The 123,763-nt window shown below is 41.0% G+C and overlaps 3 protein-coding genes across 10 annotated transcripts; 2 read left to right on the top strand and 1 right to left on the bottom strand.

Moving 5' to 3' along the window:
- Positions 1-21,886: 21,886 nt before the first annotated feature.
- On the top strand, positions 21,887-22,948 carry LOC144686095 (trace amine-associated receptor 1-like). The gene has a single exon (XM_078551247.1). It carries the CDS (start codon positions 21,887-21,889, stop codon positions 22,946-22,948), a length of 1,062 nt encoding a protein of 353 aa, XP_078407373.1.
- Positions 22,949-39,229: 16,281 nt separating this feature from the next.
- ttc1 (tetratricopeptide repeat domain 1) lies at positions 39,230-102,744 on the top strand. Of its 4 annotated transcripts, none has more exons than XM_078550610.1 (8): positions 39,230-39,339; positions 41,763-42,156; positions 54,572-54,632; positions 56,396-56,508; positions 58,629-58,665; positions 58,857-59,005; positions 91,326-91,380; positions 102,069-102,744. In XM_078550610.1, the coding sequence occupies exons 2-8, from the start codon at positions 41,776-41,778 to the stop codon at positions 102,203-102,205; spliced, it is 933 nt and encodes a 310-aa protein (XP_078406736.1). In that variant the 5' UTR covers positions 39,230-39,339; positions 41,763-41,775; the 3' UTR covers positions 102,206-102,744. The 4 variants fall into 4 exon arrangements, with proteins under 4 accessions (XP_078406736.1, XP_078406737.1, XP_078406735.1 ...); XM_078550611.1 differs by having other exon boundaries at positions 39,333-39,485; XM_078550609.1 differs by lacking the exon at positions 39,230-39,339 and adding an exon at positions 39,340-39,476.
- Positions 102,745-109,473: 6,729 nt separating this feature from the next.
- On the bottom strand, positions 109,474-122,627 carry pwwp2a (PWWP domain containing 2A). Of its 5 annotated transcripts, XR_013577777.1 has the most exons (4): positions 122,348-122,627; positions 116,213-117,892; positions 112,797-112,859; positions 109,474-110,232 (listed from the first exon to the last, which is right to left on the bottom strand). XR_013577777.1 is itself a non-coding variant. In XM_078550605.1 (3 exons), exons 1-2 carry the CDS (start codon positions 122,500-122,502, stop codon positions 116,227-116,229), a joined length of 1,821 nt encoding a protein of 606 aa, XP_078406731.1. In that variant the 5' UTR covers positions 122,503-122,627; the 3' UTR covers positions 109,474-110,232; positions 116,213-116,226. The 5 variants fall into 5 exon arrangements, 4 of the variants coding, with proteins under 4 accessions (XP_078406731.1, XP_078406732.1, XP_078406734.1 ...); XM_078550605.1 differs by lacking the exon at positions 112,797-112,859; XM_078550606.1 differs by lacking the exons at positions 112,797-112,859; positions 122,348-122,627 and adding an exon at positions 121,297-121,405.
- Between the last annotated feature and the right edge of the window lie 1,136 nt (positions 122,628-123,763).

Here is a 123,763-nt window from a genome sequence, read left to right as displayed (position 1 = left end):
ACCAGACCATTAACTACAAAGTGCAAAACACAGTCAACAAGACCTTCCTTACATTATTATCAGTTCAATTAATCCCTTTATTTATATCAAAATATTGGGTAGATTATTATTTATTTATGGCCCTTCCCCACTGCTATTAAAATGGACCAGCGAAGAGAATGCATATGGGGCCACTTCCAATACCGACCCCCCGCATTTTACTGCACCTCTGTCTCCTATCCTACCATCCGGGTGTTGTCAAAATCCTGGCTATAGTCTTACTTAAACAGCTATCTACATCTATGTTATAAATAGTTTTCAGAATTTTAAAGGCCTGGATATCTGTTCACAATTTTCTTCTTCCATTGACAGCAAGTAAAATGTGCAAGTAACTTGAGCCCTGGGATCCCTCATACAGTTATTCTCTGAATAGAATTGCATGAAACAAATTGCATTCAAATAGCACTTTTAAGGTGGGAGGAGAGGCAAATAGCAAGGCAAAGGATTTATGGAGAAAATTGTAGGGGCCAAAATAATTGAGAGCTGTGCCACAGGTAGTTGGGGATGTGTGATGGACAGGAGCAAAAATGCTAAAAAGGCCGGAATCAAAGGAGCAGAATGCATGCAAGATTGCAAAGATTGGGCAGGTAACATTTTAGAGGGATTTGTAAAGGAGGATAAATATTTTGAATGAATTGTGTTGGGGACAGAGAGCTAATAGAGGTCGGCATGGGCCGAAATGGAACTAATGTAGTACAGAATGCAGGCAGCAGAGTTTTGGGTGAATTATAGTTTATTTAGGTGAAACTTGGGCCAGTGTAGGTCCCCCGAAGGTACGTGTGGGGGTGACAAAGATTTCTATGAAGGTTACAGTGGCTGTGCCATAAGAATGAAGGCAGGCAATGCTGTGGAGGTGTAAATAGGGTGATGGATAAGTTAGAGGATTTGAATCGCAGCTCAAGTCAAACAACATGCCGCCACATTCAGTTTCAGTGAATAGCTGGGAATGGAAATGATAATAACGGCTTTTTGATGAGCAAAATAAGCTGATTTCAATGTGTCAATGTCCTTGTGAAGATAAGGAACCCAAAGCTTTACATATACCTTGACTGATAAATTACAGGACATTACTGGAACTGGTTTTGGGTTGTACTCAAGTACTTTTGAGTTGCATTGGAGTACTAGATTAATCTCGTGTGGAAAAAATTCACATGGCTGAATACTTTTACACTGACTTTAGCTACAACAGTTATGTGCTGGATAATTAATAAAAATAACCCAGTGCGTTAAGGGATATAAGAAGCCATTAGCTATATATAGGCTATGAGCTGCAAGCCAGCAATCAATAGAGTCATTAAGAAATATGCATGAATGCATAGCATCAAATCTGATTTTTTTTTGTGGTTAGAAAACCTGGTTACAGTAGCAGGTCAGGAAAAACAAATTTAAAATCAAGATGATATTGGTAACTTTTATTGAAAGAAGAATCCTTTACAACCAATTTGAATTAACTGGAACATTTTTTCCATTTACGTGATGCAACTGAAGATATTTAGAATCAGAACAAAAGGCACAATACAAAAGCCTGTGGAGCCTTGCTATGTGGAAATTGGCTGCTATGTTTCCAACATTGCAACAATGACTACACTTCCGATGTATTTAATTGACTATAAAGCAACTCGAAACTGGGAAAGGTGCAATATAAAAGCAAGCATTTTCTTTCCATTGTGAAAATAAACTTGATGATTACAGCAAATAATATGATTAAAGTTCAAAGTATATTAATAGTGTTAGTATGTTAACACCAGTTCCACAAATTCATAACCATTTCATCAATGGCCTCTTTGTACTGCGGATAATAAAGAAGTTTTACACTTATTAAAATGTATTGCTGATGAAAAGTTAGAAAAATCACAAAAATGAAAGAAGTTCAGCAATTCAATTTTTCATATTCTGAACTGGTATAAAAAGCACTCCTTACTGATGCTGAAAATACAACTGGTAAAAAATAAACTAAGGGATGCTGCAGCAGTTTTGATTCTGCACCCCTAAATGCCCTGAGCACATTGAGGCTCTGATAACCATGAGGAGACATGTTCAGAGTGAGGAGGTGGACATCTGGATGGTGAACCCAGAAGTAGTTATTAACTGCAGGTTACCTTTTATTTTATTTTTTTGCAGGTTTCCCCCAAACAGCTAGCCTGATTAACAGGGGTGGGATTGGGGAAGATTTTGTGTTTGCAGCATCAGAGATTGCAGCAGGGAGGAGACAGGATAGAGTGGGGACAGAAATTGATAGGAGGGAGAAATTACGAGGTTGTGGGACATCAGGAGGAGTCAGATGGAAACACTTCTTCTCCTCCTGACCTACAAGCAGTGATGTAAATCCCCTTATTTGATGGATCTGGGCCATCTTGCCTCCTTTAATCTGTCAGATTTCCAAAGGCTTGAGAAACCAGGATGCAATGTGGGTTACAAATAAAAAAAGTCTGCAAAAGAGAAAGCACACAGCTACCTTAAAAGCTGTTACTAACTGACCCATCTCCTGAATGTGATTGGTCATGGAATTCCCCCATCTCCCTTCCGTCTCCATTAAAACCAGAAGTGGGCATGTTAGCGGTGGGTTGGGGGTCAGGTCTGATACTTTTTTTTAAAAAGTCACTTCTTCCCTGACCCAAATCCGCCTGCTCTTGGGCTTCAAATTACTTCTGTGTCAACCATGCAGTATGGAACTGGATTCACTGTAATGCAGCCTTAGAATTTACTGGCTTTCCTCCATGAAGTACATCAGTGAACCAATTGAGCTTTTACAGCAGTCCAGCAGTGTTCATTTTCTATTGCTAGCTCAGAAATTACCAGGACAGGGAATTTGAATTCAATTTCAGGCTTGCTTGGCCAGTAACATAGCCACTCAGACATCATATCCATCAGGACAGCCACAAGAACACACATGATGGTTCATACTTTTAATAGATTGTATGGGTTTCAGAAAAAACATTTAAATGCTGCTGCTGAAATTTTTAAATGGTGAAGGCAGTTGGGGAAAGGTGCAGGGGTGGGGGCTTGCTGGTGGTTCAGCTCAACAGATCTACTGTTGAAATTCAGTGAGATATTGATCGAGGGATGGTCTCAGATGTCATGAATGCTAGCAGCTCCTAATCATCTCAAAAATCCAACCATGCAACAGACGTAAATCTGGAAAGCAAGGTGTGTGCTATGTATTGCGCATTTCCACCTTATTATTTGTCCATTTGAGGCAGGCATCTTATGTGTGGAAAAGCAGAAAAACCTTGTTAAAGCCGGATTGCACAACAAAATCTAGCACCAACCCACAGCCCTGCTGGCAGTCCATTGCAACACCAAAACAAAAACAGAATTACCTGGAAAAACTCAGCAGGTCTGGCAGCATCGGCGGAGAAGAAATCAGTTAACGTTTCGAGCCTTCATGGCCCTCCCTTCGGCAGAACTGAAGCATAGTTAGAAGAAGGGAGATATATAAACTGGTTTAAGGTGGGTGGGGGGGGGGGGGGGGGGGCGGAGAGAGAGAGAGACATTGAGGGTGTGGTGATTGTGGAGATGAGCAGATAATCAAAAGATGTCACAGACAAAAGGGTCAAAGAGGTGTTGAAGTTGGTGATATTTGTCTAAGAAAAGTGCTAATTAAGAATGGAAGACAGGATATTCAAAGTACAGCTCTAGTGGGGGTGGGGTGGAAAGACTAACGAGGTTTTAGTTTTAGATTTAAAAATAATGGAAATAGGTGGGGAAAGAAGAATCTATATAAATTATTGAAAAAAAGAAAAAAAAAGGCGGGTGGGTGGTGGGGAGAAACGGAATGGGGATGGGGGAAGGGAGTTTAAGATCTAAAGTTGTTGAATTCAATATTCAGCCCGGAAGGCTGTAAAGTGCCTAGTCGGAAGATGAGGTGCTGTTCCTCCAGTTTGCGTTGAGCTTCACTGGAACAATGCAGCAAGCCAAGGACAGACATGTGGGCAAGAGAACAGGGTGGAGTGTTAAAATGGCAAGCGACAGTGAGGTTTGGGTCTTTCTTGCGGACAGACCGCAGGTGTTCCGCAAAACGGTCGCCCAGTTTGCGTTTGGTCTCTCCAATGTAGAGGAGACCGCATTGGGAGCAACGAATGCAGTAGACTAAGTTAGGGGAAATGCAAGTGAAATGCTGCTTCACTTGAAAGGAGTGTTTGGGCCCTTGGACGGTGAGGAGAGAGGAAGTGAAGGGGCAGGTGTTGCATCTTCTGCGTGGGCATGGGGAGGTGCCATAAGTGGGGGTTGAGGAGTAGGGGGTGATGGAGGAGTGGACCAGGGTGTCCCGGAGGGAACGATCCCTACGGAATGCCGTCAGAGGGGGTGAAGGGAAGATGTGTTTGGTGGTGGCATCATGCTGGTGTTGGCGGAAATGGCGGAGGATGATCCTTTGAATGCGGAGGCTGGTGGGGTGATAAGTGAGGACAAGGGGGATCCTATCATGTTTCTGGGAAGGAGGAGAAGGCGTGAGGGAGGATGCGCGGGATATGGGCCGGACACGGTTGAGGGCCCTGTCAACGACCGTGGATGGAAAACCTCGGTTAAGGAAGAAGGAGGACATGTCAGAGGAGTTGTTTTTGAAGGTAGCGTCATCAGAACAGATGCGACGGAGGTGAAGGAACTGAGAGAATGGGATGGAGTCTTTACAAGAAGCGGGGTGTGAGGAGCTGTAGTCGAGGTAGCTGTGGGAGTCGGTAGGCTTGTAATGGATATTGGTGGACAGTCTATCATCAGAAATTGAGACAGAGAGGTCAAGGAAGAGAAGAGAAGTGTCAGAGATGGACCATGTGAAGATGATGGAGGGGTGGAGATTGGAAGCAAAATTAATAAATTTTTCCAGGTCCCGACGAGAGCATGAAGCAGCACCGAAGTAATCATCGATGTACCGGAGAAAGAGTTGTGGGAGGGGGCCGGAGTAGGACTGGAACAAGGAATGTTCCACATACCCCATAAAGAGACAGGCATAGCTGGGGCCCATGCGGGTGCCCATAGCCACACCTCTTATTTGGAGGAAGTGAGAGGAGTTAAAGGAGAAATTGTTCAGTGTGAGAACAAGTTCAGCCAGACGGAGGAGAGTAGTGGTGGATGGGGATTGTTGGGGCCTCTGTTCAAGGAAGAAGCTAAGGGCCCTCAGACCATCCTGGTGGGGGATGGAGGTGTAGAGGGATTGGACATCCATGGTGAAGAGGAAGTGGTTGGGGCCAGGGAACTGGAAATTGTTGATGTGACGTAAGGTGTCAGAGGAATCACGGATGTAGGTGGGAAGGGACTGGACAAGGGGAGAGAGAAGGGAGTCAAGATAAGGAGAAATGAGTTCCGTGGGGCAGGAACAGGCTGACACGATCGGTCTGCCAGGACAGTTCTGTTTGTGGATTTTGGGTAGGAGGTAGAAGCGGGCCGTCCGAGGTTGGGCGACTATCAAGTTGGAAGCTGTGGGAGGAAGATCTCCAGAGGAGATGAGGTCAGTGACAGTCCTGGAAACAATGGCTTGATGTTCTGTGGTGGGGTCATGGTCCAGGGAGAGGTAGGAGGAAACGTCTGCGAGTTGACGCTCAGCCTCCGCGAGGTAGAGGTCAATGCGCCAGGCAACAACAGTACCACCCTTGTCAGCGGGTTTGATGACAATGTTGGGGTTGGACCTGAGAGAACGGAGTGCAGTGAGTTCAGAGAGAGACAGATTAGAATGGGTGAGAGGAGCAGAGAAATTGAGACGGCTAATGTCACGCCGACAGTTCTCAATGAAAAGATCAAGAGAAGGTAAGAATCCAGAGGGAGGGGTCCAAGTGGAGGGAGAATATTGGAGGTGGGTAAAAGGATCCGTTGAACGGGGAGAGGACTCCTGCCCAAAGAAGTGAGCACGGAGACGAAGACGGCAGAAGAAGAGTTCAGCATCATGCCGAGCCCGAAATTCATTGAGATGAGGGCGTAAGGGTATGAAACTAAGTCCCTTGCTGAGCACTGAACGTTCAGCATCGGAGAGGGGAAGGTCAGGGGGTATAGTGAATACGCGGCTGGGGCTGGGATTGGAAGATGGGGTGAGGACGGAGGGACAAGCAGGGGTGGAGGGTCCCAGATGGGTGTTGGAGTCGATGAGTTGTTGGAGCTTGCGTTCCTTAGCACTTGAGAGAAAGAGAAAAAGTTTCTTGTTGAGGCGACGGATGAGGCGAAGAATAAAATGAAACTGGGGGCACGCACAGCTTTGAAAAAGGGTGCGGCGGTGCTGCTGGAGGGAGAGGTCGAGTGTGTTCATATGGCGGCGCATGGCACTGAGTGTGGATCTCAGAATGCGACGGGAACAGCAGTCCGAGAAACGTTTTATGTCCCGGAGATACCTGTAGTCCTGGGTGGGTTCGAAACAAGAGGGATGGAATTTCAGTTGAAATCCACGTGGGGTGAGTCGGAGACGGAGACAGTCACTGAGAAAGGAGATATGGCTGTGAAAGCGGGTTTTGGTAAACACCTTGTCAAACACCAGGAGAGAAATGGAAAGCAATGAAGGTGAGCAGGGCAGAAGAGACAGTCGGAAATCCTGTCGGAGGACAGAACCGTACTTCTTCAAAGAGGGCATTTCTTGAAGAGAGGTGGCAGTCAATTAAACACAAAGATAAAAACAAAAAGCTAAAAGCTACTGCGGATGCTGGAAATCCAAAACAAAAACAGAATTACCTGGAAAAACTCAGCAGGTCTGGCAGCATCCACCCTGTTTAGTCACAAGAATTTCAGGACCATGGTCTACACAACTTCTAAGAAGGAATATCCTAATTATGGTCCTCAGTAATCATGCTCACCCCAGAGCATGTAACACCATCAGTCTTACTTCTATGTTTCAATGTATTTCACCGAACATCAAGTGTTGAAACTATGCATGTCCTACAGAGTAATAATCTTAGCCAATGTGAAGTACTGTGTTCTCAATCAGCATGAACAGTGCAAGTGCACGGCAAACTTTGAACCGTTCTTGATTCCAAAATCCAACTGTGTGCTGGAAACAATTGGATACAAACCAAAGCAGACATTTTAAAAATCAGACAACTTCTCAATTTGAGACCATAAGCTGGACCTACACCATGCTAAATGTAATCTCAACGACATGAGTGGTTTAAACAAATCCAATTCTATATCAAATTTACCATGGCAAGCTCAATCAATCTCATTTTGTACACTAGGAATCATAGGTTGTTGACAGACCTCGTATTATATCACTAAATGACAAGTGGCTTAATTTGCTTCTCTAACTGGGATGAAATCTCTGCCATGAGATATAAAAACTTACATCACAAAATAAGCAAGAGACTTCAAAGGCACCAAATCAAGGCTGTTTCTCATTTAACAGCAGTTTAGTGAACAATACAAACCTGACAGGGGATATAGCTTGAGGGGTGCCATTCCACATCAAGCATGGCCAACCAGGAGTCTCTCTCTCGCTCTTACCAACTGCCATAGGTGTATTGGAGGGAGTTGCAGGTTGACAATCAACCTGCTTGGCCACATTATGAACGCATCTTCTGTGACCATCAAGTCCTGGAGTGGGACTCGAACCTGAGCTTCTGGCTTAGAGATAGGGTGGCTTAGAGATAGGGACACTACCCACTGCACCACAAGACTTCACTGCGCCCTGGCCTACCACACCACTCCCCGCTCCCAACCAGGGAAAACAGCAAAAAAAATCCAGAGTTCCTGTTCCTGATTGATGTTCAGTGACTGCTGCTGGAAAAGTGCACACTTCTGGGCATCATGTGAGGGCAGGATCTGACTCAGCTGAGGTGCACTATGCAGTTTAATAGCTTGCTGGAACTCATTATCAAAGTTTACAAATAAAGAATTCTGACTTAGGTGAGATACTGCTGGACCACTACAGCCTAAGGAGAGGAATTATGATATCATAATGTTGTGAGGCCACCAAAATAGATTTTCTTAGAATATGATTATAATATTCCTTACTACTAGCTGATATCTCTTGTTATTGTTCATACCTACTCAGGGTCTGGAACATGTATGTGTTACACAGCTGCTAAAATGGAGCTATGCTTTAACCTCATCTCTCCCTTTAAAGCTGAGCTGCTCCAATGTGGGGGGAATGTTCCAATTAGGCATGTCCTGGGATCAGTTATACAGTTATGGTACCAGTACAACTGCTACTCCATTCTGATCCATCAACTCAGCAATGACAATGGAACCAATTAAATTTGCTCCAGTGTTAATGGCTCTGAATTAGCTGAACTGCTTCAGTCCCTTGTATCCTTTTCTGGCCAACTGTTGCCATTATTTATCCAGTATTTCCTTGGTCTCCCTCAGCTTCTTTTTCCATGTACCTCCATATCCAAGACCATGAGAGGTATTCTAGCTGTTTCCATTCTTAAAATGTACCCAATCCATTGTAGTTATCTTTCTTGGATCTTTTGTGTAAATGTTATTTCTTATCCAAGCCATTTTATCTTCTTCTATCAGTCTGTCACGGAAAAACAGAGTGAACACTCAGAACTGGAGGTTTGTCTAGGAAGTCTTTATTAAAGTCGTGATATCACGGAGAGCCTAGTCGCATACAACGGAGCGAACCAGTCTCTGCCTACCACCTCTTTACACACATAGATATAGCAAAAGGTTCGTGACAGAAACTTGGGCAATTGCAATAGTTTCAAATGGTTTCAAAAGATAGCGATCAGTGTTAATGGTTTAACGATTAGACAGGACAATGTCAATGGTTTAGCAATTAGACAGTACAATGTCAATGGTTTAGCAAATAGACAGTGCTAATTGGTTACATATCCTGGGCAATGCACACACACAATAGTTTTTTTCTTAGATTTTGCCACCGTATCTGACATCCGGAGCCCCTTAGTCTGGGAACGTAGCACTGGCCTTTGATTTGCTAATTTATGTGCTGGCTGCGTGACTGGGGACAGTCTACAGTAAATTATATTACACATGTATTTTAAGTTTATTTCTCTCACAAATATAGGTGTATTTTATTTATTTCACAATTGTACGTGTATTTTATTTCATTCACAATTATACGTGTATTTTATTTAATTCCCAATTACGCATGTATTTTATTCCTCCACACAGTCTTTGTTCTTTGCACCCTGGATATACCCAATATTTCTCTCAACCAACTCATCTTTTGTTATTAGTATATTTTGTTTGTCCTCTAAGAAATCTAGCATCAAATTCCCTGCATTTGTACAGAGCATTTTCTCCAAAATTGATTCAGCACCATACTCCTTATATTGTTAGTATCCTCTTTCCACATTTGCTTCTTGTCTATTCATTCTCAATTATCTGACCATTCACTTTAGGCTGTTTATACTTGTAAGATTCATTTAGTGCTCTTCTCTTCCAATACAATCCCTTTGTTTTGTTTATTTTGGTGTAATATTCTATTTTTTTGCTTTGGTTGTTTATCCAGTTGTTCTAATATCTCTTGGATTTTAGTTTCACTTCTGTGATTAACCTTGGCTATTAGTCCTCATTTTATCAAATAGGCTGGGTCTCTTGTCAGGCATTGCAATCTTTACTTCAATAGAATGTCATAACAGAGCAGCTTTACAATGGTATTATAAATATTTAAAGATATATTTTTAAAGACTACAGGTGGAATTTTCCCACCAGAATCACATTGCCCCTCCCAATTATGTGCCATGCCAGAGGGAAATTAGACCAGTCTGAATCACGACCACATATAAGTCGCGTACAATTGTCCACCCTCACTTCACTCGTGACTTTGAGGTGAGTGCAACGTTCAAAGCCTACCTGCAACTGCGCTGCTCTGGGTCATCAGCGATGCCAAAGCTGCAGTGTTAGGCCAGACTGGTGGGGCGTCTGGTTGGGCCCCTCCTGATGGGTGCCCAGGGTGCGCAGTAGCGCTGTTCATGGTGATTGTTGCGCCTCTCCTGGAGGAAGCACACTCATGGCGTGCGTCGGGTCTCAGGCAGGATCACACAATGTCGCTATGTGAAATGACAGAGACATTAGGGTGAAGCATGCAGGGGAGGATGGTCTTGGTTGGGTGGGGGGTGGGGCTGTTGAGCAACGATGGTAGGCAGAGGAAACATTGGGGGATGGGAAAGCTGGAGTCCAACATGGAAGACTGGAACGCAGACACAGAAGTGCTGGTTGGTCGGATTCGATTGGCAGGAATGGGTGGGGATGAACACGGACTCTAGAGTAAGAAAGAGGGAAGTTAGTGTTGCACAAGAGGGAAGGGTTGCACAAAGGCTTATGACGGGGGTGGGGATGGCAAGGCTTGCACATGAGGGACCGGTTGCACAGAGACTCATGATGTTGGGGAGGGAGATGGTGCTATGATCTGTCCTGAAGGAGCCGTGGAGCTGAGTGACACACAGTTATAGTCCAGGGACTGAGGCCAAAAGGTTGGGGTGAGAGATTAAAGCAGTCCTGGGGCTCTATGGACCACATAATCAGGGTGAGAGATTAAAGGCAGTTCTGGGGCTTCGCGGGCCATGCTACAAGGTTATACATGGCACGCAGGTTATAGTTCCGGTCCAGGGAGGGGCAAGGCCTGTGCGCTCAATGGGGATCAGGCACAGCTTGGTTTGTAGGGCGTGATCATTGTCTCAGACTCAGCCATGATGGGGGTGTCTGGCTCGGTACTGGGCTGCAGATGGGATGGTCATGGTCAAGGGAGGCATCTGCAGCCTGTAAATGGAGAAAACGTAATAAAAGGGGGGTACTCAAAGCTCTCTTGGGTGGGTCACCTCTGTATGTGACCATGCACACTGCCTCAAGATGGGAAGAGGTGAGATCCACATGGGGCATGGGGACATCAACAGTGATGGGTTCAGGGGGGGAGGCTGGAATGTCCACAATATTAACTATGGGATCCAGGGTTACTGGTGGAGGCTAGAGAATAACTGGAGGGTGTTCTACCTGCCCACCGTAGGGATCCAGGATGATTCGGGGGACGTGAATGGTAACAGGAGAGGGTCGAAGCTGGTCTCAAAGTATAAATGCAGCACCACCATCTTGAGACCCCGAAGTAATGATGCAGTTTAAAATCGAAACAGGAAGATAATTCTCCATGGTAGGAGCCTGAGGCAGTGTGGGTTGGATGCAGGGGCCCTTGCAGGGGGCACCCTCATACTTTTTAGATTCCCAACTTGGAGGTGAAGTCTCACCTGATAGAACTCATGAACACTTTATTGAGAATGTAGATTTGGGACAAGTGACATATGGTGCACTTTCACACGAGACTGCGAGAATCATTGGGGTCACATTTAAGGTGATCAATGTGAGCGTTTTAAGGAGTGGAATGTGAGAAAGGAAAATGCAGCCAGCCATTAATAGCACACAGCTGCTGGATAGCTGCAAGATAATCACTGAAACCCTGTAAAGTCCATTGTCCAATTGGCATGTTTCATAGGTCAAATGGCATCTACTCATTCAAAAAGTGTAAGTTTGGCATCATCAGTATATCACATTAGGCATTGTGTGAGTGCCCTCAGTGAGGATGAACATAGCATGGCTGTGCTCGAGCCTTTCCAAACTCAGTGGGATTGAGATGTGCAGTTGTTGGGATGGCTTCTTAGGCACCTAGATCTGAGGTAGCGCCTCAGCTATAAGGCTGGAACAGGGAAAGGGGAGTATCACAGATGCATCACTAGGGCATGACAGTGGCTTTCTGCATGAATGTGGGAGATCTACTATAGTTGGGCATTCTCATTAATCAGTTGGATCACTCTATACACAGGAAGAAGGAGGATTGCAGAATGGAGGCTGTACTCATTGCTACATTCTTGACGGCAGTTCTCTGATTGAGGAGGAGAAGGGCCCAGCACTGCCTGGCTCAGCCTCGAGAAGAGGCCCAGCGTCAGGCTTCCCTAGAGTGCAGGGTGCAATTGATTGCACACATCACTTTAAGAGCTCCCTGGCAGCAGCTCCTGATCTTCATTAACAGAAAAGTGTTTCACTCCCTCAACATTCAGCTGGTGTCTGATCATCAGAGGCACATCATGCATATTTGTGGCAGGTACCCTGGGAGTTCCCATGACTCCTACATTCAGAGTCACTCCCTGGTGCCACAGATATTCAAGGGGCTGCAGAGCTTACAGGATTGGCTGCTGGGTGATAAGGGGTAGCCGCAGAAAAGATGACAGCCATGTCTCATCCTCAAAGTGCCTCAGAGGAGAGATACTGTGCAGTGCACTGTGCACAAAATCCATTATAGAGCAGACCATTGGCATCCTGAAGATGCGCTTCTGATGTTTGGGCCACTTGGATGGGGCTCTGCAGTACTCTCCACAGAGGGTGTCCCAAATCATCATGGTGTGTTGTACCCTGCACACCCCGGCGCTTCAAAGGGGTGATCACTTGCCAGAGGGAGACATGGAGGAGGTGGAGAACTCCTCGAACAATTGTAAGGGCAGGAACCTGAAGAGGCCAATGAGAGTCACCTTCCACATGATGGTGCCCTCAAAGCAGCATGACGTGGAAGGCGTGCCCGTGACACACTGATAGCCACAAGGTTCCAGCAGGAGTAAGGTTCAGGCAATGGGAACCAAACGCATACCTCCTGTCCTTTAGTGCCATACCAGTACTCGGAAAGGCCTTTACAAACAGTGACATCAATAGTAAGGCCTGCATATGGCCTTGGACCTGCAACCCTTGTGTATCACCAGGCCTTACTCTTTGGAAAGGTCAGCAGCCAAAGCTTCATGTAGCCACTCTGGGAAGTGGAAGGCAGCTCTCCAGCGCAAACCCTGCCTCCACTGAACTTGATGCAGCCATGGCCATCTAAATTAAGACACTTCTTGCAGTAAAAGAGGTGAGCACATGGTTGGAGATACCATCATGGCTGCAGGTCTCATGCTTTGGCACAAACAAATATGACAGCTCCATTGTCGATGAGACACCATTATTGGGAACCCTCCAAGGCACATGAGTACACATAACTCCATGGTGTCCTGTGAGGAATGAAAGTTCCACACTCAAAGTGCAGACACTTTCAGGAAAGAGCTGGACACATCTCCCTGACATTATAAAAAGGACAGGTTACTAACATAAGCCTGCTAAACATCATATGAATCTGAGGCAGACAAAGGCAGTCATTCATGGAGTAGGAGCTTGGGTCACTCTCACAATAAGAGGCATATGAATGATGCATTCAAATGATGAGACCATTGTCATGAGCAGCTAATATATTTACAAAGATTCATTATATATACAGCGAGTGAACACTTGTGCCCTTATAGTGAGACCAACATTTCTTAATTTTTCTAACCTTACTGTAAAGAACGTATCTTTTTATTTCGGTTGTCTGCGGACTAAAATTACAATGGCAGCAGTTTGAAAGACATGTCTACTGGAACTTTGTGAGGGATATATACAATGGGGAGAATTTTTAGCTCATTGGGTGGGCGTGTGCCAGACCTGACCGAATGTAAAATGACGCAGGATGACGCCAGGCAAGCATCCCGACATCATCGCGTACTCATGTAATATTTCGGTCGGCAGGCACGCGCTGGAGTCGTAAGCGCGCCTGCTGACAATTAAAAGATCAAAAGGTCTATTAAAGCCATTAAAAAGGTAATTGAAAGAGATTTTTCGCTGCCCGTCCAACCTTATAGTTGCCGGGCAGGCGAAAAGGCCAAAAGGCCTTTGCATATTTTAGGAAACCTCATCCATGGGTGGGATGAGGTTTGCAACAGCAAATAAAAATAAAATCAGATTTTTAAAATTTCATTTATAACATGTCCCTGCTCATGTGACAGAGTCCACCTATGTGGGTGGGGGGAGGAGGGCGAGTGCAAACTTCACACATGCGCGCAGGTGCGCACTGGAAAAGCTCCCTGAGGCAGCTCTGTGTTCATCTGTGATGAACATTTTTCAAAATAAAAAAAGATTTTTGTATAACATTTCAGATAACATCCCTCCTCCAGTCTGGAATTTTTCCCTTTTCTTGTGGGAAAGCTTGGTCTGCATGAAGACAAAGGGATGGATTGTGATGAGAAGAGATGGAGGAGAAGTTGGGAAGCATGCATGCCTGTTGTGTGTGCTGACCCCTCCCCAGTAAAGGCTGAAGATGCTGTTTGTGCAGTGTGATAAATGAGATGCTGGTGAATACACTTTCAATGCTGATATCGTCCCACCAATATTGTGTGAGATCCCTGAGCTTTGTGATGTTTTGCGTGCATAATGCCATGATGAGAGTGTGAGTTTGGAGTGAGCTGAAGGTTGGTTTACCCTGGTGGTGGGGATAAGATCATTCATCGTCTTCTTGCACTGGATGGCATTTCTCTGGCGGTTGCCTGCGGAGCTGACCTCCTGCACCACCACCTCCCAGGCCAGCAAGGTAAAGTTGGTGGAACACCTGGATCCATCCCTTGGAAAAAGAACCCCCCTCCCCCTCTCCGGTACTGGTGGACACCTCTGATTAAAGCCTACAGGGAGTCAGGGCTAAACCTTGGCGCGTTCTTTTTGTTCCAATGGGCCATCTCCAGAACTTCCGACCACACAGCTGGGTTGGAGAGAGTAATGTGTGTGTTTGGGTGGCATCTAAGTATGGCGCCAGGAGCTTCGACCCCATGACATAACAGCGGTTGGACGAATTAGTGCCCGTCCTGCCAAGTGATTCAGCCAGCAGCTCGCCCATGCATAATTAATGAGGTTTCAAGTGAAAGATCGGGTGTGAGGACACGAACTGCCGATCAGCAGGAAATTCACCATAATCCCACCCGCCACTGCACTTAGTATCCAGAGCGGAAAATTCCGCCCTATGTTTTAAAATAAATAAAACTGGAACTTAAGATGGCTCCTCAGAGCTACCAGACAATTTTTGTGGATTAAACCATTTTACCTCTCATGAGGACAAAGAGGGCAAAGATATTGACTCACTGTGGTTTTGGCCAGGAAATAAGCAAAACTCCATCAGCGCCTTCATTGTAAAAATGCAAATTTGCCTTGTCAAACCTAAAGGCTTTGGCCACCGAAAGAAAACCACATGTAGAAAAATACTTCAGACTGTTAACTAAATTACCACAATCCCTTAATTAGGACCATGGCTTGACACTGATGTGAGGCCATATGATACAACACCCATCTTGGCTCCCTGCTAAAGATATAGTAGAAAATTCAAACCGCTTTTTAGAGACATCTTCAGAGATGGAGGCAAATTGCATCAGAGTGAGAGAGAGAGAGAGACAGAGAGACAGAGAGGGTCCAGTGGCAAAACCAGCAACAGCTGCAGTCAGTTAAGCAGCAAAGCAGCTACCTACAATATCCTGAAAGAGAAACTAAGCCTCTTTCTCTCTTCTAACCTGTTCCATCTTCAAGCCGGCCTGTGAAAATGACCTCCAAGCAGACCAACTCTAGGAATCAGCAAAACTACTGAGAAATCTCTGTATTTTCAAAACCTTCACTTCAGCTAAAGTAACAACTTGACTACAAAATATCAGAGATAAAAACAAAAACTGCGGATGCTGGAAATCCAAAACAAAAACAGAAATACCTGGAAAAACTCAGCAGGTCTGGCAGCGTCGGCAGAGAAGAGCAAAGTTGACGTTTCGAGTCCTCATGACCCTTCAACAGAATTAAGTAGAAATAGGAAAGGGGTGAAATAAGGGGTAAATAAATATTTCACCCCTTTCCTATTTCTACTTAGTTCTGTTGAAGGGTCATGAGGACTCGAAACGTCAACTTTGCTCTTCTCCGCCGATGCTGCCAGACCTGCTGAGTTTTTCCAGGTATTTCTGTTTTTGTACAAAATATCAGGTCTGCACCAAAATGGACACGAGTTAAATTCCACTTTTATAATTACTATTTTACTTTCAACTCCATCTAGTTTTTGTGTGTAATAGTGTAGATGAGTTGTGCGAGTGAGATGTCACATTTTCATTAACTTCCAGTGCAAGTGTGTAAGAAATGAACGAACATTGTTAATTTTTTAAAATACAAAAGCTTGCTGCTGAGTTATTTAAATTGACTCAATCGCTCCAAGGATAATAAAATACACACATCCACATACAAATCTATGATCATGACAAGAAATATATGAAGCTGCTACATTCACCAGGTACCCCACTCTGTCTCCCACAGTAACAGACTTTTTATGATTTGTCTTTGGGTTCTGCCTTGAGCAAACAGAATGATTGCACCTTGAAAGAATCTAATCCCCCTTCACTATACAAATACTGAAGTAGAATGAATTTCTTTTGACACGTGCCCTTTTTTTATTATTCTTTCATGAGATATGGGTGTCAATGGCAAGGCCAGCATTTGTTGCCCATTGCTAATTGCCCTTGAGAAGGTGGTGGTAACCCACCTTCATGAACTGCTGCAATCTGCGTGGTATAGGTACACTCACAGTGCTGTTAGGAAGGAAGTTTCAGAATTTTGATCCAGCGACAGTAAAGAAATAGTGATATAGTTCCAAGTCAGTTTGGTGTGTGGCTTGGAGGGGAACTTGCAGATGGTGCTGTTCCATGCATCTGCTGCCCTTGTACTTCTAGCTGGTAGAGGTCACAGGTTTGGAAGGTGCTGTTGAAGGAGCCTTGCTGAGTTCCTGCAATGCACCTTGTATATGTTACATTCTGCTGCCACTGTACATTGGTGGTGGAGGGAGTGAATGTTTATGCTGGTGGATGGGGTACCCATCAAGCAGGCTACTTTGTCCAGGAATGTGTCAAGCCTCTTGAGTGTTGGTGGAGCTGCTCATCCAGGCAAGTGGAGAGCATTCCATCACCCTGTTGACTTGTGCCTTGTAGATAGCAGACAGACTTTGGAGAATCAGGAAATAAGTCACCTGCCCCAGAATTCCTAGCCTCTGACCTACCCTTGTAGACACAGTATTTATTTGGCAAGTCCAGTTCAGTTTCTGGTCAATGGTAACCCCCAGGATGTTGATAGTGGGGGATTGCTACTGAATGTTAAAGGGAGATGGTTAGATTTTCTCTTGTTAGAGATGGTCATTGCCTTACACTTGTGTGGCACATGCCACAGATTTACAAGTTTACAAAGGCAGACAACTTTTGATTATCTATTACAATAATGAATTCTGAATTGAAGCCTACAGAATCTTTACCTTGCCTCTCTAGTCAGGTTGTTGTATTTTTGTAGCACTAGCTGTCTATTTAATGCTTTAGCCTCCTCCGTCAATGCCATCAGACTCAGCTTGGTAGGGAATCCCTCCCCTTTGCAGTGCCCAGCAGCCAGTATCACTAGCACTCCACCTCTCCAAGGGGGCACATAGGCAATTTCTGAGATCTTTTCTTAAGTTCTTCTTGCAACACCTTAGTGTAAAAGGGGATGTGCAGACACCAGAGATTTCTTCCAGCACGTTTTATGAAGTTTTTTATTTATTTATCTGTCCATGAGATGCGGGCTTTGCTGGCTGGGGCAGCATTTATTGCCCATCCTTAATTGACCTTGTTCAGAAGGCAGTTAAAAATCAACCACATTTCTGTACATCTGGAGTCACATGTAGGCCAGACCAGGTAAGGACTGCAGATTTCCTTCCCTAAAGACATTAATGAACCAGATGGGTTTTTACAACAATCGACAATGGTTTCATGGTCATCATCAGACTTTTAATTCCGGATTTTTATTGAATTCAGATTTCACCATTTGCCACGGTGGGATTCGAACCCTGGTCCCCAGAGCATTACCCTGGGTCTCTGAAATACCAGTCAAGTTCTTTAACTGAAATTAACTTTTTGAAGTTATTTCAGTCAATTTCATAAGTTGTGGCTCATTTACAGCCCTGTGTAATGCTTCTCTCTGAATTATGACATCTGTTGTCAATTTGTGTGCCCTGTGGTTAGCCTTCAGTGGAAACTATTGGCAACACGCTGAACAATGACCCTGCTACATGACTGATCCTACTATCATATAGTCAAAGCCAGTAAATGATGTTGTGAGTATGGCAAGAGATAAATGAAGAGCATAAATATCAAACTAATGGGCCACACTGTCAATCACGCTATTCCAATATCTTACCTGTAAAATTTCCATGCCTTTGCTCATTATATAACAGGAAGATACACTGCCAAGTAACATTATACCCTGTAACACAAATTGTGTTATAATAGAAGCTCCCTCATGGAGAGGTTATATTGAAGAAGAGACCAGAACAACAGTTGGCCAGGCAGCAGCAGTCTGGAATTGTTGGAGAGGGGCTACAATGAGGCAGACTTGAGCCCAAGTGGGATGAAGATTGTGGGCAGGTTTAAAGAAATAAACAGCTAAGGAGCAGTGAAAGATCCAGGTTGAGTCTATAACAATGGATCAAAGACACAGACAGCTCATAGCCACAATGAGATAAGGCTTCAATGGGACTGGGGTGGGAACCAGGGTAGAAACCAGGGTAGACCTAGCTGAGAGGATGGATGCAATAGAACCAGGCTTAAGAAATAGGGGCAGTAAAGCCAACAGGCAATAGCAGACCAGTGACCAGGATGACAGCAGAAAGGAGACTGGGATTCGTTCTAAACAAATGGCTGCAAAGATTGGGAGAGGTGCTGGGCAAAACCATTACACAAGAGCTGAAAACCACAAGTGGATGGGGAAGAAAGGAATAGAGTGAGATGAAAGTTCAACTATGTCTTTTGGATAGGTCAAGCTGCTCTTACAGAGTAAGGCCATGAGCTGAGGGGCTAGGAAACAGGAGTCCACATGTGCTCGAAATGTATGGAGCCTTCAGGCAAAATATCTAAGCAAAGGAACAGGGCAGCAAAACATGGACCAGGGAGCATGGTGGCTGAAGCAGGTCTGCCAAAATCAGGGGGCTGGAAGAGCCAAATGGAGCAGGAGGGAGATGTAGAACACCTCTTGAGCATCTATTCCATGTTACTGAAGTGGAGCAATTCTAAAAGGCCCACAGATATTGGTCCAGGTCTTGCTTGACCAGGGCATCTCGCGGCTTGCTGCTAGTTAGACTTGTTCACGCATGCTTTGGTTTTTAAAAAATGTGCCCACAAAGTTGCCTAAGTGGAAGCTGATTACAGTGTTGCAAAGGCAAGAGAGCATCAGGGACCTGGGTGAACAACGGGAAAAACAATGTTTCTTCTAACTAATAGGATTAAAGAATTGAGAAATAAACAGAGGAAAGACTGAAAAGGAGGGTGAATTAAATATCAAATCAGGTATAGAAAGAAAAGTAAAGAGGGGGAAGAAATTGAAGAATTAAGAAGGGATTTTGGGTACACAACTGGCCCTTTGCCAGGAGTTCCAATAGGTTATGCAAGTATATGCAGCCATCACCTTTGAAATGCAGCAAACCTCAGATGCCCTGTGCCTATTTCATAGAGGCACTTACCTGGCATTCTTGAACTAAATCTTTGAGTGAGATCCAGATCCAGCTGCAGATTAGAGCCACATATTTGTTTTTGGGAAGCTCAGCTAAGAAGGTGTAGATATTATGGATCTAGCTTTGTGAAACAGAAATGTGCATTTGGGTGTTACATCTAGGGTGTATTTAATATGATACGAATATGATCCTGTGGTGCTCCTCATGATGAGTTGGAGGATACTCTCTCTCTCTCACTTGACTGGTATTTTCACATCACAGAGATTGGAGAGCATTCATGAGGGTGATCCTTTCTTATTGAATTTTTTTTCTTGCAAATGTAGGTTAGGGGAAGGATCCAATCAGGTTCCCAGGTCAATTTTGATGGATTGCCTGCCTGCAGAGGGACGAGGCCAGGGAATTAGATTAGTGCAAAACCAATAAAATGAAAATTAGGCAGATTCCGCAATGGCTGAGTAAGATTACCAGCCAGGCAATAACGGTGACAAGTAACCATGAGTTCTGAATTTTTGTAGCTAGTCTTTTATGTGGTACTTTATCAAACACATTGAAGTAAATTTGCATTTGTAACCTCCACCGCATTTCCTTTATCTACACATTCAGTGATTTCCTCATGAAATGCACATAAATTAATAGAATCTGGCTCTTCTTTAGAATGGCCATGACTAGTCAACATTCACCTAGGTTTTTCTATGTGTTCATTAATCTTACCCACAGCAGAGGTAAGACTATATGGCTCAGAATTTTCTTTGCAGTTCCTCGATCAAGCATGGATCATTTGCCATTCTTCAGCTCTATAATTCCCCTTTTCAAAAATTTTTGGGTTAATTTCCCATTATTTCCTCTCCAACATCTTTTTATATTTTGGGATGCTAGTCAGTTTGTCCTGACTTATTTTAGAATCCATTAACACCTTAATAGTTTCTCTGTTTTTATCTTCTTCAGACACTCATCCAGTATCACTTTGACCTTCCTTTATAAAATAAGGTACAAAACTTATTAAATATCTCCAGCATTACCTCATTCTCAACATGCCCCCCCCCCCCCCCCCCATTAATTATCCTGTTGCTCTTCACATACTTAAGAAAGAAACTGTAATTTCCATGTATGTTCATTTCCAAACCTCAAATTGTAGTCTTTCTGAAATTATTTTTGTTTCTACACATTTGATACTCTCCTTCTGTATTATTCAAACTACATTTAGGCCAGATAATCTAACTTCCATCTGACCTCTCTGTTTATTCATGGAATCCAAACATTTGCAATACCCCTTCGATACAACTTAGAATGTAACTGTATCTTACTTAACTCCTAATTAAACAGCTTCTATTGCTGGTGCACTATTTGATCTGCAATGTTGTCCAGCATCCTGGAGTTCTGAAATGCAAGGAGGCAGGAAAGTAAGACCGTTGAAAAGGAACGTATGAGCAAAGGATGTATGCAGACCAGGAACTAGCAAAAGACACCCAAAATGAGGTGCCATATACACTACAAAAACAGAATTACCTGGAAAAACTCAGCAGGTCTGGCAGCATCGGTGGAGAAGAAATCAGTTAACGTTTCGGGTCTTCACGACCCTTCGGCAGAACTGAAGCATAGTTAGGAGAAAGGTGAAATATAAGCTGGTTTAAGGTGGGGGGGCGGGGGGAGAGAGAAGTTGAGGGTGTGGTGATTGTGGAGATAAGCAAGCAGTGATAGGAGCAGATAATCAAGAGATATCACAGACAAAAGGATCAAAGAGGTGTTGAAGGTGGTGATATACACTGCCCCTTTAAAAGCAGAGCACTTCTCTTTGTCTCTTAGTTGATGACACTGGGACTATCGTTTTTTCTATTGGTTACTTTAGAAAAGTCATAAACTCTGGCTGCCAATCCCCGACATCGGCTCTTAAGTGGTTGAAAAGCGTTTCCCTTTTAAATCTTATTAAATTCACTGCACTGTGGATGATTTTCAATTTATGCATACCCATTAGTACGCATCTGAATAAATGTCACCGAGTTTACAACTTTCTAAATATTAACTTTGGCTTCCCTACTGATTGCAACCGACTGTTTTTCAAACCCCCCCCCCCCACCCCCCCCCAAGTGTTCTCGCAAGTTAATTGATTTGCATTCTGTTCGAGTACGAATTGTGCAGGTGACTTGTATGACTGGTACTGATTAGTTGGCTGGTGGTCACTGCTAACTCTAGATGTTCCATTTATATAGCAAGGATAACGTCGACAGTCCTTTATTATCTCCAACACCAGTCGTAAACGCTGCAGACTGTCAGAGATAACTAATTGCCACGTAGGTTAATGATGTACAACACAGCTTCAGCTAGCGGTATGCTAAACAGGCGGCGAGAGAAGAGACGCAAATACATCAGCAGTCCTTGGTAAAAGTGTGCTTTGGGTAAGGCTGACTATTCAATAACTAGTTTGCTGGATTGGTATTTCCTGGATCCCATGTTGAGTGGATATAAGAAGAGCTCAAAAACAAACACGAAGAAGAATTAATCACTAAAACTATTTCAAATAACAGCGGAGATGGGAAAGGGGCGGTGAAATGTGTGGAATAAATCATCATTGCAATATTAGTTTATCCTGTTAGCATATCGTCACAGGAGATGAACAGTGCATATCTTTATAACTGTACCACACATGCTAACACTTCAGGAAAAACACCTCATGCAACATGGCAAACCATAGAAAACGTTGCCACCTTCAGTATTCTCACCATAATCGTAGTCGGGACCATTTTTGGCAACCTCTTGATAATTATTTCAATCGCTTACTTCACCAAACTGCAGACTTCAACTAATGCCTTTATACTGTCACTGGCTGTTGCAGATTTCCTGGTTGGCATCATTGTGTTGCCCATTAGCATGACCAAGGTGGTGTTTGGATGGCACTTTGGGAAGACTTTTTGTAAACTCCACACAATCATGGATGTGATGCTCTGCACATCATCCATCATGAACCTCAGCTGCATTGCCTTCGATCGATTCTATGCCGTGTGCTACCCTTTGAAGTATCGATTCAGGATGTCTCAGAAGAGAGTGACAGTCCTCCTTCTGATCTGCTGGATTCTGCCTGCTTTGGTGTCATTTGTGCCCTTGTTGCTGGATGTCCATTTGAAGGGATTGGAAGCCATTCTTTCACAGCTTGATCCACATGGGTGTGTGTTTATTGTCAATATTCCTTATGCTGTCTCTGCCTCCCTAGTCTCCTTCTACCTTCCCATGCTAATGATGCTAGTGGCATATGGAAAAGTTTTCCAAGTAGCCAGGGTCCAAACCAAGCAGATATATAGCATTGAGCATGGTTTCCAGGGCAGAAGCACAGTGAGGACACATCAAAGTTCTTCTATGAAGAAAGAAAGGAAAGCAGCTAAAACTCTTGGCATCATCATTGGGTGTTTCCTTCTCTGTTGGTTGCCATTCTTCATTACCAATATAACTAACCCTTTGCTTGGATACCCAATGCACCATATTATTCTTGAAGTTTTTTTGTGGCTGGGTTATGTTAATTCAGCTCTTAATCCTATTTTATATGCTTCCTTCAATAAATCTTTCCGGCGAGCTTTCTGTATGATAATTGGCTGTAAGATATTGAGGAGTAATTGCCAAAATAACAATTTGTCAGGCACCACCAGGCGGAATACACAACTTGTTATACTTACACATTAAATCGCATGGACTTTCCATTAACCAAATGAGCAGGAAGTGATATCGAGTGTTGCATATAGCTGTTTAATATGTTTTGACTGCAAGAAAGAGCTCTTTAACTTATTGAATAATTTGTTCTAAAATGTAAACATGGGGAATTGGCCTTTGTCTTGTTGGGGAAGAGTTGTATAACGTTATGGGAAATTATTCATGGTCTTATCAGTGTTGTGGTATGTGATTTTAAAGAGATCAAAGCAGCCAAAAATACATGCTACAAAATGTTTGATTTATTCTATAAATCTAGGTCAGTTGGAGGTAAAGTAATTGTAACTCTGAATTCCTTGTTGCTGTTTTGTTATATAACTTGGATCTGTTTGTGAAATGGCTTTGATAAATGTTTTGATCTCATTTTTCCATGTCTTCTTAAAGCTTTCCATGTCTTCTTAAAGCTTTACTTCTACTCAGAATAACTGTTCTTTGTCTCTCTTGGCTGAATTTTTTTTAAATGTACCATGTATGTCTTTTAAAGTGCAGTTACCTACCTCACCATAGAAATGACAGCATCACAATGGAGACTGCTCTTAATCTGACTCCAGAATGTAGCGATGGGAAAATCCTTAAAGAATATAACCTACTGTTTGGCTTTGAAATTATATAGAATACACATTCATTCTGGTGTCAAGATGGTCTTGTATTTAAGGAAAATGCTTAGCCCATCTACTTAAATCCTATCACTTTGAGTGTTGATGTCTCCATTAGCTTGGTGTCAATTTTTGTCTAATTATGCTCCTGTGAAGCACTTTAAGATGTTTTGCTAATTAAAAGCACTTCATAAATACAACTCGTTGGCTGCTGATCCCATTATAAATTTACCTTAGAGTCTTATTTTCAATGTTTGAAGAAACTAATCACTCCAATCTATGCTATGAGCCACCAATATTTGCAACACAGGAGAAGACCATTTGGCCTAAATCGTCAGTGCTAACTCTTTGCTGAAGAGTCCAAAGCCAAATTAATCTCTTTCCAGAGCCTTGTATCCTCCTCTGCTTCAAACAATTTTCAAACTGTCTCTAATTAAATATTTCCCATAACAAGCTTTCTCAAGGCTTTCCATGAAAACTTTTCTACTAATTTGTTCTTTTTGTGACGGTCCTAAATTGATCACCTGTTCTCACAGACAACTGGAGGAATTATTCTTTATCTGCTCACTCCTCTATCAAAAGACATCATTTTAACTACCTCTTAGTTAATCCCCCCTCTCTTGGTGTGATCTGTTCCAATAGAAATATTTACAATGTTGAAACTCATTATGTGCAACTATGGTTTCACATCTCTGTCTTCATTCTGGTGAATCTGCACTTTAGGCCCTTTCTACAATGGTTGTTCAAAATTTCACACAGTACTCTAACTGTGACCTAACCTATGTTTTGTACAATTTGCTTGGTTGCTTATTTTACTCCTATACGCTGTATTCTGACTTAAAATGCTCAAATTGTTTGGGATTTTTTTCCCTGGAGTTTTCTAGTTGCACTGAGAATTTCATAGAATAATGTATTTGAGCCTTTAAATTTATTCATTTGCCCATGTCCTTTTCCATTGGCTGTATATTCCCATTTCTCATGATTCTTTCCAAAATGCATTAACTCACACTTATCCACATTAAATTACATCTTTTATCTATTTACCCATTCTGCTAATATGAAATATTTCAAGTTCTCTCTGCTGTTTGCCAAATCCTTTTGGAGTGTCAAAAAATGTTGAGATTGTACTTTTTATGTCCAAATTATTTAATGTAAAATAAGAATAAAAGTAGATCCAGCATATTGACCTCGGCTGTACATCACTTCCAATACTTCTTTAATGTAAGCACTGCCCGCTTGTCCTAGTTATTTGGTTCCGACCCATCAACCAATTTTTTAGTGCTGTTACATTTCCTCTAATACTATTTTTCTCTAACCAGCTTCTTTTGAGACACCTCCTGAAAATCCTATGTACAACATCTATTGCAATCCTTTTATCTATCCAGAGATACCTCTTCAAAAAAAACTCTAATGAATTTGACAAATCTGACTTGCCTTTAACAAATGAGCTGACTGCCCTTCGTTTAACCTTTTACATGAATGAATATTCATTAATTTTATCTAAAATTTGCTGTCTGCAAGCAGATCCCTATATCTGAGAGCATATGTTTGCAAAGATATCTACCCTGGTTGGCTGAATTAAATTTGAAACCATTGACTATACGAATAGTGCAGCCATGAACAATATAATCATCAGAGAGCTATATGGCTCCCACATGTATGTGCCTTTTTAACTTTTCATTAAACTCCTTATTGTCCAGGTATTGGAGCTGTGTTCTTTCCACAGGTTTACAAATGGAGTAAATAACTTGCTTTGAAGATCAAATGGTGAGAAAAAATTGCCTCATCGTACTTCGGCTTGCTGTTAAACGTCACTCGGGCAGTCAGGCATCTGCAACTCGGCCCAGGTGCTTTGGTAGAGAGGGCTATGAGAATGGGATTGATGGTGATGTTGGTAAATTGGTTTTATAGTAGGTTTCTAACTTAATGTTCAAGTATCACAGAAGCAAGAGAAATAATGCAATAACTCTCCAACTTGCAGCATAAGGACAGCTATCTCATGATTTTAGGAACCAATGTCAGAACCTGTTTGGAAGGCATGCAGTGCCGATGCTTCTTTTATTTGCTCTTTGCTTTTTCTGTTTACTTGTGGCCTGATAATTATAATCAACTGAACTGTTCAAACTACCATTAGGCCTGGCTTGGGAGAAATGTTTTGTAGAATGATTATATGTCGATTAATTGTGGTCTGATGCAGGTGGAGTGGTGGCACAACACAATAACTGTTATCAGCCTGTTAACCTCAACTAAAGCATAGGATTGGGGAAGACTAAGAAGGGAAAGAATCGGGGTGACCAATGGACAATGCAAATGCTAATTGCCTAGTTGGCCACCAAAACAAGATCCTAATTTAATTTTACATTCTGCATTTCCCTCCTGGTGTTTGACAAGGTGTTTACCAAAACTCACCTTTTGTTCATGACATCTTTGTCAATCTCTCCCTTGCCCCCACCTATCGCTGGCCTTCTACCCAGCTTCACCTGCTCCACCCCCGTTAAACAGTATAAATTTCATCACATTTCTACTTCACTTTAGCTCTGAAGAAGGGTTATATGGACTTGAAATGTTAACTCTGTTTCTCTCTCCACAGATGCTGCCAGACCTGCTGAGTTTTTTTTTCAGCATTTTCTGTTTTTGTTTCATGATTTCCAGCATCTGCAATATTTTGCTTTTATCTTAGTTTGATTGGACTTTGAATAAGATTGTTTCATTAATTATGACCTCTCCAGAGACTTTGAGAGAGCAGTTATGGTATTGATTTCTTTCTGGTGACAGGGGACCTGGGAGAAAGGTGGAAGGTGTAAGGACAGGTGGAAGGATGATCTTAGAAGGAAATATCACAAGCTAGGAAGAATCATTTCAAGATACAGAAGCCCAGGGAATTATCAAACCAATTATTAATCCATTGTCAATAAGTCCTTGCTTCTCATGCTATGTGTAACATGGTAGGCATCCGTCCACCTTGGGAGACAATGGACTAGCGTTCGGTGTGTACACCACTCCAGGTTGAGTGTCATCTGTTGTGGCTGTAGAGGCCAACTCAAGAGTGGCAATCCCTCTCACAGCTGGGAATATTAATCTGTTGTTAATAAGTCCCTGTTTCTCAAGTGATTTGTAACATAAGTAATAAAAATTAATGCAATATGGCAAAGATAATAAAAGGACACCATAAATCCATAATACAGTGAGCATATTAAAATTTAATTATTAGGTGTATTTGCATTTAACAGTATTGATTTTTTTTCCCCCTGAAACTTGTGTTGACATGTTAGCATGTCAACAGAGACAGATGTGGCTGAGACTGTAAAATTAGTTTTTATCTATTCTCATTTAAGTTCCTGTTAACATTTATGAATTGTGCAACTTTGGAAATCCTAGCTGTTGGCTGTTAATTTTTATGCTGCATTGTTGTAAAGATTCTTTACAAAGATTTTATTTGGTGCATGAAGTGATATTCTGTTATTAATTACATTTTTATAGCGATGAATCACACATCAGAACTGTTCAAAAAGTGTCCATTTTTTAACTTTATTTCAGTACTACAAATAACTGTTAATGAGGCATTACATGAGAACATTTTTCTACTCTTTCTTCCTTCACTTCCTTTGCAACATGCAGGGTTTGATCCCTGGCAGAATTGAAATTGTACAAGCACTACTTGAGCTCTGTTACCTTTTCTAAACAGCTATTGGTTTATTTTGAGACAACAAGTGTTAGCCAGTTGTCTTGTTTGATTGAGGAAGGTAGCACATATAAGCCTGATCCTGTCCTTGTCCCATGCTTACACATGCACATTCCCAATGGGAATTGCTGGATAGCAATCTGAAGAGTGAATCCTGGAATTTTTCCCTCTTCAGTGCAGGAGCACTGAGGCCAATTAACTCAGTACCACATCCAACCTGATTGAGATCTGCTATCTCAGCACAGAGCATAGAATTACGAACTGGTCAGTATGGCTTGGCTATTCATTGTTAAATTTGTTGAACTGTTGTGGGAAGAGATTCATTTGATATGCTCCAGAATAGAGGTTAGCACTTATTTTTTTCAATCATTGTGATTTTTGCATTCCTTTGTATTAGAGATTGCTGGGCTGTGAATAGCAACACCTTTATTCATGGTGTCACTGCAGTAGATTTTCATTGTCATTGCGGAGAGCATTCTCTCATTCAAGGAAGACCTCTGCTTTCAGACTCTCACCAATAAATAGTTTTAAGACATCGAATCTGATGACAATGGGCAGCTGAGTGATGCTGGGAAATCCACAGCTGTCTGCCTTTTCATAATATTTATGATTATGGAGCCATTTGGTTGAATAGTTCCATGTTTCACACATGTGATGCTTTATGTCACAGCTAGATTTATAAGGCAATATTTATTTTGTGGGGACATAAGTTAATAAAAACCAAAACAGATCTTTGAACTCAAACAAGGAAACATTTTAAAATATATTAATCAAAATAGCAAACGTTTAATACTGGAATGAGTGATTAGTTTATTTAGTGGGTTTGAACCATTATCTGTTGAATGATTGACTATTCACATTGTCATTTACTTAAGAACAAGAATGGTACAGGAATCATTGATGTGCCAAGCGTCATTTTACAGACAGGTGTGATGTGGATGTGTATCCACTACTATACTCCCTACATGGGCTCCAAAATGAAATCTGTTTTCTTTTAAAAAGAGAGACTTGCATTTACATAGTGCCTTTTCATGACCACAGGACATTACGTTCACAGCCAGTGAAGTACTTTTTGAAGTGTAGTCACTGTTGCCATGTTGGAAACACGGCAACCCTAATTTGCACACAATATTGACCAGATAATTGTTTTTTCTGATGTTGATTAAGAGAGAAATATTGTGGATAGCTCCCATACTCTTCCTTGAAATAGTGCCATGGGATCTTTTACACCCATCTGAGAGGGCAAAAGTAACCTTGGTTTCATGTCTTATCCAAAAAAGAGCACCCCTGACAGTGCAACATTTCCTCAGTACTGCACTGATTGTGAGTAAAAAATTCAAGTCCAGGAGCATTACTTGAAACCATAACCTTCTGACACAGAAGTGTTGTCAACTGAGCCATAGCCGACACTCAACTGTTTGCAAGAGAAGTGATTTTTCCATGGGAAATTCCAGTGGACATTTGGTGTCGGGTTAGAAAAGTGTAGCTATGAGGAGAGATTGGATGGGTTGGGGTTATTTTCCTTAGAACAAAGAAGGCTGAGAGGTGACTTGATTGAGGTGTACAAAATTGAGGGGAAAAGATGAGTGGACAGAATAAAATTGTTTCCCTTGGTGGAGAATTCTAGAACCAGGGGACATAGATTCAAGATAAGTGGCAGAAAGTGTAGGGGGGACATGAGGAAGAACTTTTTTATGCAGCGGATAGTGGGTGTCTGGAATTCGCTGCCCAAGTTGGTGGTAGAGGCAGAAACTCTCAACTCTTTTAAAAGAAGTGCCTGGATCTGCACCTTAAGTGCTGTAAGATGCAGGGCTATGGGCCGGGTGCAGGAAGGTGGGATTAGAAAGGGCACCTGGGTGTCCTTGGGCTGACATGGATAAGATGGGCCGAATGGCCACCTTCTGTACTGTAACTTTTCTATGGTTTCTATGTCATCCTGAATGAGGTCATGTGTTGGTATACAGCATTAGCTGCAGGTCAGTGGCTGACTGGGGAATGGTGCACAATGAAGTCAAGAGGGAGTACATAAATTATACAAGATGGAGTAATAAATTTAGCTAATTAGTTTTTATTTTAAATGTTGAGATAAGATCTAGGTTCAAAATTGAGTGTGAACAATTTTTAACCAAGGGCAGGAGCAAATTCTTTTGGAGAACAACAAAATATTGTGGATACTGGAAAATTGAAATAAAAACAAAAAGTGCTGAAATTCTCAGCAAGTCAAGCAGCATCTGTGGAGAAAAACAAAGTTAATGTTTTAGGCTGAAATGTTAGCTCCGCTTTGTTCCACAGATGCTGTCTGACCTATGTATTTCCAGCATTTTTTGTTTTTAATTCTTTTGGAGAATTGTACTTCTGTGGAATAAACTTTGAGTGAATAGTTGAAGTTTTGAATAATTGAATTTTTGGAATTCTCTACTTCCAGGAGCTGTGGATGCTCAGTTGTTGAGTATGTTTAAGGCTGAGGTCAAGAGACTTTCAGACTCTAGGAGAATCGAGAGATATGGGGATCAGGCAGGAAAGTGTAGTTAAAGTCAAAGTTTAGCCATGATCTTATTACATGGCAGGGCAGAATGAAAGGGCCATGTGGCCTACTGTTTTTAAATATTCTTTCATATGAAGTGGAAACAGACAACATGCAAGATATGGGAACAGAGTTCACTGGCTACTGTCTCAGGCTGAGGCAGACAATTTGCAACCTTGACATCCTATTTTGGTCCTGAGAGGAGCTCCTGAGCCATATCCTTTTCATCACCAAGGTCTATGTTTCCTGAACCTTCCAGAATGATAGATTTTCCTGCAATCCTCACCCAAGCACTGCCTTCAGCAGCCCAGAAAAATTAGCATTTTTTTTTTGTTTGTTTCATCGCTGCAGTGTTACCAGCCCAGCTCAGTGATCTCACTGGCAGCTGTTGGAGAAGCCTCCACCTCGTTAATGTTGCTCTGAGCTATGCCTATGTGCAGTGTAGTCAGGAAAATTAGCTGGGGAGTCAGCAGTCAGGGGAGGGGGGATTATCCCCTCTTTCACTATTCACGGTTGGCCCTCCTTGTTGTTGTACGTGTTGAACAACAGTTGCTGGTGCAAAATCGTGAGCAAAGACACTCGAGAACAGGAAACCCAAACTTTTTGTAAGACAAGTCGCACAGTCAGAGTCACTGCTTCCTGTCCATCAACCAATCCTGTGTCCGTGCTAATGTATTACACTCAACTCCATGAGCCCTTCTTTTGCTCATAACCTTTCATGTGGCACCTTATCAAATGCCTTCAGGAAATCAAATTTACTACATCTACTGGCTCCCCTTTTATTTATCCTACTAGTTACAACGTCAAAAAACTCTATAATTTTGTCAAACACAATTTCCCTTTCATAAAACCATATTGACTCTGCCTGATCACACTATGATTTTCTAAGTGCATGGTTAAGATTTCCTTACCAATAGATTTCATTTTTCCCACGTCTCATGTTAGGTTAATTGGCCTGTAGTTCCCTATTTTCTCTCACCTTCCGTTCTTGAATAGCAATGTGACATTTGCTAGCTTCCAATTTGTCAGAACCTTTCTTGAATCTAGGGAAATTTGGAAAATCGTAACCAGTGCATCCACTATCTCTGCAGCCATCTCTTTTAGATCCGAAGGATGTAAGTCATCAGGACCTGGGTATTTGTCAGATTTTAGTCCCTTGAGTTTCTACAGTACTTTCTCTCTACTGGTGTTTATTATTTTAATTTCCTCACTCTATTTAGCACCTACGTTACCCTCTATTTCCTGGTATGAAATTTGTGTCTTCTACTGTGAAGACTGGCACAAAAGATTTGTTCAATATCTCTGCCATGTTGTCATTCCCTGTGATCATTTCTCCTATCTGTCTCTAAGGGACCAACATTTACTTCAGCTAGTGCCCTTTTAATATATTGTAAAAGCTCTTGTAATTTATTTATATTCCTGCCTATTTTACTTGCATTCTGTTTTCCCTTTTTTAAATTAACTTTTTCATCAATGTTTGCTGGTTTCTGAAAGTCTCCCAATCCTATTCTTCACAACATTATGAACCTCTTTTAATCAAATACTATCCTTAGTTTCTCCAAAAGCCATGGATGGATATTTCTTGCTGAGTTTATGTTATTCAATGGAATATATTTTTGTTGAGAATTTTGAATTATTTCTTTTTTTAAAGTTTCCCACTGTTTATTTACCACTGTACCTTTTTAGTCTATTGACCCAATCAACCTTGGCCAGCTCTCCACTCATACCTTTGTAATTGGCTTTTGTCATGAGGCTATGTCCCTTTACTTCTGAAAATAATTTTTCAACTTTCAACTGACTGGAAATTTTGCAATTTGAACTGAGACCGAGCAGATTGCTTAAAAATGCAAGGCCACATTTCAAGGTGAGAAACAAACAAATCACCCTCAGGGAAGTGGGAAGAGAGAGAGGCATTTCCTATAATCCAGACACCCATTAAAACTCGTAACTGTCTAAGGAAGAGACATTAAAAATGCAAAGTTATGTAGATTGAAACAATTGCAGCCACAGATAGGCACACCCAAATCCTTCCGGAAATACACAATGGGTGAAGTATTTCAAGGCAAGGCTGCCAGGCCACTGGAGAGAGATTGCAAGTGACACAAAGGCGATGTGAAGAAAGTCTTCAGCAAAGGAAACAGGCTGAAGGCTGCTCTCTCCCTCCTCTCTGTCTTTTGCAGAAGTCAACTCTACCAGAAACCTACCAGTGAACCAAGATTTTGTAATGGCTTGCAACATCTTCTACATCTGACTGTATCCAAGAAACCAGCTAACCCCCAAATTGTCTGCAGTGTTTGAAATCTACAGCTCAAGGATAATCAAAAGACACTTAACCATTTCTTTTACCTTTTTTATTTGGACTCCACTTATTTCTGATACCTGTATGTGTGGACCTGAATGATTGTGTATGAGGGCTGAATGTTTGATGTCGCATTTTTATTATTTTTCTTGGGTTTGGTGGATAATAAACTTGCTCTTTCTTTGACTCAAACAATCCTTCTTTGGCTCCTTATAGCTCAGAGCTTAAATAGTTAAATATATTCTGATTTGGAAAAGGCATATCCTTGTGAAAAAGAAACAAATCTTTATTGTGACCAACTGAGGTTGAATAGAGGGGAACCAGTTCATACCTTCTCATCTGATCGTAACACTTTATCTAAGATTGAGTGTGCTCCTCTCAAACTTAATATAGACTTCAAATGTATTATGATCATCTTTTCCCAGAGGATTTTTTATTGTAAGATTTACTAATTAAACATGCCGCATTTTACGACACGAGATCTAAAATAGCTTTGTCCCTAGTTGATTACATAATGTATTGCTCCAGGTAACTGTAGCAAAATCATTCTACAAAGTCATCTTTCAGCTAATGTTGCCAATTTGATTTGTCCAATCTATATGAAGGTTAAAGTCCATGCCGTTATTTACTTCGCTGTTTGTTTCAGGCTCCTGTTATTTCTTGCTTAATTTTCTGTCCAATGATATAACTACTGTCAGGTGGCCTATAAGCTACTCCTGTCAGCATTTTCTAAACATTTTCTATCTTCATTTCTAATCTCCACCCAGACTGATACTGCTTCCTGATCTTATAAGCCAAGATCCTTTCTCACTACTACCCGTCTGTCATCCTTTATTATCAGGGCTACTGCTGTTCCTTTTGCATTCTGTCTGTCTTTTAGAAATGTTGCGTACCCTGCAATATTTACTCCAAACTTGCTCACCATGTAATCTTGCATTGCTGATTTTATCTAAATCATTTATTTCTTTTTGTGTTGTTCGTTCATCTATCTTGTTATAAATGCTTTGTGCATTCAGATAAAGAGTTTTTAATTGATTTTACTACTATTCTTTGCACGGAACTTATTCACAGGTGCACTCTGCACTCCATTAAGCTCTCTGTCCTTTTCTGTCCCACTCTGCTTCTCTTTACCCAAATTGCTACTGCTCTATAGTATCGATCTTTCTTTCTCTTCAGGTTTCTAAATCTTCCTTCACCTGACCCCCATGCTCCTCCACCATTTATTTTGCTTTAAAGCCCTATCCAAACCCTACTTACATGATTTACCATGACATTGATCCCAGTCCATTCTAAATAGGGTCCATTCCAATGGAATAATTCCCTCTTTACCCAACACTGGTGCCAGTTTCCATGAATCAAAAGCCCTTCTACCCACACCATTCTTCAAGCATATGCTTAATTCTCTAATATGTTTGACCCTATACCAATTGGCACGTGACTCAGGTATGGTTGCCTGGGAGCACAATGCTCTCAAACATCCAACATGTTGCAGTTATAGCCTGTCCTCCCTGTCTGTCTAACATTATTTATTTATTTGGTTAGTTAACTAGTTATTAATTTAGTAAAGTAATAGCAAGTTATAGTCTTCCAGCTTGGAGTCAAAAGAAAAAACTCATGAGCTACTGGAGATGAAACAAAAAGAATAAAAAGCAGCACCTCCTTTCTAATCCACACTGATTCTCACTTGTAGCTAATTCACGACTTTAGCACTCGGTTTGTGAAGTACTCTGCTTCTTAAGCACTATGTACCGCTCTGTGTGGTAGCAAATACTGTTTATTTACATAGAGAATTTTTGACTCCTGCCCAAGTTACAACTGCTAAATCAGCTTCCTGCTGCAGTAAGTAACACTTATTCGGGCAAACGCTTTCAGTTGATTGACAATTAACAGCCACTGACAGGCAGTTTTATGTCTGTAAACTCAAGCTTATCCATTTGGGTCATGAGCTCTGGAATTCCCTGAAACTTTTGTCTAATTATGCTCCTGTGAAGCATCTGGGACGTTATGCTAAGTTAAAGGTACAATATAAATGCAAGTTGTTGTTTGTGAGGAAATATACTAGTTTGGCTCATTGGCCTTTTTCTGTGTTGTGATTTCTATATATAAAAGAGAATTTTCCTCCAATAACTAATGAGTGAAGAGGTTTCTGTGAGTATAACAGGTGAATCACACCAACACTTTCACTAATATTGGCAAATAGTGGGAGAATTTATCCCAAAGTCTCATTTTCCAAGAGCTTTCTTTAATCACAGAATCACAGAATCTCACAGTGCAGAAGAGGCCCTTCGAGTCTACACCAACACGTGAGAAACACCTGACCTACCTCCCTAATCCCATTTACCAGCACTTGGCCCATAGCCTTGAATGTTATGACTTGCCAAGTGCTCATCCAGGTACTTTTTAAAGGATGTGAGGCAACCCGTCTCCACCACCCTCCCAGGCAGTGCATTCCAGGCTGTCACCACCCTCTGGGTAAGAAAGTTTTTCCTCACATCCCCTGCTAAACTTCCTGCTCCTCACTGTGAACTTATGACCCCTTGTGACTGACCCTTCAACCAAGGGGAACAGCTGCTCCCTATCCACCCGGTCCACGCCCCTCATAATCTTGTACACCTTGATCAGGTCACCCCTCAGTCTTCTCTGCTCTAATGAAAACAACCCAAGTCTATCCAACCTCTTTTCATAATGTAAATGTTTCATCCCAGGCAACATCCTGGTGAATCTCCTCTGCACCCCTCCAGTACAATCACATCCTTCCTATAATGTGGCGACCAGAACTGCACACAGTACTCCAGCTGTGGCCTCACCAAGGTTTTATACAACTCCAACGTGACCTCCCTACTTTTGTAATCTATGCCTCGATTGATAAAGGCAAGTGTCACATATGCCTTTTTCACCACCCCGCCTAACATGTCCCTCCACCTTCAGAGATCTATGGACACACGCGCTAAGGTCCCTTTGTTCCTCAGAACTTCCTAGTGTCATGCCATTCATTGAATACTTCCTTGTCAAATTACTCCTTCCAAAGTGTATCGCCTCACACTTTTCAGGGTTAAATTCCATCTGCCACTTATCTGCCCATTTGACCATCCTGTCTATATCTTCCTGTAGCCCAAGACACTCAACCTCACTATTAACCACCCAGCCAATCTTTGTGTCATCCGCAAACTTACTAATCCTACCCCCCACATAGTCATCTATGTCATTTATATAAATGACAAATAATAGGGGATCGAGCACAGATCCTTGTGGTACGTCACTGGACAGTGGCTTCCAGTCACTAAAGCATCCTTATGTCATCACCCTCTGTCTCCTACAACTAAGCCAATTTTGAATCCACCTTATCAAATTACCCTGTATCCCATGTGCATTTGTCTTCATTGTAGGTTTCCCATATGGGACCTTGTCAAAGGCTTTGCTGAAATCCATATAAACTACATCAACTGCACTACCCTCATCTGCACACCTGGTCACCACCTCAAAAAATTCAATCAAATTTGTTAGGCATAACCTCCCTCTGACAAAGCCATGCTGACTATCCCTGATCAAACCTTGCCTCTCCAAGTGGAAATAGATTCTCTCCTTCAGAATTTTCTCCAATAGTTTCCCTACCACTGACATGAGACTGACTGGCCTGTAGTTCCCTGGCTTACCTCTACAACCTTTCTTAAATAGCGGAACCGCATTAGCTGTTCTCCAGTCCTCTGGCACCTCCCTCGTGGCCCGAGGGGAATTAAAAATTTGAGTCAGAGCCCCTACGATCTCCTCCCTTGCCTCCCTCAGCAGTCTGGGACACAAATCATCCGGACCTAGAGATTTGTCCTCTTTTAAGCCGGCCAACACCTCCGATACCTTGTCACTCCCTATATCAATTTGCTTAAGAACCTCGCAGTCTCCCATCTTTAATATAAAAAGAGTTGGCATATTGATTTCCACAAATTAATCTCCGGCGAGATAGTAGTTTTGAGTGCTGTTGTTTGCCTCATGTTGCTCATATCCAGTAGCCAATAAAGTAGAATGACAATGTAAATTTCCTGGTCTGACTTTTTTTAATTTAAGAATTAAGTCTGCATATATTCTCCTCATTTTAAACAACACTGTATTTTTTTTTTAAATGGATCACTAACATTCTGATAGGAACAATTCAGGGAGGCCACTAATGTGGCAGAGTACAGTGGAGCTTTCCCATACACTGTGACACTCCATTGATTGTGATAATAAATTTGTAATGATGGATGTGTTTTTTGAAACAGTTATATCTTGTATTGCTCCCTCTTTTGTATATTTTATTGTTCAGTTTATACAATGACTACAAGACTTCTATGCCAAACAGTTGATCTGGGGCTGTAAACAATTTAAAGCATTTCATCACGAATAAGAGACCTGAAGATATCAATCTGTTTTCCTTAAATCTTAATAAGCTATCAAAGGGCCTATCACAGTTTGCAAATTTTCTCCTATTTTATCAGCAAGTTGTTTTTATAGCATTGGCACAAGCCCCATTTTTCTTGGGCCAGTCAAAATCAATCCTACCATCACGAATGTTGTGCACATCTGAAAATCATAGGATGTGTAGTTACATTCTGTGCCCTGTGAGTGCCAGTTTCCATTGGGAGCATGGAATCTGCCCTATAATTTAAATTTAAACTCAACCTTCAAACTTCTAAGCAGCTGCCGTTTGCATGTTTGCAAAAATAATGGCACTTCAAGAAAACAGATGTTATTTAGCCCCAAGAACTGATTGTTACAAATGAAATATTCAGTCGAAAGCTGAAATTATAACAAAGAGCAGGTGGCCAAATGTCCAAACCATCCAAATGGAAACTGATGATTCTCATTTAACAGTGAGACCTGTAGGGTTTGCAACTGGTGAAGACTAGACAATCACATTGCAGAAAGGGGCAGTTATTGCTGCCCCTGCTGCCTTGCTATTTTGTTTTCAACAAAGAACAATTGGGGTACTGAAATGAAAATTAACCCCAAGCCAACTTAGATTGAAAATTATAAAGCATAGTTGCTGCCAGTATCAGTTAATATCAGCAGAGGAAGTGAGGAGTTTTTGAGATTTAAAAGTGTGGAGTTTTGTTCCAGATGATTGCAGCAGGGAATCTCCTTTTTCAGAAATGTTGTTTTGTAATTGTGCTAACAAAACTACTGAAGAACTTCCACGTCTTGTGCCTAGTTGGGACTTTACTAAGTTGCACCCCTTCAATAACATACTAATTTGTACAAGGATAAATCATAAAGTGATCCGAAAAAGGAGTCCTGTATGATTTTCTCCAGGCCAGAAGTGCAGAGGCCAATATTCCAAAGATCTCATAATTTAGGAACTGTTTCTTTAAATTGGAAAATTCTACACGTCATTCTACTATTTAAGAAAGGTGAAGGAGGGAAAAAAGGGAATTGTAGACCAGTTAACCTAGCTTTGGTTGTTGGGAAATTTCTATTGCCTATAATTAGGGATAAAGTGACAGAACACCTTGAAGATTTTCTGCTAACGAGAGAGTCAGTATAAATCTGCAAGGGGTAGGTCATGTCTGACAAATCTGATTAAATTTTTTAAAGAGCTGATTAAAATATTGGACAGAAGAATGTCTGTGGATGTAATTTACGTGGACTTCCATTAGGTATTTGGAATACGATCCTCATAAAGAGACTGGTAGCTAAAGTTGAAGCTTATGGACTTGAAGACAAATAATTGACCTAGTTAGGAAATTGGCTGAGTGGCAGGTGACAGTGGCTGGATTACCAGCTGAGCGCAAGCTCTCTGCACCCCATTGAAATGCCGGGCCTGAGCCCACCTCCGCTTAGCCAGCTCATCCCATTTAATTTTTCAGGTGATGACCCATTAATTAGTTGTGTCTTTTTTCAAGGTGAATTCTCGGCTTATAGAACCGTCAGCCAATCGGAGGCCAGCAGCTCTGCAGTGCCAGCAGTGCCACGGGAATCAGTGGCCACTTTCGGATTGGAGAAATCTCAGGGAGAAAAGCAACTGTGGATGACCTGGAACCTAGATAAGTTCTGGATCTTGCTGGGGCTGGATTGGCAGGCCCTAGTGAGGGTAGTGGGGTAACATGATGCATAGGGTGATGGTGGGTTGTGGGAGGCAAAACTGTGAGGACAGGCCTCCAATTGGCACAGGAGGCAACCCGCCTCTCACTGGCCAGCAGCCTGCAGGGTCAAACCTTGGGGGCTGCAAGTTGGGCGCAAGCTTCTCCTGCTGCAGGTTAAACCAGAATGGCAGGGGGATGAAGCCCTTAAGTGGGCATTAATTCTGTGATTCTGATTTGGGTGGGTCATGTAGGCCTGCCACTTGCTTACCAAAGCAGATCTTCTGTCGAGAGCTTGAGTTTGGTGTGCATTCCTATAACAGTCAAAGGAAGAGCTACGTGAACACTTTGAAAGCAAGTGCATGTCAGAGGTAGAGAGAAAACATAAGGAGAAGAAATCCAGGTAGTGAATCTTGTGGCGCGGATCAGCCTTACTACTCTCCTATGCACCCACTAGAACCCTAATGATCCCAGATGCTGAACATAGCCATCTTCACTTTGAAGGATGTACAGGAAGAAATGGAATTGGGGTGGGTTGCATACAGCATTAGCATTTGATTCATCAAAATCTGTACATGCACATCTTGTTAACAATATCAGTGCAAGTGCAAAAATATCAGTTGTGAACAAAAACAAAAATACCTGGAAAAACTCAGGTCTGACAGCATCTGCGGAGAGGGATACAGTTGACGTTTCGAGTCCGTATGACACTTCATTAGAACTAAGACATATAGAAATGAGCTGAATAATATCAGTTGTGTTAGTTTTTAGAAGCTGTTTGGTAACTTCTGTGTTTTGTAGTATGCCTGGTAAATCCCTTAAAACAAAACTATTAGTGCCCCAACATCATAAGATGCTGATGTAAATAAAAAAAAGTTAACCAGAAATCGATTCAGGTTTCTGAAGCTTCAATTAAGACCCAGGACAATCTGCAAAAAATAGTTGCCAAGAAAACTACGAGAGCTGAAACCAGAGCTCATCGACAGAGGGCGCTAAGAGGGTGAGTATCCGAAATGAACATGCGCGTTACTGCAAGGGCCGCTGGGATTTGTCGTTCAACATGAATCGTCAGTTCCCTCCACCCCTTAGACTACAATTCCCGGCATGCTTGCAGTTGGCACCTTCCCGCTTTGATTGGACAATGGGACCGGAAGTGGAGGAGCCAGCGCTTCCGCCCAGCTGGTTCATGCGCAGTTATTGGGAGGATTTGAAGCAGGTGAGTTTGGGGGGTCCGGGAGCGGCGGTTTTATTCCCCGGCCCCGGGGGGCTATGGGCCTCTGAAGCCGTTGTTCAGTGAACTCAAGTTTATGCATCACGGAAAGCTTGCCGCCTAACCTGGAGGGGAAAGTAAATGTGTCAGGGGTGGGTAATGTTTATCCCCTGGACGTTAAGTTTCGCTGCATTAACATATTTAGTTGCTTTTCCTTTCCAAAAACCGAGGTCACAGCTTTAAAATCCAAACCCCCGCCTCAGGAGGCCCTGGGACTCCGACTGTCGGCCCCATTCCTTCCGGAATCCTTAACCCCCAACCGGCCTCCCCAACCGGCCTCCCCAACAGCCGAGAGCAGCAGAAGCCCCGTTTGTTACTGGCAGAAAACAGAACATGTTGGAAAGGCTCAGCGGGCCCGGCAGCTTCTGTGGAGAGGGTGAACGGTTCGAGTCCAATGTTCTTCCTCTGAAAGGTGTTGAAGAATATTCGACTCGAAACGTTCACTCTGTTTCTCTCTCTCTCTCCACAGAAGCTGCCAGACCTGCTGCGTATTTCCAGCACTTTCTTTTTATTTCAGGTTTCCAGTATCCGTGGCATTTTGCCTTTATTCTTCGTGAGAGGTTTACCCAAAATCCAGAATAAAAGTAAAAGCGCACTCCTGATGTGGACCACGTCTGGAATCTTCCAGACTAGTTCCCAGACTGGGTAGTACATTATCATATACCAACTATATAAAGGCCGCCTGGCAAGTGTATGATCCATTTTTTTTTTTACGTATATGCAACTGTTGAAATGGTCTTTGGGCCTATTAGTTTCTGATGGCAGCTTTAGAATACTGCAAAATTCAGTAAGAAATAGATTAATCATAACTGTTATGACATTTTTAAATATATTTGTTAATGAACTTGACATTTAAATTCTAACAATTGTGCATTCCAATGCAGATGGAGGGTGTTAACTTGCTAGGAAAGGTGCATCAAACAAAAAGGGCAGATTGTGCACCTAGATCAAATTTTAAACATAAAATGGTACTAATGTAAAAATAAAAAAGATGGATTCATTTATTTCAGTGTTTTATATTGTGAGTAATCATTGATTTTGAAGTTTGGCTTTGTCCTGTAAAAATGAAACAGTTTAGCATTGATTAACATTTCAGTGCTGGTGCAAATTTGTTAATTTATATCCTGAAATGGAACCTAGCCCAACAAGAGAGCACTGGACTTGCATGTTGGACACCTGGTTTTGATTCCAGCTTCAGTTAACTCCTGGTAGATTTGCTCTGGTAGTGCTCAGCTAACTCAAAATGAGGAAGGGAATGTGAAAGCAGCTGCAAGTGAATCCATCAAGTATATGAATACAGCTTTTGTTGAGTAGTGTATATGGCAACAAAGAAGGCCATGCCCCAGTATGTTCTTGTCTCCTGGATGCAGATAGGCCAATATTTTCTTTAGCATATAGTAGATCATGCATTGACAATGTAGTAGATATCTTTGTGTTAAAACCTTAGCGCTGATCTTTGGATAAAGCCTAAGCAAGTTTGCTTTAAAGTAGTAATGGCTAAATTTTACGGTTGCAAAGGGCTATAACATTAAATCCTGTCTGTTTTAAATATTGCACTAAGGCTCCATCAGTTGTGTTCCTTATAAGGATTCTTGGATATCATGTCCCCTTGCAATTACTTCCGTTCGAAAAAGGAAAGTGAGGAGAAAACTGAATTTTGCCCAATTTTACTAAAAGTATGGATCTTGTATGTGAAAATGCTGAAGGAAAGAACTTCCATTGTATAGTACCTTTCACATCCTCGGGTTGTTGCAGTGTTCACAGCCAATGAAGTGCTTCAGAAGCGTTGCCACTGTTGTAATGTGTAAAAACATGAAAACCAATTTGTTTACATCAAGGTCGCACAAATAACAGAGATAAATGATCTGTTTTAGTAATGTTGGTGGAGTGATAAATGTTGGTCAAGATAGTGGGAAAGCTTCCCAACTCTTCAAATAGTGCCTTGTGACTTTTCACACTTGTCTAACAAACAGTCAGGATCTCTGTTTAATGTCTAATTTGAAAGTTGGCATCTTTGACAGGACTGAGCCATGGCTGACACCTATATGCACTTTTCTCAAACCAACTTGACTACTTTATAAAAAATTATTTCTGCATTTTTCTCCAATATTGGAGGGTGAGAACAGAGAGGAAAAAAATATTTTTCTGGTGTTCATAGTTTGAAAAATTAAAACTAATTATGTGTATAGTTATATTTTGAATTATTCGCTTCAAGATCAGAGCTCCTCTTCAAACAACAGAAATTTCTGATTACGCCCCATTAAAACACTCTTCATATTGTTATCCTTAGTCCTGTTTCTTCATATAGTTAAAAATATTAAATAATATTCTTGATTGTGGTAAGCTTCCTTTTTTCTTTGCTTCGATAGATCAGACCTGTAAATGGATCGAGAATCTGAAGACACAGAGCTTTCTGAAAAATTGGGGAATGTTCTAAATGTTTCAGAGAGAGAGAAACAGAAAGCACCGTCTGGACATTTAAATTGTGAGTCAAATTCAAGCAGGCTATCACCCGTGGAGGGTGATACTTCAGGAGCCAGTGGCAATGCTGAGAAGTCACAAATTGCTGAAGATGAAGAGACAACAGAAGAGCACTTCTTTGAATGTAACGAATCACTGGAGACTGGGTTTGTGGGCATGGAAGATGATGTGATGAATTTAGAGTTGGAGGATGATTCCGAAATAAAGGAAACCAAAAAGCTTGAGTTTGATGAGGAGTATTTACGAGAACTGGAAAAAGATCTGCCTGAAGAAGAGAAAAAGGTAATCCATGTGACTTCACGTCATCAGATGGGATTTGTTTTGAATTTGAACCTGGTCTTTAGATTGTTTTGTGGACTATAAGACAGATTATTTTGTTTAATTATTTAACTGACAATGCTGCTATTTGCCTGCTAGTGTTTCAAATTCTGAAATCTAAATATAAGCAAAGCTTTCAATCTTGGACCACAAGTATAAATGGCTTGATATCTATCTTGCTCACTAAAAAGCATGTGTACAGTTCCCATGTGCCCATAACTACAGCCATATACCTCAATATATCATGCTTCCTTCTGTGACAATCGCCTGGATTTTGGGGTCAGAGATGAACCAAAGGCGCTTGCTGCTGACCTTGAAAGCTGCACTGAAAGATCTAGTGTGGTGAGAACTTTACCTCCTGGGAAACTCGGCTAGAGGGTAGATCAATAGAGAAGCAATGGCAGACATATATAGGAATATTTCAGAGTACTCAGAATAAGTACATTCCTACTATAAAGAAAAATTCTAAGGGGAGGACCAACCATCCGTGGTTACCTAAAGAAGTTAAGGAAAGCATCAAACTTAAGGAAAAAGCATATAACTCCGCAAAGATGAGTGGCAGGACAGATGGTTGGACAGAATATAAAGAACGGCAAAGAATGGCTAAAAGGTTAATCAGGAGAAAAAAATTAGAGTATGAGAGGGAGCTAGCTAAAAATGTAAAAACAGACAGCAAGAGTTTCTGCAGGTACTTAAAAAGGAAAATAGTAAGTGAAGTGAGTGTTGGTGATAGTGGGGAGTTAATAGTAGATAATAAGGAAATGGAGGAAGAAATGAACAAATATTTTACTTCTGTGCTCACTAAATAGGATACAAGAAATATTCCAGTAATAGCTGCAAATCAGGAGATGAATGGGAGAAAGGAACTTGGTGAAATTGAAATCACTGGGGAAATGGCACTGAGCAAATTGATGGAGCTGCAGGCTGGAGCTCCGGGTCCCGATGGACTACATCCTAGGGTCTTAAAAGAAGTGGCTAATGAGGTAGTCGATGCGCTGGTGTTAATTTTCCAAAATTTGTTAGATTCTGGAAAGGTTCCATCAGAATGGAAAGTAGCAAATATAACCCCTCTATTCAAGAAGGGAGGGAGGCCAGTTAGTTTGATGTCCGTCATGGGGGAGTTATTAGAATTGATCATTAAGGTTATAGCTGGGCACTTTGATTAGCTCAAGGCAACCAGGAAGAGTCAGCATGGTTTTGTGAAAGGAAAATCGTGTTTAACCAATTTATTGGAGTTTTTTGAAGGCGTAACATGCACATTGGATAAAGGGGAGCCTGTAGACATACTGTACTTGGATTTCCAGGAGGCATTTGATAAAGTACCACATAGAGATTATTACGGAAAATAAAAGTGTATGGTGTAGAGGGTTCATATTAGCATGGATAGAAGATTGGCTGGCAAAAAGCAGAGTGTATGCTTAAATGAGTCTTTTTCTGATTGGCAGGATGTGACGAATGGAGTCCCACAGGGTCCTGTACTGGGACCTTTTTATGATTTAGATGAGGGGAGTGAAGACATGGTAGCTAAAGTTGCAGATGAGACAAAAATAGGGAGGAAAGTATGTTATGAATAGGACATGAGGTTACAAATGGATATAGATAGGTTGGATGAGGGGGCAAAGACCTGGCAAATGGAGTTTAATGTGGGAAAATGTGAATTTCACTTTGGCAGGAAGAACAAGAAAGAGTATTAGTTAAGTGGAGAGCGACTGCATAATTCTGAGGTGCAGAGGGATGTAGGTGCTCTAGTACGAGGCACAAAAAGTTAGCATGCAGGTACAGCAAGTAATGGTGCTATCCTTTATTAGGAGAGGGATTGAACATAAAAGTGAGGATGTTATGCTTCGGTTACACAGGGCATTGGTGAGACTGCACCTCTAATACTGTGTGCATTTTTGGTATCCTTATTTAAGGAAGGATGTAAATGCATTGGAGGCGGTTCAAAGAAGGTTTACTAGATTGATACTTGGAATGAGTTACGAGGAAAGGTTGGACAGACTGGGCTTGTTTCCACTGGAGTTTAGAAGAGTGAGGGGTGATTTGATTGAAGTATACAAGATCCTGAACGGTCTTTACAAGGTGGATGTCGAAAGGATGTTTCCTCTTGTGGGTGAGTCCAGAACTAGGGGGCACTGTTTTAAAATTAGAGATCGCCCTTTTAGGGCAGCGATGAGGAGCAATTTCTTTCTCTCTCAGGGTTGTGCGACTTTGGAACTCCCTGTCTCAGAAGGTGGTGGAGGCGGGGTCATTGAATATTTTTAAGGCAAAGGTAGATAGATTCTTGTTAGGCAAGGGAATCAAAGGTTATTGGGGTTAGATGGGAATGTGGGAATCGAAACACAAGGTCCATGATCTTATTGAATGGCGGAGCAGGCTCGAGGGACCTAATGGTTTATTTCTGTTCCTATTTCTTATGTTCTCCTCTCGTTGTGCAGTAGGTTGTAGCTTTCTTCAATAGGGTTCCCAGCCTGGAGCTGCATTGATATCATCAAGCTGCGAGTCACATTAAAGAATGCTCATAGGCAGCCAACCAGGAAGAGCATTCAATTCAAATCACTTTTTAAAAATTATTTGATTGAGAGCAGAATGAAGATTGGGGCATACATATGGGGAGATGGTGGAAGTAGAAACATGATGAAAAGTGTTTTAAAAATTTTTAAATTCCATTGAAATAATATAGTAACCATAATGGAAACATTTGACAACATGCCACAAATATGCAATTTTTTTCAGGACCAGATCTGTTGTACAGCAGCATTCATTACTCAATGCTGTTAAAAACATTAAAAACACCTGATTGAACAAGGTGTAGCTTTTCAATGGAGTGTCTTTCAGCAAAGTTAGAGCAGAAAAGATGTTTTTGCTGCATCAACTGATTTCACTGGATGCTGGCTTGGACAGTGGGATGGGGTGATGTCACGATGCAGCTTATGGCAGTTCATTGAGTGATGGACTGCAACTTCAGGTTCTCTTTGTTAATCTGCACTTGTGCTAAATTCTGAAGTTGCAGTCAGATTCAGAGGGGCAATGGTGGCGAGCACTGATAGACACTGTTAAAATCCCCTGCAAAACCTGGGCCAGTATATCTGCTTGTTAACTTGAAAGCGTGGCATTGGACTCATGTGACCTATTAAATCCACAAAATTCACGCTACCCAAATCCATAAAAAATTTCTTTCTGTCCACTTTCCAAAATTGTAGGCAATAAAACTCCACTATGCTGATCTAATGTTAAATTGTGTGTTACATGTCTGTGGAAAGGCTGATATTTCCATAGTGCCAGCATTTCAGGAAGCAACATGTTTCAATCTTCCATCCAGGTGTTAATTATGGGTCTTTTCCACATATCCCCAACTCTATGGAAGAGGAGAATAAAATGCCCATGCTATCAAGTTTTAATTGACTATTGTGAATTTTAGTTTGCATTCAGTACAAGTTAAACAATTTGTATAATCTGTGTATTTTTCAGCCATGATAATTTCTCTAAGAAATTTAGTTCTAAGTGTTCCTTCTTAGCTTAGAGCCCTAAATGCTGAAATCATCATCTTCACTGTTCCTTAAATTCATTCTAGTGCATATGTGCCCTTTCTGAAGGCTGTGTTCCCAAGATTGCCCACATGATTAGAAATGTGGACTGCCATTGATCTGGCTAACTTTAAAGTAACTTCTTTTTAGTTTGTATCTTATGGTCTGTTATTTATGGCTCATCCAACTGATATTGCCGCATTCACTTGACACTTTCAGTGCTCATCCTTTTTCACTATTACTAATGTTTGTTCCTTTATTCTACAAACATTGTGTTTCCCAATCCAGCACACATAAACCTACCCTAAAACTGATTTTCTTGAATGATCCAGTTTCTATGAATAGCTCTTTATTTTTCAGTTGTCTGCGTGCGTTGTGTCACTTTCTTGTAGATCAAGTTTTCCCCATGATTGTCATCTGTTTTGCACCTGGAATTACTTACTTTTTATCCGTACTCTTTTAGTTATTTGATTTCCTCTTCCTAATGAGCATACATCTGTGCATACTTGCCATTTCTCTTGCCATTAAAGCACATTATGTACATGTATTTCCAAAAATGGAAGGGGAGACTCATGGATTATGAAAGAAAACTTGAAAACACTAGAAACACAGTGGGTCACACTGGAAAGAGGGGAAAAAAATAATGTTTTAGATATTGTCCTTCACAACCAAAGACGAAGGGGGACAAATATTTTAATAGAATTAGAGGAATGGGGAAAAGAGAGGAAGGAGGCAACAAAAAATATACTGTAGTTACAAAATGAGGTGAGGTGGGGGGGGGGTGCAGTGTTGTGGTAGTTTAACAAAATCAGGAGTTTGTCAGATAAAATGAAATTGTCTCATATGCAAAATCAGTTACAATGACAAATATAATTTGCAATGATAGAAAGGGACATAACCTCAAAGTTGAATGGTGAACAATTCAGTGGGGGAAGAGAGAGGAAGGCTGCTATTGTAGGTGTGGAATTAAAATTCAAATGTTGAAAAATAGAGTATAAACAACAACTTGCACTTGTTGTACCTTTATCGTATCAAGGCATGTCATGGGCATTATATAACTGTTCAGATGCTAGCCCGGGCCCCAAGTTTTCATAAGATGAGGCTAGGGACAAATAATCTTTTGTTTAAAGTAGACAAAGTTTGAGTTTCAAGGCGCTTGCTAAGAGAGTAAAGCCACAAGATTCCACAGGTATCGAACAAACAAAAATTAACTTCACTATTCAAGGTCAGAAAGATTTTACAATATCTATCTTATTAACGCTGAATGTTAGAGCATATGAGATAACAGGCAAACATACTAGCATACGAAAGAGGAGCAGAAGTAGGCCATTCGGCCCCTCGAGCCTGCTCCACCATTCAATAAGATTATGGCTGATCTGTTTGTATTTGGAATTCCCCATTCCCATCTACCCCGATCACCTTTGATTCCCTTGCCTACCAAGAATCTATCTACCTCCGCCATAAAAATATTCAATGACCCTGCCTCCACCACCTTCGAAGGCAGAGTGTTCCAAAGTCGCACAACCCTCTGAGAGAGAAAAGTTCTCCTCATCTCTGCCCTAAAAGGGCGACACCTAATTTTAGAACTGTGCCCCCTAGGTCTGGACCCAACCAGCTGGGGAAGCATCTTTTCCACATCCCCCTTGTCAATACCATTCAAGAACTTGTATACTTCAATCACCCCTTCACTCTTCTAAACTCCAATGGAAACAAACCCAATCTGTTTAACCTTTTCTCATGAGGCAACCCACTCATTCAATCTAGTAAACCTCCTCTGAACCACCTCCAATGCATTTACACCATTACAGTTTTGAATACAAAACTCTATACAATAATTGAGACGTGGCCTCACCAATGCCTTGTAAAACTGAAGCATAATGTCTTTTTATGTTCAATTCCTCTCATAATAAAGAATGGCATTCCATTAGCCTTCTTAATTACTTGCTGTACCTGCATACTAATTTTCTGTGACTCATACGAGAACACCTAGATCCCTCTGCACCTCTGAATTCTGCAGTCGCTCTCTGTTTAATTAATACTCTGCTTTTTTATTCTTCCTGCCAAAGTGAACAACTTCACATTTTCCTACATTATACTCCATCAGCCATATTTTCGCCTACTCACTCAACCTAGTTATATCCATCTGCATCCCCTTGTCCTCTTCACAGCATACTTTCCTACCTATCTTTGTGTCATCTGCAAATTTAGCTACCGTGCCTGCATTCCCCTCATCTAAGTCATTGATATAGATTGTAAGAAGTTGAGGCCCTGTGGGACTCCGCTCAACACATCCTGCCAATCAGAAAAAGGCCCATTTATGCATACTGTTTTCTGCCAGCCAGCCAATCTTCTATCCATGCTGACATGTTACCCCTTACACCATGAGCTTTTATTTTCCGCAATAACCTTTATTGTGGCACCTTATCAAATGCCTTCCGAAATTCAAATATAGCACGTTTACAAGCTCCCCTTTATGCACAGTGCATGTTACTCCTTCAAAAAACTCCAATAAATTGGTTAAACATGATTTTCCTTTCACAAAACCATGCTGACTCTTCCCGGTTACCTTGTGTGTCTATAAGTGCCCAGCCATAACCTCCTTAATGATTGATTCTAACACCTTCCCCATGACAGACATCAAGCTAACTGGTCTTTAGTTTCCTGTTTTCTGCCTCCCTTCTTGAATAGAGGGCTTATATTTGCTACTTTCCAATCTGATGGAACCTTTCCAGGGTCTGGTGAATTTTGGAAAATTAACACAAACGCATCTACTGCTTCATTAGTCTTCTCTTTTAAGACCCTAGGATGAAGTCCATCAGGACCCGGAGGCATGTCGGCCCACAGCTCCATCAATTTGCTCAGTACTGCTTCCCTAATGATTGTAATTTCACCAAATTCCTCTTTTCCTTCCACCTCCTGATTTACAGCTGTTACTGGAATGTTTTTTGTATCCTCTATAATGAAGACAGAAGCAAAATATTTGTTCATTTCATCTGCCATTTCCTTATTAACTACTATTTACTCCTCAGTCTCACTCTCTAGAGGACCAGCACTCACTTTATCTATTCTTTTCCTTTTTAAATACCTGTAGAAACTCTTGCTATCCATTTTTACATTTCTAGCTAGCTTCCTTTCATATTCTAATTTCTTTCTCCTGAGTAACCTTTTAGTCATTTTCTGCCATTCTTTGGTCAGAATATAAAGAATGACTATAATTACCTGACCTGCTGCTCATCTTTGCACAGTTATATGCTTTTTCCTTAAGGTTGATGTTTTCCCTAACTACTTTAGTTAACCACGGATGCTGTGTCCTCCCCTTAGAATTTTTCTTTATAGTAGAAATGTACGGTGGTTGAACACGTCACATTGCACAATAAATGACACATGCAACCAAGACAGATCCATGGTTCTCAACAACCCACCTAGATGCCTGTAAATACTGAGTCAACTCCCCAGCCAATCCCATTGAAACCCTGTCTCTTTTATGGGGGATTCCAGTCTTCACGTTCAAAGACCTAACCTTGGAATTCTTTCTAAAAGTTGTTCCAACTCGGATGGCCTCAATGACGGCCTAACTCAGAGTTTCAATCTCGTCTCCCGAGACTCCGTTCCCTTAGATTCCTGAGCCTGCACTCAAACACTAACTCACGAGCACAACTTCAGGCCTTCGACCATGTCGAGCAGAACATTCCTGTTCCAAAGGGGTACCTAGGCTCCAATGGCCTGCAGCGCAGAGTCACCAAACTTCTGCTGCCTCCTATGACCTCCAGGACTTCTTCTGAGCCCTTGCCACTTGAAGCCTGCCAACCACAGCCATTTTACTGCTTGGAGCCCCTTTCTCTGTTCCTTCTTAACTGGAACCTCTGCATGTCCCCTGCTTAGGATTTTCCTCTGAATATGGTGCCCCACTCCCAGTCACATGACCAGGGTTTTTGTGCCATTTTCCTTTTATGCAGGTGCACAGGGCCCTTGTATTTGGCCCAAAGAATTTGAAATGCTGTTCTGCCTGTGCGTAGTCTGCTCCCAGTCTGCGCATGCACAGCAGCTTATGAGGACAGTCAGGACTTAGAGTTCCCAGCGCCCCCACCCTCTGACGAGGTAAAGTCTGGCTTTTGTAACAATAACAAAATATGATGATGTGCCACTTAAGGAGATATTGGGGCAGATGACCAAAAGCCTGATGAAAGGTGTAGGTTTTAAAAGGTGTCTTTAAGGAGGAAAGCAAGGTACCTATGAACATACAAATTAGGAGCAGGAGTAGGCCACTTGGCCCTCCAAGCCTTCTCTGCTATTCAATAAGATCATGGCTGATCTGATTTTAACCTCAACGCCACACTCCTGCCTGCCCCGACAACCTTTCACCCCCTTGCTTATCAAGAACCTATCTACCTCTGCCTTAAAAATATCCAAAGACTCTGCTTCCATTGCATTTTGAAGAGGGTTTAGAGACTCATGACCTTCAGAGAGAAAAACATTTCTTCTCATCTTTATCTTAAATGGGCCACCCCTTATTTTTTAAACAGTACCCCTAGTTCTATATTCTACCACAAGAGGAAACATTCTTTCCACATCCATCCTGTCAAGACCCCTCAGGATCTTGTATGCTTCAATCAAGTTACCTCTTACCCTTCTAAACTCCAGCGGACACAAGCTTTTCCTCATAAAACAACCCACCCATCCAGGTATTAGTCTAGTAAACCTTCTCTGAACTGCTTCTAACGTATTTAAATCCTTAACTGAGAGCAATACTGCGCACAGTACTCCAGATGTGGTCTCACCAGTGCCCTGTATAACTGAAGCGTAACCTCCCTACTGTTGCATTCAATTACCCTTACAATAAACGATAGCATTATATTTGCTTTCCTAATTACTTGCTGTACCTGCATACTAACCTTTTGTGATTCATGCAGTAGGTCACCCAGATCCCTCTATCTCAGAATTCTGAAATATCTCACCATTTAGATATAATGCTTCTTTTTTGTTCTTCCTGCGAAAATGGTTAATTTAACATTTCCTTACATTATACTCCATTTGCCAGATCTTTGCCCATGCACCTAACCTATCTATATCCTTTTGTATCCTCCTAATGTCCTCTTCGCTACTTACTTTCTACCTATCTCTGTGTCATCAGCAAATTTAGCAACCATACCTTATGGTCCCTTCATCCAAATTATTTATATAATTTGTAAAGAGTTGAGGCCTCAGCATTGATCCCTGTGCACTGTCATGAAGCTATTAATGTATATAATATTTTGAAAAATATTTTCCTTTTAAAGTAGAGGTTTAGTCTGCGGTTGTGTCTTAATTGGATTAAAGCCAGCTAGTCTGGGTGCTTTGATGGGTACTAGTTTTGATATGTGAGAGATAGCGTGCATTTGCATCTTTTGAATACAGCATTCAAGAAGTGGAGTGGAAACTGACGCCTTTCTAGCAGCTACCATTATTTTGTTTATATTGCTAATAAAATTGGTGCTATGAAAGGGGTTTCATCATTAGAGGCTTAGTTCAGAGATTGTTGATACAATGAGAATTAACATTCAGTGGGGCTGGTAGGTATAACTTCAATAGTTTTCGGGTGTGCAGAGCAGAGGCAGTGTAAGATTAAAAGGCAGCTGCAAGCCTCCAACTGGTTCTACAGCAATCAAAGTGAAAGAACCTCATTTTGAATAAGGTGAAAATGCTTTGCCTGGTGTTTGGTTAAGTCTATGGGTTACTGTTGCCTTAATAGAGTCATAGAGGTCTACAGCACAGGAAAAGGCCCTTCGGCCCATCGAGTCTGTGCCGGTCAAACAAGCACCTAACTATTCTAATAGGTGCAGTGTAGATTCACAGGAATGACACGAGCTAAAAGGGTTTAATTTAAGGGTTGCATAGACTTTGCTTGTATTCCCTTCCACATAGAAGATTAAGGGATGATCTAATTAAGGTGGTATAGACGATTGGAATTGATATGTACCTGTCGAGGCCAATATATCCTTCCTGAGTTGCCAAACTAAGCATCCTGGGTCGCAGCTTTTAATATCAAAGTTCCTACTCCTAATATCAAATAGTGTGAATAATTGTGTTTTAAAAAAAAATTCATAGAAATAGTTTCCTCTTCTACAGAGTTATTTCAGACACTGGGTGTACTTAGATGCGGCAGGTTTAGCAGGTATGTGCATCACAGTGATGGAAAAAAATCTTCACCCTCTCATTACGGAGATTAGTTAGGTAATTTGTTAAAAGTTATGATGGTAATTTGTAGCCATGTGCATATCTATTCCAACCTGTATAAATTAATAAAATGTTTCCTTTAGTTTAATGTAAAACCCGAAGAACTGGTGGCCTTATTCCTGAATTTAGAGTTGCATCTCAAACATAACAAAATTATAGGTTATGACAGTTGTTTAAAGTTTCCCCCTGGGACTTTTAAATAACTAAGCTGTACCAACTGCATCGATCATAACAGGCACACTGCTTGTTACGTCTTGTCAACCAAAAATTGACCCATTTGTGCCTGCTCTGTTTCCTGATAGCTAGTCAATCTTCTGTCCATGCCAATATGTTACCCCCTACACCGTGAGCTTTTATTTGCTGCAATAACCTTTGATGTGGACCCTTATCAAATACCTTTTGAAAATCTAAGTACAATACATCTACTGGTTCCCCTTTATCCACAGCACATGTTACTTCTTCACAGAACTCTAATTAATTGGTTAAACATGATTTCCCTTTCACAAAACCATGTTGACTCTGCCTGATTACCTTGAATTAATCTAAGGGCCCTGTTATAACATCTTTAATAGCTTCTGACATTTTCCCTGTGACAGATGTTAAACTAGCTGGCCTATAGTTTCTTGCTTTCTCCCTCCCTTTTTGAATAAAGGAGTTAGCTATTTTCCAATCTAATGGAACCTTCCCTGAATCTACTGAATTTTGGAAACAAAAACAATGCATCTCTATTTCAGTAGCCACTTTTAAGATCCTAGGATGAAATGCATCCAGACCTGGGGACTTGTCAATCCCCCTGTAGTTCCAACAATTTGCTAAGCACTACTTCTCTGCTGACTTTGATTTTCTTGAGTTCCTCCCTCCCTTCCAATTCCTGATTTACAGCTATTTCTGGGATGTTATTTGTATCCTTTATCGTGAAGACAGGCGCCAAATACTGGTTCAATTCCTCTTCCATCTCCTTATTTTCCATTATTAATTTCCCAGACTCGCTTTCTATCGGACCAACACTAACTTTGTTAACTCTTCTTGTAGAAACTTTTACTATCTGTCTTTATATTTCTAGCCAGCTTTCTTTTGTACCTTGTTCCCTTCTTATTAATCTTTTAGCCATTTTTTGCTGTTTTTTTAATATTCTATCCAATCTTCTGGCCTGCAACCTATCTTTGTGCAATTGTATTCTTTTTCATTAAGTTTGATACTATCTCTAACTTTTTTAGTTAACAACGGATGGTGGGTCCTCCCCTTGGAATTTTTTTCTCGTTGGAATGTATCTATTGTGTGTGTTCTGAAATATCCTCTTAAATGTCTGCCACTGCACTTCTATTGAACTATCCCTTAACCTAAATTACCAGTTCACTTTCACTAGCTCTGCTTTCATGCCTGCATAATTGCCCTTTATTTAAGTTTAAAATATTAGTCTTAGACCCACTCTTCTCTCCTTCATACATTCGCATGTAAATAGGGAGGGGTGAGACTAATGAGTGATTTGACAAAGTGTTTTAACATTGAGGTGTTGCCTAATTGGAAGCCATTGTAGATTAGCGAACACAGGTGGGGTAATGGGTAAACAAGATTTGGTGCAGGTCAGGATACAGGCAGTAGAATTTTGAATGACTTTGAATTTATGCAGGGGAGAATGTGGAAGTGCATTGGAATAGTTAAGTCTAGAGGCAACAATGGCATACATGAGAGCTTCAGCAACAGATTAGATGAGGCAGGGGCAGAGTGAGCAATGATATGAAGGTTGAAATAGGCAGTCATGGTGATGACGGGGAACAGTGGTTAGAAGCTCATCGCGGTCAAATATCACTAAAGTCAGTGGTTATGAAATTCAGTGTTAATACCAGAAGACTTCAGATCTTGCTACACCAAAACAGTCCCATGTTCTAAAATGGAGCACACTATAAGGAGAAATTATACCAAGACTTAAATTATCTTGTATGTGCTTTACAAAGAAAGATTAGTAAAACCTGTAAGAATTTGAATTTATTCGACAAATGAGAAAAAAGGAGCAAATATATTGTGGTATGCTAATTAAAACTTAGAAAATATTTGGTAAAGTAATTTTCTGTTTTTTTTTTGTCTCCTTGATACCTCATCCCCACTACTCAGAAGACAAACAGATGACCTGCTCCCAGGCTACTGTTATTGAGGCTAACACTAGGGTGTGCACAAGATTTGTCCTTTAGTCAGAGCCTTCTAAAAGTTTGCATATATGTTCTCTTGTATCTCATTACTGGGTTTGCAGGATAAAAGGAACCTGAAAAGTAGTCAACTTTATACACAAGACCTTTAAAGTTGTCAGTTTATGCACCTCAGCTCTCCAGTGGCTATAGAAGAATTTTGAACATCTCTTGCAGGGGAGTTCTGGGAAATGAAGCACAGTATTGGAGAACTGAAGTGTATTATCATAGTGTTTGAACAATAGCTACTACTGTAACAAAATATATGATGACACGAGAATTTAAAAACTTTCATTCCTTTAGAGATATTTGAAAAGGGTGGTGATTTAAGACTTGAAGGTGTATGTGGGTATGTGTATAATTGCATACACTTTTCACTGAAATGACGTTGTACTTGGGAATGCTGCACTTCATATTCTTGCACTGGGTTTTTAGACTGACAAACATTCTGTTTTACAGCGAAGGCAAGGTGAGAGTCTAACGTTGAAAGAAGTTGGGAATGGGCAATTTAAAAAAGGAGGTAGGTTTTTGTCCCATTATGTTTTAGTCCAAGTGTATTGAGGTTAGACAAATAGTCATTTAGCTAAACATGATCATGATTCAGAGTAGTTTGAAATAGTTTTGTCAATTAATTGTTTATCCATTTACTCATGTTGCCAGTTAGTGTTAATGTTGAGACTAAAAGTGTTAATACTGAGAATAAAACGCTCTATGTTTTGTCATTCCCTGATTTCCTCGATTGTAGCTCAGATAGGATGCCATGTTTCTTGCCATTTATCAGCCTAAAGCTGAATGTTGCCCAGGTCTTGCGACATTGGACACAGACTGTTTCAGTATCTGAGGAGTTACGAATGGTGCTGAACATTGTGGGACCATCGGCGAACATCCTCACTTCTGATCTTACAATGGAGTGAAGTCATTGATGAAGTGGCAAGTAACAAGGCATTTATGTTATGGCAAGTAACATTGCCTGTTATGACCATCTCCAATAAGAAAGAAACAAACCATTTCCCCTTGAGAATCAACATTACCATCATTGAAATCCCACCATCAACATCTTGGAGGTCACCATTGACCAGAAATTTAACTGGACCAGCTATGTAAATACTGTGGCTACAAGAACAAGAGGTTAGGAATTCTATGGTAAGTATCTCGCCTCCTGACTCCCGAACAGCACGTTCCAAACCAGTCTATCACCTAGAAGAGCAAGGACAGCAGATGCATGGCACCACCACTGCCTGCATCTCTCCAAGTCGCGTACCATCCTGACTTGGAAGTATATTGCTGTTCCTTCACTATTACTGTGTCAGAATCCTGGAACTCCCTCCCGAATAGCACTGTGGGTGTACCTGTGCCACATGAACTGCAGTGATTCAACAAAGTGTCTCACCACCACTACATCAAGGGCAATTAGGGATGGGCGTTAAATGCTGGCCCTGAGAATGACTGTCACATCCCATGAATTAATAATAAAACAAAATCCTTGTCATTGGCTAAGCCTCTCTTAAAGTTTGTCCCTCATGACCTATGCAACTTTATTCAGCCCTGTGTTTATGTATGTGTCCACTGTTCAGCTGCTTCTGAGCTCTAGATCCCTCCTTCCCTGCATATTCAGCATTTGGCCTCTCAATTGTTTGATTCTGACACTCTGGAAAGCTCCCTTCAGAGTCCTCTGTTCCTTGCTTTCTCTTGTCCCTATTGCAAAGCTCCTAAAATCAATATTTTCAATCTTTCTTTCAGACACTATCCTGAATTTGTCTCCCTCCACTCCTCAGTTCCTATTATTTTTTGACCTCTGTAAAGGGCTTTTTAAAGGTTTATTTTCCATGCACTCTAATACAAAGATATTGCTATTACAGAGTTCAACTTTCTGAATTCAACTCCCAGTTGACAAAAACAGTTTACTCCTGGCACATACCCTTGAGTATGTTAGGCAGGCATAATGTTGGCACTTGATGTTGTGGTCTGTAGCTCCCAAATTTGTAGCTTAACACATAGTTAACAATTCAAATAATAGGACTATTGAAATTATGATCATTAATCAATGCCAATTAAAGTGCTTTGAAAATCAATCTTTATTGGTGAATATACCCTTGCATGGATAAGCAATATTTTCTTATTGTGGAAATAACATCTTGTTGCCGCGTCCAATGATACTGGCCAACAAAAAAACTTGATGCAAGTTGGATCCATTCTACAGAGCCAACTCTCCCTTGCATTCTATTTTTTTTCATACTTAATGAAAAACAGCCACAAACTACCCATGTTGTCATTTACTTGCAGAGTATACAGAGGCTGAGAACACTTACACAGAGGCTCTTGGTGTTTGTCCAGCATATTACCAGAAGGACAGGTCTATCCTTTATTCCAATCGAGCTGCTGCTAGAATGAAACTGGTAAGCACTTTGCATTGGTCATGCCTACACAATTGTTCTGCAGGCTAGATTTGTAGACATACAGGTGAACTCAGATTATCTGTTTCTGAGGAAGAACTGATCTGTTTGTAGCAAGTTGACTTGTTGAGTAGCTTGCTTGTTATTTTATTGATAGCCGAGAACGGTGGGGCAGGTAAACTATTGACATGTAATGTTTGCAAATTGAATTGAGGGCTGGGAGAGGCCAAATGTGTGATTACTCAGATTTGCATGTAAACCTGTTATACACATCTGTGCTTCAACTTTTACTGTCCCTTCCCTGACAGGCAAGTAATTATGGACCTGGTCATTTGCATTGTATTTGTATTGGAATTCCAGTTTTTAAAAATACAAAAATGGCAGGTATTGATGTCAGTTCCACAATGATTTATTTATTAAAGTTGGTAGTGTAACAAAATTAACTTAATTTCCCCCCCAAGAATTTTGATGGAATTTGCATGAACACAAGGATGAAAAATCTATTTGAAGATGTCTTGGCTGTGAGAACTAGATAAAATGCAACTGCCTCCAAACAGTGACTTGTGCAAAAATGTTTATAAGATCATTGGTCATTCCTAATTCTTTGTTAAATTTTGTATGTCCTGGCACACATGCTTCAGCTGTTTTACTGTTCTCGAAATGGAAATGTAAGGGCAGATTATGAGATAAAAGGCAGTAACTTCTGAGCTCCAGGGCTTTGTATTTGGGGTACCCCAAAGGTGCGTTGGGGAACCATCCCTGGAAGTTCCCAGGTAAGGTTTGCACAGCAATTGCTGAGAAGTGCAAACTTCCCATAAGCATTTGCCCTGCAGTGGGAACCATCTGAAAATCTGGTTTAAATCACAAACTTTGGATGGTTCCAAGTCTTACATCAATAGTTACCCAGAAAAAGTTAGAAGAATTAAAACCCATTCTAGCTTCTGGGTAACTGTTGTACGGGCCTTCCCCCATACCCCTAAACCTCCCCAAGGGACTCCTCCAAGGAGATTCCCCCCACTCCCAAGGGACTACATCCCCAAACAGGAACTCCTCAACCCACGCGATTGTACCCGTCCCCACGGGGCCCGACCCAACCTGACCAATTCTACACACTTACTGTCCCTGGCTTGTCAAGGACCTTTAAACCTGGCTGGACTTGTATACTTATTTGGCTTACGGCAGCTATTGCCATTAAAAAAAAAAGGGTGTTGCTTTCTTATCTGTGACTGTAACTCTATAGCCCTTGATGCTAAGCCCCAGGGATGCACAGCACTGCCTAGATCTCATCTGGCCTGAGTTGGAAGGGCAGGTGAGATAGGATTGCCGTAGTTTCAAGGTAAGAATTTTTGAGTAGCGTGGCAATCTGACGCAATTGCCACACCATCAGAAATTACAGCCCAAAATATTTCACTTGGTCACACTGACCTGACGGTAAAATCATTAGTTAATTCAGTGTCTTTGAATCTGCAAAACAGACTTATTGTCTCAAGGTTCAGAAAAATTTAATGCTAACCAGGTACTGGAAAACAACTGCAGGAAAAGTAGTATTTGTGGTAACATTTGATGGACAAATTGAATTTTCTTCATGGTGAACTCATAGTTCAGGCCTATGAGGAATTTAAACTAGTTATAATGTATAACCTATCCAACTCTTAATTATAATATACAGCCTTTTCAGCTCTGAAGAAGAGTTGTACAGACTCGAAACGTTAACTCTGTCTCTTTCTCCAAAGATGCTGCCAGCCCTACTGAGTTTATCCAGCACTTTGTTTTTATTTCAGATTTCCAGTAGCTACAGTATTTTGCTTGTATCCAACTCCTTATTGGGTCATGGTTCCATTGGCATCAACTGCATTCCAGTACTTCACCCAAGTGGCTATAAGGCGTTAGCCCGAATGGTGAATACTGACAAGTGGTTCAACCATAAGAGGCATCACATCTAACCCCAGTCCTGCCCTTTACCTGGGGGAAGAGTTGATCTCTCTGTGCACTCTGTAGTTTAGATTTGGTAGAAAGAAAGTGTGTGAAATTCTGTTTGAAATTTACAGAGAGTTTGTTGTAAAGCATTGCTTAATTAAGGCATTGTCCTCAGAATTTTTTTTTTGATATTCTTTCTGTTTCAGGATAATAAGGAAGAAGCCATATCTGATTGTACCAAAGGTAAGTTTTATGGTTAAGTTGTTTCCTCAAATTGCAAATTGTTACGGAAAGTAAGATTAGTATCTTTGATTTTGGAGTCTTCTGAAAATGTGCAGCCTTCTGGTTTCATTTTTTATACTAGTTTCCCTGAAACTGACTCTTTTGAATTGAAGTTTATACTATTTTGAGGCATATATTTTTTCAATTTGTAGCAATTGAGTTAAATCCTAATTACATCCGTGCTATACTGAGAAGGGCAGAGCTATATGAGAAAACTGAAAAACTTGAAGAAGCTCTGCAGGACTATAAAACTATTATAGAAAAAGATCCATCAGTAGGACAAGCCAGAGAAGCCTGTATGGTAAGTACGATATAAATTAATTTGTGTTGTACACAGAGAATGAAATAATCAGTTGCAATCAATAATCAGACCTTTCATTGTATCTTAGAATAACCTAGCAAATAGCGATTGGTTTGTCAGTTCACAGTTGCTTCATACTGTGGCTACACTAGAAACATTGTGTTCATCCTCTTTTTTTTAAATCTTAGAACACTTCTGTTGACAAGGAGGGTAAATAATCTGCTCTTATGCCCCTCCTGAGTGTGGGGAAATGCATGAGATAGGGGAATGCTCTTTATGTTCATATAATAGTTTGATCAAAATTAGGAGCCGCTTGTTTGGAGGAATACGGGTATGAATCTGCATCCTTTCTCTTTGCAACATACAGAGTAGCACCAATGCTTAATGCCGCCCTTAATTCTTTTATTTTATATGAGTGATCCAAAGATTGAGTAATCAGTTTCTCACACATTGGTACTTGAGTCTGAGCCTGGGGTCTTGAGAGAAGATGCTTAGATTTAATGTAATGAATTAAGCACTGACAGGTCAAATTTCTATAAAGGTGACTGCACTATGTTAACTACATGTTTTTACCATTCTACATTTGACTGATACAGTGCAGACATCAGAAATGGGTTTTATACTGGACTTGGAATTAGAAACTTCTAATAAGATTTTAGAAAGTTTGGAATATATTGGACTGGTTTGAAATGATGTGCTATTCTGTGATTGCTGATTTCAGGGCTTTTGCTGAATCCTTATTCTGTAGTCAGCATTGTAATTTTAATTGGAAGTTTATAAGTTTAAGCTTCAGTAGTTCCATCAGCGAGGGCTTTTTGGCTCTTTCTTGAGGGAAATTTTGCATAAATTTTCTGTAATTTTGTTTAGTTCAATTCCTTGCCACAGTAAGCTTTTGTTCATCACTGAATATAATTTCTTCAGTAATTTGGTTGAGATATGCTGCAGCTTTCATAACTTACTATTGTATGGATGTTCTCTCTTCAACCCCTAAATGTATTCTCATCTGGCCAAAGATCCTTTGCATCTATCATTTACATGGGTGCGGGGATACCAAAAACAACCAAAGAACCCTGCAAAGCAGGACCTTACTATCATTTTGTGGATGTGTTTCCTGCCTGGTAGCTGGTCAAATTGACAACCTACCAGGTCGGAGAGAAAACCAACAGCAGAAATCTGAAGCTGGGTGGAATTCCTGGGGAGGGCAATCGAAGGAGGAAAAGAGAGGGTATAGAGGTGAGTTATGGAGGTTTGGGGTGGAAAGCGAGCCAAAATTGGCAGAAGGGAGACTAAAGGTTTCGTTGAGGGACTAGGGGAAGCAACCTCCCTTGCCCACAAGGAGTACTAAAAATTTGGCCTGTGGAACCAGCAGCACAGCTGGGTTTTGTGACTTCTGAGAAACTTGCATAGCAGCAGAGAGTTTTAAATCAGACTCCCTATTGCATTGTGGTGGTCCAATTTAAATATACTAATAAGGTGAAGTGCTTCTCCACAGTGGATTTTCGGGCATCACACCATCTGCCAGCTAAAAGGGCAATGTGAGTGTCACATTTCATGCATTTGGCGGTTTAACCCACTGTCGTATAGGTATTAATATCAAGGCTTTATATCTGTAGGTTACTGAGAGGTATACCTAGATCATTAGATAACTAATACTATCTAGAGTTACTTACAGAGCATTGTAAACTTATGAGTACTAAGATAGTTATAAGATTTTTTTTTAATTAAAAAAAAACAACTTTGAGTGTATTTGAGAAAGTGTCTACACTTGGAGCAAACCAAATGTACGCTGTACTGAAAGTTGTGTTTTAATGGAAGCATTAATAAAAATTAGTTTTAAAATCTAAAATTAATGTTATGGATATTGGGTTTGTAAAATTCCCACTCTGAAATTTTTCTAGGTTGAGTTGATTTTCTTCTTTTTTGTATGTTTCAAGCTCTCACTAATTTTATCCAGAGATTGTGTTTATAGTATTTTAAAGTCTTAGTGTTTGGAAATGCGTTATTTGTTTTTGTGCAATCTGCAATGATGTTTTTTTTTCTCAAGCTTCTCTTTCATTTATCATTTTTACCAAATTATGTGGGAAGTTTGCTGTGAGGAGAAAATTGTAGGTGTGACTTAGCCCTATCTCTCCTCAGTACAAAATTTTGGTATATCACATTTTAAAGTAAAAAATTGGGTTGTTGGCTAAGCTAATGACATCGCCCTTGGGACAATCAACAAACTCCACGAGAATGCCTGCTTTTCATTTTAAATTTACAAGTCTGTTTATTTCTACATTATACTAAAGTCTGAGCATTATATATACAAGCCAAATACTGTGGCTACTGGAAATTTGAAATAAAGCAGAAAATGCTGGAAATATTCAGGTCTTGCAGCACCTGTGGAGAGAAATAGTTAACGCTTCAGGCTGATGACTCAGTTCTGCTGGAAGGTCATCAAATGAAACTGTAACGCTTTTTCTCTCCATAGATGCTGCTAGGCTTGCTTGAGTATTTCCAGCATTTTCTGAGTTTTTCTACAGACATGCATATTTCTCTGTGCAGGAATAAAGTGTTATATCCTGCATGTAAGATTATGTAAGTGAGGAAAAATGCACCAGCAATGTATGCGCTGAAAATAAATCTATATCTATCCCTTGCAAACCCTGTACAGATTTCTGGAAAAAAAGATTGAAAAAAATACTCCATTTGTCATCCTATGCGATAAGTGTTATTTGCAATAAAGGAGTCAAAAACGTTAGGACAACAAAACTTCACTTCCAGAAACAAAGTCCAACTTCTAGTAATATAATTAGTATATCTACCTACATTTCCATCAAAAAAAAGCAAGCCCTTCAGTTTTTGGCTGTGAAGTACTAGAAACTTCTAGTACGAGTTCTTAATGACACTGCAATGCTTGATATCTGTAATTATAGGCTTTGGCCTCTGAGTGGCACTGTGTTGTCACCACAGATTGCTCAAATTGCTTTGCGAAAAATATTTCCAACCACAAATTTTGTTGCCAGTAATTGAAATTTCAAATATCTAAAACAAGGATTTAACGAGATGAAAAAAATTGTTAATTTCACAACTTGAGGTTATTTATTATCTTGTCTTGTAATCCCTTCAGTAAAGTTTTTATTTAAACTGTCAGCGTTTGCCGTCATTAACCTGTGAAACTGACAGCAACTTCTGGCATCCACATGTGCAAAGTTAAATGTGGAAACCCAGAAGTTGCTGTCAGTGATTCTCTGCTCTTTCATGGAGCACACTGATAAAGTCCCCACAGATGGCAGTCTTTTAGAAATCAGTGAACTGATGGGAATTTCCTCTTTTACACTGTAATATCACTGTTAAAACTCCTGATTAAGTTATACTTTGTTCATAAGGTGTATCTGGATTTTTAAGTGTATTAAGCTGAACCACTGCTTTGCCCCAGAAACTAATGTTATATTTGCCTGTTATGACAAATCTTTCCATTATAAGAAACACTCCATGATTTAAATATTTTTAAAAATTTGTTGAATAGTTCCACTTCTAATGTTTATTTCCTTATTTCTATCTGCAAATTTATATAAAAAGCAAAGGGTAATCAGTCCATTTTACTTCCTGATTTGTTTGCTGTTAGAATTCTTCAGTGTAATTGACTGCTTAGCCTGCTTAATGGTATCACTGCTTGGAGACTTGGAGATCCCCTTGACATGACACCAGATTCAAATTAATGTTGGAAAAGGGAAAATACACATCAAGCGCTGTTGTTTCACTGCTGACCATGAAATCCAGGCCAATAATTTTGCCTAGAGCTATTAAGTTGGGAGATGGATTTAGCTTATGCAGTCTGAACACATTCAGAGCTCTTCATTTTCCAAGGATGGATCAGTCCATGCTTTGTTTTAGAATTTTCTTCTAATTTCTAGCAGTTCTTGCTGAGTATTTCAAAATGATTTGAAGAAAAGCTTCAGAACAAATTTCAATAGCTTTATTCATGAAATGTTTTTAGTTGTTTTAAGTGTTTGGGAATATAATTACCCATCTTTTATAACTTGTGTATTCTACATTCAGAAAGCACATTACCATGAGAAAAACACAACTTAATTTTAAATTTTTCAAAGAAGTTGAATTTTGAAACCAATTGATCATCTCAGCTCTTTTATTGACTGTTAGAAAAGGTAAATACTCTAATTGCTTATGCATGAAAGCCATGCTGACAGTGAAAAAAGTGGTGTCTTTCCTCATTCTAATTTGATTTTTTAATAAACATTGAATTTTCAAAGCAGCTAAAGCCTCTTAGAGAAAATATATGAAAAGGAAGATAGCAAGAAGTGGGTGAAGATGCAAAACAGGGTAAGGGGGCTTATGCCATCTTTAACTTTTTCCCCATCAGGGAAAATGTCAAATGTGCAAAGCAGAGAGAGAGAGAGCTAAGTTTGGGTTGGCTCAGGCAGGAGATTAGGAGGGTAAATGAGTTCTGGAGTTAGCTGAAAGAGGAAGAAACAGGAATAGTGATGAGATCAAGGAGAGAGTGATGAACAGTTGAAGTGAGAGAGTGTGTGCCTGAAGCAAGACAGAGGAAAAACACAAGTGATTGTGGAAGAGGGAGGGAAAGGAGCCACTGAAGGTCATATTTACTCACCCACCCAAAATGTGGCCTACAGCCATTGATGGCTCCCTTTCTGCCACACCTTCTATTGCTCCTGAAAGGGAAGAAGAAAATCACAGAAATAGAAAAGGGCAAAGAGTAATGAAAAGAACTGGGGAGTGAGAAAAAGTTGCTGATGTGGACAGACATAGCAATAGCAATGTAAATACAGCAGACTGGTGAGAGACAATGAGCTGGATTGGACTATGGGGCAGGAAATGAAAGTTGGGACCACTTGTAGGTCGCAAACCTGCCCCCTGAGGAGACAGTAATGGGCCCCATGTTTCGTGGTGGTGATTACTTAATTGACATGGAGGACTGATTAATGGTCACAGGAGTTTGGAGGTGGGCCAACTCTAGTGCTTCCCTGGTTTAAGCTCACCACTGCAGCCATTACTGTGGCCTTTCTAAAGCTATTACTGGAGCAGCTGTCATTGACCATAGAGGACAAGAGTGCCTTCTCATGCTCTCTTTTGTCCTTGCGGAGAAATAGGCACATAATGCCAGAGAAAGGGCCCAAACAGTTGGCACCGTCCCCTGCCTGCAGATAATCATGTTCATGGAGGATAGAACGATGGAAATTGCCAGGATTGCAGACCAGGAGGAAGTCAACTTGGCAAAGTGCTCATTATCGGGGGGTGCATTGCACTTTTTAAAAATTCATTCACGGGATGTGAGCTTCACTGGCTGGGCCAGCATTTATTGCCCATCCCTAGTTGCCCTTGAGAAGGTGGTGGTGAGCTGCTGCCTTGAGCTGTTGCAGCCCCCATGTAGGTACACCCACAGTGCTGTTAGGCAGGAAGCTCCAGGTTTTTACCCAGCAACGGTGAAGGAACAGCGATATATTTCCAAGATAGGGCGGTAAGTGACTTGGAGGGGAACTTCCAGGTGGTGGTGTTCCCATCTATCTGCTGCCCTTGTCCTTCTCGGTGGCAATGGCTGTGGGTTTGGAAGGTGCTGTCGAAGGAGCCTTGGTGAATTCCTGCAGTGCATCATGAAGATGGTGTGCACTGCTGCTACTGTGTGTCGGTGGTGGAGGGAGTGAATGTTTGTGGATGTGGTGCCAATCAAGTGGACTGCTTTGTCCTGGACGGTGTCCAGCTTCTTGAGTGTTGTGGGAGCTGCACTCATCCAGGCAAGTGGGGAGTATCCCATCACATTCCTGACTTGTGCCTTGTAGATGGTGGACAGGCTTTGGGGAGTCAGGAAGTGAGTTACTCGTCGCACGATTCCTAGCCTCTGACCCTGCTCCAGTAGCCACAGTATTTATATGGCTAGTCCAGTTCAGTTTCTGGTCAATGGTAACCCCCAGGATGTTGATAGTGGGGGATTCAGTGATGGTAAGCCACTTAACGTCAAGGGGTGATGGTTTGATTCTCTCTTGTTGGAGATGGTCATTGCCTGACACTTGTGTGGCGTGAATGTTACTTGCCACTTGTCAGCCCAAGCCTGGATATTGCTCAGGTCTTGGTGCATTTGGACATGGACTGCTTCAGTACCTGAGGAGTCACGAACGGTGAACATTGTGCAATCACCAGCAAACATCCCCACTTCTGACCTTATGATGGAAGGATGGTCATTGATGAAGCAGCTGAAGATGGTTGGGCCTAGGACACTACCCTGAGGAACTCCTGCAGTGATGTCCTGGAGCTGAGATGACTGACCTCCAACAACCACAACCATCTTCCTTTGTGCTAGGTATGACTCCAACCAGCAGAGAGTTTTCACCCTGATTCCCATTGACTCCAGTTTTGCTAGGGCTCCTTGATGCCACACTCAGTCAAATGCCGTCTTGATGTCAAGGGCAGTCACACTCACCTCACCGTAGGAGTTCAGCTCTTTTGTCCATGTTTGAACCAAGGCTGTAATGAGGCCAGGAGCTGAGTAACCCTGGCGAAACCCAAACTGGGCATCAGTGAGCAGGTTATTGCTAAGCAAGTGCAGTTTGATAACACTGTTGATGACCTCAATGATCAAGAGTAGACGGACGGGGCAGTAATTGGCCGCGTTGGATTTGTCCTGCTTTTTGTGTACAGGACATACATGGGCAATTTTCCACATAGCCGGGTAGATGCCAGTGTTGTAGCTGTACTGGGACAGCTTGGTTAGGGGTGCGGCAAGTTCTGGAGCACAAGTCTTCAGTATTATTGCCGGAATGTTGTCAGGGCCCATAGCCTTTGCAGTATCCAGTGCCTTCAGCTGTTTCTTGATATCACGTGGAGTGAATCGAATTGGCTGAAGACTGGCATCTGTGATGCTGGGGACCTCTGGAGGAGGCCGAGATGGATCATCCACTCGGCACTCCTGGCTGAAGATTGTTACGAATGCTTCAGCCTTATCTTTTGCACTGCTGTGCTGGGCTCCTCCATCATTGAGGATGGGGATATTTGTGGAGCCTCCTCCTCCAGTGAGTTGTTTAATTGTCCACCACCATTCATGACTGGATGTGGCAGGACTGCAGAGCTTAGATCTGATCCATTGGTTGTGGGATCGCTTAGCTCTGTCTATCACTTGCTGCTTATGCAGTTTGGCACACAAGTAGTCCTATTTTATAGCTTCACCAGGTTGACACCTCATTTTTAGATATGCCTGGTGCTGCTCCTGGCATGCCTTCCTGCACTCTTCATTGAACCAGGTTGATCCCCTGGCTTGATAGTAATGGTAGAGTGGGGGATATGCCAGGCCATGAGGTTACAGATTGTGTTCAAGTACAGTTCTGCTGCTGCTGATGGCCCACAGCACCTCATGGATGCCCAGTCTTGAGTTGCTAGATCTGTTCGAAATCTATCCCATTTAGCACAGTGATAGAGCCACACAACACGATGGAGGGTATCCTCAATGTGAAGGCGGGACTTCATCTCCACAATGACTGTGTGGTGGTCACTCCTACCAATACTGTCATGGATAGATGCATCCGCGGCAGGCAGGTTGGTGAGGATGAGGTCAAGCATTTTTTTTTCTTGTTGGCTCCCTGACCACCTGCCGCAGACCCAGTCTAGCAGCTATGTAATTTAGGACTCGGCCAGCTCGGTCAGTAATGCTATCGAGCCACTCTTGGTGATGGACAATGAAGTCCCCCCGCCCAGAGTAAATTTTGTACCCTTGCCACCCTCAGTGCTTCCTCCAAGTGATGTTTAACATGGAGGAGCACTGATTCATCAGCTGAGGGAGAGAGTTATGTGGTAATCAGCAGGAGGTTTTCTTGCCCATGTTTGACCTGATGCCATGAGACATCATGGGGTCCGGAGTCGATGTTGAAGACTCCCAGGGTAACTTCCTCCTGACTGTATACCACTGTGCTGCCACCTCTGCTGGGTCTGTCCTTCCTCTGTGCAACAGCAAAGGAAAATTGCTTTAAATATATTGAAAATCTTCTCTGCGTGCACTTCCTGTCTGCAAAACCTGTTTCTTGTCACTTTTATAGTACTTTTGTATCAGGTTTTTCCATTCTAAATTTGTGCAAGCATTAAAAAAATTGCACCCACCATGTTAAGTGGTGATGCTGTAGCACCTCCTTTGTCCATCTTAGCTACTAAGCCTGCATTGCAGAGAAATTCTGCTTTTGAAATAATTTCAAGTTTTGCTACTTATCTGTAAATACTATCAAATGGAAGTGTCTCAAAACTATACTGGCAGAATGTAAGATTTTGAGGGAGGGACCAAATTGCCTTTGCCTAATTGCCTTGGTCTAATTATTCCTTGCTCTGTAACCCAGTTCACCAAAAGATTTGTTCTTGGCTCCCCATTTGCAATGCCACAGGAGATTATCTTGTATTATATAAATGCTTTTGGGGATTGTGCAGTACAAATTACATTGTTTAATATTCACTTGTGAGTTAGGCAACTAGTGTAACTTGGCTGCCCCTTAAACTGCTGTTCTCCAAAGTGTCATTTACATTAAAAAAAAACAAATAGATTGTTTCAGTTCGTAAAATTCAAACTGGAAATCATTTATAAAATGTCATCCCAGTTTTATGCATTTCAGCGTTATATAAAGCCAAACACAGTCCTTTCCTTTAAACCTCTTCCCATCCCACTCCTGGCTTGTCTTGCCTTTTTGCCACCCCCACGCCCTTGAAAACGATGGGGGGAAAAGATATGTTGTGGAGCAATTCTGTTGTGAAGAAGGTCATTAACCATACAGAGTTAACTCTACAGACAATTGCTTCTCCCTCTTCCCTCTACTTAGTTTCCTGAATGGAATGGCTGGCTTACAACCCTGGGATACCAGCAGCCCTCCAATAAATCACCCAGGGCCATTCTTCATGTGTCATTTTAGATTTTTTGTTACTTAACATGAGGTGGGATTAGAAACTCCATAGCTGAGTCCAATTGTATTTTCCATCAATATCCACTACAGACACTTAGTGCCAGGTGGGGCAGCACGGGTTGGGCTGTTGTTTCATTGATATTTACGAATGCAAACCCTAGTATTTATGTAGCTTTAGATGTGATGGCACAAAATGTAGTGATTCTAGTGGCATCATAGCTGAGATCAACTAACTAGGTACAGACTAGGATTCTAATCAGTCACTTTTGGCCTGTGTGGTAATGTCACATGCCTATATCAACCATTCAAAACAGGAGTGTCTTTTTACTCTGGTCTCGCCATTCTATAATAACTTTTCTGTGGCTCAAATGCTTATCCACCCTATATTGAAACTTGAAATGATCCTAAAGACTGCCTGTTTGGAGAGGAAAATGTCTCTACTACACCAATAAAGTGTACTCAAGAACCAGTTTGCCATTAATTCACAACTTATCTTTATCATGCTGGTTAAATGTCTGGCAGAGTATTCATTGTACTCCAGTGAGCTAAAATGTCTTCTAATTTTAGAGGAGAGTGAATTTAACAATTGCTGCAGCATGAAAAATGAGATCATTTTGAGAATGGCACACAGTGCAGGACATTGTTCTTCAGTTCACCAAGATGCTAGGCTGAACTCGGTGAAGGATCTCACAGTATCATTTGTAAACTTTCTCTTTGTAACTTAGGTGGACAGAATAAAATTTTAGTTGAACTTTATAAACCAATGAAGATTTTCCATTTGTTTTTTTAACTACAATTACTTTCAGCCATAAATGTGGCTTTGTGAACAGTGCAAATGAAATGTTATTGTGACAATGGTACTTCATATGGTTTTTCCATGAGTGAGAGAACATCTATGATGTGGTATGTCAGGCTGTTTGTTTCTCTTGTGAATAAGACTTGCAATATCTGTGGCTTTAGTAAGTCGTGTTATATGTTGTAATGTTTGCAGAGCAGTGTTTGAAGCAATCCTAATTTCTCTATTTTAACAATTTGCATATAAGCTTCCCTTGCCATTGCATTGCAAAAAAAAATTAAACTTCAGAAACATTATTGGACAGAAGATTAAATGCTGAACATACAAATGTCATATCCTTGCAAATCAGAATTTCCCAATTTGTGGTGTTTGCCAGTATTTCAGTTATAGTCGAAAGCACTTTTAGCCAAGTTATGTTATTCCTTGTGCAAAATGCTGGTTCTGTAGTTTACACCAGGGGTTCTGAAATGGGGGATCCACAAGAAGGCTTCAAGGGGGCATCCAAAAATTAACTAGAGAATGTGTAGGATGTCGGCCAAGTGAAATATGCCCATGCCTCTCATGAATTTTTAACCCATGCTTGAACAACACGACCATTTGATAAGCCAGTGGCCAGTATCTGAACTTTGCTGCTCATGCAGAGGCACGAATACCCGGAGCTGCAACACAAACTACACCCCATGCTCAAGCTTCTGGCGTTCATTTCCCTCACCCAGACTGGGCTGGCAGCCAAGCGTCACCTTGTGCCACTGGAACCCTGAAATAGTGGGTAGGCAGAAAAGGAGAATCACTGGACCCAGGAAGCAATAACATGTACATTTTCTTGTTGAAAACATCTCCCAAGCCTTGACAGAATTGTTGTTCAGTACCAGTAACAAGTTTCACATTAGGTATGTAAAATAAAAGTAATAAATATGTTTCATTGTACAACTAATTTTTTGTATAGGAAAAATACTACCGTGTATTGTGGAATTGTTATAAGGGAGGGGGTTGAGAACCCATGGTTTACATAGTAACATTGACTGTGTGTATCATGGTGTACCATCATCACTCCAAAGCTGTTGTCAGATTTTATTGTACATTTTAATATTCTTTTAAAAAAATTATGCAGGCTTTTATTTAACTCCTTGACCAATATAGGTGACCTTTTGCCAGCGTATTACCATATTACCACTTTTGGTAATATGGTAATCATATGAATCATTACCACTAATGGTATTTTAATATATAGAAATAAAAGTACAATTGAAAATGGCACAGTTTTTATTAGTAAACTCATTGCTTTTCCTGAAAGCACTTACATTTATATAGCACCTTTAATGAGGAAAAGTGTCTCAAGTTTCACAAATAGATGAAAGTGGTCCCTAAGCACCAGCGTTCCCTCAGATTTTTCTTTTGTACTGTGGCATCCTTTTAAGGTTGCTGTGCACACACGCATCTTAAAGGGAACATTGGTTGTACACAGTCTGTTCATTGCAATGCAGGCCTTGCTGCAATACTGCTTACAGGAAACATTGCCGTGCAGGAAGGGAGAGATTATGGGCTAGCCTAAAGCTTGGTAGGCAATAGATGTAGAGAGAATCCTCGATTTGGAGTTCGAAGAGTAGCAGTGAGGTGTGCGAAAGTCCTGCCAACAATGATTCGGTGAGGGAAGGGTCGGAGTTAGATGAGTGTAATATTTGGGAAAGAATGTAAGGTTCTAAGAGAGTTGAGAGATATAGTGACACATAGTCATGAAAGGGTTTGTAGATTAAAAGGATTTTAAATGTGATGCCTTGGGAGCCTTGGAGCTGGTGCAGTTTAGTGTGGATGGAGGTGATGGGAGAGCGAGACTTTGCAGAGTAAGAAATGTATAGAATTTTAGGCGGGATGACATTTGAGAGGATGGAGGAAGGCTGGCAAGGAGAGTGCTAGAATAGTCAAATCTGAGGGTCACTAAAGTGTGGGTAAAGGTTTCTATTGCCTGGCATAGAGTTAGGCACTGTTGTGGAGATTGGCCTATTGGTGTTTAAAGTTCAACTTGGAATCAAGCAGAATATCAAGATTGCATATGGTCAGATTTAGCTTGTGTGTAGGGCTGGGGGAGGGATGGAATCAATGGCAAGGGATCAGGGTTTATGGTTGTGACCTAAGATATTGGTTTCATCTTTTTCCATGTTGAACTGAAAGAAGTTGCAACTCATTCAAACCTTTGTGCTAGGGAGCCTGACAACACTAATCTAGTCAAGGGCTTAGAAGGGCCAGCGATATTATCAGTGTGTATGTGAAAATTGAGGCTATATCTGCAAATGATTTCATGAAGTGGCCGCATATAGCTTAGAGGCTGAGAAATTGAGGAAATCTGGGAATGATTGATGTTGAGGAGCGGTAATGGTGTTTTGTGGAAAAGCTGTTGCTGGGGATGTGCTGGTTATATTCGGATAGGAAGGAATAGTTTGGGGAGGGTGGTCTGATCAACTGTATTTATGCTGCACAAGTGGTCAAAAAAGGATGAAGCGTCACAGCGAGGGAAGATGTAATTCATGCCTTTAGCTCAATGTTGCTAAACTAATGGAATTAGATTGGGGGATTTAAACTAACAATTCAGGGAGTGGCCCTGTAAAAGTTTCTATTGTCTGGCATAGAGTCAGGCAATGTTGTGGAGATTGGCCTATTGGCAGTGGCTTACATATGGTATTTAAAGTTCAACTTGGAATTAAACAGAATATCCAGATTGCATATTGAGGCAGGAGAAATAGTGGAGGTATTAAATGAGTACTTTGCATTGTCTTTACAAAGGAAGAAGATGCTACCCAGACCAAAGTGAGAGAAGAGGTAACTAGTACACTGGAAGAATTTGCAACTTAGGTGGAGGAGAAGTTAGAAAAGCTATCTTTACGTAAAATAGATAAATTACCAGGACAGGATGAGATGCTTCCAAAGGTACTGAGGGAAGTGAGAGTGGAAATTGCAGAGGCACTAGTGATAATCTTTCAGTCTTCCTTAGACACAGGGGTGGAGCCAGAGGACTGGAGAATTGCGAATGTTACACTCTTGTTCAAAAAGGGGGGCAAGGATAAAGCCAGCAAACACAGGCCAGTCAGTTTGACTTCAGAGGGAGGGAAACTTCTGGAAACTATAGTTTGGGACAAAATCAATCGTCACTTGGATAGAAAAGTGAAGGATAAGTAAGGAAGGCCAGCATGGATTCATTAAGGGAAAATCATGTTTAACTAACTTGGAGTGTTTTGAGGAGGTAACAGAAGTTTGTTAATGCTGTTGATGTGTATATGGATTTTCAAAAATCACGCGATACAGTGCCATATAGACTGTGAGCAAAATTCTAGCTAATAGAATAAATGGGAAAGCAGACACTTGGATAAGAAATTGGCTGAGTGACAGGAAATAGTGTCATGATAAATGGTTGTTTTTCACATAGGAGAAAGGTTTGTAATGGAGTTCCCCAGGGGTCAGTGTTGGGACCCTTGCTCTTCCTGATATATGTTAATGACCTAGACAGTGTTGTTCAGGGCATGATTTCAAAATTTGCAGATGGTACAAAGATTGGAAATGTTGTCAGCTGTGATGAGCATAGTTTTGAACTTCAAAAGAACATGTTGGTGGATTGGGCAAACAAGTGGCAGCTGAAGTTTAATAAAGGGAGGTGTGAGGTGATTCATTTTGGCAGGAAGAATATGGAGATACAGTACAAAATAAAGTGAGAAACCCTAAAGGAGGTGCAGGAACAGAGGGATCTTGGTGCATATGTATATAAGTCATTGAAGATGGTAGGGCATGTTGAGAGAGCAGTTAATAAAGCATATAGTATCTTAGACTTTACTAATAGGGGCATTGAACACAAGAGTAAGGAGGTCATGTTGAACTTGTACAAGATACTAGTTGGGCCTCATCTGGAGCACTGCATTCAGTTCTGGGTGCCATACTTGAGGAATTATGTGAAAACATTGGAGAGAGTATAGAGGAGATTCACTAGAATGAAACTAGGGATAATGAACTGTAACTATGAAGATAGATTGGAGAGGTTGGGACTCTTTTCCTTGAAGAAAAGACTGAGAGGAGACTTGATTGAGGTATTCAAGATCCTGAGTGGTATGAACAGGGTAAATAGTGAGAAACTGTTCCCACTCGAGAGCATCAAGAACTAGAGGGCACAGATTCAAAATAATTGGCAAAAAGAGTAAAAGTGATGTAGGGAAATTTTTTTTACCCAGAGGGTGGTTGGAATCTGGATTGAACTTCCTGAGAAAATGGTGGAGGCAGGTTCGATTGAGGTATTCAAAAGGGAATTAGATTGCTATCTGAAAAGAATGTGCAGGGTTATGGGGATAAGGCAGGGGAGTGGGATGAGGTAGAATGCTCTTTCAGAGAGCCAATGCAGACTTCATAGGCCAAATGACCACCACCTGCACTGTAAAGATTCTGTGATGCTGCTGAGGTGGAAAAAGGCGGTTTGAGTGATTGCACAGATATGTAGTCAGAACCTGATCTTGGGGTCAAATATGACATGCTGTGAACTGCCTGATTCGCCTTCAGACAGTTGCCATGGAGAGAGATGGCATTGGCAGTTAGGGAATGGAGGTTGTAGTAGGTAACTGGAGAAAATTGCTGCTTAATAAGTACTGGATGTCAAGCAAGCAGTTTGATAATTTAGTGATAGAGGAGTCAAGAGAGGTGATGATGAGGTAAAGCTGAGTGTTGTCAGCGTATATGTGAGAAGCGACATTGCATTTTCGGATGATATTGCGGAAGGTGGGCAATGGATGTGATATAGATGAGAAATAGGAAGGGGCCAAGGGTGTGTTTTGGGGACAAACAGAGGAAGAGAAACCATTTCAGGCGACACACTGGATACAATTAGTTAGATAAGAATGGAACCAGATGAGCACAGTCCTACCCAGATGGGCCATAGTGAAGAGGCATTGGAGTCGGATGGTGAGATCAGTATTGACCACAGAATCGGCAATCCAATTGGAGGGATTCAAATGTGAAATTCAGGGAAAGATGGGCACGAATTTGGGAGGTGATAACACGTTCAAGAACTCTGAAGAGGAAAGGGAGATGGAAGATGGGATGGTAGTTTGCAAGGACAGTGGGGGTCAATAATGCATTTTCTGAGTGGGTTGCTGAGAGATTGTGAAGAGAGGGAGACAGTACTCAAGAAGGAACTGTTAACAATATCAGCCAACATGAGGGTTGGAAGGGAAGTTACGTGGTTAGCAGTTTACCGTGAATAGATCAAGGGAATAGGTAGTGGATTTCATATACAACCTGAACTTGGAGAGAGCATGAAGGGGGATAGGAGAGAAAGTAGTGAATGATGTGGGTTCAGAATAAATGGGCCAAGAATAAATCTAGTGAACCTTTGCACCCAATCAAAGGCAAATACATCGTGCCTTAGGTAAACAGATCAAAACCATACACAGTACTCTAGGTGTGGTCTTAACAAAGCCCTGTACAATTGCAGCAAGACTCCCTTACTCTTATTATGCTCCAACCCTCTCTCAGTAGAGACTAACATATCATTTGCCTTCCAAGTTGCTTGCTGCACCTGTATATTAACTTTGTGATTCATGTACATGAACCTACAAATCCATCTGTATACCAACATTTACGAGGCTCATATTTAAAAAGGTATTCTACTTTACTGCTTTGGCTTCCTTTTTTTCAAGCACAGTTCTCCCATCTTGAGAAACAGTCATTACACTGCCTCAAAATAACTCACCTCAACCTATCCATCTTCTCCAAAGTTCATCTCTCAATATCCATTTCCCCTCCAATGGCCCTTGATCATCCTTCTGCCTCCCAGCTCAGTGGTCACTCGTAATTATCCCTAATTGGCCCTACTCTTTTTTTAAACCACCCTTTTATTATTTATATGCTTATGGAAAACCTTGGTGTTCCCTTGTATGGAAGCTGTCAGTCTCTTTCATGCTCTGTCATTGCTTTTCTTATTAGTTTTTTCACTTCCCCTCTGGTTCTTTTATACTCAGCCTGATTCTCCATTGAATTTTCCACCTGATATCTGTTGTATGTGAATTCTTCCTTTTCATCTTCACCTCTCTTCATCTTCATTCCCCAGAACCAGGTCCAACAGTGCCTAACCTCTTGTTGGACCGGAAACATAATGCTGCAGAAAATTATTTTGAACACGCTCCAGGAACTCTCGCCCCTCTTGTTCATTTTGCATTATTCCTATCCCAGTTTATATCCAGATAACTGAAGTCCCCCATCATAATTACTGTATAATTCTTGCACCTCTCTGCAATTTCTTTGCAAATTTGTTTCACTACACCCCTTCTGCTAGTTGGCGGTATATATACTACACTGACCAATGTTATTGCACCTTATCATTCATTCTAGCCAGAGAGATTCCGTCCTTGAGCCCGCTGGAATACCCCCTCTCTCCAGTACTACAGTGCCATCTTTTAATCACTACTGCCACTACCGCCCCTCCCATCGCCCCTTTTCCTTTCCTGTCTCTCTTAAATACCTTGTACCCAGGGATAATTAGCACCCAGTCCTGCCCTCCTTTGAGCCAGGTATATGTTATAGCAATAATATCATAATTCCATTTGTCAGCCTGTATCTGTAGCTCACCAATCTAATTAACTATACTCTGTGCATTCACATACATGTGCATTAACCCTGATTTAAGCTTTTTTACTTTCTCCCTTTATCTGACCCCATCTAATGACTTCTATTGCTTACTCTAATTCTAACAAACTCTCCAAGTATTCTTTTTACCTTGAAACTACTCTGATATTATTCTCCTTATCACTTAATACTTCTGTACTTCCCACTGCCAGTTTTTCTCCTCTCCACTCTGAGTTTCCCCTCAGGTTCCCATCCCCCTGCCAATCTAATTTAAAACCTCCCCAAGAGCACTAGCAAACATCCCTGCGAGGACAATAGTCCCAGTCCTGTTAAGGTGTAACCTGTTGTCCTTGTGCAGGTCCCACCTGCCCCAAAACCGGTCCCAATGCCTCAAAAATCTAAAGCCCTCCCTTCTACTCCATTTCTCCAGCCACGTGTTGAACTGCTCAATCTTCTTATTATGTTCGCTAGCATGTGGCAATGGGAGTGATTCTGAGCTTACTGCTCCTGAGATCCTACTTTTTTATTCAGGACCTCATCCCTTTTCCTACCATTGGTCCCAATGTGGATCACAACCTCTGGCTGTTCACGCTCCCATAAAAGAATATCCTGCAGCCACTCTGTGAGATCCTTGACCCTGGCACCAGGGAGGCAACATACCGTCCTGGAGTCATGTCTACGGCTGCAGAAATGCCAGTCTGCTCCTCTAACTGTGGAATCCCCTACCACTATAGTGCTTCCACTCTTCTTCCTCCCCTCCTGTGCAGCTGAGTCACCCGTGGTACCACAAACTTGGCTCTTGCTACAGTCCTCTGAGGAACCATCTCGCTCACCAGTATCCAAAATGGAAAAGCAGTTAGAGAGTGAGGTAGCCTCAGGGATTCCTGCACTACCTGCCTGTTTCTCTTAGATAATCTGACAGTCACCCATTCCCCCTCTGCCTGTGTACTACTTCGATGCGGTGTGGTCAACTCTAACTGTGCTATCCACATAATCCTCAGCCTTGCGGATGCACCACAGTGACTCCAGCCATTGCTGGAATTCCGCAACCTGGAGCTCGGGTTTCTGTATCTGGTGACGCTTCCTGCAGATGCAGTCATCAAGGGCACTTTGTGCCTGCACGACTTCCCACATCCCGCAGGATGCATATTCCACATGGCCAAGCTGCGCTGACGAATCTTACACTTTTTATAAAGTGTTTACTATGGTATGGTATAATATATACCAATTATCACCCATTGGACTACTCTCGATCATTAGTAAATTGATGGAAGGAGTCATCAACAGTGCTTATCAAAGCAGCACTTGCTTAGCAATAACCTGCTTACCGATGATCAGGTTGGTTTCCGCCAGGGCCACTCAGCTCCTGACCCCATTACAGCCTTGGTTCAAACATGGACAAAAGAGCTGAACTCCAAAGGGGAGGTGAGAGTGACTGCCCTTGACATTAAGGCAGCATTTGATTGTGTGTGGCATCAGGGAGCCCTAGCAAAACGGGTCAATGAGAATCGAGGGTAAATCTCTCCACTGGCTAGTGGCATACCTAACACAAAAGATGATTTTATTTGTTGGACGTCAATTATCTCAGTTTCAGGAAACCTCAGGATAGTGTCCAAGGTCCAGCCACCTTCAGCTACTTCATCAATGACCTCCCTTCCGTCTTAAGGCCAGAAGTGGGAATGTTCGTTGATGACTGCACAATATTCACCATTCGCGACTCCTCAAGTACTGAAGCAGTCCATGTCCAAATGCAACAAGAACTGGGCAATATCCAGGCTTGGGCTGACAAGTGACAAGTAACATTCATGCTACATAAGTGCCAGGCAATGACCATTCCCAACAAGAGAGAATCTAACCATCTCCCCATGACATTCAGTGTCATTACCATCGCTGAATCCTCCAACTGTCAACATCTGGGGGTTACCATTGACCAGAAACTGAACTGGACTAGCCATATAAATACTGTGGCTGCAAAAGCAGGTCAGAGGCTCGGAATCCTGAGGCGAGTAACTCACCTCCTGACTCCCCAAAGCCTGTTCACTAACTACAAGGCACAAATCAGGAGTGTGATGGAATACTTTCCACTTCCCTGGATGAGTGCAGCTCCAACAACATTCAAGAAGCTTGGCACTATCCACAAATATTCAGTCCCACTACCACCAACGCACAGTGGCAGTAGTGTGTACCAACTACACAATGGACTTCAGGAACTCACCAAGCTTCCTTATATAGCACCTTCCAAACCCATGACCTTTACCATCTAGAAGGACAAGGGCAACAGACACATGCGAACACTGACATCTGAAAGCCCCCCTCCAAGCCACTCACCATCCTGAGTTGGAAATATATCACCGTTCTTTCACTGTCACTGGGTCAAAATCTTTAAACTCCCTCCCTAACAGCACTATGGGTGTACCTACACCACATGGACTTCAGCGGTTGAAGAAGGCAGCTCACCACCACCCTTTTGAGGGCAATTAGGGATGGGCAGTAAGTGCTGGCCTAACCAGCGATGCTGATATCCCATGAGCAAATAAAAAAATATGTAATAACTCAGCTGTCAGTTATGAATCGACTCCTCTGTGCCGAGTCCAGAAAGGCCTATACTTACCAACTAAACAACTTACAGGACTCCTATGACACCACTTTTAGATTTTATCCGTAAACTCCTGACACTCACTGTCTCTCTCTGCCTCTGTCTCTCTCTCTCTCTCTCTACCTCTGTCTCTCTCTCTCTTTCTCTCTCTCTCTGCCTCTGTCTTCCAGGTGGCAGTGTTTGCATGTGTCTGTTGCCCTTGTCCTTCTAGATGGTAAAGGTAATGCGATATGAAAGCAGGCCATTTAGCCCAATCAATCCACATTGGCATTTACCCTCCATAAGAGTAAATAGTTCTACAGACATTCACTCACACTGGAAGTGAATTCTACAACCTAATGATTTTTTAAAATATCCTTTCCAAAGCTTCAATACTGTACAGAGGGTACATTTCTTGGTGATTTCTGTTCACTCTGTGTATCAATTATTTGGCTGAATGTGGGTTTGTTAAAATTTGCCATAGATACCAAAGAGGGCAGTTAATTCTTCAGAGGACCAAAGTTTATTAAGGTTCCTTATAAGCTCACTAATACCTTGTGTGTTTTTTAATATCCCTCAAGACCAAACTTAGAATTCTGTTGGCTTTGTTTACAGCCTTAAAACCTGAAATGCTGCTTTTAATTTCATGACAGTCTCTGCCCCAAAGACCCACTGAGCCTACTTCCATTTAGCATATATTTACTGCTGTTATTTTATTAACCAAAATGCATCACTTCACACATAATGACATTGGATATTGTTACAATGTCCCCCAATTTGTTAACTTCCCAAACGGGATCCCAATTTTGTTATGCTCCCAAGTGAAGAGGAATGAACCGGCTCCCCCTCTTTATTCAAACCCCTTAGTTGGTCGCAACAAGGTAAATTTAAAAGGGATCCCTTTCCTCGTGGATACCTTTTCCCAGCCCAAATGTATTTTTTTTGAAGGAGCCAACTTAACCAGGCTTTCTTCAGTCAAAGAAAGAGTAAGATTATTTGCTACTAAAAACCCAAGAAAAATAATAAAACCACAACACACACACACATCAGAAATGAGAAGTTGAGTCCAAATAAAAGTTAAAGAAGATATATGAAACAGTCTTTGGCTTGTTTGTGAGGCGTAGATGGCGAAACATTGCAGCCGTTACATTGGCTGATTCCAGTAGAGCTGACTTTGGCAGGTTCCCAATTGGTTTGGAGACACTTGGCACAGCAGGATAGCTGAAGAAACTGTCCCATTTCCCTTTTTGGTTGTGGCTTCTGCCGAGCCTTGCCTTCAGCAACAGTGAGTGAGAGAGAGACTTTGCCTGCAGCTGGAGGGGTAAATAGTTGCTGCTTTTGCTGTCTCGCACAGCACCCCAGCTGTTTAACTGATTTTTCCCTGTGTATTCTGGAAGGGAAAAATCTATGACTCATCCAGAGTCCATGTTCTCTCAGGACAGATCCATCAGTATAATCCACATACGAATTTTCCAGAAAGTGGTTACTTTACATTATCAGCCATCTTTTGCTCCACGTTCTTGCTTGTATTTCTTTAAAAACACACAAGTCTTCCTTCAGAAGTTCAATATGCCCGTAAGCAATTCGTGGCTGTAATCAACTTTTCATGGCAATACTACTCGTCAACGTTTAGCCCATTCTGTTGTCACATCAGTACTGATCTTTTCTTTGCAACTTCTTTGATTTCCTGGCTAACTAGCTATGCCTTCTACTTTTGTATTATCCACAAATTTCAAAATCACTCCTGCTTAGCTTGTATCTACATTTTGTTTTATTCATTCATGGGATGTGGGCTTCACTGGATGGGCCAGCATTTATCACCCATCCCTAATGGCCCTTGAGAAGGTGGTGGTGAGTTGCATTCTTGAACCGCTGCAGCCCATGTGGTATAGGTACACCCACAGTGCTGTTAGCAAGGGATTTCCTGGATTTTGACCCAGCGACAGTGATATATTTCCAAGTCAGGATGGTAAGTGGCTCGGAGGGGAACTTCCAGGTGGTGGTGTTCCCATCTATCTGCTGCCCTTTTCCTCCTAGATGGTAGTGGTCGTGGCTTTGGAAGGTGCTGTCGAAGGAGCCTTGGTGAATTCCTACAGCGCCTCTTGTAGATGGTACACACTGCTGCTACTGTGCGTTGGTGGTGGCGGGAGTGAATGTTTGTGGATGTGGTGCCAATCAAGCGGGCTTGCTTTGTCCTGGACGGTGTTGTCTTCACTATATATAGTGAAGAAGGCATGCTGTTGAAACTTTTTGTCTTGCACTCATCAGGATAGATTCACAAGAATACCAAATCTCAAAGGGAACAATAATTTATACTGGGTGAGAAGAGGCTGGCTGATTGGTTGGCAAGTGGACTCTAATTGGTAGAGGCATTCCCATGGAGAATGCACCAGGGAACAGTTAACTGTCAGGCAGATCAACTCTGATCAAGGCATTACTATGGGGAATGAACAAGGGAATGGATGGTTCCCGCCCCCACCAAGCTTTTGTTTAATTGAAAAAGGCGCAATGCGTGGATATGTTCTTTCTGTTTTCAAAGGATAGGCCCCTGTGTCTGGATACATGTAGTTTCTAGCATGTGAACCACAGTGTGAGCCTGACAATCTTAAATTGGTTGTTGGTGTAATTCTTTGCACAATCAGGGTTGTTTAGTTAGTAAGTGTTGTCCAATCGCAGAATCAGATCTAATGTTGGACGCTATGTTCTGAGTTTGCAAGCATGGGCTGATTGAATATGGTCAGAACTTTGTCTGTTGTGAACAGCCAAAGGGACATGCTGTTTGATACAATCCATCAGTCGTTGGGATATAAGGCCTACATACCTGGCATCACAGTGGCACATCTCTCTGACCATGTACTCTCTGAAAGCAAGGAGTTTGTTCTTGCACATGGCTTCAATTTTGGTGTGCCTTCACCCCACATCAAACGGGATAAGGTATTTGCTGAGTTCAAACTGCTCTAAGCTATCTCAAGATGCTGATTCCTTTAAAGCACAGCTATTTGATTTAGCGCACATACTGCAGGATACCCAATTACTTGGCTAATTTTTACACGCAGCATGAATGCCTGGTAGCATTGCGAGACCTTAAAGCCAACAGAGACATACCTATCTGTAAGCCTGACAAAAGGACTGGAATAGTCATCCTTAACAAGTGTGACTATATCGCAAAAATGCACGCCGTTCTTAATGACGGGGTCAACTTAGTATCTGTTGGAACTGATGCTAAGCATGACCACATAGCCCTACTGGAAAGCAAGTTGAACATTTGTGAGAGTAATGAGCTGCCTGTATATGATTGGATTCGTCCTCACGGTTCACTGCATCCACATTTGTATGGGCTGCCCAAAACACACACAAGTGATGTCCCTTTATGTCCTATCTTATCTGTGGCTGGTTCTGGTTACAATCCCAGTTGAGTACGATACCCCTGGACAAGCCTGATCCCAGAGTGGAACCCAGCTTGATAGATCCTAACTTTTACTTGTTGTTTAGATACGTGGAGAGTAGCTTCTGAACAGAGGCACAGGAGTCAGTTGATGAACTTTTAACAAAAGAATAAAACATTTATTCAACAAGAAAATATTACAATACTCCTTCACCACAACTATACCTTTACAGATATATACAGATTTGTAAGGATAACGCAAGCTACAAAAACTATCTTATACTCTAATGTCCACAGTCTATGTAAACCTTTGGCACCCTGTGGTCAGACACGCCACACATCTGAAACCAAGTGACAGATGCCACATCAAACAGATGCTATCGATCTCTCCTCAATTTCCTTCAGACACTTATCATACCGTGAGCCAACCGGTCTCACTACACTCCGTCCTTCACACGAGGGTTTCTGATCTCCACACTCCAAGACCTCACCTTGGAATCTTCTCCCAAACCAACACTTTCCTCTCAGACATCTTCTGCAAGGGGTCACCTCCAGGGTTTCAAACTCTCCTGATGTTCCTCTTCCCTGTCTTCCATGCATTCAGCCTCCCCAATTCAACATTCACAGTACACCACTGCTTCACATGCTCATAGCAAAGAGTTACAGACCTTCACTTGTTTCTTTGGACCTTTTGCTTCTTGCAAGCCATTCTCGCTTTAAATCTGCTTTCTGCAGCTTTTGTCGCTTTCCAAGTCTGAAGCTTGGAACCTTTCTCCCTGCCCCTCACTCTTAAACTTTACTTAACAGGACCTTTTCCCAGGTTTCTGTCCTTCCTTTGATTAGAAGGTCTTCTTTGGACTTTCCTCTCTTCCACTCCCCTGGATTTTTGGGGCTTGTCTTAGCTTGGGACTGCTATGTCCCTTTGAGGCTGCTTCACAGCTGTCTTCAAACCAACTGAACAACCAACAACTTACAAAACAAACTGCTGTTTCTCTTTTTCTTTGTGTCCCTCTGTGGGAGGAACCTGTCTCTCTGGCCCTGTGTTGCTAGGCAACAGCCAGTTTTCTACTGTTGTGTTTGGTTAACTTCTCCTTAGGGGTCGTAAAACTCCTCATTAGAAATACAAAGACCTTTTTAAAGTGAAACTAAAACTCCGTTTAACCTTTCTTAACACAGATACAGAAATACAAATCAAACTTAAACTTGTTCCTAACACCCACAAAGACAAATATAACCTACTTAACATATCTCTATTTCCTAACATTCTACACAACATGAATTGGCCAAATGGTTAGGCGAGTTACTACAACCAGTTCTGAATAAGTTTTCTACCTACACGGTGAAGGAAAGACCATAGAGGACTTGTATATTGATAGCAATGACGTGTCCATGTTCTTGTTAAACATTGTTAGACTATTCACTAATATACTACTCAAGCCATAAGACATTTGTACCATGTCACTATGTCATGGCGATCTAGACATGCCATTATTATCTGAATCTCTTTTTACTGAACTTACTAACTCAGCAACTTGCGCAGTTGAGTTCAGTTTTAACAACACAATGTATACCCAAATAGACGGTGTTGCCATGGAATACCCGCTAGGCCCAGATCTCGCCAACATTTTTGTCGGTTTCCAGGAGAAACACATCTTCAATGGAATGATGCCTAACCCCCTACCCCTTGCCTATTTACAATGCGTAGATGACATGTTTGCTATATTTGCATCCGCAGCAGCATATAAGAATTTCCTTATACACCTTAATGGGTTCCATCCTGTGCTCAAATTAATCTTTGAAATGGCGCAGTCAAATGAGAACGTGCTAGTTGAGAAATCTGCCAATGGGTTCTCCACCGCTGTCTACTGCAAACCCACCTTCACTGGTCAATATATGCATTAGGATTCCTACAGTTCCATGCACTACAAGATTGACCTTATTGGCAACCTCGTAAATGCGGCCTGGACCATTTGCATCACCGGTATCCTGCAGGATAATGGCTACCCTGGTCAGATCATTTCCCACTGTATATTGCGCAAATTCATGCATGGGCTTAAGGCTGCCACAGAACATATCCATGCATTGTGCCTTTTGCAACGAAACAAAAGCTTAGGTGACAACCATTCCCTTGTTCATTCCCCATGGCAATGCCTTGACAAGAGTTGATCTGCCTGATTTGAATTTAAACAAAAGCTTGGCAGTTAACTGTCTGTGGTGCATTCTCCATGGCAATGCCTCGACCAGTCAGAGTCCACTCGTCAGCCAATCCGCTCCTCCTCCTCATGCATTATAAATTGTTGTTCCCTTTGAGATTTGGTATTCTTGTAAATCTGTCCTGATGAGTGCAAGATGAGAAGCTTGGCAGCATGTCTCTTTTTTCAGCAACACTCAAGTTCTATACTACCAAGCAACTATAATGAACACAAGTGGAATATCAGCACAGTCTTCTACCCACTCTGGAAAGGTTAATTCCTAACTTACTTTCTTCTAACCAATTTTCAATCCAGTTTGTTATCCTCCTCTAGTAATGTCCCATATCAAAGGCTTTCCTAAAGTCCACAAGCACTGCATTTCCACATCATCTACATCTAGTCACCTCCTTATAATCGTAACGAGGTTTATCAAGCACAGTGGTGCCTTTTGAAATTCATGCTGGCTACTTCTACCTCTTCTCTGTATCAGTCTGATTGCATATATACAGTATGCTTGTTGAATAAAGGCAAATCAAGCTGTAGCACTTGATTCATTTCAATAGTTTGTGTACAAGGTAAGGATTCTCTGTTGTGATCTGTTGCTCTTCTCACTTGCCTAGAAATTGGGCAGGTCATATTGTAAATGATGCAAGGTCTACTTATGGGAAAGATTGATTGCTCTGAATTTGTGAAAATATTTGCATAAAGCAGCTCATTTCATGATTTTTTTGTATTGTTCCTACATTTCGTTTAGGAAATGCACCAATACCAGTTACATCTCATGCCGTTATTTCGCAAGTATGGGTGAACAATTTTATGGGGTAGTTTTTTTTCCCTTGGCCAGTAACATCACTAATGAAAAATAGAACCATGGAAAAAATACTACAGACTTGCATTGCTCTGTAGCTTTTTTGGGGGGGAAATAGGATTTCTTTGATATTATTTGTATATGTCAGATTTAGGAACAAACCTACTTTTAACCTCAAGTGGGATTATGGGGTCTTATCCTGTCCATCTGTGGAAGTGAAGGAGAGTGCTTGATGCAGCACTCATACATTGGTTGTTGATGGGAGCAGATGATTAGAAGTAAGGTTACAAGAGAAATGTTTCAACTGTTCCCACGAGAACAACATGCATGTTTTATTATGTACAGTGCATAAGAACACTTAACCATAGGCTAGCCTGCAGCCTAGGTGGTGCAAAACGTATTGATCCTATCCGTCAATTACACTTGCAGTGTTACATCAGATAATTTATAAATGTGATGTTGTAATTTTGCAAGTGAATACACATAAAGAAATGTTTCAAGCATTTTGTAAATAGTGTAAAAATGTTCAAGTAGGGCTTGGCCACACAGCAATATGCAATGGCTTTCGACAAAGAATGCACTTAAAGTTGTATTGATTAAGCATACTCCCGTGTATGTTTTTCTTTGGAACTCCTTAACCCCCTCGGTCTTTCCCTACCTTCTGCAGACTTTGCGGCAAGCTCAGTGTCATCTAACCACTGCTGCTTCACAAGATGGATACAAATAAGACCATGTGGCCCAGGTTAGCTCATTCATTTAGGAAAAGCACATAGTCCCCTCCATCATTACAGTGTCCAAATCTTTTTTGACCCATCGTGGATGTTTTGCTTTCAGCCTGTTGGGAAATCCATCCCACAGCGGGCTGTGTTTGTGTGCAGAACTTCCTAATATTGATCTTATCCCTGTCTTGTTTTTTCACTATAAATCTTGTAATGATGCATTCCTTTTTTTAAAAAAAACAGCAAGGTCACTTCTCAGTGGCCTATCTGTTTGTCTTTTTTTTAAATGCACTAGTTTCTTGTGAAATAATGTTGAAGCTGCCTATAACACCAGTATTTTATTCAAAGTACATGGATATTCCTAGTTTCCAAATCAGTTGATTTGCAACTGGTTTATAGATTGATGGTTTAAATAATTTGTTAATACATAGACAATTGTCTTAACACTATTGCTTAATCAAGTTGTTACATTAGCAAATTTACATTTCATTCTATGAAGTAAAATAGGTTGTAATGTGATCTATTTATGAAAATTAAAATTTAAAATGTAATTTTTTTGAATTAGAAATTTCAGTTGAAGTGACTATTTAAAATATTTTTAAAATCATATCTTAACCAAAATTTTAACTTTTGTAAGAATTTGTGTAAATAGCTATTCATTGACTGTAAGACAACTTAAGGAAAAGTAAGGAGCTTTATAAATGTAATTTTATTTGAAATCATGGTACATAACTTAAGAACAGTGTACATCAGAGACTTGGCTGAGGCCTTCTGGGTTCCAATATTTCATCAGTTCTTAACCTGCCACTCCTGATAACCCAGTGTAGTGCGTATCTTTACTCCCTTGAGTCTGTTGGCCGCAACCTGAATGCACATGGTACATAATGGGCTTGACCAAATCAAGCTCTATTGTGTTTCACTCTCAGCTAATGTTATAACACAGCAGATGGTAAATACTGAGCTGTTCAAATCCAAGAGGGAAACTTGAAACAACTGTCACAACTAATTTTCAGTTTGTATGTTTGGAGATGCAGGCTTTGAATTCAGCAATAATAAGACCACTGAGTCTTAAGAAGTTTTATAAAACCAATTTAAACATTATTAATAAAAGAAACGATTGTAAGCATGTAAATATGTCTACAAATTAACTGCTATAATAACTTTTAAATCCCCCAGTTAATCTGATTCCCAGTTACACCTTCATTAAGGCAATAGTAAAACACACAGATTTCAAAAGACTCAGGCAAAGTAAATTATACCCTGAACAGTTGAATTTAAAGTGAGTTCTCTTAACTTCAGTCCCTGGAGGCAGCAGTTTGGTACATACAGGCTGAAGGCGTTTCACACTTGTTGAATCTTAGACTGCCTTCCCTTACACACAGCTTTCGCTCCTTTTTCCCCTTTGAATGCAAATACCCATTGTTTCACTATGTCTTTGGGCTTTACCATCCTGACAATCTCTCGTAGCACTAGATTTTACCAGTAATCTTTGGGAAAAATAAACACGCTGTTTCATAACTTCTGGTTAGGTATAATATTTCATTTCCTCTTTTGAATTCAAGCTAATCTAGTTTATTTACAAATGCAAATGTCCCTTTACACCTTACATTCTAACACTCCACTCATGTTTATTTATTTAGCATTTCAAACCTAACTACTTACATCAAAGCCTTCAGACCAGCTGCCTTTAATCCAACAAAGTCTCTCTCTCACACACTCTCTCTCTCTCACACTCCCTCTCTCTCTCACTCTCGCTCCCTCTCCCGCTCACACAGTCTCTCTCACTCTCTCTCTCTCTCCCTCACACTCCCTCTCCCACACACTCTCTCCCTCACACACTCTCTCTCCCTCACACTCACTCTCTCCCTCACACTCTCTCTCTCCCTCACACTCTCTCTCTCCCTCACACTCTCTCTCTCCCTCACACTCTCTCCCTCACACTCTCTCTCTCCCTCACACTCTCCCTCACACTCTCTCTCTCCCTCACACTCTCTCTCTCCCTCACACTCTCTCTCTCCCTCACACTCTCTCTCTCTCCCTCACACTCTCTCTCTCTCCCTCACACACTCTCTCTCTCCCTCACACTCTCTCTCTCTCTCTCTCCCTCACACTCTCTCTCTCTCTCTCTCTCCCTCACACTCTCTCTCTCTCTCTCCCTCACACTCTCTCTCTCTCCCTCACACTCTCTCTCTCTCCCTCACACTCTCTCTCTCTCCCTCACACTCTCTCTCTCTCCCTCACACTCTCTCCCTCTCCCTCACACTCTCTCTCTCCCTCACTCTCTCTCTCTCTCCCTCACACTCTTTCTCTCTCCCTCACACTCTCTCTCTCCCTCACACTCTCTCTCTCCCTCACACTCTCTCTCTCCCTCACACTCTCTCTCTCTCTCACACTCTCTCTCCCTCACACTCTCTCTCTCTCCCTCACACTCTCTCTCTCCCTCACACTCTCTCTCTCTCCCTCACACTCTCTCTCTCTCCCTCACACTCTCTCTCTCTCCCTCACACTCTCTCTTTCTCCCTCACACACTCTCTTTCTCCCTCACACTCTCTCTCTCCCTCACACTCTCTCTCTCTCCCTCACACTCTCTCTCTCTCTCCCTCACACTCTCTCTCTCTCTCCCTCACACTCTCTCTCTCTCCCTCACACTCTCTCTCTCTCCCTCACACTCTCTCTCTCTCCCTCACACTCTCTCTCTCTCCCTCACACTCTCTCTCTCTCCCTCACTCTCTCTCCCTCACACTCTCTCTCTCCCTCACACTCTCTCTCTCTCCCTCACACTCTCTCTCTCTCCCTCACACTCTCTCTCTCTCCCTCACACTCTCTCTCTCTCCCTCACACTCTCTCTCTCCCTCACACTCTCTCTCTCTCCCTCACACTCTCTCTCCCTCACACTCTCTCTCTCTCTCTCCCTCACACTCTCTCTCTCTCTCTCCCTCACACTCTCTCTCTCTCTCCCTCACACTCTCTCTCTCTCTCCCTCACACTCTCTCTCTCTCTCCCTCACACTCTCTCTCTCTCTCCCTCACACTCTCTCTCTCTCTCCCTCACACACTCTCTCTCTCTCCCTCACACTCTCTCTCTCTCCCTCACACTCTCTCTCTCTCCCTCACACTCTCTCTCTCTCCCTCACACTCTCTCTCTCCCTCACACTCTCTCTCTCTCTCCCTCACACTCTCTCTCTCTCTCCCTCACACTCTCTCTCTCTCTCTCTCTCCCTCACACTCTCTCTCTCTCTCTCCCTCACACTCTCTCTCTCTCTCTCTCTCTCTCTCCCCCCCCACCCCCCCTCTCACTCTGTCCCTCCCGGGCGCTCTCCCTCCCTGACGCGCCCGCGCTCGCACTGTCACGCTCTCCCTCCCTGACGCGCCCACGCTCTCACGCTCTCCCTCCCTGACGCGCCCGCGCTCTCACGCTCTCCCTCCCTGACGCGCTCGCGCTCTCCTTCCGACGCGCTCGCGCTCTCCCTCCGACGCGCCCGCACTCTCACGCTCTCCCTCCCTGACGCGCCCGCGCTCTCACGCTCTCCCTGACGCGCCCGCGCTCTCACGCTCTCCCTGACGCACCCGCGCTGTCACGCTCTCCCTCCCTGACGCTCTCACGCTCTCCCTCCCTGACGCTCTCACGCTGTCCCTCCCTGACGCGACCGCGCTCTCACGCTGTCCCTCCCTGACGCGCCCGCGCTCTCACGCTCTCCCTCCCTGACGCGCCCGTGCTCTCACGCTCTCCCTCCTTGACGCGCCCGCGCTCTCACGCTCTCCCTGACGCGCCCGCGCTCTCAACGCTCTCCCTCCCTGACGCGCCCGTGCTCTCACGCTCTCCCTCCCTGACGCTCTCACGCTCTCCCTCCCTGACGCGCCCGTGCTCTCACGCTCTCCCTCCCTGACGCGCCCGCGCTCTCACGCTCTCCCTCCCTGACGCGCCCGCGCTCTCACGCTCTCCCTCCCTGACGCGCCCGCGCTCTCACGCTCTCCCTCCCTGACATGCTCGCGCTCTCACGCTCTCCCTCCCTGACGCGCTCACGCTCTCCCTCCCTGACGCGCCCGCGCTCTCACGCTCTCCCTCCCTGACGCGCCTGCGCTCTCACGCTCTCCCTCCCTGACGCGCCCGCGCTCTCACGCTCTCCCTCCCTGACGCGCCCGCGCTCTCACGCTCTCCCTCCCTGACGCGCCCGCGCTCTCACGCTCTCTCCCCCTCGCCCCGGCCCCCTCGCGCCATTATTGTACAATTAAATTCCAATAACGTTGAGAATTGTTACATCTTCCTCACAACTAAGTCCTCCTAATACTCCAGGACTATCATTGAGGGAAGAATCAATAGACAGCTCTTTTTAACCATGATGAAAGGACTTCTGAAATCTTTCTTTTCTGCCTCCCCAACTCATGTCTTAGCACCAAATGCAAGGAGCCAATGAATTTGTTTTGTTTCAAAGGCTTACACCATTTATGCTGTCTCTGACATTATCTCTCCATCCTCTTCCCCTGCACCACAGCTCCCAATTAGCCTCTATTTAACCTAACCCTGTCACTCTAGTTTCTCTTCCATCTCCAAGTCCTTTCATATTACTCAGTTCACAAGACTCAACTCTTTCAAACAAACTCTTAATCATTTAATTACCTTTCGACTCACAGGCTTGCGAACATTGTAACAATTTTTGCTGTATTACCATTCTGCTTCCCTTCAAAACCCACACCCTTTTTTAACCATTCTCCACTCCCTGCCTCCCCCTCCCCCCTCCAAACCGAGCTTAAAATCTTCAACTAACATCCCATCTCTAACCTTTCTTTCCTCTCCTGTGATCCTTCATCGTGTTTGTGTAATCTAGCTTCATCCGTCTCTCAATAAAATCGTAGTTGGTGTTTAAGCACACATTGATCATTCCTCCCCATGTGGCAGAACCTCACTTTCACTCTAAAATTTACACAAGTTGACTTGGTTGAGATGAGAAACTGTCTGGATGGAGTTTTGTGATGAACAACAACCTGAGTCAGTGAATAGGAAGCAAGGAAGACAAAAAAGACAATGGGATGTGGTTAGATGGAGGGCAGGAAATGATTAAATAACACAAGTGATAATGATGTGACAAAATGATGCAATAAAGAAACAGAAGGTGTATTTGAGCCCAAGAAGATCTTTAAATGCTCATGGCAAAATAGAGCACAGTGAAAGTATAGAAAATCTGGAGAATAGGCAGGTGATACCAGTGGTACAGATCACAACATTGGCTGTCTCCCAATAGGATAGTACCATCAGAAGCACCAGCCCACAATCTCCTGTATTCCTCGAAGCACTGGTACCGTTTACTATAGTGGTAGGGAGTTCTTGGCTGAAGGAAAAGGAGGACATTTCAGAAGCTCCGGCGGGGAAGGTGGCATTGTCTGTGCGAAGATAGGAATGGAATACTTACAGGAAGCGGGGTGGGAGGGAAGAAGTATATATAATCAGGATAGTTGTGGTCTTGTAATAGATACCAATGGATATCAATCCCTAGAGTTGGAAATAGGAATACTGTCCGACCTACCAAGTGTTTTTATTTTATTTCAGATTTCCAGCATTTTGCTTTTTTGCACCATTACAAAAACCTTGTCAACTGTTTAAAAATTGGATGATATTGATGAGGTTGGACCAATGTGCATTGTCTTGCGTGCAAAATGGTGGCATTTATTGTGGTGGTGTAGCATGAATCTCAAAATACTGGTCATAGCTTCTGTTCTGGGGAGAAATACTTAGTAGCTTTTTAGAGGTAACATTGCAATTGTAGGAGCTATAATGCCAATATTCCAAACTTAATCTCCAAATAGCAAAATCAGTTGAATTTTAATTATGAAGTGGCCCTGAACAAGATAAATAATGATGGCACTTCAAACATAAATGGAGTTTAGAGCCATCAGTGAAGCATTTTGTTCCGGTCTTTTGCAGCTCTTTTTAAGTAATTAAAAGGATTGGAGAAAAAAAAGATTTTTTACAGACTGATCTAGTTTGGAACTGGGGCACAAAAAATAAACTACTTGAAATCAGATTTTGATCCAAAAATAGAATTTTTGAAATGGAACCAACTGCAGGGAGCAAGCTAAGCAGAGATTGTAAAACTGAACTTTGGTGCGAAGTCCATATTCTTTGTGTACTAAGTCATTTTTTGCTATGACTCCAAATCTTAATTTAAACAAATAAAGAGAGTTTAATCCATTATTTTCTGTCTCCATAATCTACAGATTAGGTATGTTTGATCCTTTGTTCCTTCATGTTACCCCCACATGATGGTAGTAAATGTGCGTTTATGCTTGAATGATAAGCTAGGAAAGCAAGAACATTCATGTTGTCATTTGCTAATTCTTGTTGTTGTTTTGTTCTTTTCCTTCATAGCGATTACCAAATCAGATTGAAGAAAGAAATGAGAAAATGAAGGAAGAAATGCTAGGTAAATACTTTTACAATGGCGTATTACTCCTAAAGTACATCTTCAGTAAGAGCCAATGTTATGCATAACATTCTTTTTCTTTATATTGTTATGATCTCAGTAGAGACCAGTAACAATTTTATTTTTTTGTTTGGAAATCTGAAAATCCAGGCATTAACCAAAAAAATGAAGCCACAAGTTTCATGGTTTAAAATTAAAGAATTCTTCTACATAAAACCAAAGCACTTGAATACTACTAACTGCACTCTATCTTAAATAGTCAGTTACATTAAAGATACTAAAATTACATTGAACACAGTTACTTATTTACCATACCAAACTACTTAACTGAAATCTCCTTCTACGTCCTTTGACTTGCACCCTGAAATCTGAAGTCAGATACTTATCCGAAATTGGAAGATTAACCACTTGGTCTGGGTATTGGTGCAAAGACTTGTATAAGGGCTAAGATTTCTTGAGCCTTCCGCTTACTTCCGGCAAGGCTGTTCCTTCAAATCTCCTCCAACTGTCCCACAGTTCTATACTGCCGTTTCAACACAGGCGTCGCCAGTGTCTTAAGCATAGTGACCTCTGGTCAGAACTCTACCGGTTCTAATGTTCTTTAACTCTGAACTCTTGTACTCTAGACCACACTCTCTCTCCCTTTCTCTGTCCCACTCTCGCTCTCCTCAGCTTGACTACACCTAGAGTTTCAACTCACTGAAAGGAGTCCTTCATTTAAACTGTTTTCAACTTTTTTAGCCAACACACAGAATTTCACCTCAATTCTGCTGGAAAGACATGTTCCTCACACTGAAGCCAGATTGTTCTAAACTCAAAAAAAAACCTGAAACAGAACTATTCACACAATCTACTCACCCCTATAATTAACTTCTTGTTGATCCCTTTTCTCTTGCTTATCTCCCAGATAGCTTGGTCACAAGATCATTTACTAGAAGCAAGGTGCTTTTTACACAAACTCTTCCCTCAGAAAAACCTAGTTCTTAAAGGGACCATCACCCCATGGACCACCACAGTACTGTATGTGTTTATCAAGTCATGGGGTGAATGGTGGGAAATGGAACATGTTCTTCACTTAACATTTTTGACCATGAGACTAAGCATAAGTATGTATTGCAGAGCTCACCCATGATACTAGTAATCTAGTGCTACAAAATTGTATTTATAAGAGGAAATTAATTTTTAATCTTGACCTGATAAAAGAACTTGCCTAGTTTGAGATTGACAGCATTTTGGACTTGTCTGCATCCTCAACCAATGCATCTCTTCCCTCATCCAGTTGAGTAGCACTGTCCTTGCTTGGTTTTACTTAGTTTCATATCTCCTACAGTGATTTCTCTTCCTTGCCCACACTGTTGCTTGTGGAATCACCCAAGGATCTGTCTTCAGTCTCCTTCTATTTCACATGCATATGCTGCCCCTCAGCAGCATCATCCAAAGATATGACGTTGAGTTCCATATGTACGTTAATGACCCCCAGCTCTACTTTGTCACCTCTCAACTCCTTCACTGTTTCTGGGGTGTCAGGCTTGTTATCTAACATTCAGTCCTTGATGAGTCACAATCTCCTCCAATTAAACATTGGGAAGACCAAAGCCATTGTTAGGTCCCAGAACGAACTCCATTCCCGCACCGCCAATTTCAATCCCCCCCTTGGTCACTGTCTGAGGGAACACATTAGAAACTTATTATCACGAAGACTGCCTATTTCCACCTCCAAGCTATAACTTATCTTTGTCCTTGCCCCAGCCTATCTGCTGTTGAGCCTTCATGATTTTCTTAGCTCAGGATTCAACTGATCCAGTGCTTTCCTGGTTAATCTCCCAATGTGAGCTCATAGGAAACTGCTGCCCATATCGTATTCTGCACTAGGTTTCTGTACTCTGTCTTCTCATTTCGCATGTCTTTCGAGGTAATACTCTGGGGTCCCAGGTTCGAATCGCACCACGGTTGGTGGTGCAATTTGAATTCAATAAAAATCTGGTATTAAAAGTCTAATGATAACCATAAAACCATTGTTGATTGTTGCTTTAAAAAAAACCATCTGGTTCACTACTGTCCTTTGGGGAAGGAAATCCTTACCTGGTCTGGCCTACATGTGACTCCAGACCCACAGCAATGTGATTGACTCTTTTTAAAAAAAAAAAATGCCTTCTGAACAAGGGCGATTAGGGATGGGCAATAAATGCTGGCCTAGCCTGTGATGCCCACTTCCAACAATGAATTTTTTTTAAAAAAATTATCTGGCTCTCTGATAAATGTACTGACAGTGGTGATGAGCAACACAGAAGGAAGATCTTGGGTTTGATTCTTGGTTGAGGCTGAGTAAGCAGATTACGGCTAAGACAGCCTTGGGACGCTACATTTGACATCAGTATCCTGAGCTGGAGAAGCTAAAACCCTAATTCTAATCAACGTGTAATGATCATTGCTAGAAAATGTGCAAAGGAAAAATACTGCAGATATTGGAAATCTGAACTATAAACAATAAATGCTAGAAATACTCACCTAGGCCAGGCAGCATCTGTGGAGGGAGGAACAGCTGGAAAATGTATATGTTTTGGGAGTTGGTAGTTTGGTAGCACAGGTACACTTAACTTGCTAGGTCATGACATGTATGAAATGTCTGCAGCCAAAGCTGTAGGTAGATTGAGTTCCCTATCTCAGAAGAATCACTGGATTATTAACAAAGCAGTGCTTTTCTGTCTGAATCGGCATAGTCAGAAGATTATTTGTTTGATTTAATGTTGTATTACCCTGGCAGCCAGTTTGCAGTAATGGCAGAAACTTTGAGTTATCTCATTTGACAAGCCCCTGGAAATAAGAGTGAGGGGGGGAAAGGACAAATGAATTAGAAATTTATTTCAAAATTTTGTGAAGGATGCAGTAACTTAGTCAATATAATATTTAAACCAATGGGTGGACCAATGAAAAAAGTGTATTGATAAAGTGATATGTTATGCCATTGGATCCACCCATAAATATATTGGCTTGCTGTAAAAAAAAAAGCCATTAATTCAGTTAACGGGGGAAGTAGTTAGTCTTCTCTTGCTAAGTGGCAATGTTATTTTCCAGAAATACATTACTGTCCTTAATAGAATATGTTCTCTTTCTGTGTATAAAGAGTATTCAAGTTTATATTGGTTCAGCTAAATGTAATTATACTGATACAGACTTGTTGGACATCAAGGTGATATATATAGTCATGTTATGATATAGAAGATGTGATGTGATCTCTTTTTAGAGCAGCAGAAAAAAAATGGTTCTTTGGTTGTCATGGCTGTGAATACAGGGACGGTTTTAATTGCTTTGTTTAGGTCTGTTCTTTAGCAGCTTGGTTACTAGGGGAACGCCTGTGGGAGATTTTCTGCAGCGTTGACTAAAATTAGTTTTTTTAAGCAGTAATTTTACTATAATTTTTCCTCTTTCATTATGTGAGTATATAATTTCATAGTTTCACCAAATGTGAACGTTTATTTTGTAATTTCATAGTTTTTTAAAAATTGTACTGGCCGAAATGAGGGATATCAGTACATCCTCCTTTTACCACCCAGCAGTGTTAGAAAGAGAGAATGTCCTTGAAAGGGTCAAGAACAGAATCTAATTCGTTGGAGTTGAGAAACAATGAAGAAGTTATTATGCAACTTGCTATATTTTAGAGGCCACATAATAGTGGGAAGGAGAAAGAGGAGCAGATTTGCATGGAAATTACTGGGAGGCACAAGAACTACAGAGTAGTGGTAATGGGATGCTTCAACTACCTCAATATTGAATGGAGCAGTGATTGTGTTAAGGATGAATAAGGAGAGGAATTCTTAAGTGTTTTCAGCAGACTTTTCTTGATCCATATGTTTTTAACCCAGTGATGGAGAAAATATTGCTGGATCTAGTCCTTGAGAAATGGGTCAAGTGGAGAATATCACAATGGGGGACCATTTCTGGAATAGTAATCATAGTATCGCAAAGTTTAGATTAGTTATGGAGAAGGACAAGGAGCAATCTAAGATAAAAGTACTTACCTGGAGGAGGGATAATTTCAGTGAATTGAGGAGGGACCTATCCTGGATAAATTGGATTCAAAGGCTGGCAGGAGGAAATATAATGGTGCATTGAGCAGTCTTTAAAAAGGAGATGGTTTGTGTACTGTTGAGGTACATTTCCACAATGCAGAAAGGGAGAGCAGCTGAAGCCGGAGCCCCCTAGATGAGGAAGGAGTTAGTGGATATAATGAAGGGTGGGGGGTGGGGGGTGCGGTGTATGGCAGATGTCAGCTTGATTAATACAAGGGAGAATCAGGCTAAATATAAGGAGTACATAGGATAAATGAACAAGGAAATAGAGAGGTAAAGAGACAAAATGGAAATGGATTGGCAGCTAACTGAAGCTGCATTTAGGCCTATTCACAGTGAAAGGGTTGTCAGAGGAGTGGTGGTACTGATTAGCAACCAAAATGGAGACCTGTTGGTGAAGGCATGAGACATAGCTGAGGTACTAAATGAGTACTTTCCCTCAGTGTTTACTAAGAGGATTTTGCCAAAGCTATGGTATATGAGGGAGGTTGTCGGGTTTTTGGTTACGATAAAAGCAGAGCAAGTCGAGATAAGTCACCTTATCCAAATGGGATGCATCCTAGATCACTGAGGAAAGGGAAGGCAGAGGTGCTGACCACAATCTTCCATTCCTTCTTCGATACAAGGTGATGACAAAGGAGTGGAGGATTGCAAATGTTGCACCCTTGTTCATAAGAGGACAAGGATAAACCTGGCAATGACAGTCACTTTAATACCGGGTGTAGGAAGCTTTTAGAATAAATATCCTCAAGGATAATTAACAACCACTTCGGTAAGCATGGATTAATAAAGGAGAGCCTGCACAGGTTTGATTAGGGCAAATCATGTTTGACAAACTTGATTTACTTTCTTGTGGATGGATGAAGGCATAGCAGTTGATATTTATATGAACTTTTAAAAAGTATTTGATGAAGTACCATATATTAGGCTTATCAGCAAAATTGAAACTCATGATAAAAGGTACAATGGCAGCATGGATACAAAGGTGGTTTATCGATAGGAAGCAGGGTTGTGGCAAATGGTTGTTTTTTTTCAGGCTGGAGGGAGGTATACAGCCAAGTTCCCCAAGGTTCATTACTAGGACCATTGCTGCTTTTGATACATTTAATGACTTGGACTTCAAGATACAGGGCATAGTTTAGAATTTTGCAGATGACACAATTTGTGTGTGGGGTAAACTGAGAGGAAGATAGTAATAGATTTCAAGAGGGCATGGACAGGTTAGTGAAATGGTGGACACATATGATTAAATTCAATGTAGAAAATTGTGAGATGATGCATTTTTGATAGGAAAATTGACAGGACCATAGGAGTAGGAGCAGAAGTAGGATATTCAACTCATTGGGTCTGCTCTGCCATTCAATGAGATGATGGCTGATCTGATAATCATTCCACTTTCCTACCTTTTCCCCATAACCCTTGTTTCCCTTACAGATTTAAGATCAGTCTATCTCAGCCTTGAATATATTTAACAACCCAACCTCTACAGCCCTCCGTGGTAAAGAATTCCACAGATTCACTACCCTCAGAAGAAATTTCCCTTCTTCTGTCTTAAATGGGTGACCCCTCACTCTGAGATTATGCCCTCTGGTCCTAGACTCTCCCACAAGGGGAAACAACCTCTCAACATCTACCCTGTCAAGCCCCCTAAGAATCTTATATGTTTCAATAAGGTCGCCTCTCATTCTTCTAAACTCCAATGAGTACTGGCCCAACCTACTCAACCTCTCTTCCATAAGAAAATCCCTCCATACCCGGGATCAACCTAGTGAACCTTCTCTGGACTGCCTGCAATGCCAGTATATCTTGCCTTAGATAAGGGGTCCAAAACTGTTCACAGTATTCTAGGTGTATCCAACTAGTGCCTTGCATAGTTTTAGCAAGACTTCCCTATTTTTATACTCCATTCCCTTTGAAATAAAGGCCAAAGAAACCATACAATTCTAATGATACAGTTTTAAAGGGGCTGCAAGAAGTGAGGGAACTGGGTAAGTGGGTTTTGTGCAGGAATCTTTGAAGGTCACAGGACGGGTTAAAACAGTTAGTGAAGTATATGGGATTCTGGGCTTTATTAATAAAGGCATAGAGTACAAAAGCCAGGAAGTAATGCTAAACCTATATAAAACACTAGTTCAGCCCCAGCTGGACTATTGTGTCTAATTCTGGGCACCACACTTCAGGATGAATGTAAAGGTTTTAGCGACGGTACGGAAGAGGTTTACTGGAATGGTTCCGTGGTTGATGGAATACAATTGCGTGGATAGACGGGAAAAGTTGGAGTTGTTCTCCTCAGAGTAAAGAAGGCTAAATTGAGATTTAACAGGAGCTTTAAAATTTTGAAGCAATCAGATGAAGTAAATAAACTGTTTCCAATGGCTGGAACGTCGATGGGCACAGATTTAAGGTGATTGACAAAAGAAGCAGAGGCGACATGAGGAAAACTTGTTTTATGTAACCAGTGGAATGCACTGACTGACAGCATGGTGAATGCAGATTAAATAGTAGCTTTCAAAAGAGAATTGGATAAATACTTGAAGGAGAAAAAAAAAAATCGTAAGAATATGGAGGGAGAGTGGAACTAACTGGATTACTCTTCGAAAGAGCCAATGAGCCAAATGACCTTTTCCTTTGCCATGCTGTTCTATGATACTTTGATAATTCAAATACTCAGTGGCCAAAAATGGCATTGCCTAGGTTGTAAAGCTCATTGCATTGTTGTCTGCCAATGTGTGTGCCTTCAGTTTTGGACTGGTCTCAATTTTCCCGTTTACTCCACATCAACCATTCTTCTAACTTTGCTGAACCAGATTGTCGACTAAATGCCATAGATCCATATCCTTTGCTAAAATCAATTCAGATAGGATCCTGCAGTGAAAAGGCAGGAGAAACGTTAGTTACATTAGTGCAGAAGGCACAAGAAATGTTGGTTATATCTGTGCAGGATATATTTAAAAGAAAGATTCTAAAGATAAAAGATCAGCTTTTTTCCCTTTCCTCCTCCTCCATGACTTCTATTCTTTGATCTTCAGCACTCCATTAGATAACAACTCCACCCATGGTGGGATATTGTTCCATGAATGCTAGCAGTACTCCAGCATCTTAGCCAAATGTGATTTTCCATGTGTTAACCAAGATAATGTCAGCTGATTTTGGCCTCAAAGCTCAAAAGTCAGAAAAATTGTCATATGAATTATTCTAATAAAATTCTAATTCAGTTGTTTTAAATCAACCTTTCATTATACTTTGTGTCCATTAATTTAAAATAAAAATTAATCTGTATTATAATTTATTTGATTGACAAAGCCGGTAAAGAATGATCTTTGCATGAAAAAGGAAGTCTGTTTCTGGATTTACTAGTGCAATGACCTTTTTTTAATTTATTAATTTAGGGAATGGGGGTATGGCAGGCTAGGCCAGCATTTATTGCCCATCCCCAGTTGCCCTTGACAAGGTGGTAGTGAGCCACTACCTTGAACCTCTGCAGTCCATGTGGTGTAAGTACACCCAGAGTGCTGTTAGAGAGGGAGTTCCAGGATTTTGATCCAGGAACAGTGATATAGTTCCAAGTCAGGATGGTGTGTTACTTGGAGGTGAATTTACAGGTGCTGCCCTTGTCCTTCTAGGGGATAGAGGTCGTGGGTTTGGAAGTGCTGTTGATTTTATGTTGTGATTTTGTATTATATTTATTATGTTGTAATAAGAACCCCAAAATCCAGGCTGTTGGTAGAATTTTATAGGTGACTTCAATAACTTTGAAATCACTTCAACATCAGCACCATGAAATCCATTTGCAGCTGCTAGACCACAGCTTTTAATGTGGCCAGCAGAGGACCTTATCATAATTGTGATTGGAGATCACTGAATTCGATAAATGAAATAAAATAGGTTACTCATATGGGGGTTATCTCTTTCAGCTGGCTGATATTAATTTCCAACATTATGAATTGTCTCTTTGCTGTTGTACTGGGGAGTGACTGTGTTATGATCCTGGACCAGGCCCCCAAATATTTGGTATGATCCAGTTAGGGACGAGTAACTTTTTGTTTAAAGTTTGAGATCTAAGGCACTTGCTAAGAGAATAAAACCACAAAATTCCACCGTCTCTGAACAAACAAAATAAACTTTACCATACAAAGTCAGTAAAGTAAAACAATCTACAATATGTATCTTATACTCTTAACATTCAGAATTAACATGAGGTGCATGTGAATCAACAGGCAAACTGTGATTAAACACATTACACTGCACAATAAATGGCAAATGCAGCAAGTGAGATCCCACGGATTTCTCAGCAACCCACCCAGGCATCAGTAAACACAGAGTCAATCAATCTCATTGAAATTCCATCTCTTACTCTCAAAGATCTAACGTCTGAATTCTCTCAAAAAGTCGCCCTAACTTGGACTGTATCAACAACTGCTCACATCCCAGGGCTTCAATTTTGTTTCACGAGACAATCCACTGGATTCCTGAGTCTGCACTCCAGCACCAACTCACAAGCAGAACTTAGCTCTTCAGCTATGCCAAGCAGAACAATAGTTCTCCAAAGGGTTACCTTTGCCCAACGGTTTACAACACAGAATCACAAATGTTATGCTGCTTTCTCAGATCTCCAAGGCTTCTCCCAAGCCCTCACTACTTGGATCCTGCTAACTGCAGCACTTTTACTGCTTGGAGCCTCTTTCTTTGCTTCTCTCCTTAGTGGTTCCTATCAGGTGGTCCCCTCCACAGGGTGACTCCTTCCCCAGTTTTTTTTTGAAAAATATACTTTATTCATAAAATATCTGGAAGAACATTACAAAACATTCCTAAATCGCCATCACAAAAAGTACAATCAGATTCAACTTTTGGACATGGATCATGAGGTGCTTCAATAAAATCAATGAATATTACAATCATTTCAATATGGTCATTACAGACAGTGCAATGGTATTGGAGTTATCAACATACATCATGTTGCACTCTGAGGTGCTTCAGTACAATTATAATACAATTAGTATTTAATGCATACATTCATTGTGAGCCGTACAGCCCGAGGGGTCTATACAATACCCAGCCCCTCGGTGCACTATGGCAGAAAGGTCTTAGACAGCGACCTTTCCCCATTGCGCCTTTGCGGCGGCTGCCCCAAACTTTAGTACGTCCCTCAGCACGTAGTCCTGGACCTTGGAATGTGCCAGTCTGCAACACTCAGTCGGGGACAATTCTTTGCACTGGAAGACCAACAAGTTTCGGGCAGACCAAAGGGCGTCTTTCACCGAGTTGATGATTCTCCAGCTGCAGTTGATGTTTGTCTCGGTGTGTGTCCCTGGGAACAGCCCATAGAGCACAGAGCCCTGTGTCACAGAACTGCTCGGGATGAACCTCGACAGAAACCACTGCATCTTTCTCCTGACCACCTTTGCAAAGGCACAATCCACAAGGTGGTGAACAACAGTCTCGTCCCCACCACAGCCACCTCAAGGGCAACGTGCCGAGGGGGTGAGACTCCTGGCATGTTGGATTTCTCACTCTCTCAGACATCCACCTCCCCTCTCACTGGGGTTCCGTCTTTGGGATGTCTCCCTGTCCACTGTCCCAGGACTCCTCCCTCTTATGGCGCCCACTCCTGGGTCCCGCGATCACTTTTCACGCCAGTTTTTTCCCATGTGGGTGCACTGGGCACTTGTCCCTGGCCCAAAGAACCCTAAAATGCTGGACTGTGCATGCGCCATCCACTCGCAATCACATATATGGGGAAACTCCCAAGGCATGCTGGGTCTTGTAGTTCCCGGCCTCCGCTTGGGAATCAGGTAAGTCAGGATTTCCTGACAACTGCTATACTTTGGGATCATAAACTACCAAGAAGTCAACTCTGAAAGAAAGGATAGATGAAAGATTGGGAGGGTTAATGAGAGGTGGGTTAGTGGAGGTGGCAGAGGCTGGGGGATGTGGGAAAAGGGGAAATAGAAATCATTGTTCTCTCCATTTTTTGTTTAACCACTCTCTTCCGCCTAACCACTCTCTCTCTCCCAGTTAACTCTTTCCTTATTAGCTGTGATATTGACATCCAATGTTACCATGTTCCTATTTGTTGCAGTCTTTCTTGCTCATCTGTTAGTATTGATGGATTCCACCTAATACTTTAGTGCCTGTATAATTTGCTTCCATGCATATTTCTTCTGAATGCTTTCTGTTGCAAAAGGTACTGAAATAGCAGATATATTTTCATGAAAAATGCCATTTTATCTAACTTACTGGTTTTATTTGCAAAATCTTTCATATTCCGAGTTCTCTCTCTTGCCCATCTTCCCTCTCGAGTGTGGGTTGAAGTGAAGAAAGTTGATTGTACTAAATCTTGGCAGGTAATGTTCCTTTTATAGAAAATTCATTGGGTTGCTTATGAACTTTGCTCCATCATCTTTAGGTAATAGTGTATCTGGACAGTTTGTTGCGAAATGATTTTGTAGTAGGGCCATTTAACATTTTGAATATTGACTGGAATGTTTTGGCCAAGGATTTGTGTCTATTTCAAAAAAAGACTTCTCACTGGCCTTGTTTTTTAAATTGTCTGTAGCCCAAATCCTTTGATGTTAACTTGAAATGTCGCCCTACAGTCTATTTTCTTTTTTATTGTAGGCAAGCTGAAAGATCTTGGCAATATGGTTCTGCGACCCTTTGGCCTGTCCACTGAAAACTTCCTGTTAAACAAGGATCCAAACTCTGGCTCATACTCCATCAACTTTGTGCAGAATCCAAATAACAATAATAGATAATGGTTATTTCTGGTAACAGCTCAGCCCGAGGATGTGCTGTAGCAAAGTTTAGTTATATAATAAAGTATTGCTTTTCTAGTCACCCAAGAAACTGATCTGCTCCAACTTTTGCTATACTATAGCAGGTACTTGTTTACAATTAGAATCTGCAAAAGTTTTGAGACACTTGGTTTGAGCTGCTTGTTGAAGGTAAATGGCAGCAGTGAAACCATAAGTTCTATTTTGTCATTACATCTGGATAAGTGTTAACCCAAGTATGATAAAGTGTTTGGAAACTGAAATATTTCATCAGTTTCACTAACTGCAGGTGAAAGTTGCCATGTAAACACTGGGGAGATATTTGGTTTGCCATGGACATTTGAAATCTGCAAACTACTGATGCTTGATGTCTAGTTGTGTACTGTTGATCATGCTGAATATATCATTAATATCCATTGCCTTATTTTCTGTGGATTAAAGAAAATAAAAGTCAGAATATGAATCAGCATTATTCAAAGAACTTTCTGGAAATAAAAATATCAAAATTGTATTTAATAAAACTTATATTGCTTCAATATGCAATTGGAATTAACTTGTCTAGATACAAACAGGACAATTGGTCTTGCGAGAACTGTATGAAGTATAACCATCCAGATATATTTTAAAAGGGTGTCTTACATAATACAATGCAAAAATGGGCTATTCTGCCAAACACATCCATACTGGCATTTATACTCTTCCAACCCTTCGTTAACTAATCCCATTAAACATATCCTCCTATTGCTTTCTCCCTCATTTGTTTATCTAGCTTTTCCTTAAATGCACCTATGCTATTCATCTCAGCCACTCTTTGAGGTAGCAGGTTCAATATTCTAATCTCTCTATGGATAAAGAGGTTTTTCCTGAATTCCCCATTGAAATTATTAATGATTATCTTATATTTATGGCCCCTGTTTCTGGTCTCACCTGCATGGTGAAAGACCTTCTCCACATCTGCCTTATCACATCACTTCTTGGAGATCTTTTCTCCAGAAAAGAGAAGACTATGTTCAAACTTACCTGAAAGGTATAGCTTTTCAGTTTTGGTATCATTCTAGTAAATCATTTTTTAGACACCTCTCATGCCTCTGTTATTTTCATAATATGGAGACTAGATCTATTTGCATTGCTCCAAGTTGTGTCCAACCAAGGTTATACACAAGTTTAACATAACTTTCTCTCTTTTTCAATTCCATCCCTTAAAAAATGGATCCCTGTACTTTGCTTTTTATGGCCTATTAACCTGCATTGTTAGTGATCTTACTTATGAAACTTTTGTAAGTTGTAAAACTCCCTTTGAAATTTAACAGTTGCGAGTCCTTACCTATCACCAAATTTTAAAACCTAACCTATTTACTCATACATTCAGCTTCACCGTAGTGCCTCATTACAAATGCATGCACCTTTACCTTTCACCTCTCTGCTCCCAGACATGCTTTACTAATCTTCCCCCAGTTTAATCATATATACACACACAGCCTTCTTTACAGAATATCAGCATATTCCCAAAAATATTTTTAAAATAACATCCATCTTCACAAAGTGAAAGCAAATGTTTTAACTCACTTGAAGTCTAATAATTCCAGCCTAGAAGTATTTGTATTTCTCTACAGATCACAAAAAATGCTATAATTATATAATTGTCACAAAAAAAATTTCAGACCTTTTTATCTTTGGCCAATAATTCTCCGATCTTTTTGTCTTCAACCACACTCATCCCTGATAGGTGGACAATACCTGAGAAGAAAGAACTGTTAACATCAGCTGACATGGGGCCAGAAAAGGAATTTGTGTTGCCAGTAATTTGGTGGGTATAGGGAGCAAGAGCTGAGTCTTACACAAAAGATGAGCTGGGAGAAGGTCTGATGGGAGATTGGAGAGAAACTAGAGAAAGATGTGGGCTCAAGGCTAGGGAAGAAGGAGGAGACGTAGTGGAAAATAAAACATTTATTGTCCCTGTAAAATATTTTTTGGATTATGCTGTAAGGTAATAATTTCTCAGGGCTATCTGTTCCTTCACTGTATGTCAGACTGGATCCATATCACTTTCTTTGTATTTACTCTGCCAACTTTAGTTCTTTTCCCCAACATTATCATTGGTTTCAACAGGAACAATGCCACCGTATGTCAGCATTTAACTTAGATTATTTTAAATAATAGAATAAAGAGTATAAATAAAAAAGATTACAAGATGATTTCAGTAATTCTAAGCTGTTACCTGGTGTTAAACATTGCTAGGGGCAGAAAAACTTCCCTAGCAATCGAGGCTTTATAAAACCCGAATGCAACTGAACCATGGTTTTATGAACTTCAAAATTTTCCAAACTTTTTTAAAAAGCTTGAAAAGCTGGACTCCACAAGCCTCAATATTATAAATAAAGTGTCTGACGCAGCCTCTAGAAGCAAGAACAAGAGGGAAGAAGGAACCAAGCATTTTACTTACAACCTTCATGTGGAAATGAAGCTTGGAGAAAAAAGGAATAACTTGGCAGAAGGTCTGCATTTTTTCTTCAGATTTATCAATTATTCACCCAGAGATTGAGGAGGCATTACAAAACTTGTTTCTTTTGGCAAAATAAATTAGTCCCTTGTTTTGATTTGGGGTGGGGTAGTCAAAGATCAGACTGTGTGTTAATGGTGATTTTTAAATCCCTGGGTCTGCATTAAGACTGACTAGATAGAAGTTTCATCCTTTCTTTGGCTGAGTCTCACACCCCAAAATGAAGTTCAGTCACAACTCAATGACTAATTTGTCAGGCTAATGACACAAAACACTTTTAATTTGGCATAGATTTGCATTAGATTCTGCCCCCCCCCCCCCGCCCCCTTCTCCCAAAACAGCATTGTGGGTGTACTTACACTGCATGTATTGTAGCAGTTCTAGTATGTGGCTCACCACCACCTTCTCAAGGTTAATTAGGGTTGGGCAATAAATGCTGGCCTAGCCAGTGACATCCCACATATGAATAAATTTTAAAAAGTCACCACAATTGTCCTAACCCTCACATGAAATTATGTAATTTTCTAAACTTCTTCAGAGAGGTGCTTGTGCTAAAATGATGCTTTCGTGTAATGCATCTCTCATTTGGTATACATCCAAGATCATTTTACAATTTGCTGACTACAGCAGCAAGTTCTGGAATTTCAATCTCAAAGCTTACATGTCAAGTGACCTGCATCTGAAGATGTTAAGAGATTCATTGTCAACCTCCAAGTTGTATTAAACCCTCACTTTGGCCTTTGTTAAATTTGAAAACAGGTACAAATTAAAACAATCATCAGCATTTATTCAAAAAAGTCAAACATTCTCAATGCCATCATGCCTATCCCTATTTAATTTCATATGTTCATCTCAATATGGGTGTTCCACAAATTTTGTATTATGCTAGTGCACATATGGTTACTAAATACACAGCAGATTGTATGTTGAAGACTATTGCATTATAGTCAAGTGCATTAAGGGTAGTTTGGCCAAGTTCCTGTGAATTTAGCATCAATTCTAGCAGAGTTGTTTAAAGTTTTACAAGGTAAAGAAACTACTTTGTACATCAGTGTTTTGAGATTCCCTGTTACTTTTGGGCTTGACTATATGATTGGTTGGCAAAGAAAACATTTTTAAAAATAATTACATCCATTTAAAGGGAGTTAATGCTCCCCTCCTGAAGGCATTGACACCTGGGATGCATATGATTCCACAGGTACTCTCAAGTACTTTGCTTACACCATCATACTTGATATGCTTATCAGCAGGCTTCAGGCAATGTAGCTGAGGCTGAATTATCAGTAAGTTTTGTGCTATGTATATCAGCCTACTTGACAGAGTTCTGGTCTTCCATCATGATTTCCCATGGAATCCCGTCAATTAGAAGAGAGAATACTCTACCCAGGAACATAGTGGAGGCAGAATCCAGTATCACTTCTAAAAGTAAGTGAATAAGTATGCAAAAAAGAAAAGTTTGAGTGTATGACAATGGAGCAGAGAAGTGGGATGAAATAAGTAGAACTTTTGGAGGGGTGGCACTGATGGGTCGAATGACCACCTGTATGGTAAAATTAGAGGATTTTGCATGGATTTCAATTAACATCTACAAGGAAAACAATTTAACCTTTCATATATTTTAAATGTCTTTGGAAGTATATTTTGGCTGTTTTATATACTATGGGATGAAGGGGTTCAAACTAAGCAAAATTATGTGAACAATTATTGACCTTTTCAAATGAAAATAGTTGATTTTGTTGACAAAAATCTGAATTTTGTACAAGAAATATGTTCTCAAGTTCTTCAGGAAACCCAGCCCCGTATTCCATATATTATAATAAGTAGCATTGGAGTCATTTTGAAAAGTTTATTTTGAATTTGTTCTTTACATATGTTAATCTGAAAATTTACAGGGAGTTACTGACCTTTTTTATTCACCCCCTTATGTTAGTGCTCAATAACCCGTTTTAACCATTTCTTGCTATTAATAAATATTGACTTGTCATATTGGTAAATGAAAGACTGGCTGAACATACAACAATCTCAGTTTACGGGCTGTGGCTACTTTTCAAGCTATTTTCCTAGTTAAATAGCAAGTATTGATATCACAAAAGACCTACTTGAAGCTGTGGAACTTTTTTTAAAAACAAAAGATTTGCAAGTAATTTTAAAGATGTTAGCTTATTTTAAATACCCTTTGCTCAAGCTATTAATCTAAAAGACTATAGCAGCTTTTCCACGTAGCAAGCAGAACAGAAACCAAGAAACTGGCAAAGGATGCAAACAACCAGGTAGGTACACTCGCTTGATGGCATTGACCTTTGTTCCATTTATTTTCAGAGGAATACACAAGTTTTGAGAGGTCATTGTACGATTTTGTCACTTATGGAGGAACACATTGAGACCTTTGGGATTTTTTTTATTCATCTGAGATGAGTGCCACTAGCAAGGCCAATATTTATTGCCCATCCCTAATTTCCCTCAAAGTTGATAGGGAGCTAATGTCTTGAACCTCTGCAGTCCATGTGGTGTAGGTATACCATTAGTGCTATTAGCGAAGGAGTTTATCCCTAACTTTTATCCAATCAGGATTTTGACCCAGCGACAGTGAAGGAAAGGCAATACGGTTACAAGCCAGGATGGTTTGTGACTTGGAAGGGAACTTGCAGGTGGTGGTGTTCCCATAAATCTGCTGCCCTTGTTCTTTCAGGTGGTAGAAGACACAGGTTTGGAAGTTGCTGTCAAAGGAGCCTTGGTGAGTTACTTCAGTGCATCTTGTAGATGGTAGATACTGCTGCCACAATGGGTTGATGGGTTGCCAATCAACCGATTGCTTTGTTCTGCATGGTGTCAGTTGTGAACTAGAAGCCAGTGCACTTGTGGGAACTGAGTGGAGCAGCATAATTTTAATATTTAATATAGCAAGGATCCTGTCTATATAGATGGCAAGCTGCAGGGTACACCTGACCTTTATGGAGCATTAAACAAGGTTCTTAGATGCAGCCTCATTCTGTCATTGGAACTTTTAGGCAATCAAGAACGTTTTATGTTACTACTTGATTTCCAGGCAGAATATGTACATTGTCTATTCTGAATGGCACATATATTGATGCTTCATTCTATGCTTGTATTAGTACTTCATAGGCCTAACCCAGTTTAATTGTGCTAGCTCTTGGTTGTTACAAAATAACTTATCAAAGAAATGACTAAAATTCTTCTCTGCTTGCAATTTCTTAAAATACCTTTACACTGCAAGCTTGACTTCCAGGTTCATATTTCTCGGATTTCTGCTGTGGATCTTTCATGGTGATCCTCTTTAATGTTAACACATAAAGAAATACCTTAATTAATTTACAGAATCCAAGTACAAAGTTGCATTTTTTTTTTCTGGTGGATCTTTTTGTTCTATCTTAATTGCTTTTTGATACACATTCCCTGGTTCATTTCCTGTGCTTGTAGTCACAATTTCTGCTTAACTGTCCTCATTTAATTTCCTGTATGCTGATAATGGTGTTTAAGTTCCAAACCAGCCTTTCAGCTAGAATTTATTTCAAATATTTTACTTGAGTAATATTCTTAAATATCCTTTATTAACAGATTTTTTTTGACTTGGGTGGACGTAGTTTGCCAACCAGAATCAAGCAAGAACAATTGAAATGACTGATCAATGGAGTTCATGTGGCCATTCATTATGGCATCAACTATTTTTCCTCCTTGTTCCATCCCATTTAAGATACAACAGTCAATGGCTATAATGGCAGATACTATGGAGAACAAAGACTTGAGAAATTATACTGGACAATCAAAGGAATATTAAACAATTGGCCCCACTCCAACCATCATCTTATTGGTAGCATACATTGGCCTGGATCTCGTCAGTGGCTTATGCCTCTGACTTTTTATAGGCTGCAGTAGGGACACTCCTGGCTGATCAAAAACAATCAAATATTTTTTCCAATTAGTGAAAAAGAGTTGCCTCCTTAAACTGATAATTATCAAGGAAAATAATGGACATGCTAAATAGTTACTTTCAGTCGAGAAAGTGGTCAGCATGCCAGACGTTTCCCAAGAAATTAATAATCATGGAAGGGACTCATCAAAATGAATGTAGGCAAAATAACTAATTAAGTAATGGTGTGAAAGATTAACAAATCCTGAGGACCAGATGGTTTCCATCCCATGGTTTTAAAGGAAGTAGGTGAGAATATTGGAAGATTATAATTAAGGCATTTGTAAAGTTCTCTTAATTTGGGAACTGTTTCTTTAAGTTAAAAAAGTGCACCTATCACTCAGCATATGCTAACCTCCCTATAAATGACTTGCCAGGCAGATTGGCCAAGGTCACTTAATAGTTTATGCTTCCTGTAGCTGAGGTGAGGTTATTAATAACACTATACTTCTTAGAATACTAATCAGTAAAATCTGAATATGAAACACTGATCAAATTTGAGTGGTTCAGCTCATCAGAACTAATTCAAACCACCTGAAACTTGAAGATTTCCATGCTGCATTGAGATACCATGCCCAGATTTGAGTCCCTCTACATGCCACTCAATTTAAACTTGGGTCAAGGGTGAGATTCCAAGTACAGCCTATGGTCAAAGTGAAGGCTAGTAATACTTATTTGATCCCAGCACCATCTAGACACTAGCTGCAGGCAAGTTGTTAATGTTTCTTGCGGTATACTTTGAGCCACATGAATTTCAGACATTTATGGTGAAGTATTATGAAAACAAAAGCATGAAGTAATTTAAAGACCAAAATCTCTCAATCATAATACAATCTAAATTTTAATCTCTTGAATAATTGTTTTACACCACATTCTTAAAACATTCAATTTTATGCAAACCTTAAAGCTGAATCACATAATTAAATGTATTCAAGTCCACAAAATAATTGACATTGGGCTCCTTTCGATATGAAGACAAAACTAAAATGTGGACCATAGCTTAAATATTAAGCAACTAAGCCAAAACCAGTGGAGAGCAAATACAGTACTACATGTAAAAAAAAATCCCTGACACAAATGGTTCAATTTCTAAAACTGAATTCATAATTAAAATCCAACTCTCAGGATTTATATAAAAAAAATAAAAAAGAACTACAGTACTTGTAAGAAATGTCTGGATTCATTAACTGTGGACTCATCCAGTGACCACATTTTAAACAGGGCACATCACATGAAAAGAATTTCTAAGAAAAAATTCGCCATTTCAAGTGGGTCATTATATACTTAATATATATATATGTCAGAAAAATCTCAACATGCATTAAGAATTGCAAAATCTTGTTTAAAAAATATCTTCCATTTTCCATGTGCGAAAGCAATGTACAGTAAGTACAAGTGTCAGGTTTATTTTAATTATGACTAGCCAGCCAGATTTTTAATTTTTTTCTCCAGCACTCACCCCCCTCCCCACCCCCAATTCTGGGTAAGATGGCGTATTGGGTGTCTGCATGTTGCAGCCCAATAAATGGCAGTGTAGTGGACATCTTAGGAAACAGCAGCCAGAGCCTTAGTGTCGTTGGGCTAAAAGGAAAAAGAAACAAATTAGAGTCAAACAATAGAAGTATAATTCAGTTAACAATCACAAAACAAGATTAAAATGTGACATTTTAAATATATTATACATGATTTGCTGCCTCACAAATCTATTCAGGCCACTGCATTCAAGTACATATCACATGTTTTATGTTCAATGTTTTTTCCTTTTGATCATTTGAAATTGAATAATGTGTTAATAATGTGTGCACACAAGTGAAAAGGGACAGTTTGAGATAATGTTTATACTGTTATCTACAAAAATACTATTAACGCATGGTTAGATTTTCTTAAGAGATATGGCCTTTAATTGCAGAGGTAGATGTCATCCTCTAATCAAGTGACCAGCTGACAATGGGAATTCTATGTTTTCCAACAAAGGGCACAAAAAAAACTTCTATTAAAAGCTTAGAATTGCATCTCTTCCTAAATTATTCAACATTTGACATTAAAGGAAGGGAAGTAGAAAAAACATTGCTGTCAAAACTTCAATTAATGTAAGAAATTGAATAGAGAAACAGTCAAATTGATTAGATCATAAAATAGTCTCTTGCAGAAGTGAAGCTGAAAATGACTTTGAAAGTACAAGTATCATAACCTGCTAACTAATTGAGAAGCTGCTACTCCAAGAATACAAATCCAAATTTTTCCCCCCAATTTACAGGTTCTGTTGGACAGGATAAGAATACTGACATCACTCAATGTTCTGTCAGTACAAGTATTCAATCAACGGTGAATAGGGAGAAGCATGAAAATGCATGGAATGTTAAAAACTGAGCATCTGTTCCCTGGTATGGAGAATACAATCCAATTTTCAGTTGAGCTAATAACCACCCCTCAAGTTTTCATATAAAATTACAGCAGATATATAAAGTTTCAGGATTACAAATTTGCCAGACATGTAATACCATCAATACAATATTTTCCCTCTCTAACCCCATTTCTCAAAGTGAAGACAGTGACTTGTTCTGGTGGTACAGGTATGTGATTTGTGAACCCAGACAATGAATGCAGGGCTGTGCTATTTATGCATAGCAGTCCCTACCATTTAATCTCATTCTATCTTAACTCTGTCTAGATTTATCCACTGAAGAGTACAGGTGCTCATTGCGCTTATAGGCCTGGTTGAGATGATCAAACCTGGAACCCTTCTAGTCCTTTTGTGACATATTATTGCAAAAGATGCATCATTACATCAAGACCAACTAAAGCAGATCCTAAGTACCACAGAAGCTAGGCAGCAGCAGTTTATTGGGTTGCACATTCTGCTACAGCAACTAAATTGTGATACCTGTGGAAGCCTGGAGTTTTTCCAATACAACTCATAGTACAGTACCTACATGCTATGCGAGAAAAAGTAATTTGCCTAACAAACAAAAAAAAATTTCACATTTCATTTTGAAGGTGGTATGGGTGTCTGACATTAAAGTTTTACCAATCTTCCTTATTTCAATTGTATAATTAAAAATTCATTTTAAATTTAAATATTAAATGAGTATAGGAACAGTACATAAAACTAAAGGGAGTGGAAAGAAGTCTAGATTGTCTGAGCTGTAGTGTTGGCCTACTTTCTCCACCACCGGTTAAACATCCCATGTATTTCAGTCCTTATCTTGCTTTTATCCATTTATGAATTTAGAATCCTTCATTCATTATCGTTACAGCAGTGTAGTTCTATGATGTGGAAGCCTTTAGCTCTCAATGCATAGCATTATAACACTGCCAATTTGAAACCTGTCAAGCTCATTTTCATTTGGAAGGTACAACAGTGCCAATATACAAATATCTATTTCTCATCCACTATATAAATTTAACAATTTAGAAATGGCCCGCATGTGCCATTAATGGTGATATATTCAAAGCTATTTAAACAGCAGGGTATAGACAATTATCAATAATCAAATGCGATTATCCAACATTTGAAAAAGTAACTCAGCATTCCCCTCCACAGCAATGCATGCCTTGCCAAAGCAAACATCGAATCCTTTATTTCTGCTGGGTAATTATGATGCAGCCCTCTAATCATGTCCATATAAATAGGACATAACATTCAAGAAAAAGTTACCAAAACGAACCAGCATTTTTAAGGATTATTTTTGCTGCAGCTATTTTTTTCCAGACATGAAAGTTGTATAAACGGAGATGTAATAAAAACTACCTAAAGCCCATGGCAGGTTTTTCTGTTATGCAACTGAGCTCCAAATTCCTTCATTCTTGATGGCAAGCATTCTTAATCTGACCATTTAAAACTAGTACATCAAATTTTGCCATTTGTTGTTAGCAATGCAACTTTTAGAGGAAGAAAATTAAGTAGCATTTCACTTCCATGTTAAGGGTTAGACCTAAATGTTCTTGCCTATCTGCAACCTGGTCCTATTCTCCAGGCTGCACGTGGGACTGTGGCAGATGGAATAGCTCAATCACGATAACCCAGAAAAGAGAAAGCTTAGAAGTAGGTAAATGAAAGAAATTGCTCCCCAGAACAACTGAAATTTAGTTTAAAATGCAAAGTAAAATAAGACTGCTTACAAAAGGTAATGTTGATACTTAACTTTGAAAGTCATGTTTTGTACAAAAAATTCAGAAAGGTAGTTGTTTCACGGCACATTTGAGATCTGTCAAGTTTAATGAGTTAATTGTCAATATTTTACAAGGGAAACAAAAACATTTTCTAAATTGCAAGTGTAAGGGCTGATCCATTCATTGTATGCACTTTCAGGCTTAGTTTTCATGATGCAACGTGTAGTAAGATAAAGTACAACATATAGAAATTAGTAGTGAGGAACTAGATGGTACGTTCTTTTGTTCAAATTCATCTCAAACTGAAGTATTCGTGGTCTGCTGACTGTGCCCTGTGTGAAATGATTTTGGACAGTCTCAAAGCCAGTGACTAGTAAGCTTGGGCCTCAAGCACAAAGTCGTCCTTAATTAACAATTTCCCTCAGAAGCCTCTGGCTGGCAATGGACAGTTGTCATTACACCACACAGTAAAAGTGCTATTGAGGTTAAAGTTGTGGTATGTTCTGGTAGAGGGAGCTTTATTCTGGATTGCTGTAAAAAAAAACCCAGATGATTCATGTCTTTCCAGGGGAAGAGAGCTGCCACCGCTATCCTGTCTGATTAACATACAATTCCAATTTAACATCACATGACTGACTCTTGGTTCTCTCTACATTCAGGACAACCAGAAATGAGCAATCAACATGGCCTTACCAATGTTGCCCATGTCCCAATAAATACTTGGACGTGCTCGATTCTGACAATGGGTTGCTGAACTTGGAAGAGTTTCATTTACCAACATATGAGCATTAGATACCAGCAGTTAAAGATGGTAGCAGGAATACAAGCTCCCAATTTTTTTTCATAAAAGAAATAGATTCAGGTAAATACTACATTGACTATACATTTCCTATTTCCACTGTCAATAGACAAATATTTTGGGTTCCGTCTTTGATCACTTCACACATCTTTGTCATATTTCCAGTAGTTTTTCATCTGGAAACAGTGTTATACAGGAACAGAATGAAAGTAAGATACCTTTTATTTATGTAGTCTTTTAAGACTTCAGAACATAATGCACTTTACAACCAATTTGTTACTTTTGAAGTGCAGTCAATGATATAAAGGCAAATATGACGATCAATATTACATATAGCAAGGTTACACAATCAGTCACTTGCTAGTACAGAACTCGAATTTTGCTGAGAAGTGACACGTTGCCAAAGCTTTTTGTCTTGCACTCATCAGGACCGATACAAGAATGCCAAATTTCAAACAATCATGACAATTTATACCACAGGAGAAAAGGGTGCTGATTAATTGTGTGCCGAGGCATTCCCAAAGAGGAAGCAACAGGCACCCATAGGCTCCCCAAGCTCTTGGGTAATTCAAAAAAGGCTTGAACATATTCCTTTTGTTTGCAGAGAACAGGTCCCTGCGTATGAATTTGTTGCTTTAGCAAGCATCAATGAGCCATTTTAAACAGCTTGACTTAGTGTTGCAAATCGCACACTCAGGATTTTGAAATGCAACATTGTTGTTTGCTTGACATGGTAGTTGCAAAATCCACTCACGCGTTCTCCACTTTACCATATGCCTAACTTTACTGGTCAATATACATACTGGGATTCATAGCTCCATGCACTATAAGATCAGTCTAACCAGTGATCTTGTAAATAGGGCCCGAGCCATTTGCTCACATTGCAAGTTTGATATAGAAATAGAGTGCGAAGCTATCCTAGGGGAAACTGGCTATCCTGATCAGGTATCTCGCAAATGAGCCAATGACCATTTCAGACCTGAAAAATGCCTGGTCTACCTCAAATTACCCTGGAAAGGCAAAGTGTCTCAATTTTGAACAGGTTAAGCAAGCCATTTTCTGCTGTATTTTCCACTAACAGGGTGTTGCCGTCAGTCCAAATAGACCTACAACACAATTAAATAATGTATATGAATTTCAATGCCGGTGAGACGCCAGATATATTGGCCGTAGAACCCAAAGATCGTCTGATCAAATCAAACAGCATGTTTTTGTTTTGGATTTCCAGCATCCGCAGTAGTTTTTTGTTTTTATAGCATGTTCCTTCGGTTGTTCAACCAGCCCATGCTTGTTAGATGTGATTCTATGACTTGAACAATCCTTAATACAAACAATGGTTACACTACCAATTTAAATGATCAGTCGAGTTCATAACATGGCTCATTTATGCTTGCTGGAAGCAACATACATTCATATGCAGGGATTTGTTCAATTCTTGTACCTTTTTTGAACCAGAAGCTTTGAGAGTCTATAGATTCCCCCATTGCTTTCTCCATGGCAATGCCTCAGCCGGAGTCAACTTGCCAGTCAGCATCCTTTTCTCATGTCGTGTAAACTGTTGTGACGATTTGAAATTGGTATTCCTGTTTGTCCTGATGTTGGCAAGACAGAAGCTTCAGCAACATGTCTCTAAGGTCTTATTCAAGTTCCACAATCAGCAAACACGGTTTTCATTGATGTTGCTTAAGAAACGTTGGCTTGGACTTTGGACAAACTCCCTACTCATCTCATCCAATCACTGGCTGAGTCATGCAGTGAAAATTAAATTTAAACTTCAACGTGACATTTATCACCGCATCAGAAATAGATGGTCCACAGTTGGTGATTTCTTGCCTACCCACATTTAGACAATGGCTCAGTTCAGGTATAAACCATCCAGCAAGAATCACTAATATATGCACCAGTTGTATGATTTTTCTAGTTAAGTTTCTTTAAAAAACAAATCAATGTAAGCATCCATATAATAGATTTTATGGAGATAATTATCCATGAACCAATAGCTTGCTTCAGTTTAACAGGACCATTATTCAAGATAACAGCATTTGACAACAATAATTGCCCAAAGTACATCTGTACCAATCAATTCCATGGTCCATTTTGATCATTAGTACTAGAAAAAATTTCAAAAATAAGCTTTTTAGAAATGATATAGCCACAAATACAAGGGCCACCTCAACATGTTGACAGTTTTGGAGCCAATTTTTAAGTATGCTTTTCCCTGGTGGATCTCAAAGCAGAAATTCCATCTTAAAACATCTAAACTGTAAATCAACAGGGCAGGAACTTAGAAACAGTTCTATGGTTAGCACACAGTCCCTCAAAGTTACAGCTCCTACATACCCAATGTGTGAAATGTTTCCAAGGCAACTGGGCCTAAAGAAACTGGGGTTGTTCTTGGATTTAAGTTTGTTTTTTTTTAAACCGTCTACCAAATTCCTGCCCTTAATGCTGGAATAATGAAAACTGAAATTTTAAATAGTTTTTTCCTTAACACTTACAATAGCCAGTAAGTAATCCTCATTCTAAAACTAACTTCTATTGAATTGCACTCATTAAACCAATGAGCCTAATTTGAAGTTTTTCAATTAACCATACATATTTAAATTTGGGCATCAGTTTAGTGGAACCCCAGCCGCTTGACTTGCCTACCTTCTTTGATGTTTTCATGTTTCAAACTGTGTCAGCAGGGCCCGCACCTCAGGTGTCAGCTGCTTTGCAGCCTTGGCTGCCTCTGTGATGGCCTTACGGTAAAGGCCCTTTCTCTTCTTGTTAAACCGTGACTGGAAGTTTTCTAAAAACGGGGAGACTTGTGAAAGAGCCAGGAAAGATGTTGTTGGGGACCCAAACCATGAAATTCTGGCCTCCTGTCTTACTAAAAAGCCATTATCTTTCCGGCTTACAGTTATAGTAAGTATGCGGGCAGGCCACCAGGGGAAGCCGTAAATCTTGGCCCAAACAATGTCCCCTATACATATGGTCTTGCCATCTGGAGTCACACATTTAGAGACATTTTTGGTAAAGACTTTCACTTTCAAAGAATTAGTGAGCTTTTCTTCTTTTGAAGAGGAGGAGCAAGGTACATGCATGCTGCCTGGAGGAAAGTCAAATGTTTCAGTAGAACTACATTCTGAGTTGGAGGATTTTATATCATCTGCGCTATCACTACTACAAACTGAAAAGGCGGAAGAGTCGGATTTATTTTGACTGTAGGTCATATAAACAGTTATATTGCCTCCTCTGCCCCTTTTCCCCAATTGTTTTTCATCCTGCTCACAAGGCCATTTTATTTCCCTGGTGTCTTTATTCTCATCAGTGGACTGTTCCAACCCTTTTGTGGGACTATCTTTTTCAGAAGGCTGCTCACCTGCTGAGCGGGAAGAGGTGCAGCGAGGCGGCGCTTTGGAGGCTGTCTTGCAGCTACGTAATCTCTCAAGTTTAGCCTTGTAAGCAGAATCATTTTCCTCATTCCTGTATCTCTGTGGCTTTAAGCGAATCCGTGGAGGGAGAGCACCAGAGTTGGTGTTTTGAAAGCGCCGTGTAAAATGAACTTTTGGAATGGTATCACCAGAAGATGAAACTTCCTGCTGCTGTTTCTTTTGAACTTTCTCTTTGGCCATTTTCAACACTTCCCTGGCTTTCATGTGATCTACATTCTTGTTCTGTAGCACTTTCTTGGGATTCAACTGCATTTTAGAACTGTGTACTTGCGAAGAAATTTTGACCATTTTGCCCTTGCCTGTAGATAGATTTGAAATTTTAATGACAGTATTTCGCTTCTGACCATCATACTGAGTTTTCGCTTCCATTTTGTGGTCAGTTTTCAGTCTCTTTGACATTGCAGGCATACTGTCATTTTTTCGTTTCTTGTCCTCATTTCGAGAAGTGTCATTTGTGCTGCCACCCTTTCTCAACTCCTTTTTATCCGCTGAAATACTACTTTTGCATCGGTCACACAGAACTTGTCTTGGTCTGAGTTTAATAGAGTTCATTATGGAAGTAGACTCTTCTCTGAACATTTTCTTTTTAGGTCGCTTAATCCTTCTTGGAGGAGGTTGAGGTATAGACTGGTTATACGTATGTCTGATAAACAATGGAGGAGGATAAGGTGCTCCTTCGTAAAATAACGGTGCAGGTTTTGCAGTCCACAGACTTTCAGCCACACTAGGTTGTGCAGAGGGTATCAAAGATGCTGCTTCACAACTACCTGTAGATTTTGAATTTTGCTGGATCTGTTGCTGGAATGATTCACACTGAAGTTGCATTAAGTCAGCTTCATCCTTGTATTCCCTTTTTGGAAGCACAGTCACAGGAATTCCATAGGGCCCAAACCTGAGAAGGTATAGCACAAATGTGTTCAGTCCTAAAATCAGGTTTTCACATTTTGCCCCAACCTTACTGCCAAAAAAAAGCACTCATCTCCAAGCAGGACACTTTTTATTCTTGCATTATTTGGACATCTTTCAGCTCAACCAAAAAAGCTAAAAACACCAAATTGCTGACTAGTGACAATTAAACTGCTGTTAATATACCACCCACACAAAATAAAAGTTCAGAGCTACACTTTTTAAAAAAGCAGGAAAGACCAGCTTCAATGCAGAATTGAACTGAACTCACTCTTCTGCCATGCAACTATGGATTACACTGTAATTTGCAACAAAAAAAATCAATGCATGGTCAAACCTTCTTGTAATAAAATTGATACAGATCAAGAATATGGCCTTCAAAATGATCTAGTTCAAGGTCCTGTACTAACCCAAACCTAGCAGATGTCTATCAAAATGAAGTTTGGTTCCATTCATTCTCAATATAGTCCATTGAAGAGATTTGTACAATTTATTTCCATTTCTTGGAAGTTGCAGTAAGTGCCCTTTCTAGGTGCTTGCTTACCTGGTAAATGGCTCTCGTTTAACAGCAGGTGTGACTGTAGTGGAACAGCAGCTGTCAAGTTTACCATCACTTGTACTGGTTTATAAAGACTTCAGTTAAACAAGCTTTAATTTCTGAGCCCCAGCTAGCAATTATACAAGTCCAAAATGGCAATGCAGCAATATACAGATAGACTGTTGGTCTAATGCTTAAATAAGCATCTCGCCCATAAAGTGACTTTTAAATATGGACTCCCTAATTCAATTTTATTTGTACATTAATAACTTGCAATTTTAGATTTAATTCAGAACATCAAGAACCAATTGCCCTCTGTGCAGATTCTTAGAAATGGTGCTTTATTCAAAAATAACTACCTGCTAAATTGTTTATTCCCACTGTGATGTCATGCAAATGGAATTCTGGTCTCTCTTCACCTCCTGTCTTCATCGTAAAATCAAATTCTTAATTAATAAACATGATAAAAAGTGCATTGTGGTGGCAGACTTGAGTACAGATGAATCATCTTCACATTTTATTGCATCCTTGCCCACCTCCCACCAAAATGTCATGCTTAGGCTCACATATCCTCTCCCAGGCGAAGACTAAAACATCTACTTTTGATTTTTACATTTAGGCAATGATAATTAAAAAGACATACATCTGTCCACAATTAGAGGATGGGATTAATTTAAACCATGTTAGATTGTTCCAACTTGAGGCCACTGGTAGCAGAATTTTACGATACTGATAGCTAATCACTGAGCAGAATGATCAAACCCAAATTAAGGCAGAGCTTTGAATGTTTCTGCTGGCATTTATCCCTTGAAGTGCTCTGAATAATTAACTGTTCTTGCATTAATGTTTCAAACTTATGCAACACAATAATGCATTTAGTGAATAATATGAAAAGAATCCTTCCTGGCGATGACCAGAAGAAAAATTCAAGTACATGACTCATTCCCACTTTGAGGATAGCCTTTTAACTCACGTACAATTTATCTGGACTAATCTCATCAAACAGCATTTGCAATTTATTTTTCCTTCAAAAATCTCTCATCTCACTAGTGACAAAACTATACAAAGTTGCAGTGTAGTGAATAGAATGAGTTAAATAAACTTCCTAAATCGTACGCTAGTCAGTGGACTAATAAATGCACGTAGTAAGTTTTTTTTCAGTTTCCAAGTTACTCCATAAATGGATAGAATAAATATATTTACCATTTAGCACATTCTTAGATCAATGATTTCTAACAACTGATGTTGGCAGATATTTGCCCTACAATTTTTACTTAAAAGTTTTGCATTCATTCCCTCATTTAGAAGCAAATATAAGCCAAATGAATCCAACATTCAGTTCCCATCTGCTACTAGAAACGACAGAACAAATTACTTTTCAGAATCCCACCTTTTTGGTATTCTTCCAAAAGTTGAGTATTTCAAACCTTCACCTTTCCCACATAATAAATGCCCTCAGTGACAGTAGCAAAAGGGAAAGCAGCTTTAGATCATGGCTTTCATCCTATCGCTGGTGAAACACCAACTATAAATGGGCAGGCTCTGTCAGAAGAACAAAATCACTAATACAGAACAAAAAAAAATCTCAACACTATAAATTGGGTATGAAACATTGCCTGACATTAGGGAGATCAACCCTTCATTAAATAATTAAAGGAAAAACCAAAGCAAAAACAAAGATGTATTATACATATTTTCAAGCATTACCCAAACATTTGAACATTTACAGCAAAAATTCATCTAAGTAGTAAAAGTTATATAATTTGGTTCACTTTCTCCAAGGTTTCCCAGAGGATTTCCACTGCAATTTTTCACTTTTGTCATACCATTATGGAGGTGAAAATTTTGACATTAGACCAACTAGTGTTATACAAACACAAATTAAGAATAGTAGGCCATTCAGCCCACTCCATCTTTCAATAAGATCATGGCCTCAATGTTATAGGATGGACTGGCAAGTATTAGTTAAGTAACCGAGGGTGTATCTACATAAAGGCATAGCTTGTTAACTTTGTAAATCACAGATGTAATCATAAGTCTTGTGACTGAAGGAATTCTTGAAATGCTTACCTGTGGCCATTTACGTTTCTCTTTTATACAAATATGGGAAACTGTAGCACTACAGTAATTGCATCCTGGCTCTCAAAATTGCTTGCTAGTTCTACTCCCACAATACCAATTCTAGCAATGATGGAGTGTGAAATGGCCAGTAAAATCAATTTTTAAGCTGTGACAAAATAAATTCTAAATAGATTTTGTATAAAGATAGTTTCAATAATTAGAGCAGATAGTTACTTAAAAAAGGATCCTTTCAACATTTATATTAAAATATTAAAACTAAAATGTACTTGGGAGGGGCAAATGGTTTTTCATTTTACATCTACCGCTGCAATGTAGTCTAGATTGACTATATATGCTCTGCTGGATGCAAGGTCTTATGCTAGATAAATCTGAGCAGTCTCAATCTGGTTTTCTCATATCTTAATTTCCCACAAATCAACCTCACTCAGAGGCCACGGGATGGCCACTATACAAATTGGACAAATGTCACCTTGGTACAAGTAGGTGGTTGTTCTTTTGAGGTTGGGACCTCACTTTTATCCAACTATCCAAATATTGACAGCAGTTGCCTGAAACAGAATTCCCCAGCACCTACATCCTTTGAGTTCATAAGCATGAAACCACTCCCCACCCCCCCAAAAAGTGTGGTTACACATGCCAAAATTTATCTCAAGAAAAATACAAACAAGATACCCCGTGAACAAAGAGCAGTAGGAAATGTATGCAAAATTGCTGTTCTCTGGAATAGGCTGGTTCCACATTGCATGGGAGGCTTGAGCTGCCCCACCTACCAGAAGAATTTCCCAATTCTTGATCCAAAAACAGCACACATTACCATGTTGGGGCTTCTTGGGCTCTCACCAGGTTGAGAGAAGGGGACACGCTGGAAGGTGTACTTCGAAAGCAAATCTGGGGGCCAGAAAAAACCTTGAGACACATATGAGACCTTCACCTGACCAAAAGTAGAGGCTCTACCAATAGACATATTTCTTTTAAAAATGTTGTTTGCTACAAAAGAGTACAGTTTATGTTTTGAGATGTACATTGCCAAGTGCACCTGAACAAATAGTTATTTCTTTTATCAGCCTGGCTAATTACTTTTGTGGAATAAACACTGTTTTGATGTAGACACACAAATCGTGCCTAAATGTATGATGTATCACTTTTCTTGCCACACAAAAAATCATTAATTACTCATTCATTTTCAAGCAGCCTAATGGTAAGTGAAAGGAATTATTGCAAAACAAAGTGACCACCTACTGGTACTATTCAACTCATTCTTTAAATTTGGAGATAGAAGTTGGCTCATCAATAAAACCACGTTATGATCTTTCATTCGATATGTCTGACTTCAAAAAAAGTGTTTGAAGAGATACTGATGAGCCCTAAATTCAAAAAAGTAAATCCAAACAAAGTAAAGGAGGGCATCCAAGGAGCATATTCACATTCCTTCTCCGCAGTTCCAAAATTAAATTAAAAGTTGGGATGGGCTGATTGAATTCCGGCGGGGTTCAGTGCTGCACGAGTTGCTGGAACCTTGGCTGGGTTGGGTTGGGCTGGGCAGTGCCCCCGCTCGCTAAACCCCCCTCTCTGCCTCCGCACGTCCTGCGTTGCCACAAGAGCTCCAGATGCAGCAGAGCGCGGAGAAAGGGTAGACCGCTATCGGCTGCCCTCTCTACCCTAGGCCCACAGCCCGGCCACTTTTCAGGCTCACACGGAAGTCCCACTTCACCTGGCCCGCACCCGCCCCTCCAGGTGCAGCTTCAGGCCTCACCCGCCTCTCGGGGGAGTGGGAGGGAGCTTTTTTTTGCGTTTAATTTTTTTGTATTTTTTTCTCTGTACCTTCTAGAAATATCCATTAGAACCCCTGAGAAGAGCTTCTCCTCGATGCGCAGGGACACGACCAACGCATCGTCGACGACGTGATCCACCGTTACTCTCATTTCGGAACCCGCCAGGAGTTTCACGGCGGCGACGCCAACACCCGCAACCGCCATTTTGCTACCTCCCCGTTCCTGAGCGCCGTTTCTCTTCTGCACCCGCTCCACTACTCCCCGGCCTGGCTCTGGGGCGGGCGATAACCTACCGCCCGCCTCTTTATTGTGCTCCTATTGGCCAGATCCCACAATCAGCTGCCTCCTGTTCGTCTCTTCGAACCGTCAATCAGTCGTCTCTGGGGCATCTGTTGTCCTCTGGGTGTGCCGATTGGCCGCCTCAGCTGTCAGTCTGGTGATGTAATGAGGAACGGTGCTCTGTGATTGGTTGAGCGAACTGTCTGTTCTGGAATTGCCGCGGCGTTGCCATGAGAACCCGCACCACTCAAACACATACGGAGATTTGTGAATGGGTGGACAGACTGTCAATCAACAACCTAAGCCCTGAAGCTCACATCCGCTGCTAACTCGTTAGACTAATTCTCAGTTATAGTAAACCATGCTATAAGTAAGGTTATAGCTGTTATGCAATTGATTGGAATCAATAGCGATATTTTTACAATTATATTTATTAAATATATTACTGAACTAAGGTTTTTGCAAGCAATAACTATCAACAACATTGTACGGCACTTTTGAAAACCAGTTACTTTGCCTTACTCCCACGTGTGTGAACAAAGCTTTGACCTCTTTCCATGTGAACTCGTTTAAGTTCAAATGGGCTTGAGTTAAATGTAATAGTTGGTGCATTGCATGTGCTTTAGGAGAAAATAGTTTAGTACATGTATTGATAAGTACCAGTGAGAAACTGAGTTTCGCAGGATACGGTGCTAAGATCTCTACAATGCCCAGGGTAAGATGGGTTGTTGAATGGCCTTATCTTCTTCCCTCCTTTGCAACAGGCCCTTGTTTCAATGTGTTTTTTTGGTTTCTGGCAAATTTTTGTTTCGATGTATTAGTGGTGCTCCCTTAAATACTTATTACCACTTTTAAGTGATTAATTTAAAAACTTATCATTGGTTAAATAAAAGAGGCAGAAAACATTTAAGCTTTTGCTGCAATTAGGAACCTGAGCATGTGATTTACTGAGCAGCAGTATTTCCAGTTCAGAGGGGGGAAATGTATCCAACTGCTTTGAAACAGGCATTTAATATGGAAACAAGGCCTCGGTCTGGAGCCTGTAGATATCTAGGAATGCAAATGCTTACAGTCTTTCAACAGATTGATCTGGGTTTCATATCATTAACATCTGCATATGCGTAAATACTCAGCATAAGATTGACCCAATAAAATTATGGAAAGTGTTTTACTGTGTCAGGGCTGT

The sequence above is a fragment of the Cetorhinus maximus genome, chromosome 10 (genome assembly GCF_964194155.1).
Source record: "Cetorhinus maximus chromosome 10, sCetMax3.hap1.1, whole genome shotgun sequence".
Taxonomy (NCBI): Eukaryota; Metazoa; Chordata; class Chondrichthyes; order Lamniformes; family Cetorhinidae; genus Cetorhinus; species Cetorhinus maximus.
This window is presented reverse-complemented; position numbering and strand designations above follow the sequence as displayed.

Excerpts from the sequence above, each read along its gene's own strand:
- LOC144686095 (XM_078551247.1), top strand. The coding sequence starts at position 21,887 with ATGAACAGTGCATATCTTTATAACTGTACCACACATGCTAACACTTCA.
- ttc1 (XM_078550610.1), top strand. The coding sequence starts at position 41,776 with ATGGATCGAGAATCTGAAGACACAGAGCTTTCTGAAAAATTGGGGAAT. Across the intron at positions 58,666-58,856 it reads CATATCTGATTGTACCAAAG|CAATTGAGTTAAATCCTAAT; the intron begins GTAAGTTTTATG and ends TTCAATTTGTAG. Across the intron at positions 91,381-102,068 it reads AATGAAGGAAGAAATGCTAG|GCAAGCTGAAAGATCTTGGC; the intron begins GTAAATACTTTT and ends TTTTTATTGTAG.
- pwwp2a (XM_078550605.1), bottom strand. The coding sequence starts at position 122,502 with ATGGCGGTTGCGGGTGTTGGCGTCGCCGCCGTGAAACTCCTGGCGGGT. Across the intron at positions 117,893-122,347 it reads CTAATGGATATTTCTAGAAG|GTTTGGGCCCTATGGAATTC; the intron begins GTACAGAGAAAA and ends ATACCTTCTCAG.